General features: G+C 38.2%; 7 protein-coding genes across 15 annotated transcripts in view; 3 read left to right on the top strand and 4 right to left on the bottom strand.

Moving 5' to 3' along the window:
* avpr2b.1 (arginine vasopressin receptor 2b, tandem duplicate, 1) overlaps positions 1 to 1,504 on the bottom strand; it is a 3,171-nt gene extending 1,667 nt beyond the window's left edge. Inside the window, exon 1 of the mRNA XM_079840659.1 lies at positions 516 to 1,504. Within this exon, the coding sequence (XP_079696785.1) occupies positions 516 to 1,392 (877 nt within the window). The 5' untranslated portion in view covers positions 1,393 to 1,504. The remainder of the gene's footprint in view (positions 1 to 515) is intronic.
* A 1,966-nt stretch (positions 1,505 to 3,470) lies between these two features.
* On the bottom strand, positions 3,471 to 11,779 carry trnt1 (tRNA nucleotidyl transferase, CCA-adding, 1). 2 transcript variants are annotated; one of them, XM_079841760.1, is made up of 8 exons: positions 11,379 to 11,779; positions 10,517 to 10,663; positions 9,993 to 10,186; positions 9,706 to 9,844; positions 9,488 to 9,614; positions 9,186 to 9,379; positions 6,957 to 7,210; positions 3,471 to 4,451 (listed from the first exon to the last, which is right to left on the bottom strand). In XM_079841760.1, the coding sequence occupies exons 2-8, from the start codon at positions 10,653 to 10,655 to the stop codon at positions 4,203 to 4,205; spliced, it is 1,296 nt and encodes a 431-aa protein (XP_079697886.1). In that variant the 5' UTR covers positions 10,656 to 10,663; positions 11,379 to 11,779; the 3' UTR covers positions 3,471 to 4,202. The 2 variants fall into 2 exon arrangements, with proteins under 2 accessions (XP_079697886.1, XP_079697885.1); XM_079841759.1 differs by lacking the exon at positions 11,379 to 11,779 and adding an exon at positions 10,906 to 11,002.
* Positions 11,637 to 16,634, top strand: arl6ip5a (ADP-ribosylation factor-like 6 interacting protein 5a). Of its 2 annotated transcripts, none has more exons than XM_079841761.1 (3): positions 11,637 to 12,074; positions 13,101 to 13,318; positions 15,675 to 16,634. In XM_079841761.1, the coding sequence occupies exons 1-3, from the start codon at positions 11,896 to 11,898 to the stop codon at positions 15,860 to 15,862; spliced, it is 585 nt and encodes a 194-aa protein (XP_079697887.1). In that variant the 5' UTR covers positions 11,637 to 11,895; the 3' UTR covers positions 15,863 to 16,634. The 2 variants fall into 2 exon arrangements, with proteins under 2 accessions (XP_079697887.1, XP_079697888.1); XM_079841762.1 differs by having other exon boundaries at positions 11,836 to 12,006.
* A 7,711-nt stretch (positions 16,635 to 24,345) lies between these two features.
* On the bottom strand, positions 24,346 to 82,784 carry frmd4ba (FERM domain containing 4Ba). 5 transcript variants are annotated; one of them, XM_079841212.1, is made up of 24 exons: positions 82,496 to 82,784; positions 54,903 to 54,968; positions 54,727 to 54,821; positions 54,159 to 54,251; positions 53,820 to 53,904; positions 51,828 to 51,884; positions 51,359 to 51,381; positions 45,315 to 45,398; positions 44,387 to 44,452; positions 43,875 to 43,932; positions 43,478 to 43,564; positions 35,505 to 35,581; positions 34,778 to 34,916; positions 34,502 to 34,643; positions 34,271 to 34,404; positions 34,056 to 34,172; positions 33,731 to 33,959; positions 32,921 to 32,968; positions 32,356 to 32,488; positions 31,595 to 31,759; positions 29,363 to 30,072; positions 28,586 to 28,709; positions 27,945 to 28,172; positions 24,346 to 25,576 (listed from the first exon to the last, which is right to left on the bottom strand). In XM_079841212.1, the coding sequence occupies exons 2-23, from the start codon at positions 54,966 to 54,968 to the stop codon at positions 27,947 to 27,949; spliced, it is 2,958 nt and encodes a 985-aa protein (XP_079697338.1). In that variant the 5' UTR covers positions 82,496 to 82,784; the 3' UTR covers positions 24,346 to 25,576; positions 27,945 to 27,946. The 5 variants fall into 5 exon arrangements, with proteins under 5 accessions (XP_079697338.1, XP_079697339.1, XP_079697340.1 ...); XM_079841213.1 differs by lacking the exon at positions 27,945 to 28,172 and adding an exon at positions 26,535 to 26,729; XM_079841214.1 differs by lacking the exon at positions 27,945 to 28,172 and adding an exon at positions 26,535 to 26,729 and having other exon boundaries at positions 29,363 to 30,051.
* Positions 82,785 to 85,792: 3,008 nt separating this feature from the next.
* Positions 85,793 to 117,382, top strand: mitfa (melanocyte inducing transcription factor a). Of its 2 annotated transcripts, XM_079841231.1 has the most exons (11): positions 85,793 to 85,908; positions 87,027 to 87,074; positions 90,853 to 91,496; positions 111,223 to 111,444; positions 112,499 to 112,594; positions 112,687 to 112,801; positions 112,950 to 113,042; positions 114,284 to 114,340; positions 114,481 to 114,556; positions 115,246 to 115,393; positions 115,727 to 117,379. In XM_079841231.1, the coding sequence occupies exons 4-11, from the start codon at positions 111,373 to 111,375 to the stop codon at positions 116,120 to 116,122; spliced, it is 1,053 nt and encodes a 350-aa protein (XP_079697357.1). In that variant the 5' UTR covers positions 85,793 to 85,908; positions 87,027 to 87,074; positions 90,853 to 91,496; positions 111,223 to 111,372; the 3' UTR covers positions 116,123 to 117,379. The 2 variants fall into 2 exon arrangements, with proteins under 2 accessions (XP_079697357.1, XP_079697356.1); XM_079841230.1 differs by lacking the exons at positions 85,793 to 85,908; positions 87,027 to 87,074; positions 90,853 to 91,496 and adding an exon at positions 110,780 to 110,924 and having other exon boundaries at positions 115,727 to 117,382.
* On the bottom strand, positions 117,316 to 123,302 carry eevs (2-epi-5-epi-valiolone synthase). The gene is made up of 5 exons (XM_079841229.1): positions 123,067 to 123,302; positions 121,434 to 122,067; positions 120,231 to 120,467; positions 119,683 to 119,935; positions 117,316 to 117,991 (listed from the first exon to the last, which is right to left on the bottom strand). The coding sequence occupies exons 1-5, from the start codon at positions 123,279 to 123,281 to the stop codon at positions 117,906 to 117,908; spliced, it is 1,425 nt and encodes a 474-aa protein (XP_079697355.1). The 5' UTR covers positions 123,282 to 123,302; the 3' UTR covers positions 117,316 to 117,905.
* A 1,828-nt stretch (positions 123,303 to 125,130) lies between these two features.
* Positions 125,131 to 142,568, top strand: LOC307141417 (uncharacterized protein). Of its 2 annotated transcripts, none has more exons than XM_079841608.1 (11): positions 125,131 to 125,335; positions 127,357 to 127,546; positions 127,754 to 127,845; positions 130,499 to 130,731; positions 130,820 to 131,056; positions 131,171 to 131,248; positions 131,373 to 131,589; positions 133,690 to 133,898; positions 134,603 to 134,675; positions 138,460 to 138,577; positions 142,144 to 142,568. In XM_079841608.1, exons 1-11 carry the CDS (start codon positions 125,242 to 125,244, stop codon positions 142,337 to 142,339), a joined length of 1,737 nt encoding a protein of 578 aa, XP_079697734.1. In that variant the 5' UTR covers positions 125,131 to 125,241; the 3' UTR covers positions 142,340 to 142,568. The 2 variants fall into 2 exon arrangements, with proteins under 2 accessions (XP_079697734.1, XP_079697735.1); XM_079841609.1 differs by having other exon boundaries at positions 125,137 to 125,335; positions 131,171 to 131,242.
* The last annotated feature ends 1,611 nt before the right edge of the window (positions 142,569 to 144,179 follow it).

The raw sequence follows: 144,179 nt of genomic DNA, 5'->3' as shown, positions 1-144,179 counted from the left end.
TCAAAATAATAAAACAATTATTTTAAATTGTAATAATATTTGATAATATAGCCCTTACTGATTTTATTAACAAATACATGCAGCCTTGGTGAATATATGACTTCTTTAAAAATAAAACTTAAAAAAAATGTTTTATTATTCCAAACTTTTGACTGTTATTGTAGGTAGCCTACTAGTGTTTAGTAGCTAATAACAGTCAAAAGTTTGGAATAATGTTTTTATTTTTTTAAGTCATATATTCACCAAGGCTGCATGTATTTGCTGAATGACATCTTTAAAAAAAAACTTACAAAAAAAAACTAATTATTCCAAACTTTTGACTGTTATTGTAGCTACTAGATAGATAAACTGCTTCTTGACAACTGTATACATATTTGCGTTCAATTTTCTTTCCAAAATCACCAATAGAGGCATACAACTACATTTCAAACATGTTTACCTTTAGATTAAAATGACACGTGTAATGTAGTAACATTTAATGACCCAAACGTGTTTGCTAGAAGAATTTCTCTTACTTTCCGTCGGAGCACCGTCGTCCCACACAGACCACAGCTGCACGGTGAAGAACGGAGCCCAGCACACGGTATAGGCGAGCACGATCACCACTGTCATCTTCACGGTCTTAATCCGAGACTTGGACACAAACACCACGTTGTTGGCTCTGGAGGAAAGAGAGTGCGGGTGTCCATCGCCTCCCTGCTGCTGCTGCTGCTGGGTCTTCAGGTACAGGTTGATCTGGAGCGCGCGGCAGATGCGCACCTGGCACACCGTCACAGTTACGATGGGCACCAGAAATATCACCAGGGTCGTCCACGTCACGTATGCTTTCGCTCCCCACGGCTGAATAAACTCTGCCCAGCATTCGTAGACACCCGGGGCGATCTGAACCTTGGAGAAAATGAACAGTTGCGGGACGCTGAAGACGAACGACACGAGCCACGCGATGCACACGGGCAGGTTCCAGCGCGCGCGCCTCTTCTGGAAAGTCACCATGGGGTTGCAGATCGCCTGATAACGGTCCACCGTCATCACAACTATCATATAAGTGGAGGCGAACATGCCGACGATCTGCAGATACTTGACCAAACGACAGACGAGGTCAGGACCGATGAAACGGTCTGTTATGTCCCACATCAGCTGAGGACACACCTGGAAGAAAGCGACCACCAGGTCCGCCAAGCAGAGATGGGTCACAAACACACGCATCCTGGACATCTGCGGTCTCTTCCACCACAGAACCAGCAGCAGACCGAAGTTCAGAGTTGATGCGAAGAGAAAGATGACGCTCAGCAGCGCGATCTCGATTTGAGCCAAGCGCTCGTTCCGGGGTTCGTCTTCCTTTACTTCCATCTCCAAAGTTGCATTGCTTAAGTTTAATGTGAAGAAAGACATTATCTTGATATTTAAAAAAATTATTCAAGTTCAGAACCTGCAGTCCAACTGACCCCGTGCACACAAGACTGTCAGTATACGCGCGTGAGTGAAGACTAGAGGTTTTATATGTGGGTCTGCTAGATGGAGGGTGGGTCCTTTATTCAGAATTATTCATGAATACAAAATGGAATTTAGAAATCTACAAGATGAAAAGATGAACTATGGATTCTTTAGACAAAGACACTCTTAAGACAGTTTTACTTAATAAATAAGTCTTGAAAATATTGACTCTTGGTTTCCATTAATAATGAAAAACACTAGAGACTAAAAAACATAAAATATGTTTGATGTGTAATAATTCCAAGTTATTTCTATTGTATTATGGATCAATTTGACCCTACATATTTGTATGTTAAAAATTCGAAATAAAAATGAATAATGACTAATTTGTCACAAATTTTTGGTGACTATTAGCACACTGAGGTGCAAATATGAATAGTACACATTATTCATTACTTAATAAATAGATTCTGTTCATCCTTTTTGTTATGCATGATTCTGAAACCCTTATGAGGGTAAAACGTGTTTCTCACACTTTTTTTCAGAAATTAAGATCCAAAAAAAACTAACAATCAAAAAATCCTGACAGTTTTTATGACAAAAAAAAAAAGGTACATTTTCCTTGGATGATTCAGAAGATGACTTCAACACAAATGTTGTATCAAAATTTGTAAGCCCTTTTCAAAACACATCTATGAGGTGTAACTTTGCATGCACATTCATGATCCTAACTGAAAAATATCCTCTACGTTTAAAAAATAGTTTAACCAGCGTTTCAAGCAGTTGAAATTCGAATATGGCTCAAATTGATCCCAACTAACATTATATTGGCAAAAGTTTTGGGACGCCTGCCTTTATATGCGCATGAACTTTAATGACATCCCATTCTTAATCCGTAGGGTTTAATATGGATTAGGCCCTTTTCAGCTATAACAGCTTCAACCCATCTGGGAAGGCTTTCCACAAGGTTTAGGAGTGTGTTTATGGGAATCTTTGACCATTCTTCTAGAAGCGCATTTGTGAGGTCAGGCTCACAGTCTCCGCTCTAATTCATTCCAAAAGTGTTTTATCGGGTTGAGGTCTGGAGGTCAAGTTCCTCCACAACAAACTCACTCATCCATGTCTTTATGGACCTTGCTTTGTGCACTGGTGCGCAGTCATGTTGGAACAGGAAGGGGCCATCCCCAAACTGTTCCCACAAAGTTGGGAGCATGAAATTGTCCAAAATGTCTTGGTATGCTGAAGCATTAATAGTTCCTTTCACTGGAATTAAAGGGCCAAGCCCAACCCCTGAAAAACAACCCCCACATCATAATCCCCCCACCACCAAACTTTACACTTGGCACAATGCAGTCAGGCAAGTACCGTTCTCCTCGCAACTGCTAAACCCAGACTCATCCATTGGACTGCCAGACAGAGAAGCGTGATTCGTCACTCCAGTGAACACGCTTTACACCACTGCATCCGACGCTTTGCATTGCACTTGGTGATGTAAGGCTTGGATGCTGATGCTCAGCCATGGAAACCCATTCCATGAAGTTCTCTACGCACTGTTCTTGAGCTAATCTGAAGGCCACATGAAGTTTGGAGGTCTGTAGCTATTGACTCTGCAGAAAGTTGGCGACTTCTGCGCACTGTGTGCCTCAGCATGCGCTGACCCCGCTCTGTGATTTTATGTGGCTTACCACTTCATGGCTGAGTTGCTGTTGTTCCCAATTGCTTCCACTTTGTTATAATACCACTAACAGTTGACCGTGAAATATTCAGTAGTGAGGACATTTCACGAATTGACTTATTGCACAGGTGGCAACCTATCACGGCACCACGCTTGAATTCACTGAGTTCCTGAGAGCAACCCATTCTTACACAAATGTTTGTAGAAGCGTCTGCATGCCTAGGTGCTTGATTTTATACACCTGTGGCCATGGAAGTGATTGGCACACCTGAATTCAATGATTTGGAGGGCGTCCCAATAATTTTGGCTATATATATATATATATATATATAAAACCATTACAGAATCTCAAACCATCCATAGACTTAAAGCAAGACACCACAACACTGTAATACGTGATGTGTGCTACTTTATTTCAAAGTAAACACCTGGAGAGTTGGTTACATAACCATCAAATAACTATGTACTGTTGACAAAAGGAATATCATTTTTCCCATGAAACCATGGCTACGACTCATATGAGAAGATTTAATCTCTGTATGTATTTAATCTCTAAATTACTCCCTTTACTATAATACAGCGCTTCACTAATTACGCCACTTAACTTGAATGAAAGGGCAACCAACATAAAAAAACAAAAAACAAAATCAAATTGCATTGTATCATTCAATTTAGATGCATCCTTGCTCGAACCACTTATATTAATAAATAAATTAATGGCAAACTAAATCACCATTTATAAAAGGAAAATGATAGGGAACTTCATGAATTATTAACAATCTTCAGAAAGAGGTTCTAAATCTCACAATGCTCGCTTTGATACTCCAAGACATTTTCTGCATTCAGAAAACATAGCCATTACAAATTCCCAAGAGAGCAGCCATAGATATTCCTCAGCCTTTGGTAACATTGCATCTGCAAAGCCACAGGACAAAAGTGTTATATAGGTGCCCCATACAGGCCTGATGGTTCCTCCACACACTTTTCGTTGACACTCTGGAGGTGCACCTTCTGTACAGACTCATAATGCATTATAGAACCTGCATGCAAACACATTAGCACTTCTGACACAAGAATGTTCCCTTATCTGACATCAGGATCTGCTGAGGGTGGCCAGAAGTTCCTCTTTGCTCATCTGATAGCGGCTCTTCTTCCACATGTCCCTAAGCTCCTGAAGGATGGTGCCAATCTCTTTACCCGAGGTAATGCCCAGCTTGCGTAGGTCATGCCCATTCACTGGGAAGCGGGGGATGGACCACCTTCTCAGCTCATCTAAAAGTTTATTTTCTCCCTGATACTTCAGAAGCTCCAGAACTTTACTCTGGGACTCTGGCTCTCGAGACTGCAATGGGGAAAAAATGATATATTTACATTGATATATTTACATTTATAATATTTACATATTATTTAAATATGTATATATTTATTGATCAAATAAAAACTATACAATGTGGACGTTTCCACCGAGCGGTACGATTCAGTGCAGTTCAGAACGGTATGCAAATTTAGCCTTTTCCATTGTCAGAAGTTGTGAAAAGTACCCCAATTCAGAACCTTAGCGTACCACTTTTTTGGCACCCTTCCATTGGGGTACCTAGCACAGTAGTCCAGTACTAAAGAGTGGAGCTAGACTCACTGCAGAACGTTGATTGGTTGACGGAGAATCGTCACTTGCGCGTGCTGTGTTTTTGGCTATGTTTTTCCTTGCGGCCTGCAGCCTTGGCTCAAACAAAGCATGTCTTCTTCTTGTGACAACAACAGCCACATGCCGAGAAGCAAAATCTGCTGTATGTCCTCCATTGTTGTGCGAGAATGATGTTGATTGCTACACCACGCCTGTCATAAGTGCACTGTTGCCGGTGGTAACGCAAGCCGGATCAGGGTTTGCGGTCCCGAATCATACTGTACTGTACCGCACCACACCACACCACTCGGTGGAAACGAGCCAGAACACTATTGAACATTATTTTCAGTAACTGAAATAAAAACAAAAAATTAACTAAAATAAATGTAAATCACAAAAAAACAAAATAAAAATATGAAAATAACTGCAAATGACAGCTAATTCAAAATATTATCTATAATAGTATAGCAAACCAACTAATGCATAAAAAAATAAGAAATGGAATATGTAACAGTAAAACACTGAAGTAAGCAGAATATGAAAGTCACTGGGCCTTTTCGAGAAAGTACAATTTTGTGTGTTCACACTTGTAGTTCGGTTCACTTGGTTTGTTTGGTCTGGACCAAAAAAAAAAACCCATTTAGTCCTGGTCCGCACCAAGGTCTAAACCGAAGTTCATGTTTTGATACATTTTATACATTCGGTTAGTTTTGGTTTGGTTTCACATTGCAATTATGCGAGGGCACTAAAGAACTTTACATGACACACTTACGTCCACTCGTCATCTATGTGGGCTGCATCTGGACATTGATTGTTTTGTAAACGGACGTGCATCTGACGTCTTGTCTTTGACAAGAATGAATGAACGGGCGCATATCGTTGCCACTATTGAACAGTGCGCATTGCTTGACTATTTTCTTTTCGTTATGTTCAAAAGTGGACATTTCAAGCTTTATATAAACATCTTTCTCATGTTTGTGAGACAAGTAGCCTGCTGAGTTTCGGTTTATTTGAGACGCGCTCCAGCATCATGTGCAAAGCATGTGATCGCTCCCGCGATTATTGTCTGCTATAGACTATTTGCTTCTTATTTATTAAATCCAGGCAATTATCTGATTAAACGTTGATTAAAATTAAGATACAATTTATACAAAACGAAATTCACATTAAAGAAAGGCTTTCTAAGCAAAATCATACAAAATTTCTTTCAAAATCATTTGTGACCTTCTGTCTTCTGACATATTGCACATCTTTTCACTTTTCATAATCAACGTAGCCTAGATGAAATTTAAAAATAACATTAAAATATTAATTAAATATTAAAAACATAAACAGGAACTTCCTGCAAATGGTCAGAAAGTCCGAGCCATACAGAAAATGCTTTCACACTAGAAACGAACCGAACCTTTGTTCAGTTTGATCCGGACCGAGACTACCTCTTTTCGTCGGACCAAATTTGGAGGTTTACACATGTTGTACAGTTAATCTGAGCCGTGCATTAATTTAAGTGATCACAGATATTATGGGAATGGCTTGATGCAGCGCAAGAGATGCAGATAATTTGATCTTGACCCTTAAGAAACTTTAATACTGTCACGTTACAAATCTGCTCCAAATTGAATTAAAAATTAAATTACAACATTGAAATAAAAATGTAAAGGGTGTACAAATACTGTATAAAATCGTTAAAAAAAACAAAAAACATTTATCATTTATCTATTATAACTTTTATTTTGGTTTGGTGGTTTGGCTGTTTCCTTATAAAGGCCCAGAAATTCGGGGGGGTTTTATTGTATAATTTGTCAAGTTTTTTGCCAGGTGGCTTTTTTAATTATATGATGTCATTACGTTGCTGTCTTGACGCCAGCCAATCGCTGCATTGCTGATCGTGGTTTCGAGTATCGATGCATCTGCCCTCTTCAGGGAAAACAAGAACACGCAGTGATCTTAGATCATTTAATCCAGATATTTTAATCCAATCCGCAAATTCGTTTGAAGAACCAAATTAGCCAGAGATCAGTTATCACGACTAAAAGATCTGGGATCTGTCAAATCATCTCAGATGTATTAAGCGATGTACGAAGAACGGGCCCCTGCTCCGGACTAAACAAATCAAGTGAACCAAACTAAAACTGTGAACACACCCTAAATGAATTAAATCAATGTAGAGCAACTGATTGTAGTAAACATTAGAGGGGGAGCACAGGGAGGAAATGTACATACATCAATTATGAAATCTGTGTATGATTTCATGCTGTCATGCTGATCCTGTCCCTTAACAAGATCTCGTCTGTATTTGACCAGGAAGAGGCCCAGGTTTTTCTCTTCTCTGGACAGCTTCAGCCGCAAATCCAGTTTATCCACATCCTCCTGGCTTCGGAACAGAGCAGCCAGGATAGTCATGGGTTTAGGAGAGATGCCGTGAGCCCTCTGCCAGACCTGCTTCATCTCTCCAACATTGCCATCTGCTGGAAGACCTGCAGGGAAACACACAGTAAGCCAGAATATTTGCAAAAAATAATTGAAGATATTTATATATAATAGCACATACACATAAACACACCTATTAAAATATAATAAAATATAAAACAGGGAGTCTAGAGATATAAACAAGATACATGTAAGACTTAAGACCTTTTTAATACCAATTTATATTAAATAAGACCAAACCTGTAATGGAATTACACATTATATTACATACAATGTATTAAATGTGCTTAATGTAAAAAGAAAACAAAATATCATCGCTGTCATAAATACTATTTATTATAATGATATCCAGTGACTTTTTCATATCAGCAAACAAAATCCTATACAAAAAATCCCCACTGATCTGATCACAGCGGGCCATTGGGTGGAGATTGATGTCCAGCTCCCACTAATAATAATATAATAATAATAATAATAATAATAATAATTAATTTGTTACATTTATATAGCTCTTTTCTAGGCATTCAAAGCGCTTTATATAGAAGGGGGGGAATCTCCTCAACCACCACCAATGTGCAGAATCCACCTGGATGATGCGACGGCAGCCAAATTGCGGCAGAACGCCCACCACACACCAGCTTATTGGTGGAGAGGAAACAGATGATGAAGCCAATCGTATATATGTATGGGGATGATTAGGAGGCCATGATGGACAGGGGCCAATGGGCAAATTTGGCCAGGATGCCAGGGTTACACCCCTACTCTTTATCGAAGGACATCCTGGGATTTTTAATGACCACAGAGAGTCAGGACCTCGGTTTAACGTCTCATCCGAAGGACGGATGCACTTGCTGGATTTAATGGGTGGAGCTAGATGGTCCAACCACACCCTAACAAGCTCCAAGCCCCACCCATTACGTCCAGAGAGAGGGGGACGTCATTTGGCTCAGAAGCATCAGTAATGAAACAAGTGAAGTCTTTTTAAGTCATTGAACCATTCACTTCTTAAAAATAATACGAAGAATTCATTTTTAAAGGATTAGTTCACTTTTAAATAAACTTTTGCTGATAATTTACTCACCCCCATGTCATCCAAGATGTCCATGTCTTTCTTTCTGCAGTCGAAAAGAAATTAAGGTTTTGGTTGTAAACAGTCCAGGGTTTTTCTCCATATAATGGACTTCAATGGGCTCCAAACGGTTCAAGGTCCAAATGACAGTTTCAGTACAGCTTCAAAGGGCTTTAAACGATACCAGACGGTGAATAAGGGTCTTATCTAGCAAAACGATCAGTTTCTGCGAGAAACCGAGCAGTATTTATGCTATTATTTTACCTCTTTTTAGACGAGCATGATCATCTCTGAGCTCAGCCATAACTTCCGACAAGTGAGGTCAAATTAGATCGTGGTCATAGATGTATACGTAGATGCCTCATTAGCGACTGCACGGATCAGTAGAATGAGGTATCTACTATCGATATATCTATGACCACGATCTAATTTGACCTCACTTGCCGGAAGTTATGGCTGAGCTCAGAGATGATCACGCTCGTCTGAAAAGAGGTAAAATAATAGCATAAATACTGTTCGGTTTCTCGCAGAAACTGATCGTTTCGCTAGATAAGACCCTTATTCATCGTCTGGTATCGTTTAAAGCCCTTTGAAGCTGTACTGAAACTGTCATTTGGACCTTGAACCGTTTGGCGCCCATTGAAGTCCATTATATGGAGAAAAACCCTGGACTGTTTTCATCCAAAACCTTAATTTCTTTTCGACTGCAGAAAGAAAGACATGGACATCTTGGATGACATGGGGGTGAGTAAATTATCAGCAAAAGTTTATTTAAAAGTGAACTAATCCTTTAAATAGACTACAGATATTAACATTCTGTCAGAACCTCTAGTAAATTACATATTTTCTTTAGTTGTCTATTCAGAGTCATGGATGGATGGGTGATCTTAATACGTTTAGAGTTTTCAGCCACAGTTCCTAACAAATATCTCTTGTATTTCTTAGTTTCTCACCTGTGTACTTGGCTAGGCCTAACTCATAGACAAGGTCCAGCAGGTGACCAGCATGGTTTCCAACCAGCATCTTCTTCAGCTCCACCCAGATCCTCTCACCTGAGATAACAGCCAATCCTTTGGCATTCTCTCTTATTGCCTCCAGAGTCTCAGGTTCATGTTGCCCAGGCTCAGCTGCCACCCGCCCATAGAATCTACAGAGCAATCAGACTAAAGATTTAAAGATCAATTCTATCATAATCAAAGTCTAGCATCATTTATTCACCTTCACATGTCAAGATACTGTAATAGCAAATAATCACCTGAAATATCTCAAAATTCGAAGGTAGTCCTCTTGGATCCGTAGTGAGGCACTGCCGACAAACCTTACTTTCTTGTTCTTGAGGTCCTCATATCCTTGGAAATAATCATACAGAGTCCCATCCAGCCCTGTAAAAACACAATAAATGTTAATGATTCCAAATCATATTAATGAGAAATTCATTCAGGTGAAATATCTTGTTAGGCACTCCTGTATTACCAAGAAACATGGAGTTGATGGTGAGATCTCTGCGCTCTGCATCCTTCTGCCAGTCAGTGGTAAACTCCACCTCTGCGTGCCGCCCATCGGTCTGCACATCCACTCGCAAAGTGGTCACTTCAAAGTTCTCATTATGAAGCTAAAAAGTTAAAGTTGCCATGTTTCAGTTTGTAGTCATAACATTAACATTATGAGGAAAATTCTCACGAACCAAACCCACTGCAGAAGTTTAACAAATGGGAATAAAAATGTTTTGAGGAAAGTCAATATAAAATTCTTCACATTACCCTGGCAGTAATGGTCCCATGTTTCTCTCCTTTATTGTTTATCATCCTGACTCCTGCTGTCTGGAACATGCTCTTCATTTCCTCTGGCGTGGCTGTGGTGGCAAAATCTACATCATCAGGCCGGTTTCCTGACAGAAGGTCCCGCACTGCCCCTCCTGCAATCCTCAGCTCAAACTGGTTCTTTTCAAATATTTCTATACATCATAATAAATACAATGCTTTATGGACATGTTCCTTGGTAGTACAAAGTAAATAGCATTGTACATTAAAATGGTAATCATTCAAAAGTTTGGATTTGATGCCTGACCGAATGTACCTTATAACATGTCAAATAGTTTTGTTTTGATGACTTTACTATTATTCTAAAATGTGAAAATACTATTAGCAGAGAATAAGTAGGTGTGTCCAAACTTCTCACTGGTACTGTTTATCAAAGTGAGGTAACTGTAAAGTGGGGATACTCACTGTACCACCACTGCATTTTTTTTAAAGGGTGATGATGGCAAAAAATAAAATGAGCTTACCAGCAAGGCCAACCAGTCCGTCGGTAAATAAAGACTCGAACTCTTTAGTTTTCAGTTGCATTGTGATTAATGATCTGTGACTCCACGTGAGATAAACTCGATTGATAAACCTGGGGCTAAGAAATAATTTAGCCCACATTGGTGAACCTAAAGACAACAAAGTCAGTGTCTGTAAATTTCACATGACATACAATTAATGCTGAATCGTAAATACGTACAAATGTTACATTATTTAAAAGCTTATGAAAAGCAAGTGATTCTTCCAGGTTAGTTCCCAAAGTGATGAGCACGTAACGTGAAATTACCAATGATTAAAAACACAGTGCTGTTTAATTGGAATTACTAAAAGGAGCAATACATGTAACATAAACTACTTCATATTTATTCACCTGAGGAAAATAAAATGCTATTTTAGCCCCTCGGTAGTTTCACTCACGCCGTGAGCAGCCATGACAGATATTCGCAGGGGGGCGTGGCCAGGCTACACTGTGTTTCCGGGATAGATACGTAATGACACTAACAACCAATGAAAATGGTTTATTTGCTTTTTTTTCATGCTCCCGTCCAACATGCTGCGTTTAGTAATATAAAATACTTTGGATGTTTTAATAAATTAACGTTAATTAATGTTTATCAGTCAAGTCCTACGTTTACCACAATTTTTTTATTTAAACTTTTTTTATTTTTATTATTATTGAATATATATAAAGATTACAGGGGATACATATATCACAAAGATCACTAAGAGAGCGAGATAAAACGAAGCAAGGCACTAAAATGCATTTTAAGATACAATAAACAGGGACAGTCTACTAAAATAATATAATAATACTTTTTTTGAAGGAATACTAAAAGCTGTCACCTTCAGGAGATTACAGGATGTAACACTTATTATGAAACCATGTTTTCATCAATGGAGCCGATTTAGTGGATTCTTATTACACTATGAACAGAGAGAGTCTTAAAATCAATACACCACAAATTCTTATCTTGTGCTCACTCATGGTGGCTTCTCGGTTTATTACGAATCGGACATGTCCGAAACAAACGGTTCATGGTTCAAAGGAATCGCTTGGAATCAGACGTTCACATCGTTTTGTGAAACGGTTCAAAACTTTCATTTAAAAGATCCGACTCAGAGAATTGTTCGTTCGCGAATTGAACAGGTTACAAGTTAATTAAATCAGGCAGTAACCCGTGAACTGTATGCAAGGAGCATGACAGTAAAACCTGTCTGATTGCATCAAGACCTAAAGGTTCAAACATGATGGTTTGTTTACAATTTAAGTAACCGCCCATTTAAAGCCAACGCGCATCTCGAGAGTGAGGAAGTACATAAGCAGTGAGCAGCTGCCACTATATCCGGCTAGTCTGTTTTAATGGCTAAAGTGGAGATCGCCCCTTTGAGAGGCTGGGATGATTTCTATCCAGGCTCGGAGCGCTTCGCCAAACCAGACACGCGAGATTTGGCAAAATGGAACAACAGAGTGGTCAGCAACCTCCTGTATTATCAAACAAACTATCTGGTGGTGGCAATCATTGTATTCATGTTTGTAGGGTAAGTCCAGTAGTCTTGTTGGTTAATTTGACCATGCATGCACAATATGGGATGTAACTGTAAACAAAATATTCAAATAGAATTTCTAACATGTCTAGGACACGTCAACACAAACATCCTATTAGAGAAAGTATCGCGAGAAGTAATATCGACTGTTAAAACTGTAACTAATGTTCTTATCAAATCAACGTTAAATTCTTTTTAAAACTGGAAGCTAGTCTGCTTTTTGTTTGGATACCATCTTGGAGTACACTGTAAAATAATATGCTACATTAAAATTGCCATTTTCAGTAGGCTACCTTGAAATTATCATTCGATACCATCATTATATCTTGGTACACTTCTGTACTTTTTGTAAGGATATTTCATGTTGTGCTGAAAAAAATAAGCTACGATAAACTCCCCCCCCCCCCCCTGTCCAAATTAGAACATGAAGTCATTTCTTCCTAAATATAGTTGGTGGACACACATAGTTGTGTCGGTATGTGGACAGCTGTGTTTGTAAGATGAATACCACTGTAATGTCTGAGAGATTATGGTTTGGCTCTAACATTATAGCTAGTTGCTAAGACTGAACAATATTTAAGGGTGTAATCACAATATGAGCATGAGCAAAGAGCACGAGGGCAGTATTTAGTAATATACTCATTTCACAGTCATAAATTGCATGTCTATTTTCACATGTTAACGTAATTTACATAACTGTCAGGTTTATTAATTGTTTTATTCATTTTGAGACCAACATGGAAAATGCCTCCTTTTGTCAGCCATATTAGGTGTTTACACTTTATAGGCAGTAGGTGTCACCACTGACATATGTTTGTATTCTCACAAGGCTAGAAGGCAGAACAAATTAAACTGAGCTTTTGTGATAACTTAGCGAATGTGTAATGCTTATTTTTAAGATGACATTGAAGCATTAGTTAAAAAAAAAAAAAAAAGTTTCAGACACAACTGAACTGTAGCATAATCACCATAATTTTGGCCTCAATAACATCCTGTCACCATTCAATCCTCTGTCCACAGGTTGATGAACCCTGTGAGCATGTTCACGGGTGCAGCAGTGGTCACTTCTGTCTTCATTGGCTCTGTATGGGCAGGGGAGAACAAGGCAATCATCAAAAATTTCAAGAAGGAGAACCCTACCTTGTTTGTTTTCCTGGTGATGGTCGTGAGCTACTTCCTCATGTCACTCTTCGGTGGAGTTATGGTATTCCTGCTTGGAATCAAGCTGCCACTTCTGTGTAAGTTTCTCAAGAAATTTCGTTTATCATAGATCTTTTGCTAGCTAAAATTAAAGGAGGAAAAAAAAAACATTCTATGGAAATGAGATGGAATGCAATAAGGCTGCATGTCTTGAAAAGAAAAATGCACAACATAGCAGTTTATTAAAGGCACAATATGTAATTTTCACCTTTTCAAAACAAAGGCGTAGCTTGATGATTTCGCGGAATCATGGGAGTTGTCTTCACCTCTACATCCGGTGGAAAGAAATCCGATGAGACTCAGGCAGAAATCATATTCATGGATGAGCTAATGTATTAAAAATGAATAACGTTACTGTAGTATGAGCAGGGTGGGGCTGAAAGCCATTGGAGCGGAACGAGGCCGCTGGAGCGATTGCTAATGAGAATAGGGATGTCACGATACCAAAATTCCAGTAGTCGGTACAAATACCATAAGTTTCACGGCTCTCGGTACCAATTTCGGTACCATAGCAAAAAGTTTATTTTATTTTATTTTTTTATTTAACTATTTGATTTTTTTTTTAAATTTTAATTAAATTCAATGAGTTTATTATTTGATAATCATTATAAGTAAATAATACATATAAATATTTGAAGGCTACATGCTGTTTAAAAGTAAACATTGTTCCTAAAATAGATCAAGTGAAAATTAGCAACCCTCTAAGCACACCTAATAATAGTAATAATAATAATAATAATAATAATTATTATTATTATTATTAGTAGTAGTAGTAGTAGTAGTAGTATTATTACATTGAGACGTCGCTAAATCTACTGTACAACAGTAGCCCAATATATTTCTGTCAAGTTAAACCGAACTTAGTTTTCTCAAATTAAACGTAAATGCTCATGAAGTGACTCTCAGATCGGCTCTGGAGATGAAGTTTGTCCTCATATAGTGACACGGCAGAGGCTAAAAACACAGCGAGTGTCACGCGTTCGTAGGTCTGTCGCGATAGTCAATAAATCAATTAATCGCACAATAAAAAGAGCTCTAATTTTTCCGGCCGCGATAATTTCCAGCGTCCGTTTTTATATCCATTTTTGCCGAGCGTTACATTATATGATCACGCTCTTATACATGAAAATGCTTAAGCGCGACAAGACACAAGAGAATGCGCTGTATGTCAATGTCCGGTCTGTGTGGCTGCATCTCATGTCAGCTAATCGAGGGACACTCTGACACACACACACACACACACTCGACGCACAGACAGACTCGAGTCAGTCTCCGGCTCACATCGAGTTCTCTTTTGCTCATGAACAAACAATAACAACAACACAGAGAATTTTGAGTATTCTCATATTAGGAGTCTTAAATTAATTAAATAACGTCTTAAATGAACTTAAAGAATTGTGAGGAAATGAGATGCGCGGGACAGCGCGTGAGATCCGCGTCATGTTCGGCAGCGGCTGTTCTTAAAGTGACTGTCATTAATGTTCATCAAAGAACAAAGGTAACAGAGACAATTTTAGCTTTAATGATGATTAATCTATATTTCATTTATTATTTATGCAGTTAAGAAAGGTGTTTGATAACTATTACATTTCTGTATATGTTTAAGTTCTTTTTTAAAGCCTAATGTTGAAATTGGTCGCTTTCAGTTATACTGTAATATAACGTCATTAATGTTTCATAGAGACTTTAGTATCCACTTTAGACTTTAGTATTTTGTGTCCAGCAAAATTTGTTATCGTGACAGGCCTACGTGTGCGTGCTTGAGCTGCAAATGAAACCGTGCGTCTGCTCCATTCATTCACGCATAACATGTAGGATTCAAATTTAAATAGTATTTTGCAGTTTTATATTAACAGACACTAGTATATATTCAGCTAGACGGCTACAGTCTGGAGCCCTGCACTTAGATAAACACGGAAGTGACTGAAAGCAGCTGCCTATTAGTGGGTACTGAATATACTCTGTACTACAGAAATGCTGGTATCGTCACATTTTTAAAATTTCAGTAATGACTTGGTACCGAAGTCCTGGTACTTCTAACATCCCTAAACGAGAGACAAGCGTGCCACGCGGCTCGAGAGCAGTGGAGCTTTTATTATGAACACTTCCGCTTCTTCCGCTCATGCGTATGTGGGGTAATGCAGCACTTTTTTCTCATATTAGATACATTTGAGTGTGTTGAAAGTTATGTTATAATGGAAATCAAGGGTAACGTGATGTCATTGATAAGCGACGCACAGTCTTGGAAACATTTGGGATAATGCAAGTGCGCAAAATATATACAATGTTCTAGTCTTTTTTTTATATTTTAATCCAAAAATCTTACACATTGTGCCTTTTAAATACAGTCATGTCATTTAAAATTCTAAAGTGCTTTGTAATTTTGCGTTTCAGTGATCTTTGCACATGCATCGCTTCGCCTACGGAACATGAAAAACAAACTGGAGAATAAGATGGAGAGCGCCGGACTCAAGAAATCACCCATGGGGATCATACTTGAAGCTCTGGGTCAACAAGAAGAGAACTTCAGTAAATTTCAAGACATTCTGGAGAGCAAACTAAAGGATGAACTCCGTCAATAATGCCTTTCTGAGGTTCTCACCAATGCATGAAGGAACTGCTTTGAGCTGGCACAAATTGTGAAATCCAATCTTTTTTTTTTCCCTGTGTTTTTCTGGAAAATAATTAACAAATTGTATTGAAAAAAAGAGTGTTTTATATTGGTTCTGTTTACATCTCAGGTCAAATGTAAGAGGATGCTATTCAAAATGTCTTTCAAAGATCTTTTTTTTCTTTCTCTGCCCTGTTGTCATACGTGCTTATTGAAAGTGTTAGTATTCTTTTCTTTCAAAATACATCCATTCTTACATTAAGAAAATTTAAAGTATAACATAAGATGTCTTTGGGTTTATAAGATTATCAAATTATCCTGCAGTGTGATAATGATAACTGGAATTCTATGAAAGACTGCATGGTCTGGAAAAGGAAAAGTAATGGCAACTGGAAACTTCCTATAATGAGCTATAATACTTTGTTGAATCTCTTCTGTTTGTTGTTGATGTGAACTTTATTGAACATTGATGGATATTATCATGCAGCTTCGTTGTAAAAGCAGTTAGACAATTAAGTCCTGCATTACAATGATTTTACCATAGTAGAGGGGGTTTTAGACACTCCGTTTTTTGCATCATGCCTAAGATCATCCCTTACTTTGGGTAAATTTGTGTCATGCACAGCCTTTCATGGCTCAGTGTTTTGTTGTCACCTATTAGGTAAAATATGTCATAGGTAAGTCGTATGATGCTATACTCCTAAATCTATGCAAAAAGTGTTAATAAAGTCACAATTTGGTACCATCATGTGTTTTATTTTAATCAAAATCTGATTTACATTGAATTAATAATCATGATTTGCTTTGTTTGTTTTAATTTTTATTTAAAAATTGTACTATATCAGGTTTTATTTAAAAAAAAATATATAAAAAAATATAAAAAAATGTTTAGTTTAACAGTAAAATAAATCCTTCCTAAGTGTTAACTGAATAAAGTTTTCTCTGAGACAAAAATGTTAATAAAAAGAACATGTTGGTGGATCTTCTCCTAATAACTTGCTTCCTAAACTTGTCATCCTGGATGAGTTGTCCATTCGGCAAAAGGTATAAACAATTTTGTCCAATCGATATGATAAAAACTTTCCCAACATTTGGACATGGCTGTGGTTAAAGGTGCACTCAGCCATTGTATCATTTATGTTGTGCTGGTTTTTGAAATACACTTTTCACGATCAGCCATTATCAATTTGTTCCAAAATCAAAAGTGTTTGAAAACCGTGAGGTTACAGTGATGACGCGAGCAGTAGTCGGTCATGTGATCTCAACACGTTGGCCCCTGGTCCGTGTAAAATAAACCAGCTTTTATTAGGCTACTGATACGATTGAAGTTTTTATCTCCTTCGAGTGTACATGACTTTAAACATGTTTTACAAAAGCATCTATACTTCTTTAAATGTGAACATTTTAAAGAGGAGGAAAAAACACTGACTGAGCAAAGTATCCTAGAACACTTTTCAACAGCTGACTCTCATTACAGACTCACAGAATGACTGAACTTGTGGACTTACTGCTAAGAGTGAAGAGTCTTTAAAATGTAAAATATTGACAAGAACTATGACTTTAAAGGTAGCGCATCCCCACATCTGGATAACCCACTGTCATTTTGTTCCTCTCTCTTTAGATTACAGGGTGTTTAAGAGTGGCTCACAGCATCTATGCAAACTTACCTGCAGTAAATCATGCTGGGCTCCTGCTGAATCAGCAACTTCACTTTCATGTGTTTCCATTTAAAAACAGCCCCAAATCTGAGCTCTTTACTGAACCCTTTAAAATGCTGAAAAGATAGCCAAGAAGAAATATCAAAAAGGTAAGTGGATACATGTAAATTGTTGAACACACAAAAAGCGAATTTGCTTTTAATATTGCTGGGAATATTTTTTAGGGATAGATTGCAATTGCAACAAACCTCTTAAAGGTACAGTATCTAAGATTTTTGTATCAAAATATCCAAAAACCACTAGAACAATGTTATATATTTTGTTGACTTTTATAATTACATTATTCCAAATGTTTCCAAAAATGTTTAAATCCAGAGAAATAATACCCGCATTACCCTTGATTTCCATTGACCCCTTGTTTTATTTTGTAGAAACCATGGAAACACCAAAGATATTTTAATATATTTTGTGTTTTATTAGACAGGTGAGCAACTGTTTGGATACATTCATCGACAGAATAATCGTTGTTATATAACTCAACACAGTTAGTCTTATTGTTTAAATCTCATTTTCTTGATTTACAGCGAGTACCATGTTTTACCATGACTAATATCCATCTAGCTCACCGCAGTGTGCAACAAGTGTCTCATAGTAGCCGCTGAGCAAACAGAGTAGCATTATAACATAACTTTCAACACACTCAAATGTATCTAATTATGATAAAACAGCGCTGTTACCCCCAAGTGGCAACCTCCCCCAGTTTCTCTTGAAGCCAATACGGAAGTGACTTAAACTGTAATTCATCGACTGGTCGCTAGAGACAGGCCCAATTCTTTGTTTTGTTTTGTATATTTGAACCAGGGATTGGGGTTGGATGTTTTTTTGTAGCTGCAGCAGGGATAGGGTTCAACAGGGTGGTTCCATCAAACCTCTTAAGTTAAGAAATCCCTAGTGATAAATAATTTATAATTATAGCTAAGGATTTTCTTATCTTAAGTGGTTTGTTTTAACTAGGCCCAAGTTTTTCCTCTTGCACAGCGAAATAGTTTTCTTATCATTTTTCCAGCATTAGCGGTACCATTTTTTTGGCCATCAGCGCTGCTCTCTAGGAGAGTGACCTTCAACTTTTTTTGAAAATAGGCATATTTTCCAACTCCCCAAGAGTTAAACAGTTGAGTTTTACCGTTTTCGAATCCATTCAACGATCTCCGGATATGGCGATAGCACTTTTAGCATAGATCATTGAATCTGATTAGACCGTTAGCATTTCGCTCAAAAATGACCAAAGACTTTTGATATTTTTCCTATATTTAAAACATACCTCTTCTCTAGTTACATCGTGTACTAAGACCAACGGAAAATGAAAAGTTGCGATTTTCTAGACTGATATGGCTAGGAACTATACTCTCATTCCTGTGTAATAATCAAGGAACTTTGCTGCGAGAACTTTAATGCTAGTCCCCAGAACGCTCTCTGTGCAAGCAGGTTGTCACGTTGGTTATGTTGACGGAAGTTAGCCTATTTTCAGGAGCTGTGTAATATCATTGCGCCGCTGCACCCATGGTATGGCAGCAAAGTTCCTTGATTATTACGCAGGAATGAGATTCAATGATCTATGCTAAGCTATGCTAAAAGTTTTACCACCAGATCCGGAGATCGACTGAATGGATTAGAAAATGGTAAAACTCAACTGTTTAACTCTAGGGGAGTTGGAAAATGAGCGTTCCTTTAGTCCCACTTGTGGAGACTGCCACTTGTGGCCATACTGTTATTTAATATTGATATATAATCACTAATTATAGCGATTAAAGGTGCAATACAAATTTTCAGTAAAATATCCAAAAACCACTAGGCCAGTGTTATATATTTTGTTCAGTTGAGTACTTACAATATCCCAAATGTTTCCAACTATTTATAAATCGTGAGAAATTGCTATTTTAAACAAGGAACCGGGACGTGTGAGGGAGTCGCCTGTTGATTGCGTCATATCTGCGTTACCCTCGGTTTCCGGTTTTATTTTGCAGAAACGCTTTACTCTCACTGCAGTGTGAACAAGTGTCATAGCAGCCGCCGAGAGAACACAGAGTGACGTCATAACATCATTTTCAACACACTCAGATGTATCTAATATGATCAACAGAGCTGCGTTACCTCATACTCATGACCGGAAAAACAGAAGTGACGCCGGCGACTATGGCATAATAAAAGTCCCGCTGGCGACCAGCCATAATAACAGTCCCGCTGCTCGCGAGGCGTGTGTTGCGCTCTTCTTATTAACAATCGCTCCAGCGGCCTTGCTCAGAACACTCGGTCCTGCTCTGCTTCATACTACAGTAACTTTAATAATCGCATCCATGAACATAATTTCTGCCTGAGTCCTATCCCGATTCTTTTCCACCGGCTGTGAGGTGAAGACCACGTCCCAAGATTCTGCGCTCAAACGTGGCGTCATCAATCTACGCCTTAGTTTTGAATAGGCGACCTCTAGCAGACGGAAAAGTTACATAGTGCAGCTTTAATCTAGTCTGTGCATAGACTTTATTCAGAGCAGCACCATTACAGGTATGGAAGTGAGGATGTGAGGGAAAGACTTGTGTTTTTAATGGTATCAAAAAATTTAGTTTTTTGTCTACTGAAATTTCTTGGTCTCTAAGAAGATATGAGTTTTGTTTTTTAAACCGTATGTTAAATATTCCATGTTTAGTGTGTCGCTTAGGATATGCTTAAATAATTCAAATGTTGGAGGGTATTCTTTTTTCCAGTTTAGTAGAATACATTTCTTAGATACATAAGAAATCAGACCTACTCTTTTGATAAATACAGGGTCTGATATCTAATTTAAGTCCACACCAAAAAGGAGTTATTAATATCATATTAATCCAAATATTAAAGGAGTCTTGTAATATGTTTTCCTCAGGTTCATCACAGAGAACTCATGTACAGAATCCCAAAACGTATTTAATTTTTTGCAGTTCTAAAAAAGATGCATAATGGTACCCTGGAGATTCACCAGAATAAATCTTACTAAGGTGAACAGGGGTCAAATATGTTCTTTGAAATAATTTTGTTCGATTATTTTGTTACTAGAGAATTAAAGAAAAACGCTTTTGTATATAGTATCCCACTGATCATCATCAAAATTACAATCAATATTATTTTGCCATACGCTTTTTAATGAAGTCAGCTCGATATCTTAACATTGTGTCTCAGACATTTTTCCCTTCAATATTGACGTGGTCTCTGGAATGTTTTCTAATTTAGATAGTTCCGATGAGAGATGACCTCTTGCTAGGAGATTGTTTATCAAATGTCTAAGTTGTAAGTATTTGTAGCAATCTTTATTTTCAATATCAAATTCATTTTTTAATTCAAAAAAAGATTTAAGGGTGCCCTCCTTAAGAACTTGCTTAAAAGAAACAATGTCCTTTGTGAATAATGTCCTTCCCATAGAAGGTGGTAGATCTGGGTTAAAAGCCACAGTGATTCTTTGATGGAACTTTGTCTCTGCCGCTACCCTCCCCCATCTCCAAAGGTTAAACATGACCTCATTTCCAATGACCTTCAGGTGTATAAGTTAACCATTGTTGCCAAACTTTACGCCGCCATGAAATGACTCTCCTCAGTTCACTTAGGTATTGGAATAAAAGAATGCACAAACACAAAACAAAGAGCTCAGAAGATCCAGAAAGTTCAAAGGGTGCAATTGTCAAAAAATAAAAGTGTGTGAAAGACAAAATGTCTGTGAAGTGATTTTCACTTTGGAAAAACTAGGTAAATAAACCACTTAGTTACAGTCAGATGATTGTATTACAACAATATTCCGGCTATATACTGTGAAGTTTAAGTAGGGTGCGTAACTTCAAACTCACTTGACAACTGGAAGGAGTGTGTGTGTGTGTGTGTGTGTGTGTTCATGAAGGACTAATAGATGGCCATTGTTTGCAAGGGTTTTGAGTCAGCTGTGGATGACCTGGCTGATATCTTTGTACAGCTGGTGGCTACTGCAGGGGGAGGTTAGACAGAAGGGTACAGCTGCAGCACAAACATCCCAGCATACTTCAGGAGCAGTGTATGGTGGACAGCCCCGGGCCACAGTTCATCTGAACAAAGCCCCTGTATCTCTCTCAGAGCCCAGAGCAGTGGGCAATGTGAGGAGAGACAAATTGCTTCAAGAGCTGCAGGGCGAATTTCAGAGGGAAAATCAAAAGGAACTCATATTTTGCACAAAAATATAACGTCATTTCTGTATTGAGACAAATTTTGTAAAGACTATGACTTTACAATAAGGTTTCATTTGTTATCATTAGTTAATGTATTAACATGAACTAACCATGAGCAATACATGTTACTGTATCTTTGTTGACATTAGTTCATAAAAATCCAGCTGTTCATCGGTAGTTCACAGTGCATTAACTAATGTTAACAAATACATATTTTGATTTTTAATGATGTATTAGTAAATGTTGAAATGAACAGATTAATAAATGCTGTAGAAGTGCAGTTAGTTATAAGTTCATGTGAACTTATAGTTGAAACCTTATTCTAAAGTCTGACCGACTTTATTATAAAATATTTAATCTAATTGTATGATTATTGATTTCTGTACATTTTAGATTTAAATATGGTAGTCTTACATTATATTTTGAGAATGACAGTGGCTTAGTTTATAGGTGTACAAGTAAAGGATGGTTTGAGGGCACACACTTTATAGAGCATTAAATGGACCAAATCAAATGCTATGCATTTTAAATGGTTCCCTTCTATTCATCAGACCAAGTGCGAACATTTATATGTACATTATGGATATTTATCAAAGGTGTAGCATAAAAAGCAAGCCAGCCAGCCACATGATCTGTTCTTACCTCATTATGTACACAGATGACTGATTGCTTATCTTTAGGGGAGTGGCTCATGTGCTCTTAGTCAGAGTCTCAAAACATGTTCTTCTGGTTTTAAACTCCATGCATGATTGATGACAAGCTGCTTATTCTCCTGAGAATAATCATAACTCTGAAGTGATGGAAAACCAACTAGGGCTGCACGATTTGGGGAATATGTATAATTGCGATTATTCTGGTTAAAAATGCGATTTTCTTTATTTTATTTTAATTACATTTTTTACAAATGAAAAGTGTGTATATAACCTTTTGTGTTTATATATTAATATGACTAATAATTATTATGATTATTGTTATTGCTAAATAAACATATTTAACAAAATAAATATTACTATTACAATAACATTTTCATAAAAATTTAGTATTTAAGAATAGATATAACAATACTACTACTACTACTACTACTACTAATAATATTTATATTTTACAGAAAACATTTTACAAAAAAAACTGTTGGGTTACCTGTTAAAATGCAGACAGCCTATGACAAAAAAAATCAATAGAAAAGTCTAAGGATTTATTGTAAAATTATTATTATAAAAATCGAATTTCTTGATATCACAGTCTATGTCTATAATATTAAATATGAGTCTCTTATGCATCCACTGTGGGGGAAAAAACATGTATGTTTAAAGGAACACTCCACTTTTTTTGAAAATAGGAGTTAAACAGTTGAGTTTCACTGTTTTGGAATCCATTCAGCCGATCTCCGGGACTGGTGGTAGCATTTTTAGAAAAGCTTAGCATTCCTGCGTAATGATGTAGCAGCAAAGTTCCTTGATTATTACGCAGGAATGAGAGTATAGTTCATAGTCATATCAGTCTAGAAAATGGCAACTTTTCATTTTCCGTTGGTCTTAGTACACGATGTAACTACAGAAGAGTCAAGTTTTAGATAGGAAAAATATTGAAACTCTTTGGTAATTTTTTGGAGTGAGATGCTAACGGTCTAATCAGATTCAATGATCTATGCTAAGCTATGCTAAAAGTGCTACCACCAGACCCGGAGATCGGCTGAATGGATTCGAAAACGGTAAAACTTAACTGTTTAACTCTAGGGGAGTTGGAAAATGAGCCAATTTTCAAAAAAAGGGGAGTGTTCCTTTAAGAAAAACATATGGATTGTCATATAAATTTATTTAAAGAGACATTATTTCTCTCATTTGTTACCAAAAAGTTTCATTCATACAATACAGTGCTGATTGACATAGACTTCACATGGTCTGCCTCATTCTGTGAAGAGAAGCCACGTCAGCTCACAAACACTCGACTGACTAGAAGTGAGTTAAAACATGTTATTAAACGTATTTTGTTGGACACTTCACATTACTAGTTTGTGAAGATGTTTGACACGTTTTTTCAAACGCACGATATAAGCGACTTAAACTCGCAGTCTTTCAGACGGAGCAGCATTTACTACTGATCACAAAGATGTTCTTCACTAACACGCTGGGCATTTATTTTATCAAAATCGCAGCCTTTGCGCTTTCCTAATCACACATAAGGCAAATCGCGATTGCGGTTCGATTTCGATTAATCGTGTAGCCCTAAAACCAACTAAGAGTGTAGCTGTTATGCAGGAGGTTGTTTTTACATGAGAACTTTAATTTAGCTAAATATTCAAGCTACAACAAGACACATTTATAAGGAATCACTTGGATGTCTGTAAAAATAATTAATGTAAATATTATTGCATAAAATGGACGTGTATTACCGGTAATAATACAAATGTCATCTTGCTGTTATAAGCCGTCAAGCTCAGTCAAGCTTGCAACTTCCTTATAGCATCTCAGCAGGTATTTCCTTATGGAGCCATAAGAAAGTTTCTCTATTTTTCCTATTATCAAGACTCCAAATCGTTCATGCTCAATATTGACAAAAAAACCCCCAAGGCAATGCATGTTGGTTTTCTTTTTTAATTCCAATGAATTTTTGTAGACAAATTACTAAGAACCAGCTTGAGAAATCCAAACTATATATTATATGCTTTCAAAACAAATCTTTCAAAAAAATGATAAAAACAAATCTCTCTAAAAGGTGAAAAAAGTATCAAATGTTTGTACAGTATTTACAAATACATATACAGTTCCCTTCTGAAGAGAAAGAGACGCTCGGTCACGGTTTCCAATCTTTCAGAGTGAGCAAAGTCCATTAGGATATAAAAGTGCAGCAAATGGTAACTATTGTACCTGGATAATTATTAGTGACAGTATTAAAACAATTATACTCCCATATAATCATGTTTCGATAATTAGAGCGGTTGCAAACCATTTAACAGGATTAGAAAAGTAACTGAATACTTGGCGATGGCTGACGCAAAGTAGAATGTTGATAGGCATGATTTACTAGTACTTGGCATGTGCAAAAACAGAAATACTTCTTGTGACTGGCCCAAATGTTAGCGGCACACTAATCAAAAACATAAGTGTTGCTGGTTGTGAACCAAATTAAAATGGTACACAGGTGTAAAGCCCAGTACAAAGCCAGAATTGTAAAAGCACTTAAACTGAAAGTGATGAGTGTGAAAATACTGAAGGAAAAAGTTTCTGTTGCACCATCACATCCCAAGTACTTTTGGATTATGAACACTGTAAAAAGTTTGTGGGGAAAAAGATGAGATCAGTGTCCGAGTGTGAAAAAGCATTGCGGAATATCTTGGTGAGGGTTTTGCACACGAGAAAAATCTGGTTTCAATCCTTCATATCATTGTTAGCTTGTGCCTGATGAAACACTAATGTTGCAATATCCTTCAATGTCACGGAGCATCAAAAGTTTCGCCCAAAGTTTCCACAGCAGCTGTGTCTTGTAGGCAAAGTGCTATCCCATAGTCTGTTCACGAAGAGAATGCATTGTCCTCTCTCAAGTCGTCTAGCAGGATCAACTTTGCACGCATGTTTTAAGGCTCTCGTCCGGCAACATTCCTAAGTTTGGAATTCATTGCCATCAATAAGCAACTGGGATGCGAACAAGGCACATGAGAGTGAACAGGAAACGGTTTCTCTCGCTCTCTACACTATGGTTCCAGGTTTGGAGTCCTCATGCCAATACAACTGCTGGTCTTCAGAGTCAAAACTGCTGTCCATTGGGCTGCTCGTGTGGGAATCGTGGTGGTTCACGTCTATATAGGACCTGCAAATAGAAAAGAGAGTAAAATGTTTTAATAATCTACAGGAAATATGGACAATGACTTACAAATAGACTGATTTATTGAATATTTTAAACCCCAGTGGAACATACACTGCCCGGCAAAAAAAAAAAAAAAAGTCTGGATTTAAACAGGAAATGCTTAAGAGTCTATGATTGGATCATTATTGCAGTGATTATTATGTTTCTAGCATGTGAAATGTTTTGTGTAGCTTGATTTCTTAAACAACCATTTAGGAAGACGCATCATGGCTATATTCCAAGATGACAATGTCAAGATTCATCAGGCTCAAATCGTGGAAGAATGGTTGGGACGGAGCATGAAGAATCATTTTCACACATGAATTGGCACCTCACAACATTTATTTCCATCAAGAGGTGCATACATTTTTGGTCCAATTATAGGCTCTTAAGCATTTGCCTATTTAAGCGATTTGTTTAGTTTTTTTTAGCTGTGCAGTGTAGACACCAGATGTACTAAAAACCAGAGTCACGGTCAATGGTTTTGCTGGAACAACAATGTTACAAAAATAACTTCTTGTGCAGCTGGTTTTGCAGCATTATGTGCAAAGGGGTTTAGTATATCTGGTCAAGAAACTGGCCTAGTTTCCATATTGATGATTGTTTTTGATTATTCCATGTCGATGTTAAGTAAGAGACACGACGTCACTGAACAGTGTTAAACACACACACACCTGAAGCAGACCATACAAAAGCACACACATATACTTGTCATAACTTGCACACAGCAATCAAAAACATGAAGTGCAGGGTCACATGCTTCCCTCAAAACGACACCTCACCCTTTTTCAGAAGCAAACACACAACCATCCCACCACCGAGTGAATAAGCGGTAGAAAGTGCAGTGGAAAAGACAGTAACCACAGTCTTGTTAACCCCGGAGTGATTCGCCATTATAGTTAGAGAGTCCTTCATATCTCACCGCTGTTTTACGTGTTGTCTGTGTCACTAGCAATGAGTGTAAAAGTATTCCGGGTCATAACCACTGGCAACAGCACCAGGCACCTCTAAAGGCACTGGCAATGGGCTTCTCCTGCCTGGAGTCATCCACCCGTACTCGGGTGGGTATCTGTCCATAAGAGGGTCAGGAGGCGGAGCCAGCAGACGGGGGTCAGGGCTGGTTTGGGAGGAAGGGTAAGCAGCGGTCAGTCAGATCAAATGGAGTGTTCACGTGTGCTCATTACACACAGCCAGAGAGAGACGACTAGATGTACGTTGATGCTTAAAGGGACAGTTCACCCAAAAATAATTCTGCCATTTACTCAGTCTTTATTTTGTTGCAAACGTGTATGACTTTCTTTCTGGAACTTATAAATGCTATTTTGTAAAGTGTCTTTACTCATGATGGACTGAGGCAGGGCCGGTGTTACATTTGTTTATTATGTATGTGTATTTTTATGCCTTTAAACATTTGGTTTATATGTGAAATGTATGTGAACTAGATAAAATGATTGGCTAATTTTCCAGCCAAAAATTATTCCAGTGTAATTATTATACCAGCTATTATTGCTTTCTTTATAAAGAAAATGTAACATTTGATATATTAAATTTGTTTAAAAAATAAACACATTTATATATACAGCTCGATTTATTTGATCAAAATACAGTAAAAACAGTAATATTGTAAAATATTACAATTTAAAACTAAATTTATTTAAATATATTTATGTGATGGCAAAAAAAATTCAGCATCATTACTCCAGTCTTCAGTCACATGATCCATGATTTGGAGCTTTTACGATTTGTGGAAACGTACTTTTATTATTATCAGCTGAAAATTTGAGAAATTTGTTTCAGGATTTTTTGATTAATAGAAAAGAACAGCATTTATTTGAAATATTTTGTAACATATGTTTTGATCAATTGATTGCGTCCTTAATGAATAAAAGCATTTCTTTCAAATAAAATCTCCAAATGTTTGAATAGTAGTATATGTGCAAGGGCCAGTTAAAACAATGTCACCCTAAAGGTCCAGCACAAAAAAATCCTTAATGCTGCAGCTTGTGAAGAATCCTATGACTTTAAAAGACACAACCCGTATGGATACAAGTAGATGCTCCATTATGAAAACAAGCACTCTGGTCATTCTATTTGCGTATTTATGGAAGAAAGAAACTCATCAAGTTTGGAAGGACATGAGGGGGGAGTAGTATACAAGTGCGAACTACTCCTTAAAAAGCTGCTTGGAGGAAACACGAGCACATTTAAAAGAAAGCCATGCAGTCCTACTTTTACAACACACAACAAGCCAGACATCCTGAGACGCTGACTAAACATCAAATCACGCTGAGTACAGACAGAGCAACCTCACACGGCTGGCGCTTTTACTTACTATCAAGGGCTACACTTAGCAAATGAAGCTTTATTAACCCTTGCATGTCTTGCACCACCAGACTGAGGCGGGGACAAACCCATCTGCTTCATCTGATAGCAAGAGGAGGATGAAGGAAGAGGAGGAGGAGGGAGTGAGGAAGAACAAGCTTGGGAGAAATGAGGAGGATAGTACTGAGGGCTGGCAGGGTAGTGCCAAGCACGTTTAGGGTGCGAGCTGGAGTCGTGTCTGTGAGGGAAAGAACGGTTATAGGGAGAACAAAGCGTGAGAGCAGATACTGCACACCAGTGCGCCTGCAGAATTAACCAGATGCATTGTGACAGGCAATTAGTTAGCTTGAACATGCCCTAAACAACATCAATAAAAAATAAATAAAAAAACATTATTCAAACTAGCATTTTTGTTGCAAAATGGATGCTTACTGGCCAAGTCAAAAGAGCCCACTATAAGCTTGGGACCCTCATTCAAAACGGGTCTTGAGGGATTTTTCATTTTTTTTATTGAGCAGCGCTATAGAATCACCAAGCGATGAGTTTTTTGGCATGCCATTGTAATGGTGGTACTTAACTCTGGTTAAGACGGTTCAGATAAAGGCTAATGAGCTAATCAGTGAAGGACAATGGTGCACAGAAGAGTCATACCTGCTGTGTAACGGGTGACTGTGATGGACAGTGTTGTAGCCGTAGGACTGATGATGGTGTGTGAGAGGCATATCATACTCTGACATTGCCGTGACTGGTCGACCGTGCCAGTTTCCCGAACTAACTGCGATTACATGAAAATGAAAGGAAATTAATGAAGGAGAACCACATGTAGATTACATAACTGTTCAAGAGAGAAGAAAATGATTCTGCATTCAAGACAACCAAAACACAAAAGGTTTTAGACTAGCTAGGCTGATTAAATAGCCCATATTAGACTGATATGCACTTGGCACAGTTTAAAGTCTACCAATAGCTTTTTTTTTGTTGCAATAAATATCAAACATTTTCTGTTTTTAATATATTTTTATGCAATTACGTAAAACACATGCTTATTTAATTTCAGCAATTTTGTGTACCTATCCTTTGCCATCAACCATTTAATAACTGCATGTTCACTAAATATTGGCATGAATATTTATAATATAATGGAGAAAATTGAGGGATAATCATTTATAATTAAAAGTCTAAACAGTAAAAGAATATAATTTTTTTAAATCACATTACTGATAAATTGTGCTCAATTGCCCTGACAATAAGGTCACAATGCAAAAACCACCTTAATGGTCCTAAAATGGACTTCTTTTGCCTTTTAAGTTATACATAATTATTTTGGTATTCTTCATTAGATTCGACAATTTAAGACGCCCGTGGAATCCCAGAAGTATTTCTAAAATGAGGAAACAGGATGTAGTGTATTTATGCAACACTTCTTACCTGTCGAGTAGGACGATGTACTGTCACTGCGTACATAACTTGATGACAGGGTCCTGTAGCCTAGGTTTTGCGGTGGCCCCCTGTAGGTATCATACCCTGGTTGTTTGTGCTGTCGGTTGTACCATCCACGCAAGTGTTCCACCACTTCAGCCTTTTGCATGTTTCTGCCAAAAGTCTCATTCCTGGAAGGAGGACGGTTCCTTGGTGGCCTTAACGTGGCATAAAGGTTATGAGCCAAACCGTCTATCTCATCGTGGCCGTAGTTCCCATGAGGGTCATGTCTGGGGTAGGAGGGGTTAACATTATAGTGTCCCTCCATCTCAGTCTCATACACATAGGGTCCATTTGGGTACACTTCAGGTTCGATGTACCGCGGATATCCAGTGACGTAGTAGGCTGTGGTCATTGGTTGTTGCAGAGGCTGGGATGTATAACCACGTGTGTCATTCTGTGCTAGGTTGGGCATGCTTCCTGTGTTGGCGTATATGTTGCCTTGCCTCCGCCGATGCCGGTTTTTGGCACGGGAATGGCAGCCGGGTGCAGAGTACTCCACGCTGGACTGGCTGGTGTAGGAGGAGCCATCGTCAAGTATTTCAGTGCTGTTGCTACGACGAGGAGGAGAGATGGTGAAGACAGGCTCGGATGGTTCGCTTTCCGTAAGGAACTGTGACTGAGATTCCAGACTGCCACTGCGCTGCCGATAATGAGTGCTTCATGCAGGAAGAAGCAAAAATAATCCATTAAAACATTATCGAAATCATAACTAAAAATAATTTGAAAAGACTCTCTGCATTTCTCCTTGTCTCTAGTTTGCTTCCTAATCAAGTTGTCTAATAAATCTGGCATTTTATATTACAAATATTGTTGGCACTTTGACAAACTGCTTTTGTTCATCTTTTGTAAGTCACTTTGGATAAAAGTCTCTGCTAAATGCCTAAATGTAAATGTAATAAAATAAAAAATTAAATATAATTTGAATAAAACAATTGTATTTAGTAGGGATGTAACGATTTGCAATATAAAAATGCGACGATATGTATCATTGATGTAAACGATATGATTCACGATATAGAGTTGTTTTATCCAAGGCTCAGCTTACTGTATTAATAAGGTATAATTCAAAATGTAAATTCTGTCATCATGTACTCACCCTCATGTCGTTTCAAACCAATAAGATTATCATTTAACTTCAAAGCACAAATGAAGATATTTTTCAAGAAACCAGAGAAAGATTTCTGTCCCTCCATTTAAAGTCCATTCCTCTCAAACTTAAAAAGATCCAAAAAATGTCATAAAGGAATCGTAAAAATAATTAATCGAGTGGTCTAATCCAAATCCAAGAGAATTACATTACTACATTAAACTACTATATATAATGTCGAATATAATGTATAGTAATGCAATGGGGGAATATTTGTGTGTCCTGATAATAATATAATAACAATTTTATTTAAATAATAAAATATTTATTAAAAAAAAAAAACATGTCTTTATTTTGGCATAAAATATCGTATCGTGAGTTTAGTATTGCAACAAATACCGTATTGCGATAGTATCGAACCGTGACATGAGTGTAGCGTTACACCCCTAGTATTTAGTGGAGACTAGTTCACCCAAAAATGAAAATTGTGTCATCATTTACTCACCTTCATGTTGTTCCAAACCGGAATGAGTTTCTTTCTTCTGTTGAACACAAAAGAAGATATTTTGAAGAATGCTGGTAACCAGACAGTTGACGGCACCCATTGACTTCCATAGTAGGAAAAACAATACTAAAGTCAATGGGTGCCGTCTACTGTCTGGTTACCAGCATTCTTCAAAATATCTTCTTTTGTGTTCAACAGAAGAAAGAAACTCATACAGGTTTGGAACAACCTGAGGGTGAGTAAATGATGACAAAATTCATTTTTTGGTTGAACTATCCCTTTAATAATACCTAATAATGTTTCACACTGGTTTGCGGCCATTTTGCTTTACACAAACACTTACAAAAAGCCATATCTAAGCAATTAAATATTTTACAACAGAGCAAAACAAAACAAAAAATTCACAACTTTTTTAAGATCTACACATTTCTATTACTTTTCCAAGCCTGGAAATCCCTGACATTTACAGATTAAGGAACAAAGACAGTGTTCCTACGATCATGGAAAGTCTTAATTCCTTAGCAATTGTCATTTAGGGGCCATGCTAGTGGGCGGGTGATAAAGAAGGGTTGTTTGTGTACTGTACCTGAGCTGGATGCTGCTGTAGGCGTTGCGGGGAAGTTGAGGGGTGGGGGGCATGCTCCGCGAATCTGAGGGTTGTCGTGAGGGTTGACGGTAGGGGCTGCTGTGTGGTGATAAGGCATCTCCATGTATATAGGCCACGGGTTCTTGGACTTCGCCATAATTTAATCTAGAACACAGATAAGAATAATATTTGAACAAACTTCCTTCATGGGTGGAGTTCTCACTGCATACAAAGCCTCCAAGGAAGTACATAAAAACTTTTCACGGCATACCACCCTTGTACCTACTTAGATCTAATACAAAAGCCCATTGGTTTTTGAGGAACAAATGATTAAATAACAAACGACTGCATTACATCTCATTTTACAGGCAGATTTCAGCCGTCTGGACTCATTGAACTTCCACCTCACTAGCTCCCTCGATTAATGCCCGTTGTCCTTGTGAGATTTTCCAGAGCTGTTTTCCTGTGTGCTTATGGCCCCTTCCGCCCCCACTTTGCGATTATTGCTGGAGTTTTTGCAGTCAAGCAGTGACATGCTTATTCCTGGGGCACTATTTTTAACACTGTGAGTGTTTGGGCTGATAAGAGGAGACTGTGAAGGAAGAAGTCAAGGCAAGGGAACACTGGAATGCAGGGCTGATTCCTTGATCACAGGTCTCTACTAGCTCAACGGGCACAAAAGCAAACACCAGCCAGAGGCAGAGAAAGGAACGAAGTGCTCAAGCTTAATTCTAAAGAGCTGTGGTTGGCGGGTCTCTCACCTGCTGCAGTTCTGGTAGTCGTCATTGCCGTGATCTATGTGATCTGAATGGTATGATGGAGCAAAGGAGTTTGACGAGTTGGGACGTGGAGAACACTGTACTGAACGTGAGCGTTGTCTCTGCGATGGCTCATCTAAGACAAAACAATTTAACAAGATTAAGTGAGTAGCCACCGAGTCTAGCCTGCAGCGTCAAGTGCTACAGGCATTTATACACTACTGTTCAAAAGTTTGGGGTCAATAAGATTTTTTCAAAAGAAAATATTACTTTTATTCAGTTTTACTGACCAACAGTGAAAGTAAAGACATTTATAATATTACAAAATATTTATTTTTCAAATAAATCCTGTTCAAAGGCTACAGAAAAAAATCTAATCACAGCTTCCACAAAAATAACAGATAACAACAAGAAATGTACCTTGAGCACCAAATTATTATGTTGTTTATGTGACTGGAGTAATGACTGCTGAAAATTCAGCTATTTGCCATGCAGCCTTGGTGAGCATAAGAACAACCCCAAAATGTTGAACGGTAGTGTACCTGTATTCAACACCAACAGTACTCACCATCTTCCAAATTCAGGCAGTCAGAAAGGCTGTCAAGGTTCACATCATCTGCAAAAACAATTGAGATTATAGTTCTGTCAGTAATATTTCATTGCCTCCATGATCTATTACTGCTACTAACCTAAAACATTAGCTCATCACAAGTAAACCATAAAAGCATGACTGTAAACAGAGCGCATAGTTTGCATACGCTGTATAAGCATGCATGTTTTCAATAGCCCCTTTCACACATACAGTCTTTACTGGTAAAATTCCGGTAACAGATCATGTGTGAACAGGACCTTTTCAAAAATACCGGTAAATTGGTCCTAGCTATTTCCCAGAAAGGGAAGATGTAACATTACCAGTAAATTACCGTTAATATGCGCTGTGTGAATGCAGTATAAAGATTACCAGTATATTTACGTATGAAGTCAGAACGTGCAGACGCAAAACGTCTGCTTTGGGCCGATCATAAGTTCTTATGGAGATCACGTGATTACTCTGCGCTGTTTACAGTAAGCTTTTAATAGTTTTTCTATTTAAATATGTGCCAAATTATCATCTTTGACCGTTGCGCCAGGTCTCGCAGCGTTTAAAGATGACTGACATCACAGAATTTACCGGTATTTTGCTGCTGATGGGTGAACGGTCTCTTACCGGTAAAAAGCCAGAATGCTTGTGTGAACAACATATTTTTTTTACCGGTAAAGACATTCTGGTAATTTTCCGGCAATTTACCGTGATTGCTTTGTGAAAGGGGCTAATGTCCCACATATTTTGACCAATACATTTATATAATCATGAGTAATGATTAAACCAGATAAGCACCAGCAATGATGACGGAAGCTCTTTGTGTGGGCTCCTGGCCAATCTTCACTCTGTAATCATTAATCTCATTTTCAATCTCCAGAAGTTTTTTGGTAGCATCCAGAAGGTTTCTCCGGCGTTTCTTCTTCACGGTTTTACAGAGCTCATTTTCATAGGCAAGTTTTTTCGCTGCCTCCACAATCTTCTTCTGTAGTGCAAAGCAGCTCTCCAGGTTTCTTAGACGAGGGTCCTGCAAGGAGGGAGGGAGCTTAAATTAGCATAGAAGTACAGAAAATACGAGGCAGTTCTTGCAGTATTTCTGAGAAGAACGAATGAGACAACCTACCGCATCATAAGGGAAAAGATCATCCAGTTTGAAAGCAGTTCCCATGCGCCTTCGAACTGTGGGGGGTTTCTCTCCTGATGCCAAAGGATACTCCTTAGGTAACACACCGGTCAGCTCCTAGTTAAATAAAAATAAAAGGCAAAGAAAATCTTAAGATAGGCCTGTTTAAATGGACAAACTTAAAAGACTGTATGGAAATATGACAAGCTACTAACAGCTTCCCGGAGGCAGATTTTCTTCAGCTCTTCTTCCTTTAGGGCCAGAATTTCCTTTAAGCTCTCCTGTTTGCTCTTCAGTTCAGCAATCTTCTCTTTCTTCTGTTCCTCATTCACATCATTGTCTGCAGAATCTAAAAACGAAAGCAAAAGTAAGCTCATTCATGATATCAGTATGAACGACAAAGTTCATTAGGCTGTTCTTGGAATGAGTGAAAGAGATGGTCTTACTGGAAGAGATCAAACTTCCACTGCTGGCCATGATGAGCTTGTCTTTACTCTCCATGCTGACCAGCTTACTGTTCCTTGGAGCTCCAGTCTCTGAGAGATCCATGGCAATATCACCCAAACTTCTTGCTGTAGTTATTTTAGCCTTTAGGTAAAAAAAGAAGAAGTCATTTCATCATCTCAATTACTTTTGCATGATATCAGCGCAGGGACAGAGCAATAATTTGTGCATTTCTGAATTTGAGTATTAAAGATGCACTAATGCTAATGCATACTCACTTTACTCTGTTTGCGGTCCAGGTAGAACTGGTGTTGGCTGATTGCCATTACCCAGATGGTTTTGATCAAAGAGTGGCTGGCATACCACGTGTGGATGACCTGACCAGACTGACCAAATGTGCGTCTAGAAGCTGTTCTTCTGTGGATTAACACGTGCACATTGAAGTCAACCATAATACATTCCCATCCTATTTTGTATCAATGAAAATGTTTTCTGTAACAGATATTTCATGGTATTCAAAGATGTGGACATAATTCCACCAAAATATGATATGCTTAAAAAGGTCAAACTACATCGTTCTTAAATGGACCAATTAAATTGAATGTTACTACATAAAGCAGTTTTTAGGTTATATGATATTTGATACCAATTGACAATAAGGCAGGTTAGTGACACTATGGAAACAATGTACAGTGGTGATATCATCTTTGTTTACAGAGCAACCCCAGCCCGTATTACTACTACAGCGTAAAGTGACCGATTGCTTCACTGTGCAGCAGTTCAGCGCTGGAAACCCATCAGCTACGTCAAAAGGCGTTGCATCACTAACATTTACTTAGTCTATTCAAAGGCCATGTCAAAGGGCAAAAATAATGCTGAACGTTTTACAGTAAGAACAAATCAAAAACTGTGCTCATTGAGTGCTTCCATCTGTCTCATTCAGGTTTATGTCACATTAAAATATATGAAAGCTCGACCCAGAGTAGATTTGTCTCATTCTCTCACCTCTTAGGGTCGTTGACCTCTACGGCAAACTTCTTCTCACGGAAATACAAGTTCTCAAGTTGTTTCCACAGAAAGAGCTACAGAGAAAAAGGAAATGAGATTTAGACAAGAGCTATATAAAGGATTTTTTCTCATTGAAGAAAAAAACAATTTCCCCCTAGAAATAGCATATATTTTCATTGAGCATTCATTTGTATGATTTGCATATTTCTTTGTGAGATTCAACAAGAACTTTTACATCCTTGTATTTCAGCGAATTGTTTTTTTTTGTTGCTTTCACTGTCAAAGCAAAAATACATTATTAATTCCCTCCTAGAAACACTATACTCTGAATTTGCTCACAAAAACATCACCAAATCCATATGGATATTGATATATTTAACTGGAAGCACAAGACAGTTGCTTCAGGTATAAAACCAATACAATCTAAGCACGACAGAAGCAAAGCGTCCACTGAGCTCGCAAATAAATTTTGCCCTAAAGGGAGAGCACTGAAAAACAGGTCTGTGCTAAAAACATCTGTCATTCATGAGAACTGTCCTTTTTCTAGAGCTCCGTCATAGCTTTTCCCAGCTTAGGGCAGGGAAAGTACAATATCCAACTACTATCAGCATGCGGGGGTGAGGATTTAGCCGGAATGTTAATAAATGCTCCCTACCAGGTACTGCTCCAATGCACCTCGGAGTAATATGCATAGGAACAATATGATCCGTGCATGGATCGTACTGTAGATTTGACTGCTAAGAGCATATTAAAACGTAACATTTCTGACTGTCATGTTTAATAACAACAAAATTACTAATGACAACTTATTCTAATTTCAAAGATCTTAAAATGGACCTTACCAGATCAGTTAGTAAGCCTGTAGAATCCCTTGATAGTTGGACAGGTTCAGTTTAGTCCTGATCTAAAGTTTCCCACAGGGTTGTGGCTTCCTTGAACAATACTCTCTTGTCTGCTTTCAAAGAGACCAAAAGGTGTTGCAAGAGTTTCAGGCGAATGAGCCCCGCCTCTTCCCTCCCCCTTTCTGTGACATCACTAGCACCTCACTTTGCTCTTACCCACCTTGAGCTAGACTTCTCTTTAAGAACTTGTTCCTCTCTCAGTATCCGCCTGACAACTATGCCATCATCTCTCTGAAACTCTCGAACTCACACATGTAATTAAGCCTTCCCAACTTCATTCTTTCTTCACAGTCACCTCCCTCTTACTCTGATACTCGCTTCCTGTCCTTGTCAAACCAGACAAACAGGTTACGCTCTGAAAATTACACACTGAAATACACACACATAGAATGGCATTCCTCCGGTTTCATTTTGGGAGGGGATTTAGAACATTGATCATAATGTATACCTTTCAATAGCTATTCATTAATCCGTGTTCCTTTTCCTGGTGTGTCTCATTTTTACAGTCTGAATCTTAACCCATCACCTGTTGGTTTGGATGCTTGCTCTCTTACGCTTCCCAAGGCAAATATGCGAGGAATCTACTACTTTCTTGTAATCATTAATGGCTGGCCATGGCACTCTTCACCTCCTGGTGAAAACAGCATGCCTCTCTCACAGTGACTAAATAGCTGAAGCGACAGCAACATGGAATGTCTCACTATCTGACAACATGAAAGTTCCCTGACCTTTCCCTGACATTCAAAAAAAGACAAAAAATACACTTTATATGTCGATGTCAAAAGGTGGTATTGATTAAAGGGATAGTTCACCCAAAAATGAAAATTAGCCCATGATTTACCCACCCTCAAGTCATCCTAGGTGTAAATGACATTCTTCTTTCAGACGAATTCAATCAGAGTTATATTAAAAAATGTCCTGGCTCTTCCCAGCTTTATAATGACAGTGAATGGCCGTTTCTGTTTTGAAGTCCATAAAAGTGCTCCACACGGCTCCGGGGGGTTATAAAGGCCTTCTGAAGCAAAGTGACGCGTTTGCGTATGAAAAATATCAATATTTAAAACTTTACAAATTGTAATCTCTAACTTCCGTTAACGGTCATGCTGTGTTTACGAGAGACTGGCATTCCAGCGTGGGACGCAGGCGTAGCGTAAGTTCCGGTGATGAACGCAGAAGTGCAGAGGATAGAACAACACAAAAACTTGGTTCTTGCGAGAACTAGCATATTCTCACCGGAGCGTCCTACGCTGGAACGCCAGTCTCTCGTGAACACTCATACGACAGTTAGAGATTACAGTTTGTAAAGTTTTAAATATGGGTATTTTTTTCTCACACAAAGGCTTCGCTTCAGAAGCCCCCCCGGAGCCGTGTGGAGCACTTTTATGGACAGAAACAGCCCTTCACTGCCATTATAAACCTTGGAAGAGCCAGGACATTTTTATATAACTCAGATTGTATTCGTCTGAAAGAAGAATGTCATATACACCTAGGATAACTAAACAGTAAAATAAACAGTATAAACACACGACTGCTCCCCAAAAAATATTTTTAAAGTCATGTTTTTTTATTACAAAAACATGTGATAACACATTATAATATGTTTCTTGTGACACAGAAATACTAAGTGCAAAATCAGCTAATTTAAAACCAGGGCAGGGTAAGAGAAAACCATTGTTAACAATACATTAACAGCAGTCATTTAGAATGACTGCATTGAGTGAGACGAGCTATTTCAGCATAATTCTTTTAGCCAATTAAATAAGAGATAACTAGATAAAGTCTAAGGGGAGATTGGGACAGCGTGCAAATGGAAAGACAATGGGAACAATCCTCAACACCTCAGACTGTCTGTGACTGATAAAGCAAGACAGACAGGCACATCTAGGAAGTCTGCAGAAGTTAACCAAAATAAAAATGTAATTACATTAAATGAACAAAAGTGGAGATCAAATAAAAATAAATAATAATAAACAAATAGAAAGCAAATGAACACGTAAAAATGGAAATGAACATAAAATAAAATACAAATTTTCAGGGTGGCTATTGTTGCAGACCCAAACCCTACAGATGAAATATTTTTTTCAAGTATTACTGATCCTGAGGCAAATGTAACACGTGATACCAAGTAGCGTTTAGCACCAGTATCGATATCATGGGATTCAAATCCGGGCATTACACGCATCTAAAAAGACTCATGCATCTGGATGTGTGGAAGTATTATTTTATAATCATACACACCTTAAACTCTTTCATGTCACTGGGATAATGATACAGTGCAGAAATATGTTTCGAATATTGACACACCCTCAAGATGTGTCACTAGATCTTCAAGCTGAATTTACACAGAAGTCCTTTTTTGGAGCGGTAAGTACAGTTATATTCACACATAGATCTATAATGAGAGTGAGACAGCATTCTATAACCAAAATGTTACAATTTTCAGGACTCGTAACAAATTTTTTTTGTAAAAACTGTTAGCAAATGCAGTCGTCAATCTCAAAAACTCTGACTACGTGAACCTGCCCACGAAACATCAAAATAGAGCACAGATTTATGTGTAAAACCCCCCCCAAAAAACCCTAACTCTTCAGACAGTAAGGGAACAAATTATTGTAAATATAACAAAGAAGCCACACCAGACACCACCAATACACATGATCAAACATGAACTCAATGCTTTTATTTGGTCTGCAACGTGCCTTCAAAGAAACAGCATTTCATACATGAGTTCATGTTTGATATGTTTGCTGAAAAACCAAAACCTACATTGTCTGGCATGGTCTTAAAATCTCTGATGCGTCTATGATTTGTCATCATATTTACAGATAATCCAGACACAATTGTCGGCTCAGAATTATGACTCAAACATATTCTGCATTCTCCCCTCTCAGACAAGACACGCTCATACACACACAATCCCTATAAAGGTAACCACAAATAAATAGTAAACCATTTAGAAAGGAACATGAGCAGTGCTTGCCTTGCCTGTGCAAAACTCGCCACCTTAACACTAGGGTGTTTTGGGTTGTTGCCAGGTTAGGTTTTTAATACAGTCAATATAATATAAAGTCAATATTTTTCAGGTAATACTTTATTAATTTGCTTTAGCTTCAGTACAGTAACACTATAAAAGCCATTTATTAAATTTAGCAAACAACAGCTTATCTTTATAATAATAATCACATTTGGTTCTTTTATATTTTAGAACTTATTGCAAGGGGATCATCACATTTTGGCAGAGGATTTCCCAGTCAAAATTAAAACCAAAATTAGGAAACGATTAACCAATCATCTGCCAAGCAATATGTCAAGATCTACAGCAACTTCCCTATACTAATGTGAATAAGATACAAAATATGGGATAAAATTAAGACTAATGACGGGAGTTTTGGTTTTTCAAATGTACCTTTATCAGCAACAATACAAAATACACTTAATTCACGGCTTTCATAGCGCATCAGTTCAGAGCCCGGGAAAGTTTCAGGGCTTCTTTCAATACTGAAGACACCCAATAGCTCTTGTATGTGGAGGAGTTACAGCCGCGAGACCCCTCGCTCTCCTTTATGGCCCCCTGCTAAGCTAATTGTGCTTTATTGCTTGATCAATTGTCTGGCCCGAGTGAAATGCACAATGGCGGTCAGATTTGCATAATGAGCTTGGCGTGCTGGAAGAAGATTGGGGGGCGGGCGGACACAAAAACTGCCCTCTTGGCAGGAAGTACAATCAATACTGGCCAGATGATGGGTTGCACTCTGACAGGGCCTAGTGTACTTTCAAAAAGAGAGTTAAAACACCCAGTCGAGTGGGAAAAGACACACAAAAAGGAGAGGGAGGGAATGGGAGAGAAGATGACCAGATTTATTGCCTTTTTTGGACATGGTACCTTGTAAAAATGTGAATATATATCAAAGAATCCTGTTAATACTATGTGATAAATTCACTGTACCATGGTACCACATTATCTTTCTGTTAGGACAAAATGAGAAATAGAAAGGATTTCTATGTTCACCCTCTAACCCTCCTGTAGCCATCTTAGTTTTGCCAGGAGAAGAGCTGATTGGGGCTCTGTCAATGGAGCCAATCCCCCTTCAGACCTCACATTGCTGGCATCGCTCCAGTTCCTGCTCCCCATGAAGCTCCATAATTACACCCTCCACAGGGAGGGGCTGGTGTTCATTGCAACCATGCAGCAGGGTTACAGAGTGGGAATTGCCCATTAACACTCTGGCACAGGACTGAATATACATACACACCCAGCTGCATCCTACAAAGCATTGGTGTAATGGATGCCAATTAACAGACACTTTAATGAGTGAGGCTGGGGTGAAATATAGAAGTCCTCCTCATAAAAAAGAGCAATGGTTACGAATCTCTCAAAAATTTAAAATGTGATAAATCTGTGATAAATGAGAATGTTCAGTAAAACTGCCAAAGAACAAAGTTAGAGCTAAGACAACATGTGGGATTTGGGGTGCACCAATCCACTTGGAAACAAAGTTGGGTTTACAAGGTACTGGGTTAACACAATGACTGATTCTAAGGGTGAACTAAGCACTGGATTTGTTAGTTTAATGCCATTAAATCTGGACGATATTTAGAATTTGGCCTTTGGTAGCAAGCAAACTAGAGTATATATCCACAAGCAGAATTGTACACCACTGGTTGAAGGTTTGGGGTCGGTGAGATTTTTATAAAATGTTTTTGACAGTCTCAAAATGTCCAATAAAGTCTCAAAATACACACCTACGGCTGAATTTATTGGATCAGATATTCAGTAAAACAGTAATATTGCTGTAATATTAACTGTTTTCTATTTTAATATATAAACTATTCATGTGATGGCAAAGTTGAATACAACAGTCATTACTTCAGTGTCAAATGATCCTTCAGAAATATTCTAATATGCTGATTTGGTGCTCCATAAACATTTCTTATCATTATCAATGTTGAAAACAGTTGTGCTGCTTGATGTTTTTGCAGAAAGAAACAGTGATACATTCAAGAATTCTTGAATGGAAAGTTCAACAGAACAGCAATTATTTGAGACAAGTCTTTTTTAACATTATAAATGTCTTTAAACGGTCACTTTTGATCAATTAAATGCATCCTTGCTGAATAACATTAAGAATTTTTTCTCAAAAAATGATAAAAAAATCTAACTGACCCCAAACTTTTAAATTCTGCTTTGTTTTTTCAGTGAAATTGCAGCCTATTATTGTGGCAAGCAGGGCCAGATTTATGCATAGGCATTTTTTTTACAATTACTATATAAATGTAATTTAAAATAAAACAGCTAAATAAAATAAATATTGTCTCTGTCGAATGGCAACCTTGTATCTCCCATATTTTGGAATTTTTATATTTTTCCCTTTTTTTTTATTTTTTTTATAAACGTTAAATGCATTGCTGCTGTTCCAGAAGCGCCACCTACTGTCGGAGAGTGAATTTACATTTTAATTTAGTCTGTGTAGTCTTTTTGTTTTGTGCAGGTGTGTCTTAATTTCACAAATCTAAGTCAGACTAGTTTTTGCTTTAAATCTTGAAATTATACAAATCTAATTTAAATCAAATACAAATGCTCATGCTACAAGTGTGTAGCATCTTTGGATCATGATTAAATTCCGTGGTTGCCTCTAAATTCAAATGGCAACAGATATTTTTTGTTTAAGGCCAGTTTGGCCTGTTATAGAGAAAATAAACAAATACATTTACTTGAAAAAATAAATAAATAAATAAATAACCAGCAACCGTTATCGGAATCGGCCAATGAAAAATCATGATCGGTGCATCCCTAGACAAAACACATATGTCTAACATTTGCTGGTCAAAAACTCCATTTGAGCTGGTTTTTGGTCAAAAGTTAATAATATAAATGTTTAATTTAAAAATACAGTACATAAATAGATTTTTGCCTATGTCACAATAAGAGGTAAACCTGGCCCTGGTGGTAAGCATTTCAGATAAATACACCCGTAAATTATGATTTTGAACCGAGAAAGAACCATAGAACTTTCTCCATCACCACTGTTCCCTTGTGCACGGCTCTTAAGGCCAATTTATACTTCTGTGTCGTAGGCTGTGTGATGCGCGCGTACCCTACGCCGTACCCTGACGCGCACCTCTCCAAAAATGTAACAACGTGTCAATTCTACGCGGGCCGCATTGGTTGATTGGTTGGTCTGCCAGAACCCCTCCCTCAGGTCAATAAATTAATTTAAAAAATCTGTGATAGGAGTGTGTGTCCAGAAATGGGATGATAGTTTAATCCTTACATCTGCTATATAACACAATATTTTGTAGTGCAGAGATTCTTTATGTTAGTAAATAAAAACATAGATCCGCTGAGTATAGTTTATTTATTTTCTCATTAAAACCAAAGATGTTAATCAGTGATTGTATATCAAGAACAGGGACACATCACAATGGGTGCATTTTGTTTTGCGATTTCAACGGAACTAATAAAGTCTCCGCAACAGCAATCGATTGAAGCGCTCGTCAGCACGAACCACCGATACTGAAAACAGCGCCATGAGCACTCTGCATGATTTCCAAAACGCATTCCAGCGCCAGATCGCCTCTTATGTAACTCCACTAATCAACTAGAGATGCTTAATTTGTATTAGATACAACAACTCAAGCCGCAAGAAAAGCCGCTATCTGCCGCCATCACTGCTGCTGATACTTAGGGTGCGTCTCAATCAGCTCCCTAGTTCAGTAGTCAGGGCACTGATCAGGGAGTCAGCCCACTGAATTATGTGCTGATCAGTGCCCTGACTACTGAACCAGGGAGCTGATTGAGACCCATGCAATGACAATGTAAACAAGCCGCTTCTTCTTCGGCTTTTGCATTGATACTGTGGGTTACCATCAACATGCCCGTGGACACTGCCTCCTAGCGGTCTGCATGTGTAATTGCACATTGACGCGGACAACAACGCAGAAGTATAAATGAAAACCAACACGGAACTTGCGGCGTAGAGGATACGGCGTAGGTCCGACGCAGAAGTATAAATCAGCCTTTAGCACAAGGGTAAAACAAAAAACAAACAAATAAACAAAACTGCAAACCTTTCGTGGCTTGAGCTTGTCTTGCAGGTCGTACTGGCCAATGCCTTTGTAGCTAATCCCCAACCACCACGGTATGCCCTGTTTGTCCTGTCAAAGAAAAGGTAATTACTTTTTTGCTTTTGACTGGGATGGTAGAGAACAAAAAAAGATCAAATGGGTCCAACCAACACAGCCATTCACAAACAGTAGCAGCTATTTAAACAACACTGTTTGATCTCCAGAGACATTTCTAATGAACTAAGCACAATTATAACTATACCACACACATTTTACTACTGGATAATTATTTAACCAACCATAAATCAAGTTAAAGACATACTAATTATGGCAGCTTCAGTATTTATAATGTCTAGCTTTGTATGTCCTAAAATACCACATGATAAATCAAACCACACACCTTCACTTTGTAGTAATGAACTCCATATGCAGGCAAGGACTCAACTAAGGTCATATACCTGTTGATTAAAGTTACAACAGTCCAGTAAATGACAGTATAGCACAGAAAGTTAATAAGATAGTGTTTCAGACAAAAACAACAAGGATGAACAACATTTTAACCCTAGTTAATCATTTATAATGTATCACTGACAGTAGTCCTACAAACTCCTGGTGCTATCACAGCGAGGGACAATGTCAATATATCAATCCAGGAGCACAAATCAAGCTGACAGAAATGACCTTGTCTCATCCCAATGAGCTAAGAATAAAGTGGGACAGTGTGATTAGGCCGGTTGAAAACAGTCACTTTCAGTAATGTGGTCTAATTAATTACACAGTTTCACCCTTCCACAAACAACGGTGCAGCAGTTATCAGAGGCAGGGCAACAGGCTCAGACTCGCAGTTCCTGTATCTACAGTACATTCTTTGAGGTCCTTTATGTCAGGCATATCAATTATTAGTGTGCTTACCGTACGATAGCCTGTCCACGACTGAGTCCTTTTAGCTTCTTATAATGCTCGATTACTTTATCTTCACTAGGGAGCAAAAGAGAGAAACGTTACCATCCGCACAATTGCAACAAATAGTAATTGAGCATGAGACCAATACATGAATGTGCCATTTAAAATGATGTGGCTAGTCAGACTATTAACTAGTCAGATATTACACCAGGTCCACCCATGTGTGAAATGCCATCTGGCTGGCTGTCCTGTGACACACACTGTTTGTGGCAATAATCCTAATAACCGGTTCCTCAAACAGACACACACACATGCTGTAAGTATTAATATGAAACAACAAAAAGGAAATTAATATGACTGATGCACTAAAATTACAATATATAGACAATTTTTATGCATAACCTAACACAGCTGCTTATGCACTCACTCGCACAGCTGCCTCTTAAACACTTGCACTAACGCACAGCTGTTTCCTAACATACTCATTCCCACTCACACACTTCAATAATTGCTGTCTGTTAACTGGTTTTCTGTCTTACTGCTCCCCACACTCAATACCCATTGATTAAAGCTGCCACATCAATCCCTTTAAGGTGGTAGACTTCAACATCTAGACGTCTAGGGTTACAGTAGCCAGAGGGAAGGCATCATTAACAAGCAAGTTAATTAACAAGGTTTGAAATAAACAGGCTACAGCTTGCACACTACAACCTGGCTACACTAAAGCCTTTGAGTTTCAAGACTCCGATAACACACACTTATTCACACTTATGGAATATGTGGGTTTTAGACACTGAATAATGTTATTAAAAATATGATCGAGATGGATACAATCAAGTCTGGCCTATAATTTCCTACTGAATATTGCATTTCACTCTGAAAAATGTCATATTACATGTTACCGTCCTTTATTACAGAAACAAAAATGCAGTCTTACCAGAATGCTAATGATGGGTGCTCCTTCAAAACCGCAGTGGGGAAAGCTGGAAGCTTTTTTAAGTCTGATCTTGTGCTTTCATCACTAAAAGATTGAAAAACAAAAACATCATTAATTGTGTTCAAATGAAATGCGTCATAAATGTGTAATAGGTGGCCTAGCCAAATATATGCAAGTGCATAAAACACTAAACATGGAAGTACAATTTATTAAAAAATATTTACTGACAATTTCATTTTGAACATATTTTCCAAAACATACCCTTAAAAACTCATTACCGCAACAGTCTGAAAATGTCAATACCATTAGGAAAGCTAATACACTTTCTTATTTTAAAAATGACTTTGATTTATGTCTCTCATTACTGAAACACCTTTTCGCAATTTACAACCTAATATTTTCATACATTTCAATAGGTTTTCATTTCATTAGATTGTATTGAAAGTTTAAAAACTTGAAATTTCCAAACTGATGAGGCAAATCTGAAAGAATATAATGTATAGAGATTCTGTAAACGCCAGTCTTGTTTGGCCAAACCAAGGTGTGATTTAAGAGATAATGTTTGCTTGAGGAGAGCTGGTTTTTATTCTTTTGAAAATGACACCGATTGACTGATGTTTGCATATTTATTTTAGAGGTCTTTGATGTTTGGAGAGCACATGCTGTTTTTTTATTATCTTTCATCCTCATGCTGGAATTCCTTTTCAGATAGATGGCCTTCCTATTGCAAACAGCTCACAACTCTTACACTTACACACTTCAGTGTTTAAATTACAAATCATTACGAGACATGCATTTTTTTCTATTCTTCAACTACAAAAATCTTGGCTTGACTTTTTATAGTCACTCAGAGCCTATATTTAAAGATTAGATGTAAAACTGAGACTTCCAATGTAAAGTTTCAAATTTAAGCTGAAGTAAGTGATGAATGATGCAGTACTTGAGCTAATAGCATCTTATCTCAGTGGAGAGAGTGTGATATACTTCAATGTCAAAGTTTGTTACCTGAATATACAGTTATAGCATTTCAATTGCAAAGCTTGTTTAAAGCCGTATGATTCCTTTTGAACACAAAGCATGTAATTTAATGGACAAATGGAATTTTAGTGCATTAATAAACATGTCTTCTGTGCTGAATCGAAGAAAGAAAGTCATACAGGTTTGAAATGGCGTGGGGGGTGAGTAAACAATGAAATAATTTCTATTTAATTTTTGCAATAACCATCCCTTTAAGGGCTTAGAAGGCTACATATTTAACTATAACAAAAGCTACACAAAAAGTGTAACTGGCACCATTATGATGGCGCCAGTTAGGACACAACACCTGAATTCATAAAACAGGACAGCAGTGTTATAGAAAACCCCCCATGTCATGCGCTTCCAGACATCTGATCTGCTCTAGCAAGCTCTGATCTGATCTTTTCCAAAAAACACTTTGAGGGTGAAGTGGGCGATATTGTTTTTACAGGAAGGAATTACTTAGAAAACAAAGGAGCAAGAACTGATCTAAATGTGCAGAACACTTTAAAAACATAACATCTGAGTCAGAATACTTTGAAAATGAATAGAAAACAAAAGGAAACAGGTTACAGAATTGATAACATAAAACCTCTCTAGCCCTGCTTATCAGCCCATTAATACCTTGCTCGACTAAGCACCACTATATTCCCTGGCGCTCTTCCCTTTCCAAGCCAGTTGGTTCTGCAGTTCAGCGATTTATGATAAGTTTGAAGGTATAAATCTAGCAGGCTGGGTTGATGATGTGGTAAAATACCGTAAGCTGGTGCCCTGAGACTGCAATGCCTTGTCAGCAATCTGGAATTCATTATGCTGTCTGTACTATCAAAGAGTTGGCAAGGAAGGGCGGGCAAACGCTTAACCCAGCACAAGCAACGCATGGAGGAGTTAGAGCCATGTGTCAGCTTTTTCAAGAATACGTGCCCGCCCACTTTTTCTGTGGTGTTGGTTCCGGAAGTATTTTTTTCATTTATTTTTCCTATAGAGAGTCTTAAAGCCTTATAAGCATGAACCAAGTAAACCAGCTCTGAGGTGAATCACAACATTACCAACCTGTACTCAAAGCTCAAAACTATGTAAAAACTGGACAAAAGACCAAAGTAGAAGAATGTGTACTTGACTGCTTTAAGGATCGGGAATACTTTATTTTCCACGCTCTGCTCCGTCTCACGCACGTCGTGTCTGCACAGCTTTCAAAATATACTCAAATCACAGATGAGCGCGGATGGACAAGTTCGACACATGCGCACAAAAATTGGGCGGCATACAGATAGTGTGCGCGGATCCTTGTGATAACGGAAAGTGCGTTACATGGACATTGCACAGACGGCCGAAGTATACTATAGGGTTTAGTGAGGGGAATAACTATTTTCCCTCACTACTGATGCATTGCGAGTGACAATCAAATTAAAAACTACAGAGAAATATTTAACTATTCATTTAAAGTTGTTGTTCAGCTGTTAAACCCTATTATTTTCAAAATATTTTGAAATTATGCGAATGGACGGCTTCAATAAAAGCATATAACACTGATTAACAACCTTTAACCCACAGTAGCTCTATTTTTAAAGGTTTAAAAGTTATCGTTAAAAACAAATTTAATTTCCCTATGGAGAAAATTAATTGAGTTTTTACTTCAGTCATTTGATGGTAACGTCCCTTGAACCGAATGTGAGTTTTGCTTAGAATTCAGGTTTAACAGGATTCAAGGATTATCATAATAGTATTTAAAAATATAAAAGTGATTATCTTTCCATAATATTATCTCTAAAGACCTAGGACATATGGGGAGGGGGTCGTGTAGGAAGAACCCCTGCCTGGTTGCTCCTGACATAAACTGCAGACAGATGACATCAGTATCCTGCATGACGCCCTATGTCTGCCAACGGGAGATGTCTCCACTCCCTTTCCACTAACATCTATGCAGTCTTAACAGAGCAGAGGAGGAGTAGTAGGTTTATATGAAGAGAGGTGGGGGTCTTCTAGCTTCCTACATAAACTTAAAGCCCTAGGCCTCCAAATGCAACTGCTCTGGCTTTATGAGATCTGGGAGCCTTCATCCACATGAAATAACAGGAATTAGAGGAAGAGATGGTCTAAGGGTTTGCTGCATGTGAAGCCCACTTAAACTATAAGAGGATGCTATCAGTAATGATACACTGCTACCAGAACTGCTTAATTATAAATAGTGAAGAGCATGTCAGGCATAAAAATGTACTAACATGACCCACCAATATCTTTAACCAAGAACTTAAAATTGGCAATAAACTACCATTTTAAAAGTTTGGGGTAGGCAAAAGGTAAGAGTTTTTTTGAAAAAAAAGTAGTATCTTATTCTCACCAAGGCTGCATTTATTTGATAAAAAATACAGTAAAACAGTAACATTGTAAAATATTGTAACAATGTAAACTAAACATTTTCTATAAAAAATTTTTAAAGTAATTTATTCCTGTGATGGCCAAGCTAAATTTTAGCAGCCATTACTCCCTTGTCACATGATTCATCTAATATGCTCTAAAAAAAATTCTTATGATCAATATTGAAAACAGTTGTGCTGCTTAATATTTTTGTGGAAACTATGACTTCATGATACTGTTTTTTCAGGATTCTTTGATGAAAAAAAAGTTAAAATAACAGCCTTTATTTTAAATAAAAATCCTTTGTAACCTTGCTGAATAAAATGATTTAAAATATGTATGTATGTATGTATGTATGCATGTATGTATATATATGTATATAAAATATGCCATATGCCACTTGTGCACTCTAACCTCTCATTTTCCTGACATGCCCTTTCAATACGGCCCTTCCTGTCCATTTTAACAGAAGCATGTCGACACAGACAAAAACAAAACAAAGCTTGTCAAGCCATTTCACGAGACATATAACAAGTTCCCAACTGCTAAACAAAAGCAGTCGTTGTTGCAAGGTAAACATTTTCAGAGTAAAAGCGGCTGTTTGCACACCTCTGTTCTCACTCTGCTTAACAGTGGACAAGCTCTGTTTTCCAATAATGAATAATGCAAGGCTACTGAGAAAGAGTGAACAACACATGTTCAAACCTTGCTGACCAATTCACCCATTTCATTTGTTAGTGTTATGTTAACAGATTGCTTTATCCCTGTGCATCCCATTCACTGCCTCAAGTACATGTTAACAGAAAAGATGAAGAATTCCATTACTCACAACAACTAATCATTTGGAGTAAACCTCCTGAAAATTTATGAAGGGAGAACTAGGTAATATGCCAACTGGTATGGTGACTGTAGAAATGTGCTTAGAAAGTGGGCAACATTTATAAACAACAAAAAGCTCTGAACTGAATTATGCTGTCGTGTATGAAATGCAAATGCAAAGGGTCATTTTTTAAAGTTTAAGTCCAGAAATATCCAAGCTAGACATATATACATCACATATATTGACTGCCAGTTGTACTCACACATTAAAAGTTTATTTTGGAAATGATCAACTTGGGCTGGATTCACAACAAAGCATTGAGGCACACAACCTAAACATTAACTTAAAAAGCTTACTTTTAGTTAGATCTAACTCGCAAAAACACAATTCCACCACCAGGTTGGATGGACACTAATTTTAGCAATAAAAATAAAAAAAATAAAATTTTTATTTTGCAATTATTTTTTAAGGTATAATGTAATTTTTAATCAATCAAGACACCGGTGCCAGAAGTGTGGCAACTTTTTTTCCATTTCACATTTGGTCTGACATGGAATTGACTTTTGATTGAGTTATGAATGCTATGTAATGTACAGCAGTAATAAAAGTTCAATATCTGAAAAGATTAGCTTTGTAACCCCTACGCCTGTTACTTGCTGTTGATTAATGGTCTCTATCAAATTTTATAAGACTAAACTGTGAGAACAGGAAGCTTAAAGGGCATTCTTCTTTCAGACGAAAAAAATCTGAGTTATATTACAAAAGTCCAGGCAAATCCAAGCATTAGAATTGGATTCATAGTTGCTCTGTTTTTGAAGTCCATAAATAGTGCATCTGCCCATCAAATAACATGCTCCACACGGCTCTGGGGTGTTAATAAAGGCCTTCTGAAGCGAATCGATGCGTTTGTGTAAGAAAAATATACATATTTAAAACTTTATCAAGTAAACTCTCGGCCGACCGCCTTCCCCGTTCAATTTATGGAAAAATTGTTGAAAGTCCCCCTGCCAATCGAAAGACTAACGCGACCAGGTCCGCTCGTCATGATGTCACGTACACATCTTGAGTTTCACTTTCAACTTTCAACACTTTTCCACGGAAGGCGGTTGGCCGAAAGTTTACTTGATAAAGTTTTAAATATGGATATTTTTCTTACACAAACGCGTCGATTCGCTTGAACCCTAACCCTAACTATCCCTTTAAGCTATGGCGAGAGTAATCCCAATTTCAAACATAACCTTTTTGATTCCAACAAATACCAAATATATCAGTAAACATAAATACAGTGTGTACAGTGATGCTAAAAGTACTTGTAAACTTCAGCCACACTCAATGTACATGCTCAGAAAATAAATAAATAAATAAATAATAATATGCTCACAAATGATCCTTAATCTCATCTCTCATCTCATTTTCTGTGAACCACCTGGTTTCAAGGTCATTTTAGTGGATTAAAGTTTCCCTTAAGTTCACACAGGTGTCCTAGCAGGTGTATGTTTACGTTGGACAACCAGAAAGTATTTTACTTTTGCTAGGTGATAGCCTATAGCCTATGATAAATAAACTTTTACTAGAGTTTTTGTCTTAATTTGAACAATATATATAAATTTAAAACAAAAAAATCTTTATAAACATTATATATATATATATATATATATATATATATATATATATATATATATATATATATATATATATATATATATATATATATAGAGAGAGAGAGAGAGAGAGAGAGAGAGAGAGAGAGAGAGAGAGAGAGAGAGAGAGAGAGAGAGAGAGAGAGAGAGAGAGATGGACAGACAGACAGATAGTCTAATGTCTAACAAGATCTCAAGTGTTCTCTTACCTTGTGTAGTCTCCGTTTGCCTCCTAAACAAAAAGACAAAAGTTGTAGATTAATCATTTCAGACTGAACCTTTATTCATGCTTGAGTCTTGAGTCAATGCGGTAAGAAGCTTAACTCCAGCGTGGGTTTACTACAGACCACACGTCTCTAAATTTTGTATTAGACATTTGCCAATTAATGAAAAGTTGATATATTTACAGTTAAGTTGCACCCTAAGCACTTCAACGCAGTGACGCACAAATGCAAACGTGCAACGAAGGAACGTCGTTTTATACTAGTTAAGCAAAACATAAATACAAATTATGCCGTAAAAAAAACCTAGACATACAGCAGTACGCATGTCGTTGTAACGGGTTTAGTTATAAAGCAGCGTAAAATTAGTTCAGGAGATAACGTTACACATTGCGTATGAAAATGACTCGCAGCAAGTCTGTCAAAACTAACCCAGAGAACTCAAATTCTCACTTACCTGAACAGTGTATGCAGCTAACTTCAAAACGATCTCACTCTCCACTTCAATGTTTTCCTGTAGGTTTTAAAAAAGGAAGGAGTACAAAATTATTAAATCGCTTTACTCGTATGGATTTAGGCAGACACGCCGAATCTAACTATTTATCCCACCAACCGTTTCCAGTTCCACACACAGGTTCCACTGTGGACGATACCATCTTTGTAAAAAGACAGGGTGTCTGTCCAAAAGTAATCTAAGTATCCACCTTGCACGCGGTGTATCATTACACGACTAAAAAATTATAACGATAATACATGAATTTAGCATAAAAAAAAATAAAAGACACCAATATATTCAGAATGACTGTAGTACATAACTTGGACCACCCCAGGATGACATGGTACAGTCTGAGAGCAGGTTCAGCGCTCGAGTTTCAACGTGCATAAAATAAGTTACTGGTGTCTCGCGAACGCAAATCATTATTTAAAAAAAACTTTATGGATTAAAAATGTTTTCACCACACGATCGAGCAGGGGTAATTTTAAATAAAAGTCTAAAGAAGTTTATGGCTGTAGTACTACAGTTACAAGACAGTCAACATGGGGTCGCTGTACAGCAACGAGCGAAATCCCTCAAGCACTCAATCACGCCATTTGCAGCGCCCCATCACACCATTCTCTGTTACAAAGAACGGATTAATAGCAATATTGCTAAATAACTAATTCATTCTGTAATCACGATTAACCTCACCTAATATTTTTAAAATATATTTGATATTGTAATACATAACTTCACATAGAATTTGTTCAATTTTTACTAAGTAGCTAAGTACTATGAATAAAGGACAGTATAGAATATAAACAAAATTGCTACTGAATCACTATTAAATACAATTGTTTTCTCTGGGGATGAAATGTGTAATTATAGCCATTCAACATTCAAGACTATATATTTTTTTTAAACATTAAATAGGCTTTAAAAATATAACTTTTATCTTAAGAGAGCTTAAGACAATCTTTGCATAAACCCATTATATTAAATGTCACATGTAGTTCTTTTTTTCTTTATTTTGAACCATATAACCATATTACATAAGTTATTATTACATACAGCAACATTTTACATACCAGTGACGTTTCACAATTCTAGATTCTTAAACCTCAACAAAAAATACTAGCCGTACCAATATAAAGTCCACACATTTTTAATGTAAACAACTGTTGAATACTCATTAAATGTTTAGGCATTAAACCTTAAACTGCAGCGATATGCACAGAATTACAGACAAAACCTTAAAAATTTCTTAAATGTCCATATTTATTCCCATATACAGAAAGGAGATGTAAACAATTATATCTGTGTCAAAGATGAGTGAATAGTAAACACCAATAGGGTTCAGCGTCACACTGAATACACCCACTTGCTTCAAAACTGCTCCAGTAACAAATCATTAGTATTTTCCACCTAATTTTTGTGTAAATTGTAACATTTATTATTTTGTTACAGTGGAGAGCATCAAAAAGCAGCATAAAATAGTAAAAATACGTATATGATTATTTCTGGAATAAGCCTATGTAATAGTTTTTTATTTAGACTGTCTGTCAGAGCAAGCTAAATTCATACTACCTTTCTTTCTTTATCAAATGTGTTAGGTTGAGTTAGTTTTTGGTTCAATAATGGCCTTTACAGTTGACAGAGGCTACAGAGGAACCAGCCAACCCAGCAGTACCCTGCTGTGTCAGGGCTGTCATCTGTAAATGCCCGTAATCAAAAAGAACTTAATGGAAGCCACCTGCCAAGCTCTTTTAAAGCCTCACAAAAGAAAGAGGGAAAAATCATCCACGGACAATTGATGTAAAAAACATAACACAACAGCAATGAATTATTCTATTGACTTTTAGCATGCATTGCACTACAAAATAACTGTAAATGACTTCAAGAGAATTGTAATCTTTAATAGATTTCTGATGTTTTGATCTGTGACATGATTTTAATACTTGGATCACTTACATTGTAGACAGATATCTTAGCATTCCGGAAAAACAGTTCGACAGTGGTAGCGTCTTTCAAATATGCAACACTCTCGATGTAAAACCTACAGAAAACAGCGACAATCAATGAGAAACATTAATTAACTCCTATAATAAAACGAAACTAACAATCATCGCATATAAAGAGAATCAAATATAAAGTGATACAAAGAGATATGAATGACAAAATTATTATTTTGTCTCCTATGTATGTTTTTGCTTTTGCATGTTGAAGTTGCACCAGCATGCCTCATGTTGTGCTAGTGGCGCCCCCTATTGGTTAGCCAGTGGACATGCAAATGAGTGAATCCGAACTAACCTGACTTGGAATTTGAGATCAAGTGGTCCAGTCTTTTTGGAAAAGTCATGATCCAGCACCCTGCGATCCAGTTGAAGCCAGTTTGTTTGACCCCTGATGAATGGCAATAAGTCTAATTGAATACTTGGGTAAAATCACATAAGAAACATACGCATCTACTATAATGAAGTCTTTGAAAGTCTTGTGAGAACTATTCATGGTTGTACATAATTAAACCTCACATGTTGTGTATGATCCTATATGTCCTTTGTTTGACTGAATGAATGATCAAAAGCAAGCATTTAAAAAAAATCATAAATAACAGTAGGCTCCTTGTAAAAGGGGAATTACCTCTGAAGCCCCATCTAAGCCTTTTGTTTGAAAGCATGTGATGAGACTTATAGTAGTTAGAAGTCCAGTTATTACTTGAGGGTGTCTGGCTAATGATATTATGTAATGTACAGTGATTAAATGCTAGTTTAATATTGTAATCAAAGATCTACTAGGGGAGTCTTTGTATCAAGTTGTGAAGTAGAGATAACAAGCAAGTCTTTCTATACAATGACAACAAATCACTTCACTAACTTACCTCTCATCAGTGAAGGAGATTCCAAAATATTCTTTCTCTTTCAGGTTGAAATGTGAAGAAACCAGATCCAGGAGATCTCGGGACAACAGTTTTGGCTGTATTAGGGAAAACAGGCATTACTGTTAATGACGTGTCTGTTTTTTATCTATGAGTTTTGTGTGGTGAGTTAGCTTTACCTGGACCAGCAGTTCCAGCTGCCTGTCATCTAGCAGGAGCACCTGACACAGCCGGCCCTCCGTCATCTGGCGGAGTCAAACACACATCCAATTAGTCTTAATATTCAATATCTGTTTATTCACATAAATATAGTCATGGATAAAATAGTGTGCAACAAGAGTTTGGACTCAGAAAGAGATGAATATATTCAGCAAGGATGCATTAAATTGATCAAAAGTGACAGTAAATACATCTATTATGTTACAATAAATGCTGTTTTTGAACTTTTTATTTAAATCAAAGGATCCCAAAAAATGTATCATGGTTTCCATGTTTTTTTTCCTGAAGGATCATGTGATACTAAAGACTGGATTAATGGCTGCTGATAATTCAACTTTGCCATCACAGGAATACATAATATTTTAAAATATATTAAAATAGAAAATAGCTATTTCACACTATAATAATATTTCAAAATATTCAAGTTTTTACTGTTTCTTTTTCTTTCAAATAAATCCAGCCTTGGTGACTGTAAAATACTTCTTTAATAAATTTAAAACCGTTTACCAAATCCAAACTTTTGAAAGGAAGTGTTTTTAACATTTTTATTAACACTGTATGTTTGTGTAAGTGCATGTAGTATTTTTAACATACTCTTCCATGACCTCTAATACAGATTTAGACACCATCATAACCTACTGCTATACTTATAAATACTAAATCTAATGATGTGAGGAGAGTGTGTCCTCTGATACTGGGTTAATAAATTGGATTGTTTTTCCCATTGGGAAGATTGATCTCTGTGTACAGTCAGCTGGATTTAGATGCTATCTTGGCAGGGTGACTTTAGCATTTAGCATTCAACAAAGTCAGAGAAAACATAATAATTGTATTATTATGTACAGAATCTTTATTCTTAGTATACTACATATTAACTGAAGTACTAATTATGTATGAACCTATTTAGAGAGTAGCATTTGAATTAGAATGGGAGAGTGGAGAAAACACACACACACACACAGAGAGAGAGAGAGAGAGAGAGAGAGAGAGAGAGAGAGAGAGAGAGAGAGAGAGAGAGAGAGAGAGAGAGAGAGAGAGAGAGAGAGAGAGAGAGAGAGAGAGAGAGAGAGAGAGAGAGAGAGAGAGAGAGAGAGAGAGAGAGAGAGAGAGAGAGAGAGAGAGAGCACGAAAGGGGTTATCATTTCAATAAACTCAAAAATAAAACAAAAAAATAAACTCTGCTGCCTTCGGAGGATGCATTCTAAGGTAGGAAGGCATCAATGCATCTAAATCCAATGTTAGCTTAACTTCCTGGGTTCTCAATACTCAAATAGATGCTTCCTCGTTTCCTCGCTCCTCCGTCCTCCAGTATGCCACCCGGAAACTGATCGAACTCAGCTATCTTGAAGGGCATCTCATCTTTAATTGCACTGCGAGGAATGAGGAGTGAGGAAGCTTCCTGAGGAGCCATATGCGAGGATACACAGGTGTATCTATACCTCGCATCCTAAGGGGGTGGAGCTAAGACGCAAGGAAAGGAAATGAGGATGCACAAATATTACGCAATATGTCTCCGGAGATACCTTCATATGATTGATTTTTGAAGGAAGGCTAGCTGTATCATTCGCTGCCTCTGATATCCCGCAATCTTGTGCTTTCCATTCTGTGACAGTAGAGCTAAAAAATGTAAATGGCTTCTGAAAGTTATAAAATTATAAAAGACTGTAAAAATGCTACGGTTAAAAACAGTTTTCTGGTTAACAGAAAGTTTCAGCACTATATACAGTTTTTGGAAGTGAAAAAGAACAAGTCGTTGTGTAATTTACAGTGAAAAACCGTCAATTGACATTCCCAGAATTCCCTGCGTGACACTTCACATTTGATGTATTTTCGTTGAAATAACTATGTTTCTTCTTATTTTTCTTACTTTTTTCTAATCAGTTATACATTGGGGTTTTATGTTACATTTTAATGTTGTTAAATTCATGTTTATTGCATTTTTTATATTTCATGCATGTTACCATGATGGTGTTTAGTGTTTGTGTGAATGAGACTGTGCACATTCTATATATTAGTATTATCCTCCTAAAGTCTACTTGTGATGAGCTTTTAATCATCATGCGACTCTCATCACCACTGTGATTGGTGGTTGTCAGTATATATCAAAGTTACATAACAGATATTAGTATTTCAATAGATTAGTAATTTAATATTATTTCAGTTAATGAAATATGGTTATTTACTGACTATAAATTTAACTTAAATCTTTAAAACCTAAAATGTAGCTACCATATTTTTTATGGTAAAGTTCTGCCGTTTTTTTACCGTAAACTTTACCGAAAATTTTACTACTATTGTAGTAATTAAATATTTGCTTAGTTATCACCAAAGCTCACTCTATTTTGCTGTAGATCATTAAAACGTTACGTTGCCTCAGAAGTCAGTCCGAAGTCAGTCCGAAATCAGTTTCTGACGTACCTTCGTATGCAAACACTGCCTACAAAGTCATTGCCTGATAAGGCAGCGATGAAACTCCCGTCTGAGTTTTCAGACGTAGCCAATGTGAGAGAGAGTGACTGATGCAAACATGAACTTGTAAGGAAGGACACATTGTTCCCTTCACCATGTCCAATACAACACTTACATTTATTTTTGTGCTTTACCTCATTCATTCTTACACAATGGCTGTGCTGCTACATAGCTGCAAGCCCAAGACTGAGCCCTAATATAATTTAATATAATATAAGTGAATTATAGTCATGTGAAATTGCACACTGCAAATATTTTCATCGTTGAAAGCTGTCCCCTGATAAGCTTTATCATAATAAAACTAGAATTATGTATAATCAATCTGCCCTGTTATCTCTAATACTACAGTAAATCAATTGCAAAATTAATAACACACATTACAACAGCGATGAGACTGGGGATTCAACATGGAGCATGCATGAATTCTGCTTAATTAGTGAGAACCAACCAAACTATCTCTCCTTACCAGATCCACCAGTGTACATGTACTGATAACGGTTGTTTAATTAACCATTCTCATGTGAATTAACCAAATTTCATATCTTATGATTCATATAATATGATGTAATTACTATAATATAATATAATGTTTATGTAAATCATTTCTTTTCATTTATACTTGGAATTACATTTCTAGTAGAGAAAACATTTCTTAAATGTAACTGTTACTAAACAAGAGCTAAGTAGTAGTTCTATTAAATAAGAGAGCAGAGTGTTAGTCGCTATAAAAACAAGGACTTGCATTTAAGCCATCTTGTAGAGAATTATTGGTGCTGTTAATTACACAGGCTCCATTGTCTAAGCTTGGATTAGTCACTATAGAAACCCATACAGGACTAGTCCAGCCTGATAAATGATTCAAGCCATGCTTTAATAAAACTTGTTTTGTTATAAAAGATCACATTGAACATGCATATAATAACAATAGATCTCTTTGATGTTGCATTCAACATTACTTGGAATTTATGGTTGCACAGTGTTTTGCTTAGCTAAATGTTTAGTTTAACATTTTCAATGTAATTACGTCAATACTATAACACTCAATACTGATTTCCATACATTAGAAAAATCTGCTCCACAAGCAATGCAGGGAGCCTCATTGGCTCAGGGTTGAACTCTACCTTGCCAAAAACAATGCACTTGAAAGTGCTTTACACCAGACTCAGCATCAGCATTAAGTAAGCTTAATGCGGCATCACTTCCCTGCCCCCCTAAGACTTTCTTGCCCCCCTAAAAAGCCCTCCACTTATCCCTGGAAAAACACCCTCTTATGTGTTTTCTGCTTGTCTGGTAAAGATTTACTCATGCAGAGATCTCCCTTGTTTTGTGTGCTGTCAGACTATAAGGTCATCACTGTGCCAGGCACAGAGTGGCCGCTATATTAGTCTGTTAACTCACGTTGTGGATGAATGCAGACAAAAGACGAGTTAGTATAAAGTTTGGGATGTGGCTTTGCTTTGTACTTCAGTATCTGAAGCATAATTGTTTTGTATTTGTGAATGAACTAAGCCTATATGCCTATGGGGGCAGGGAATCAGTGACCACTGACCATGCAAAAAAGAGGATCATGTGACGTAGAATGCTCTTGACATATGGGTCATTCACCCTGAATGATAATCTGTGTTCAAACAAAGCCCCACACTCCCTCTCCAAAAGCATACACGCGTGCTTTTATCTCTATTTAAAAAAATACTAGCACTGGCTCCAAACCTGAAAACCCCTCAACCACTGCAATGCTTGAGTGTGATTTTTCAAGTCCAATCTTACACAAACAATGCCATCTCAGGGTGAGTCACAAGAAAAACAAAACAATGAAATGACTCAGACCTACCACCAGCTCTAAAAAACTACAGCAAAGAACTAAAAAAAAAACCATCTGGAGAGATGTCTGGAAATATAAATATCCCCCAACTGTGGAGTGACTCTCAATAAAGTTGATTTAAGAAATATAGATTTTTTTTAAATCATGTTTTACTCAAAATCATCATATGGCTTCAGCAGACTATCAAAAAACTTGGAATAGTATTGACTTTAAAAAAAAAACTCAAACTATTGATACTTGCAGAAGCAACGTTTCAGTGTCATTACCCTCATCAGGCACTTAAGTTTTTTTCATATATGTTTTTTTAAATAAATGATTTATCTGTGCACTTTGCTATCTTTAATCAAAATAACTTCCCTTCCCACTTACAGCGACATCTCTTCTCTTCTCCGTTGACGTGTTTAACGACTTGAGGGCGGGACAACATGTCACTCATATGAGATCACACATCACAGCAATAGCAAACCACAACCATCCAATGATCCAATCAATTGCTGATATTCAAAAACAAGTCCTGCTCTATTTTTTTTCTTGTGTGAAAAGCCGTTTCACTCTGAAATGCGTCACAATGGGGGGGGGGGGGGTTGGACAAAAAAACTATCAAATAAAAACTAAATAACCTCCATGCCATGCCAACTTTAAGTATGTAAAGCCACTGTGGAATATCATTACCACATCTTTTTTCAAACTCTGTGCAGACAGATGTTTATAAGGGAGTAAAACTGACAAATAAAGAGTAGAAGGGAGACAATAGGGAGTAAAATTATATATTAGGGGTTTTTTTTGTCAACAAATGGTTAGTAAAAAAATGGGCTTTTGTCTTCAGAAAATGTTCTTAGTCAACCTCAGAAGTTCAATTTTTGGAATGTAAATTAGGGCTGTCCAATTATGAAAAACATATATTAAAGTAATGCAATTATTAATGTAAATTCAGAGAATGTATGTTAAAATACTTTTGGGGCAAACTGCATGCCATATTGTTTATGCCAAACATGATTGGCAAGCATCTTCACAATATTTTAATGCTCCCTTACTGACACTTGCTGCAGTTCTGACTGTCAGTGCACACTGCACAGAAGTTCTGATTGGTCATTGCATTCATTTGCTCATCTAAGTTGTCCGTGATTGGTTACAATTCAAACAACTTTTTTGATGCAATGGGAGTAGACTGCTGTACAAATTGTGGTAATTGTGTAATTGTACAGCCCTAATATAAATGCCACACACACACACACACACACACACACACACACACACACACACACACACACACACACACACACACACACACACACACACACACACACACACACACACACACACACACACACACACACACACACACACACACACACCACACACACCACACACACCACACACACACACACACATATATATAAATAAATAAATAAATAAATATACAAATAAAATTAGCAATTAAATGTTGTAGGCAAGTAACAGGGTCGCAAATTTAGCTCAAATAAAAAGGAATAGTTTATTCCAGAACATATTATTCTATCATCCAGCCTGGTCTCATTGTTAATATCAATACGTAAAATGTTCAGGTGCAAAACGTACATTGTTTTACTTTTGGATAGATGCTGAAATGTACAATATGGACGTATTGACAACATTTAAACGTAAAAGCAATATTTAAACAAACATTATTACATGAACATATTTACAGCTAAAGAAACGTGAAATATTTATGAATACTTTCATATCATAAAGTTATTTGTATCATTTACCTTTTACCATTTTATAGATATTGTAGATCCCTTAACCCAGGGGTGTCCAATCCTACTCCTGGAGGGCCACTGTCCTGCATAGTTTAGCTCCAACCCCAATTAAACACACCTGAACCAGCTAATCAAGGTCTTATTAGGCATATTAGAAACTTCCAGACAGCTGTTGAGGCAAGTAAGAGCTAAACTCTGCAGGACAGTGGCCCTCCAGGACCGACTTTGGACAGTCCTGCCTTAACCCTACACCAAACATAAAAAACATAATATAACATGTAGAAAAATGTCTATATATTATAACAATATAGCATTAAAACGTCATTTTGAGCCGCTAATCCCACTCCGACCTCAAGACCTAAATAACCATTTAAAATATGTACCCCCGGTTTCACAGACAAGGCTTAAAGGGTTAGTTCACCCAGAATGAAAATTCTGTCATGAATTACTTACCCTCATGTCGCTCGACGCCCGTAAGACCTTTGTTCATCTTCGGAACACAAATTAAGATATTTTTGTTGAAATCCGATGGCTCAGAAAGGCCTCCATTGGCAGCAATGTAATTTGCACTCACAAGACCCATAAAAGGTACTAAAGACATCGTTACAATGTCCATCTCACTACAGTGGTTCTACAATAATTTTATGAAGCGACGAGAATAGTTTTTGTGCGCAAAATCGGGCCTTAGAGTTATAAAGTCAAACATAACAGACAAGTGGAATCACGATTGATGTATTGCAAAAATGTCAAATGCGGTACCAAAAGGAGTTCAATGACGGTGTGTTGGAGTCGCCTCTCTGGTGGAATATATAATATTTTTGTATGAGGTACAGAATTTAAGTGAATTGCTTATGTTGCAATCTGTGACAAAGAAGCAAGTGAGAGCCAATAACCCAATTTGTATTGAATTGGATTGAATTTGTAACAAGCGGGATTTGCGGTTTTACGATCGTTGCTGAGAATGGAGATGAAGATTGCCAAATAAAGATTTCAATTTGGGTCTGTTCCTCGCACAAATAAAATTGATTACTTTTGTGAATTTATGTAGCGTTTTTATAAACGATTACAGAAATGCTATTCATTCAAGACGAGTTTGTAGCATAAGTCACAGAACAGAAAGAAATGTTATAATTTCATATAAAGTAGATGAGCAAACTAGTAGAACCACACTGTACATACAAATACAAACGAATCATCATTACTCGTGTTTCAAACCCATATGAGTTTATCCTTCTATCAAACACAAAACTATTTGTTTACGGGATGCTGACACTGCTCTTTTACATTCAATGAAAGTGAATGAAAACCATGGGCTTATTCCCAAAAAGCACAATAAAAAACACTGCTATATTCTATATTTTTAAAAAAAGTATTTTTTACAGAAAAGCTAGTACGGAAAAGCTCATGTTCAACGATTCTGACTAATATTCAAGCATCTGTTCATCTCGACTTCTGAAAAAACATGCGTTTGACAGCATGTACTATATATTAGACTGAATTAAGGTTGCCAGAACAACATTCCTTAGAAACAATGACATCAGACAGACCACAGCTCTGACAACAACAGTAAGAGGAGAAACATCCTTAGTCAATAGTGACGCATGAAAACGATAGTGAATTGAGCAGATGGTGCTTTGACAAGTCCAAAAGAACAATTTACACTTGTATTTTGACTTAATAGACTAACTCTCAACTAAAAATAGTTTTTTTTTGTCAGTCAGTTCACCCATAAATTCAAATTCTGCCATTAGTAACATACCCTCATGTTGTTCCAAACTTTCTTTCTTTCTTCCATGACACACAAAGGCAGTTATTAAAACCAGAATGTTTGTGCTGCTCCTTTATATAAAGTGATTTTTATTTAATAAATCATTTCAGTTTTTCCCCACAACATATGGCTTCATAAGCCTACTTTTTGTATGCTTTTAATTGCTCTTTTTAGAGCTAGACACGAGACAACCCCTGGTCTCAATTTACTTTTATTAATGGAAGCACAAAGCATGAATGCTAAATTTCTCCTTTCCTGTTCCACAGATGAAAGTCAGTCATACAGGTTTGGAAATAATGTATATAATGACATTACATTACGTTTAATTTACATTTACACTATACCGTTCAAAAGTTAGGGTCTGAAAGATTTTTTGAAGGAAGTCTCTTATGCAGCATTCATTTGATCCAAGAATGCAAAATATACACATACACACACATGCATACATGTATATAAATTCAGATTTGCCAAACTTTTGAGCGATAGTGTACATGACAAATAAACTATAAAACTAAAGCGTATCATCACTCCCATCTCATACCTGATAGACATCTCCCAGACGACAGCATGTCTGCAGGAACCTCCTACAGGGCAAAAGCCCATCACTGTAGCATCTCCTCAGCACCTGTTCAGCCAGAGTCCACACTAACTGACTTCCAGAGGCCAGCAGATCCTCTATGCCACAAAATAAGCCCAGCGCCATCACTATTTGTTTGGCACACTAGGAAGCTGTGCTCCCTCAGAGGCTGATGTAACCTAACTGGAGCCTGGAAGAGCCAGGGTCGGAATGCCACTGGCTGGGATTGAGGCTCTGTATATAGGCTTCTGTCCAAGACTTTCCCCCTTGGAAGAGCGCACAGAGAGAGGGCAGGCCACAAACAACCCACAGTCAGAGACAAGCCTACATTACACACAGTGACTGAGACACATACATAGACATACACATACACAGGGATGCACACACTCATAAACAAAAGAATGTGACCACAAATAAGTGCAGACTCGCATACACACACACATATTTACGCAAATTGTACACAATGGCCGCCCCAGCCGTGCCAGTCCCTTCTCATAAACAAACATTGTGGTTTCTCCGTGCTTTTTACAACCGTATGTCTTTTGTGTCCAACATTTAACAAACACTTATGTAAGGCCAATCAAAAGACAATGTTTTGGTAGTCATAGCGATTAAAGTAAAAACTCACAACTTTCTATCTTTGGCTTATGATTAGCTGTTTCTATGCATGCGAGTGAAAGTGTGTCTGTTAAGGGTGTAGTTTCCGCCAGACGCAACACTTCTCCACCCGGCATATTCCATAAAGGAAAAACGTATAAAAATACTCACTTTCATTTGAGTCATTCGCAATATAAGAGGCTATATGTGTTACTTATGACTAACGCCCAAACTCAACAGGAAAAAAATATAGAGGAAATTCAAAGGTCTTCATGGACAAAATGGAATAAAACCGGACATTTTCCATCCTCACCTAAATCATCAATCTGACCTCTAGTTTTCCACAGCATCACTTCCTGTTCAAATCTGTTTAGATTACATTCAAAATGTCAGATATTTATGGAAGTTTGCTTCCTCCACAGAATTTTTAATAAACAACTTTTTATCTCACAATTCTGAAAAAAAATTGACAAAAAGTCAGAATTGTGAGATTAAAAGTTTCGATTGCTCGATTGAAACAAGCTTCCATAGATATTGATTTTGTAGCAATCCAAAAGAATGTTTTTCTTTCTCCTCCTGCTGTTTGTGCATGAGTTTAGGGTCTTGCATTACACATCTTGGTGTTGAGTTCATACTTAAGGGTCATTCTGGCAGGAAATTGGACAAATCAAAGAGGAACATGCACACACAGCTGTCATATCTGGCAGTAGTTGGCTATATTGAGAAGTTTATGTCACTACATGTTTGAAAGACTTAAATCTTCTAAAACAAAGAATGCAAACAGGCTCTTAATAAGTTGAAAACTAGCTATGTGAAATCAAACACTTGAACTGGATATAGCTTGCCTAAATTGCTTATGTCAAGAGGAATACAGAATCTCAAAATGATGCAAATAAGCCCATAGAGAGAATGGAGAAACAAAAAAGTAAACAATTCAGTTAAGTGGTAGCTCCACTGGTAAAATCTACTAAGAAATATGGGCCAATCAATACAGACTATGCTTATAAAAAGGAGTAGGAAGATGCAGGCTGCATGTTTGCAAGTGATATGATAAATTACTGTATTATGCACAGCACACAGACATGTGCATAGAGTATAATTCATCAAGATATTTATATTTAACTTAAATAAACAGTATATGCTTCAGTGCTACAGGGATATACTGTACTACCATTCAAAAGTTTGGGGTCAGTAAGATTTTTTTAAATGTTTTTGAAAGAAGTCTCTTATGCTCATAAAGGCTGAAATGATTTGAAATACAGTAACATAACTGCTTTCTATTTTAATAAATTTTTAACCTCCTTGGCTCTGGGACCATTTTTCGGGATTTCCGCCTGGATTTGGCCTGCCCAAATTTAAAAGTTTCCCATAACCACATACATTGGTCTAAATACACAATTTTGGTGTCATTTTACAGGAAACCCTTTGAATAAACATTTAAGTATATGTTGTCTGAGCTGTAATAAGCCCCCCCCCCAAAAAAAAGAGGCGCTTTTTGATTTTTTGGTTATACATTTTTGGTTTTGATGGCAGCAAAAACTGAAAAAAAGATTTTTGTCTGTATCATGTTGTATGCAAAATTTATTCAAATGGATCTAAATAGAGGAGTATTAACTTTTTTTTAAAAATGTAATTTCCGCCTACCCAAATCTCTCCAAAATACAAGTCTCTCCATATACAGTGGTATAAATGCAATATCCCATGGGTGTCACAAAATTTTTTTTTTACAGTGTTTGCTGACATATGCTTGAAACGGCTAAAACTGTCTGCGGGGTGCTAGAGCACACAGGGCCTGAGATATACATTTTCAAAAATGAATTTATAACCAAAAAATCAGAAATGAATTCATAACCAAACAATCAAAAAGTGCCTCTGTTTTGGGGGTTTATTACAGCTCAGACAACATATCCTTAAATGTGTGTATTATGTGTTTTATGTCAATTTTAAAGGGTGTCCTGTAAAATGACACCAAAATTGTGTATTTAGACCACTGTATGTGGTTTTGGGAAGCTTTTAAATTTGGGTAGGCCAAATCCAGGCGGAAATGGTCCCAGAGTAATTTAGTGTAAATAAGTTACTTTGTGTAAAACAAATGCCAAAGTGATGCATTTCTCCAGAAAGTAGACATTCTAAGCTTTCAAATGGTACCATATGCTCCTCCACAGACATTTAAAATTTAAAGTATATACTTGGTGATGTCATTCTGGACCCTTATCAGGGTCCCTGAAGTTTAAGCGGTTAAAATGCAATCGCGTCTTTGAAGAGACATAACAGAACATTTTTGTGGTTTTGAAACTGTGACTTTTTCAAACTGCGGTACACCTTGAAACCAGCCCAGCCCAGTCTCCCAAAGACTGGAGTAATGATGATCAAAATTCAGCTTTGCCATCACAGTAATAAATTACATATTAAATATATTAAAATAGAAAAGTTATTTTAATTTGCAATAATAGTTTACAATTATATTACTGTTTTTACTGTATTTTTGATTAAATAAATGCAGCCTTGGTGAGTGTAAGAGACTTTTTCACAGGTACTGTACACACACACACACACACTAACTTGGGGCGGCAGTGGTTCAGTGGTTCATGTAGGTTGTCTACAAACCGGAAGGTTGGTGGTTCGATCCCCGGTTCCACCTGACCAAGTGTCGAGGTGTCCATGAGCAAGACACCTAACCCCAGCTGCTCCCGACGAGCTGGATGGCGCCTTGCATGGCTGACACCGCCGTCGGTGTGTGAATGGGTGAATGTGAGGCAATGTGTAAAGCGCTTTGGATGGCCATTGGTCTGTTAAAAGCGCTATATAAATGCAGTCCATTTTACCATAACTAACCATGAAAGTTAACATAAGCAAACATAACCCTCTTGCAGTCCCACAGCTCCTAGGATGACTATTTATATGGGTAATATGGTAAAAAAAAGCAAGCTGTTGATTAAAAGGCATTAGTGTAAAGAGCCTTTAACCATGACTGACAAAGTTGAGACCAGTGGTGCTCAACAGTTCCCTCACGGAGTAGAGCAGCCATTGATATTAAGCGCTGATTGGATGCTGAGAGGCAGAGTCAAGGGTTTAAGTGCATTCTGGGAATTCAGAGAGCCCGAGGCATTGGTAAGAGTGAAGACAGGGGTTAGAAACAGGGCACCCTGCGGTCTTACATTGATCTGTAAGAGCCTCAACCCAAGTGTAAAACTCCAGGCTGAAAAAAACCCACAAAATAAAAAAATATATATATATATATTTAATATTAGTATTTATTTAAAAATGTTGTTTTTAATATTTTTTCATAATAGTCTAACATATGTAATAATAGCATTCCAAATGAGGCATTCTCTATTCAAATATTTTTGTATAATGGCCGCTAAGCTGTACAACTGATTTCTCATGTTACTCGTATGGCTCAATCAGTTCTTTTTTCCTAACATAATTTCTCAAAATGATCAAAAATAAAACTAACAAAAATAAAAAATCAATATCCATAAAATGTCTGTATGAAATCTTACTGTAAATAAACCTTAACTATATATTGTTTTTATTATGTTCAGATTTATAATTTTGATATTTGAAAAAATATATTCATTTTCAAATGATCTAATACCCCTATAGTTCAAATATATTTACACAGAAAAACCAAGACATTTGATTGCTTGTGTGAATGTGATGCAAACTCTCTTGTTATGCAATTTGTTGATTAATAATGACTCTGTGTAGATTATAAATTTAGCTCAGCATAGAATACACTGAGGAATATGATGTTGAAAGTCATTCCCAATGGAAGTCTTAGGTAATTCTCTGGGTACATCTGACAAAAGTATCTGGTTAAACCTCTCAGGTGTGTGTGAGAGAGAGCAAGATCAAAAACAAGCACATACATACATCAAATGCACACACACCACACAAATAAAATGCTCAAAATGCAGGCTTTAAATATGGAATGCAAGTTCAACACACACACACACACACACACACACACACACACACACACACACACACACACACACACACACACACACACACACACACACACACACACACACACACACACACACACACACACACACACACACACACACACACACACACAACATGATGTTCACACTCAAGAGCTTCTCTATGAAAGAAAAAATAATTACCTGTATTCACAAACACACAGAGCAACCAAGGTTCACGTACTGCCTGCACCTTTAAAAGTAAACACAGCTGTAGCTTTTGAAGCCATATTTTAGGCCGAAACTCAAAAGAAAGCACATTGTGAGCTAAAACAAAGACTTCACATCAACGTGGGGGGAAAACATCAAATGGCAAGTTTAATTTCCACATGTTGTGTTCAAAAGGCAAAAACATCTGGGAGAACTATGCGCTATGACTTAGTTATGAGTTGCGCTTTGGTCTGCGAGTCATGAATTTTACATACAAACGTTACACGTTATTGCCACTGAGATACAATTACAGCTTCAATCCGGCACTGAATGATGACCTCACACACTGGCACTTGTCCGGTGTCATGTGCATAAACTCAAGCTCTCAGTGACATAGGATCCTATTCATTTTAATGGCATAGACGCTTGATGGCACCCTGCTCGTAATTAAATGCCTATTGTATTTCCAAAACGAACAGGACAATTGCATGTTGTGTTATATGACGTCAGTAGTCAAGTAGTCCTTCAAACAGCAATTACATTGACTGGGCCAGAAGATCATGATCATAGTTTAATTTTATTTTAAAAGTGCATTCTTAAGATCATACTAATCTGTCATTATCTCATGGACATTGATCTTGCAATGCTCTCTTATATCCAAGTGAACCGCAAATGATCTCTGTCAGAATTTAAAGGGACAGTAAGTATGTTTTCCATACAGTTCCATACAACGAAAGGAAATGCTGACAGCAATCATTGGGACTCATTCACTATCCATGCACTTAAACATTTGTGTGTTCTTAGCTGGTAATAATACCGTCAAAAATGAAGAAAATGAAGAAAAATAAGGTTGCACGATATTGAAGAAAAATGCGAAAACTCTTTAAATAATGCAATATTCGATATGCGATACAATAATGCTTTAAGTTTGTAAAATAAATATAAATTATATTTAAATATATTTAAAAACTGAAAATGATATATCCAACATGGATGCATACAAGAAGAAAGCATCCCTACGACTTCTGAAAGTGAGAGCAGTGTTTTACTGCAGCATTGCATAAAAAGTAAGTGTCATTTTAATGCCAGTGTAAACCAGGGCGTTTGGTAGGCCTACATTTTATGTATGGTTTATTTAACAACAGAAACTGAATAATCATATGTAAAAATAAAAAACTGCTTGGTCTTCATCGTATTAATTAAATATACACTGGTTCTTATTAAAGCAACAAAAGTTATTCAGTTTAGGGCAGGGAGTGATTGTCTCTTTGTCTTTTGTTGTATTGATTAACATTAAGCACACAGATGGAAGCAGGTTTATTAGTCTGCGGTCACTTTAAGAGCTGCATGGATTATATTGTTACACACACACACACTTTCTTTCTCAAATGTTTACTCCACTGAAGACGTAACTTACCGTTTTTAACGTGAATGCTCACCAAGACGTTTTGACATAATATTGGGCCTCATTCATGAAACTTTTGTAAATATGAGCAAATTCTGAGTAATTTGCACGTAAAATGGACATTTACGAAAATTCTCCTCCAGATTCACAAACGCTTCGTATACCACGGATTTTGTAGTTAAACGTGTGTATATTCATGAATTCCAACCATTCGTAAATAGGACGCGCGTGCATGCTCATTCATAATCCCCGCCCATGAGTTACAACTGCAAATGACGTGTGCAGGAACGCTGTGGAATCTTCTGGACTTCTTTCTTAGGTTTGGCTCCAGTATGTTGCATAAATGCAAAAGAGACTAATTGGCCATATGCCTAGCAATAAATATTAAATTATCATGTGTCCGTCAAAGCATTTTAGCCAGCTTAAAATGCCTGCTGCTCTTCTGAAAACGGCCAGCTGGTGGCGCTTGAAAGCGCTTTGCAAGGGCATAGTTTTTCCATTTGAGATACTTTGATTGCTATGAATATGATCCAGAATATCCATGGCAGTAATGTGTTACTAGTTTCTCATTTTGAAGAATATTACTGAATATAAAAAATGCAGTAAAAAGCAGTATTAACTTCTCCATTATTGTTGTTCAGTCGGTGTACAGGTGGGATGATTGGTCTGTGTAGGTTTGTCCTGCCTCTCCTCCACTGTGATTGGACGGCCGGGTAAAAAGTGACAGTGACGAGCGCTGCTATTACCCAACGATGAACAGTAAAAAAAAAAAAAAACGGGGCAAATCAACTCTTGAAATATTATTATGGTACATAGTGCATCAAAATGCAATGTCGTCAGTTTGCCTATATTACAACAGAACGTTCAAATGTTTTACGCACCATTTACACGTGGCAGGGAGCAGGTGTAAATTTCTTTAGTTCCAACTAACATTTTGAAAATACGAAAATTTTCGTGAAACAGAAAATTTACGTCAGAGCGGCTTAACGAACGATTTACACACAAATTTGTTCTCCTCGTGTTTCATGAATGAGGCCCTACGTGTGTATATAAGCTGAGAACTGAATTTGGGATCATGTGCTGTAAGAGGTGGCTTACTGAGCGCCAGTACTTCGCTTATTGCATTTAATAACATTAAGAATGTCACACGTATGTAAGAGTCATGTGTCCAGTCTATTCTCTGCTGTCTGCATCTACCTAAAGCATGGACTTTTTGTCATCTTTTTTGGAGTATTAAAATCATGCAGTTATCGCAAGGCTTTGAGATATGCATACATTGTAAACCCAAATAAGCCGGCAAAACTCAAAACAATTTAGACAATCGGTTACATAAATTTTATTTAAGTTAAGGAATTCAAAGTTTAGGTAAGCAGAACTTGCAGATTTTAGTTTTGTACTCATACATTTTAATTGCTCTTCACTTCAAATATTTGAGTAAGCTAATTCATACATTTACAACTTACTGCCCAAATATTTTTAGTAGTTGAAACTTGGCTAGCTTTAACCAGCTAATTCAATATGTTTTGATAACATTAGCATAGCATAGCATAGCACTTGCTGAATGAGTACAGCAATATAGAACATTAGAACATTTAACATACAGTATGTCTGTTCTCAAACTACCTTAACTACCCTAACCCTAATGCTCCACTCGTCACCATGATACCCCCCCCCCCCCAACACAACAGAAACTCTTCTAAACTAACATAGTAAAACATTAAACACTACTAAATCTCCACCTTAACGTTACTCTTCCACACAAAAAACATTATATAACACTTAGTTTTAGCATTACTCTCCTCCCTTTTGAGTGTCATGGCAAAGCATGCTGGGAAATATAAATCCCAGTTAAATAAATCCCAAATTTAGGTGTGTCTAAATAAAAATCAACAAGTTCATATAACTCAAAGCAATGAAACAATAAAGATTACGTAAAATGTGTCAGTTTTGTGAACTTTTTTTGAGAAAAATAAAGTTTTAAATACTGTTAAAAAAAGTGAATTTGTTAAATTTGAGTTGGCTCTACTCAAACCAATTAATTATTTTGAGTGTCAGGGTTTTCAGTGTATCACGATATATACATTTGCAGTATTTCGATCATTTTCGATATATCGTGCAGGCCTAATATTATGTCAAAGAAGTCCTTCAGCAAAAGAAAGTCTATATACATCTTGGATGAGGTTGATGGTACATTTACATAACTAAAATTGAGATTTTTTTTGCTATCTATAGTTTTTTTTGGCTAAAATGTCTTTTTCTCTTTGTTTCAATCTTTATCTTTCTCCTTTTTATCAGCGCCAAGACAAACTCCCATGGTTACATTCATACACTGATTCGTATTAATGTGCTAATTTCCAACGAGAACCCAGAGGAGGGCGGCACAGAACTGCCATCCTCATCACCCTGTGCAGTCCCCCAGCATAGCAATAATGTGACATCAATTACCAAATGCAATACGAGCATATTTAATTGGCTGAAAGGGGAAGGCATTTTATGCATCCAGAGGGCACACACACTCATAAATGATGGGTATGCAGCTGTTCCAAAGTACACGCGTGCATATCAACAGCTGATGGCCCCAAAAGTGTGCATGACTGTGCTTTGAGAAGTGCAGTGTCTGCATTACACGTTCATTACTGGGATGCCATTATACAGAGCCAACACCAAACGGCTGTTTGACCAGCCCACTGACTGACTGACTTGAGGTCTCTGTTGGGTTACAGATGGTTTGACAGGTGGATTGTTGGAAGGGAAATCAATAATATTCTGAAGTGAAATAAAAGACTTCTAATATCAAACCGTCTGTTTCGCAATCTGTAAAAACAATAATGCTTTTTCATAACAGAGAGAGATCAAAATCAGAGCAGGCTGCTCTAATAAATTCAGGTCTGTTGTATTTTAATTTAAAATGCCTTGGGGACAAACATAGGGCGGTGATATTGAGTTTAACCCTTAGTATGAAATTTTGGCATATTACGCATCCCACCTTGTTTGTGCTGAGCATAAATGATATCTCAAATCTTTTAAAAGATGATTTTCACTTGGTGGGTTATAAAACAGGAACAGTAAGCTGACAGTAAAGACATGTCACATGCTTCCAATAAATGCTGCTCTTTATTCATCAAATAATTCTGAAAAAGTATCACAAAAATATTAGGCAGCTGTTTTTCAAAATTTATAATAATAAGAAATGTTTCTTGAGCACCAAATCAGCATATTAGAATGATTTCTAAAAGATCATGTGACACTGAAAACTGGAGATTTTAAAATATATTAAAGTAGAAAACAGCTATTTGAAATTGTAATAATATTACATAATCGTACATAATTGTATCTGATGAATATTAATGTCATAGAGACTCTTTTGACTAGGGCAAGTGAGCAACCACCTACTAGAACACCTAGCACCTACATTTTCTTCAGAAAATGTAAAAAATATTTTAGTCTTTGCTATATTGTCAGCGTAGTTTCACAAAATTGACATCTTTATGAAGATTAAGAAATATAAGCTTATGCCTTATGAATATTTAAGCCTTGAGGCACTTAGATTACAGTAAGTCTTTGCTTTATGTGTCGTGATGGGGTTTTAGTACTTTGTTGTCACAGAGAGCCCATTGAAGTGTCTGTTTGATTGGGATTTGGGGCTGATATAGGCCATAGCACACAGAGCTGGGTTATGTTGAAACCTCTGAACCATGACAAAAAGGATGGGTGTGAGTGTGTGTGTGCATAACACAGATGCCACGGAGCAGACGGGGGAGGTGGTCACTGCTGCTTCTGCCCAGCGCTCTGCGCGTACTGTCTGTCTGCCCCCTCTAATAAGGTCCCCACGGGATTGTGGGTGCAGGGACTTTGCAGAACGGTAGATTGAGAACGTGGGGCCACTGAGTTTAAATATCATTTGCAAGAGATGAAAACCATGAATGGATTCTCTTAGTTTCACTGTAGGGGGGGCAGACAAGGGCAGAGAAGAAAATCGGAGAGATTAAGAAAGAGCAGTGGAGAGATAAAGACAAAGACAGAAAAAAAAACATTTAAGCTATCATAGTACTGAGCAACTTTCGATGCTCAAATAGTGAATATTTTTGTCAAATATTATTTATTATCTACAGTATATTATCTGTATCTCTATATATACGTTCAAACACTATATCAAAATTGCTTATCATATACAAGTAAACAAATTGTGTTTAAAAATCAAGCACTAAAATATATAAATAAACTGAGTGACCCAAACTATATGCAACATTATTAACATTATTCACAGCATAACACACATTGAGGCTTGCATAATTTTTTATTTTTTATTTTTTTCAATTGACAGATTTTTAAGCATTTTCAGTGACTTAAGAAGCACTGACCTATTTCATTTTCCATCTTAAGTGTCACATAACTTATTAATAATTTCTTATAAAATGATGTGCACAGTCACATTATGTACATAAAACATTCTGAAGTCTATAGCTGAATGAACCCTCACCCTGATATGTTTATATATGCGCATTTTGTGAATGTGTAATCTTAGTGCTACTGAAGCATAAGAAGTGTTTAGCTTATCCCATCTCTCTTGGCTCTTGTCCTTATTAATATTTAATGTTCCCTCCCGCTTCACAACGCATCTCCAACTATATATTATGCAAACTACCACTGTTAACATTTCAAAACATTTGTACTGAACCTTATGTCCTTGTCTCTTGTCATATCCTTCAAAATCAGTGTGACATTTCACCTTAATTCCAGCCATGCTAAAGGACAATTTTCCTCTTTTCTGGCCTTAACGATATGGAGATAATATTTGGAGATGGAAGAATCTGTTTTAATAAATACAGATGAGTTATGTATAATGTTTTATTGCAGAAGAAAAGGCTGGGTTCATGCTAAGGCTACTGCTGTAAAAGGCCATGTGTAAGTGTTTTCAGAAAAACTCAGCCTCTTGTAAAATTGTTTATATCTCATTTAACACTAGAATTGGTATCGGAATTGACCAAACATGCAAAATGATCCTGTAATAATTCACAGTCCTTGAACACATGGTGGAACATTTGTGTTAATTTAGGCTGTTCAGAATGGATTACTAGTAAATTTTGCTTACTAAATACTGTGAAGTATACAAAAAAATGTGCAAATAATATGTGAAACTATGTAATATGCATACACATGCATCATCTTCTGCAACAGTATGCAAATGTACATATTACAGTATAGATACTACTGAAAAAAAAACACTGTCCACGAACAGGAAACAGAGGGATAGAACAATCAAATTACTTTAACTGTGATCTTTATCCTCTCTCATTGCGGGTAAATGGCCCACAGACACATGCCATGTGTCAGTATAAATAAACAAGACAGGCACAGCAGGGTGAGCAAATGCATGAGCAAGTCATTCAGACATGACAAGTTTGATAACAACATGCCACCTGCACTCTTTGTTCTAAATCTTATCACAATGATCCAGTCATACAAGATGTTTTGCTTTGTTTAGGAAAAAAAAACAAAAACAATTCAGCAAAATCGCCACCATTCTCAGAAAAAAAAGATAAAGACTTCATTGTGAATTGCTGATGATGTACGAAATGACAACAGCCTTAGTCACAAAATCCTGTACAGCTTTACTAGCCCCTTTGGGCAGCACTTGATTCACCTCTTGCTGGTCATTGATGATGGCATGAGAAGGTCATCGCCCTTTGTCAAGACCTTATCAAGTCCTATGCCCCACCCCAAGGCTAGTCATACCTGAAGGTCAGCTTACGGTGACAAAAGTGAGCTCCCTCTTTCTTTGAGTCATCCATATTTCAGAGTTTGAAGGCTAAAGCTAAAGTATCAACTTTCTACCTAGGCAGAGGTCATCTTCAGTAGCAGAAGTTAGAGCGTGTTCAAAGGACAGTTCTGGGAATGAATCATTTTTTACATTTTCAGACAATAATGTGAGAGGAGTGAAAGTCAACTATAATATAGTGTTTGCTAAGGTGTTCCGAATAGTGTGTTGCTTTGGTGTATGGTGTATGTTGCTATGGTGTAAGTCTTCGATTCTCTCTCGAATTGATTCTGAGCTTAGTTTTTAACAACAGATGGTACTCTAGGCTAGCTTTTAACCGCACACTTTAATGCTCACGAAGAAGAGTGCTCGTGCGTTCGGCTGAGTCTGAAAATTTACTTGCATCTCAGAATGCTTTTATGATGCGATTTTAATGTAAACAGCCTACTTCAACCTTTTTTAACTTTTTGAATGATTATTTTATAGAAGGTTCAAGTGGTGTGTAAGGAATTGGAAGCAAGCAGAGACAATATGGCAGTTTCTAAAGCATGCAGTACCGTCTGCTGTTAAGAACTAAGGTCAGAATAAATTCGAGAGAGAATTGCGATGCATTCGGAAAATCTCGGAAAACGATCCAGAATAATTTCTCGATTCGCGATGCATCGATTTATTGTCCCAGCCCTAGCCTCCTACTTCAGAGTAGGGTCTAACCCAGCACAATAGGAACTACCAGTGACCTAAGTGTACGTTATTGATTGGCCGAAAGCATGTGGAACACTGGCACTCGCATTTTTAAAAAGCAACACAATTTATAACCTATAGATTTATTTTACGAACTAACTCCGTGAACATGGAAAACAGTGATAGATGGACCATGACCAAAGTCACCAACATTTCTTCGAAGTGGCAAAGCGGAATCCAATTAAGAATTTCTGCTCATCTAGCGACAATTGGTATCAACCACAAGGCAAACACTATAATACTTTTCGTATACCGTTTATTTTCTTTCTTCTAATATTAGACTGTTAGACAGATTGTAAACTAATGAAGACAAGAATGGGAGCGCTGTGTGCTCAGGCACTGGCGTTCTCAGCGGCGTAATTTCAGAGTTCCTACAGGCAGTGCGAATGCAACAAGGAAAATGGCCCTAGGCCTAGGGGAAAATGTAGTTCTCAAGGGACCACCCTGGTAGCTAGTTCCTATAACGGAGTTACTACACCTACCGGTGCGAAAGCCCCTTATCTGATAGATCCCTATAAATTGGGTAAAACAACTGAAAATATACCAGACTTACATTGAAGGAGTTCAAAGTGAAGACCTGTTAACACCAAGAACAATAAGGATAACTATATTAGTGTCCACATGTTCTATTCATTATAAGCATCCGCTGCACATTAAAGGTGCACTGTGTAAATTTGCAACCACCCACCGCTCACCCCTCCCTTTTAAAGCGCGTAGAGAAGCTCTGGTGGCCGACACAGGACAAAGATGTCGTCGTCTGAAACAGCAGAGAGTAGCGCTCAGAGCAGTTTGTCCGTTTAGGGCTACTGTAGAAACATGACGGCGCAAAACGGTGACTTCACTGTAAGGGGACCCTCGGTGTATGTGGATAGAAATGGCTCGTTCTAAGGTAATAAAAACATAATGGTTCATTTTGTAAGGTCTTTATACACCACTCAGGGCTCGACATTAAGCCTGTTCACATGCTTCTTTGGACAAGCAAATCTGTCATTCACTTGTCCGAGTAAAAAATTAGCTTGTCCAGATTTTTTTTTTTGTTTGTAAATATAATCTATTCTGAAGCAATATTCTCACCAGTGCTCAGTCAGCTTTGACATATTTAAATATGCATTTTTGTGATATTTTTACCTTTTTACAAAGGGCATTTTTCCATAATCTCATTAAATATAGGCTATGCTTCAGCTTTCATTTTATATTTTTTAAATTTGATCTATAAATTAAATTAGAATAAGACACTATAGGCTGTTACCAGTCAAATTGAATTTGCATTAAATAATGTTATGAGATTATTTTAAAGGGGTGGGGAAACACTCAGTTTCAGTCAGTCTCATGTCAATCTTGAGTACCTATAGAGTAGCATTGCATCCTGCATATCTCCGAAAAGTCTTTATTTTTATTATAATTATAAAAGGAAGATGCGCTGTTCCGAGTCTTTCCGAAAAAAGCCGTGCGGCTGGGGGCGTATCGTGTGGGCGGAGCTAAAGAATGTCGAGCGCGCGCCGCTGTTACTGTGTTGAGTGCATCTGAAAGCTGCGTCATCCCTAAAAGCGTGAAAAAACTTTATTCAACATAAAAAATGGCTTTTAATCAGATACAGCCATACATCTATGATCCGGAATCAGACCCAGAGGCTGAAGTTGAACAGGAGCAGCAGCAAAAACGGCTAGAGCAGGACATCTCTATGTGGTATAAGTTACACTAACTATATAATATGCTTAGCGGCTTGTGTTATTTACACATTTATACTTTAATTATATCGTGTGTGTGTGTGTGTGTGTGTTTACGCGTGGTTTGTGTAGACATGATTTGTAGTAAGCGGACTGGTTTTGCGCGTCAGGCTAGTGTTTACATAGAAAGACATGGAATAGTAGCGCATTTGAATGAAGAAGCGCGCTTATTTAGTTCAACATATTTCCCCACTCTTTGTGTATTGTTGTTTGGAGTGCTTTTACAATACACAAACATACACATATAGTGGCCAGCTAAACAAATGTACACACTATACATCGCATGCTCCATTGATCAATACGTGGTCATGTTTGGGCTAACGTGTACTTGATGGGCATAGGCAAAAACAGACATTTAAAGCAGTCTTACTCACTGCCTGCGGTTCCAACGTTGGGACCTTTATCGTTGGGACCGCTCCATCCTTCAGTATTAGGCGATTTGAAAATCCGGAAAAGCAAATTCCATCCACTTTTGCCTTAACGCGGGGTTATTTGGCTACGAGCCAGCGCTTTGATGGGCGTAGCCTATTGCTTTCACGCGCTCTCTCTCTCTCGCGCGCGCGCGCTCTTCCGGTAGAATTGTCCGTACGGCCCATACAAGGAAATTCCGCCCTGTTGACGTCAAGCGGACCCATGATCGAAAAAAACTTTCCGAAACTTATGACTAACAGGAAGTACTAATTTTGGCAAAGAAATACTCCCATCAAACGTCCACCTTAGCTTTTGAAACTGTGTCCATGTTTAGCATGGGAATCCAAGTCTTTAACAGTGCAAAAAGATCAGTATGCATGAAACAGCATTTCACCCCCCCTTTAAATATTTTTGAATATACAAATAAGAAATGTTGGAAAGATGAAACTAAACCACCAGTAGGTGGCAGCAGGTGACCATCTTAATGAGTGAGTCATTGAGTCGATTCGTTCAAACGGCTGATTCATTCAAGAATTAGGCGGTCGTTTACGAATAGGTCATTGAATCTTTGATTCAACCGATTCATTCAAACGCTGAATCATTCAGTAACACGCTGTTGCTGTGAGATGTGTTACGTTTCTGTTGTGATCTTTGTTTGGAACTATTTTCGCTGCTGAAATGTAACAACAACAGTCCATATTATCTAAAATGTAAGTGACAATGTTAATTAATGAATTGTTTATGGAACTGGCGTATGAAATCAACGTCCTTATCAGTCGTGATGGTATTCAGGAAAACAACACTCTTGTTTGTGTGATGTTGCTTAACTGTGTCATTATATTTTTTACAATTATAAAAACGACACAATTTTAACTGTATATATTAACTGAGTTTCTTTGTATGAGCGGCGCTCATTTGTTTTCGATTTTCTCCTCGAGAGGCTACACGAGCCTCAACAGGACAACCTTGTTAACGTCAGTTCGTTTTATATTATTATCCACTATCGATCTCCACTTACACGAACTGAATGTAGAATCATTATTGGACTTTGGTGATTCCCTAGTAATTTTTTTTTGACGTTTTTAACTGGGATACTTGTCCGTCGAGGAAGTAAAATTCTTTTTCACTTGCCCCTTGAAAAAAATCGACTTGTCCCGGACAAGCGTTAATGTCGAGCCCTGCCACTAAAAACATAGTTATGTATAGTATATTATATTGCATTTCTGTCAATAGATTAAATATTACACATTGCACCTTTAAATAAATTGATGTGAAACAGCCACCTCGTAAAACAGTCACGTTTTCTCATGGGATCAGGTTGGAAAATCATAAGTCAGGTTACTTAAAAAAGTAATAGGACACCTCTCCTCAATAACGCTGCACAGATAAAAGCATCATCAATTTCTGTAGCATAAACAAATTACAACTAAAATCCATCCGGGTTAGAGGTTTGTTCAAATGAACAACTAATAATGCAGCATCTGTTACTGAAAAACTGTTTCTTTAAGGCTGAATAATCATTAAAAAGCAAAGGGCATGTGGTGGATTTGATTGTCACTCATGGTAATATGAAAAGCAATTCCTTAACCATCTGCTGGATGAAAAGGGCTCCTGACCTGTGTCCATTTCCCAGTTCATTGTCAGTGAGGCCTTAGGGCTGTATATTGTGCTACTAACCTAACCCACTATTTATGAAACATCATTCTGATAATGTTTACCATATTACAGGGTATTGTACTTATTCTACCCATCTCCCTTGAAAAGAACACTATCCCTTGATAAAACACAGAAACGTTGAAGAATCAGCCATGAATCCCTCCAGCGCTATCACTTATGTGGAGCAGCACCATACAGCTCTATTGATTTTCACTGTATCCAGACTGTAGGCGATGTCTATTTTTTGGTGAGGATGTTTCCATACCAAGGTCTCTTAAGAGCGAGGAAACGCACACACATACAACAGTAGTGGTAGGCGAGACAGCAGCGGATGGCCCATTATGATGAGCACTTCCTCTCTGTTTCTAGGTGGACTGATATTAATAGTCGCTCTCATTCGGGCATTGATGGAATGTAATTGAACATATGCCTGCCAGTGGAAAAGAGAAAATGAGTTATAACTATAGGGATCATTCTCGCTTTTCCCTGGAGAACAGTAGCAGGCCATCATGGAAGCTAAAGAGTCAATTATTGGAACAGAACAGCATCACATAATAAAAGCTGTAGCTGTTCTCATCTTTTCTAAGAGCCTTTAATCGAAGGTGCAATATGGATAAATAGCAATAGGTTGATAGGTCTACATTTTTATAGATTTACACCCTGAGGACAGGTGTATGGATTCCCAAACCTATAATTTAGAGCTTTGTTTTTCAGAGCTGCCGCGAGACAATTTAAAGACTCCAGTTAAGACAAAACAATGGAAAAACAAGTCAGAAATAGCTATTAAACACACGAAAGCAATGACCCACTAAAATTTTGCACACATTTTACATTTTACACTATAATGTGACAAACATTCTGATTTCCATATTAAGCTTACTGAGAAAACTGGCACCAAGTACTATTTGTCTAGTTTCATCTGTTCGACAAATGTACTTTGAGCATTTCAACATCTGAACCATCTGATGGCGTATTTACCAGCATGCCTTTCTAAGGACATGGTCAAATTGGACTGACACCAGTGTCCTTAATGCAATAAGGGCTCAATTATACAACACTGGGTCACACTTGCTCTGTAACTGAGTTGGTTTAATTGAATTGAACTGAATCCACATACCCCTCTGAGGCATTGCCAGCACCATTAAATGCAGAGGCTTTGAATTGATTTGTACTTCCAAGCTTAAAGATAACTGACAACCCATAGAGAGACACTGGCAATCAGCTCCCCAAATCTTAAGGCCAGTTTAGATAAAGCAAAAATCAAGTGTGGAAATTGTTTAAAAAAGAGCCAAAATTAACTCACATCCTTAAGTTACACTTCTGGAAGCGTCAGCCATCCGTGTGTAAGCAGGCATAGAATATTATCTTTTGTGGTCAGCCTTCCTTTGTTGTGCAACAGGAAGGTGAGCTGGTTGTCAGGTTACACATGGTGAACATACTGGATTTACAACCAGATCATATAGCAACAACGTGAGCGGTGTTAAAGGAAAGCAACTGAAATATGACATGGGTAGAAAGATATGCTTTTAAGCAACATATAGAGAGAAATGCATTGAGAGAGGGGGGATGGTGAGAGTTTAAAATGTGCTTCAATTAAGCACTCCACTCTAAAAACCTCCAGAGAGAAAAGCCTTGCTTTTAATGATAGGTGCACATTAAAAGCCTAGCTTCTATAGGGAAATCCATTAACGCTCCTTGATTGGAAAATTACTAAGTATCAGATATGGAATTTTCGATATCAGTTAATAGCTTAAAGGAATTGGGGAAACTGACCACATTTTAATGCTCCCTAATTTTAGTAGGCAAAGGTGTGCATATGATTTTATAAAAATAAAAACAGCTTAAAAAATAAAAACCACTGTGGCACAAAACCACATGCACAAAACAAAAAGTCCTTGCTTTTAACAATACAACCAGTGTATCCCTTAAATTGTATCCCTTAAATCCTAAATTGGGATTTAGCTGAATAACATTACCTGCTCCCAAAACAAGCCCTAACAATAAAAGAAAGCATTTCTTATCCTTAAATTTGGACTGAAGTGCGTCACCGTCCTCCTCATACACTATCAGGATGTCACATGTTTCTGTCTCCTATTGTTTGTCTTTCTCAGGAAGCAGGAAGTTCAGAATCAGCGTCTACATGAACGGTGAGGAAAATGGGCTCCTGTCTTCCTTGGTCTTTTAAAATGAGCCAGGGTTTCTAATCAACAGCTCTCACATGTGTCAACAACAGGAAACAATTATACACATGTTCTCACTACAGGTAGTCCCTTGAGTATCATTGTTCAAGGTTTGAGCAAGGCATGAAAACTTATATTTGTGGAAAAATACGAGTCTCTGAATCAACTAATAACGTTACGAGGTTATCAAGTAAAACAGTGTTTTGCATTCAGCCATTGAGGGCTCGTTTAAGAGGAGTCAGGTGCTCCTGGCAACACTATTATCTATATTTCACCACCAAAACACTTTCAGCAAAGTTCGAATCTTAGCTGTCTTGCTGCACGATCCTAGAGAAAGAAGTATTTCGTTTATGTATATCACATTTAGCCCGCATGAGGTGAAGTTTCTGACATCTGTCAACCTTTACGTAGCCTACGGTCGTCATATCAAACATACTGTATATCAAAGAAACTCAACTTCTTATCCTCAAGTTGTTATAATATTATATAGCCATTATCCCTAAAGCACAAAAAGGGGAAAAACATGCAGAACGCGCAGACCTTTCAATAACAAGCGCAACTCACCTCTCTTTATTGTTGTGTTCAAGCCCCAGGTTTGGGAAAATCTTTTGTCTTTTTTGGCACCGGAGGCTAAAATGACTCTGTTGTCTCCGTGATCTCGCGTCCAAAGTCATGAACACAAAAGGATAAACCGATGGGCAAAATACAGGCAGCCGGTGATACAGTTCATGTCAGCTTTGTGAGGACACAGGCTCTGTCGGTAGAGTGCCGTCCGTTTACTCATTTACCCCTCCTCCGCCCCTATCTGCTCCCTACAGTCGGTCCAGCCTGAGCAGACGAATTTCCCTCTGCCGTTACCATGGTGATACAAACGCCATTGACGCGCGCGCGGGATGAACCTACAGTGCCTGCATAAAATAAAATGATTATAAAAAAATTACAGTGTAAAAATAAATTATTTTAAAGTTCTTTGTCATGAGCAACAATCCAGTGCTACCATATCATACAGTTATATTTGTTATATCAACTTTATATAGAAAAGTATTTTTCTTCTGTGGCATCAGAAAATGTAAATCACAATTTACATTTATCTGACTTTGTGGCTTAGTCCAAAGAACACAAATAATGTAATATTTCTTCGCTATTGTTGTGACATATATCCGAGTGAAATGGCTTCTCTAACCTGATTTTTTTCCAGGAATTGATTGGATGTTATGGTTGGGATTTCGTAAGTGACAGGTTGTCCCGCCCTCGTACTGGAGAACACGTCATCAGAGAAGAGATGTCGAGATGTCGGGAAGTTATTTTGATTAAAGATTATTGGGCACAGCACATTCATTTTTTTTTTAAATCAATGATTACGAATAAATAATTTAATTAGCCTACTTTAATTATTTAATACTGCAATATTCCATAAAAATAAGAATGCTCCATTTTGATTTCATGGTGACTTTAAACCTTTTCTGGACTTGCTATATCTTATGTTGATATAGATAGAAAAGGAGGAGTGCGAGATTGCCACCTTGTCCAGCTCTATGATTTCACACTTGGACAGTCAGCACTGTTATGCCTGCTCACTCTCCCATATCCATTTTGATTCTGTTGATTATCCAGTAAGATGGATTAATGAGTTCTACGGGCTTGTCACTGGAGAAAAGTTCAACTTTTCACCTCAGCGAATGAGTGGACATTTTCACAACACGCATTTGTTAAGACCTATGAGGACATTTTGATTGAAGTCAAAAGTGTAACTGCATGTGGGCCTTTCTTATCGAATCAAAAATAAGATTTTCCCCCCCAATAAACATCAGTGACAAATTGTACCTACACCAAGAACACAGTGTATCAAATATAGTTATAGTCTATGCTACCAATCCTCATACTACTGTACATTCTAATTCAATCTGTTTACAAAAATGTGAGGTGTGGTATGTGTAGAGGCTTCCCACTTTAAAATGTCTTTTTATGTCCTAAAAGGCATAAACCAAGAAGCCGGAAAAGCACAGGGAGCATAGTCTGTAAAAAAAAAAAAAAAAAGGAGCAAGAGAGAGTGAGAGGACTTGTGAAACAGGGAGGGAGAGGGATGGGGAAGGAAGGGAGTGTCAGTGCTCAAAACAATAGAAAAGCTCCCAAAAAAAGAAACAATAGGCCTAGGCTACTGCAGGAAAATGGAAAAGAAAAAAGAAATTGTGGCTTTTGAAAAATACATTATAACATGATGGACTTTGCAGGCATTGGTTTCACATGTAATTAACTCTTTTGGCTTTGTTCTGTTACCGTTATTGTCCTATTATGAAATGAAATAAAATGCATATTTTCTTTTCTTGATTCCTTCTGAAATACATCATTCAAATATGTTCATGGATTCACATGTTTGTTAATTAACCAGAAGAAAGGCTGTTGAAATGGATGAAATGCTATGTTCGGTGCATACATGAAGATATTCACAAATTGTGTTCTGGTCCCCTATAATAAAAATAAAAAGAATAAAAAGAGAATAAAAAAAGAGAATAAAAAGATAAACACAATGGCTCTCTGCTCCTATTTCCTCATAATACGCTATTGTTTACTGCCATCTAGTGGATAAAACATATATTGACTGGTCAGGCAGAAATGTTTAGCACCATCTACTGGAGAAACATTCAATCAAAGACTGAAAGGGACTTTTTATTCAACTTACTGTAATGTTATGTTGTGTCAGTTTAGAAATAGCAATGTTATTGTTAGTTATGAAGGACGAAACCTGCAAAAACAATAAATAGCTACATGCCAATAAACAAACTAATTATTACATCCACAAAATTCTACATACATAAATGTGCAAATGAATACATGAATAATAATGTATCTGAATGTAGCTCGGTATTTATTTTTCCTTAGCACAATATGCTAATGAGGAGGATGTCAATCAAACATCAGAAGGCGCTCACCTTTGACTGATGGATGTTGACGCCCTCCTCATTAGCATTAGGCCAAGGAAAAATAAATACCGAGTCGCATTCCAAAAATAATAAACGGTTAAAAGGGAAAAAAGGACAACAGGAATATGTGGATTTATGTATTTATTTATGTATTGATTTGCATATGTATTTATGTATTGGTTCGTCCTCCATACATGCGCACTACGACAAGCACGTCCATTCCATTGAGCAACGACAAATGCATTTTTGGATTCTTTTGGGTTTTAGAAGTTGAATGTCTTCAATGAAGAACATCACGGACATAATTGTGTCAAGGCAAGTTTGTTATTAAGCTAACCACAATTGTTTTAAATAATGAGCTAATTAGTTTAAATTATTAGATAAATGACAAAAAGCCACATTACATATATTAAATTAAAAGTCATGAAAACTCATATACTAAGTGTTTGTTGTTGCAGCTACTGTCAGCTTCCTTTAGGCCGCTGTTGGACAAGTGTGCGGGGGGGTCAGATTCTAACAAAAAACGGTTGTTTTGATGAAGGAAAAGTCATTTTCCGTCTGCTTTTTTCAAAATCTTACTCGGCTTGGATTCTCAAATCATTACCATAGGCCATGTTGTGATGGTCTACCAAGATACCAAGTGTGAGTCTATCTATCTCTACCATAAAAGGATGGAATTTAAGTTGTTCTTTATATATTTAAATTACCTTTCCTTATATGTTGTCAGTCTGTGACAAAATATGCTCTGTTATACAGTGTTTAGTAGCAGACAATATACAACAGTTCCTTTGCGACAAATGACCCATTCCCCACCTCAGTAATGTGTGATGTGAGCTCAAAGTTAAAATAATAAATTCCTCTATTGATTAACAATTCTATTTTTTTTGTTTTTGTTTATTTCTGTCTATTCATGCTGCTTTTGAATGTCCTTCCTTTGTAGACAGAAGCAGTCCATGTCACTCTGGCTACTGTGGAACTTTGGAGAGTCTGGAGATGATGGGGTGGAGCAGGTGGCCATCTGCCAGACACAAGAGCAGCTATATATATAATGTGCAAGTAAGTGATTTCCTGTGTAGAACTGGTCATGTTTGGTAACAAATATAAATATATGTAAATCAGAACCAAAATTAGAATGAAAAAACAATTTTTAGGTAACACTTTATTTTACAGTGTCATTGTTACACGTTACATGTAGTAACTATAGTAATAACTGTATATTATGCATAATTACATGCAACTAATCCAAAACAAATCCTAATCTTAACCCTATAGTAAATCCATGTTGTTACTTAAAGGGATTGTTCACACACACAAAAAAAAATTATATCATCATTTACTCGCCCTCTAGTTGTTCCAAACCTGTATGAATTTCTTTCTTCTGTTGAACACAAGGGAATATATTTGGAAGAATTTTTGTAACCAAGCAGATCTCAGCAGCCATTGACAATCATAATATTTTTTTCCTCACTATGGAAGTCAATGGCTGCTGAGATCTGCTTGGTTACAAACATTCTTCCAAATATCTTCCTTTGAGTTCAGCAGAACAAAGAAATGTAAACAGGTTTGTAACAATCTGAGTGTGACTAAATGGTGACAGAATTTTAATTTTGGGGTGAACTATTCCTTTAATATTACTCAGTAATTGTATAATTACAGTGTAACAAAGACACATTAAAATAAAGTGTAACCTAATTTCGTTCTATAGTTAGGTACACATCATCCCGAAAGGTAGACAGGAAAATAATCATTCCAATAGGATGTAGTAACTGCAATTCACTGCAATGCAAAACCTCTAACATGCACAAAAAGGTCTGTGAGCTCATTCTGTAGTGGAAGGAAGTTAAGACACGTCGCCCATCTTATTTTACAGTCCACACCAACACACCCTAGCGATCTGTTTACTGTAAGAGTGTGCGGCAGTTATGTGGTCTGCCACTTTAAATGCTGTATTTAATGGACCTGAGCTGACATGAACTAACAATGAACAGTGAACAGTTGCATTTTAATTAACTAACATTAAGAAATACTGTAAACGTTGTTAGTTAATTTTAGTTAATGTAGTTAGTAATAATCAACACTCTAGCTTTAAGCCAAACACTGACTCTAACTAAGATTATTGCAATGTCTTAAGCAATGTAAATCCACAGTTTTGATTGACACAATCTCTCTTTGAGGTGATTGTGCAAGCAGCTTGGAAGTGCGGCTCTCTTCAGCTTGAAAAGGTACAATTTCATTTGAGAGGTATTTTCCTCAAGGCTACTTGTGACATATATGAACCCAATAGCCCCTGTAGCTCACATGGTTTTCAGGTGTTTCTGTGCTGTCTATGTCTCTCTGGATGGATGAGTGAACGTTTTGTAACATTAGGTTGGGTTGCTGATGAGACATGTTCCTTATAGCCCTCAAGAGAGATGCATTCATTAATCATGTAAGAAAAGTGGATAAGTTCTCATATCATACATAGATTATCATCACTTGTCACTTTGATTTTACATGTCAGTAGCTTTGTGAAAATTTCTCGCTTAAAAAAAGTAAAATTGACAGCTGTAATTCCAGAAATGTAATGTTAAAAAATATGATTACAATGCAGCTGGCGGTGCATGTTTAATAGTTCATAACTGATTAAAAAATAAGAAAGATTTGTATTTAAATAAAATAAAAAACAAACATGATGCCTCAGCCTAACTCAAGATCTTTTACTGTTTTACACAATAAATTATCTTATTTTTCATTTACACTCACCACATAAAAATTAAACAATATTTTACTGTGAAGGTACATACACTGATCAGGCATAACAGGTGAAGTGAATAACACTGATTCATCATGGCACTTGTTAGTGGGTGGGATATATTAGGCAGCAAGTGAACATTTTGTCCTCAAAGTTGATGTGTTAGAAGCAGGAAAAAGGGGCAAACGTAAGGATTTGAGTGAGTTTGACAAGGGCCAAATTGGGATGGCTAGACGACTGGGTCAGAGCATCTCCAAAACTGCAGCTCTTGTGTGGTGTTCCCGGTCTGCAGTGGTCAGTATCTGTCAAAAGTTGTCCAAGGAAGGAACAGTGGTGAACCGGCGACTGGGTCATGGGCGCACGTGGGGAGCGAAGGCTGGCCCGTGTGGTCAAATCAAACAGACGAGCTACTGTAGCTCAAATTGCTCAAGAAGTGAAGCTGGTTCTGATAGAAAGGTGTCAGAATACACAGTGCATTGCAGTTTGTTGCATATGGGGCTGCATAGCCTCAGACCAGTCAGGGTGCCCATGCTGACCACTGTCCACCACCTAAAGCGTCAATGGGCAGGTGAGCATCAGAACTGGACCACGGAGCAATAGAAGAAGTTGGCCTCGTCTAATGAATCACGTTTTTCTTGTCTAATGAATCACATTCTTTTACATCACGTGGATGGCCGGGTGCATGTGCGTTGCTTACCTGGGGAGCACATGGCACCAGGATGCACTATGGGAGGAAGGCAAGCTGGCCATGTTCTGCTGGGAAACCTTGGGTCCTGCCATCCATGTGGATGTTACTTTGACACGTACCACCTACCTAAGCATTTTTGCAGGCCATGTACACCCTTTCATGGAAACAGTATTCCCTGGTGGAAAGCAAAAATGCCACAAAGCAAAAACAATTTAGGAATGGTTTGAGGAGCACAACAAAGAGTTTGAGGTGTTGACTTGGCCTCCAAATTCCAAATTCAATCCAATCGAGCATCTGTGGGATGTGCTGAACAAACAAGTCCTATCCATGGAGGCCACACCTCGCAACTTAAAGGACTTAAAGGATCTGCTGCTAACATCTTGGTGCCAGATACCACAGCACACCTTCAGGGGTCTAGTGGAGTCCATGCCTCGATGGGTCAGGGCTGTTTTGGCAGCAAAAGGGGGACCAACAGAATATTAGGAAGGTGGTCATAATGTTATGCCTGATCGGTGTATATTATCTTGTTGAATATCAAATAATTATTTCCCAAAACAATTTTTTCATGTTAAATGTAATATAATTTTTTCACTTTATATGTTAAGCTTACAATTTTAATTGGTTTTTATTGTTGCATTTTGACATTGTCTGTTAAAATTACAAACATTTTTCATACTTCATGTTTAATTAAATACTGGTTTCATTATTTAACATCAGTAGATTAGGTTGCACCAACAAAAGTTTTGTAAGGGTCATATCCGTTAGAAACAGTTTGAAGTTAAAAACAGCACAAAATCACAAAATTCATAAACCATGTGGTCGTTTTGTGAATCCATGTTATGTTTCGTGCCGTGTTTTGAATTTGTTTAGTTACTCAAAGTGGTTGCAAAAGTAGAATGATCATAACTGTACTCTGCATCGAAACTTAAGATTTCAGTTGTTTTTACACTGCAGCATTCCTCTAACACAGCTTTTACTGGTACCATGCCAATGTCTGGCTTTGTAATATTTAGGGAGGAGAAACAACATGAAGCAACCTGTTACAGAAATGGGCACATTTTCTGCTTCATTTAAAGTCTGGAAACACATGTCATGCTCCATCCTTTCTGTTTCATACTCATCACAAGCACAGAGATATGTTCTTCACTGGAATTTTTCCACTCCTGAGCCATTTTTTTCCCTTAAACATGTAGTTTTGTACAGTACAGCTAGATGTGATGTAAATAGTTTGAATTGACAGGTTGTTTGGTCAGATTCCATTGGTTTTCATAACCTCTTGCCTAAACATGCAAGTACTTATGCTGCATGTGACCTAATTTCATTGAGACCAGTTTTGTAACTTTAAAAACAATGTTACATACAAAAAAAAAATCAGTGTTTGTCATTAGGTCTTTCTCTCTTGTATATTTATGTATGTTGCCCTTCCATTAGATAATTTCTTCAACGTCATCAAACTTTTCAAAACATTCAAACTTGAATTGTTGGAATTCTATTTTATACTTTATGCTGTCCATCTGAGTTTAAGACTGTTGGAGGCTTTCTTGAAAGGATGTTGACTAAAATTAAGTCACTAGTTCACACATTTTACCAAGAGAATGTTTATTGTATGTTTATATTTTTCTTAGCCAAACAGCTTAATCAATTTATATTTCAGTTAAGAATACTATGTTTCATGCCTCCACTGATGGATGCATATTTATTTTATTCAATTATGGATTTTTAGATTTAAATTTTTATTTGATCAAAAGGAATATTTTGAATGAATTATGAATCTAGACAGCACTGATCAGTCAATTACTGGGCATTTAAAGGGTTAGTTCACCCAACAATGAAAATTCTGTCATTAATGGCACACTGGGGACAAAATGTCAAAATGACAAAATGTTCAACTAAATATCCAAATAAATCTAATTATTAAACTAAATTAACTATATCAACTAAATTACTGATCTGCCCACATTGTCACTATTTGATAATTGAAATGAGCTGATGACATGACCGTTTTCCCCAGAGCGGCTGTACAGCCGAATCAAATTCTGTTGCATTATTTTCCTTTTTAACAATGTGAAGCTTCTTTGAAACAATCTGCATTGTAAAAAGCGCTATATAAATAAAGTTGACTTGACTTCACTTAATTACTTACCCTCATGTCGTTCGACACCCGTAAGACCTCTGTTCATCTTCGGAACACAAATTAATATATATTATTTTTATATAATATATGATATTTTGATAATGATATGATATTTTTGGCTCAGAAAGGCCTCCATTGACAGCAATGTAATTTGCACTCACAAGACCCATAAAAGGTACTAAAGACGTCGTTACAAAGTCCATCTCACTACAGTGGTTCTACAATAATTTTATGAAGCGACGAGAATAGTTTTTGTAAAGATAAAGTTCTTGTCTTCCGCCTGGGCCTTTGACGTGAACTCACGAAGCACCACGACGCATGCGCGTCTTGATTCAATCTGTGTTTCACTTATATTGTTCATTCAAACCATTATGTGTACTCATGTATGTGTGTGTATATGTCATTGACAGTGCAGTCATCAACCATATCTTCCCGTCTGTACTGTAGATGATGCCAGGAACAGATTCTTGAGAAGAAACAATAACCAGACCATCAAGTGCACCGAGGAACTTCATGTTAGAGCGCCCTCTACCAAATAAATTCTCAACACTGGACAATGGACTTCCCATTGAAGCACTGAAGGTGAGGCCTTCTGTAGATAAGGACTATTTTGACTCTTGTACACGTGTGACTTTTAAATTAACATTGTGTTAAGTTGTTCGTTTTTTGACATGGACGTAATGAAAAGTTGCTGTCTTGATCTTTGAGATACAATGGTGGTATATTCCACTGGATATTCAGTGATGATCCCAATTGTAGGATCTCAGCCTCCAGAGAAAATTCCATGGACTCTGTCTTCGGCTAAAGAACACTGGTTTTAAAGACTAAACTGTGTTAAATCCATAGGGGGGATTATCTGTGCTCAGTGAATTCCTCCCCTAATTTGTGCTGCGTTTCCAGACTTTTGGCGTTCAAAATGTTTAATCCTATTTGCTCCACTACACTGACGTATTTTCATTGCTTTGATTTCTGGTTGGTCTGAGTGGACTACACAAGGGGATAGTGCGAATCCCATGCACATAGACACAAAGTGGTTCCATTGGCGGCAAAAATGACCCTTCTGGCAGAAAGGAACTAGCTGAAAGGATCTGGTAAGGATTTCTAATTTGTGTGTAGATACATTAGTAGAGAATATACTAGAATAATTGTGTTATATTTTGTCAACAATGACACATGTTTTGTTTTTGTAATATTATGGTAACTATTAAGTAAATTCGATTCTGAGTTTGTGAAAATGTGAATACTAAGTAGAGTTGCAGTTTATTATTGTTTTAAACTTGGTTTATATGTAATGCCAAAAAAAAAATTGCATACACATTTTGGATGTTAGGCCATAAATTACTACATCTTAGTATTAAGTAACTTAACTTCATATTTTTTAGACTTCCTTTTATGTTTTTAAGACAATTTTTACTATTTGTACACACTAACAATCAGTAGTGTGCTTGTGTTTTCTCAATTACATGCTCATATATATATTACATGGCAGCATGGACGTCTAGGGTCAATGTGATTTTGCAGAGTAAGACATGTTCCTGGATCAACATTCCTGTCCAAAAATATAGTTCCTACCCCATAACCTAACCCTACCCATAACATATCTCTAAAATCAGATGGAAATGATTGGGGAATAACACTGATATAGAAGCACCGACCTAACCCTGGTTGTAAGCCTTAACTTCACATACTGTAACTGTAAACTCTCTCAAATCTGATTGGTTGATCCAGCAAGATCCAGGAACATATTGCACTTGGTGAAATCATGTTCATTGGACATCTAGTGGGGACAACCAGAAATGTTATCTTGGACCCAAGATACAGCTCTGGAAAAAATTAAGACATTTGAGAAATCAATGTTAAGTGGTCTCTTAATTTTTTCCCATAGCTGTATGATTATTCATTATTGTTTATGAAATAATTATTTGTTATTACTGTTACATATGATATATTTATATACACACACGTTGGGTTTTCATGTTTTATGGGGACATTCCATAGACACACACACACACACACACACACACACACACACACACACACACACACACACACACACACACACACACACACACACACACACACACACACACACACACACACACACACACACACACACACACACACACACACACACACACACACACACACACACACACACACACACACACACACACACACACACACACACACATCTAAATGGGGACAGTTCTAAATACTATAACCTAACCCTTACCTTAACATAAAACTTTCTGCACTTAAACAATAATAGTAAAAAATTAACTAAACTATTTACCATACTTTATTTATTGTTTTTTTTTTTTTTTAAATGAGGATGTCCCCAAAATAAGTTTTTTTTTTGTGAGATTTTGTCAGGTTCCTGGGTACAAATTTGTCCCCAAAATATGGTTAAATATAGGTACACGCACATACACACACAATACCCTTAAATAATAATGTTTGGCAAGAGTTTTACAGCAGATCAAGCTCTTTTGTAGGCTGTAGATTAGTCCATGTCTCCACAAGGCAGACAAACTTTTTCGTGAGGTACCAGGCAGAGCCTGCTGAAGCAGAAAAGAGAAATCATTAAGCCCAGATGGGTTTGACCAAAGATTGAGTGAACCCTTAATTAGCTGAAGTACCTCTGACCCGACCAGAAATAAGCAAAGAATCAGCTCAGATACGAAGACAAAGGCAAACACAGTTCTGCCACACACACACTCAGCGCTAATTCAAGCAAGAATGCTCATAATTAGGGCTGCCGTTCCCATTCTTCAAATAATTTGGGTGGGAAAAAAAAATCAGTCTGCTTTGAAATGGTGACAGGACAGGATCCTGTCTATGGGGTTTAACTTCATGATCAACAACGTGGAAAGCTCACAATTCACTTTGAAACTGTGAATTTTTTCTGCTCAGTTGATTTCATTACAGAAGCTTACTGTAATGTGGAAACTAAAGTCTCTGGTTTTTTTTATTGGTGTTCAAAAAGTGCTAGATAACTTCATTTGCTTCAAGAGAGTCAAGGAAGAAAATTCCATGACCATCATTTTGCTTTGTGACACAATGATCTGTTCTCATAGCTTCACGTGACTGAATGAAATGCATTAAAGCTTGTTGCATGCAGCCATTGTAATTATTGCTTCAGTCAGATAGCCCTGCAAATGTTTTCCAAAAACAGATGACTTTAAATACCATCAGATTTCAGCTCCACGTGCGAATGGCTTGCTGTTGTCTACTTGGCTCGTTGGTGGTTGGGTGACCTTTCAAACTGCGATGCTTCAGGACTCTGTCCGTGTGCATACACAACTCCAGCTTTGTGTACCAGCTCCTGAAGATGATGAGGCTCGAGGCACTGTACTCGGTCAAAACCTAGACAGCAGAAAAAGAGCTTTTGTTCTGTTTAAAAACGGGGCTGGTCTTTTTCTGATAATTAGTATGTATTGGTTTGCTGGCAGGTTTGCAGAGTTGAATCAATTGTTCGTTCGAAAGTTTTGGGGTTTGTAATGAAGCAAGATGAAACAGTTGACGACTTTTGCAAATTCATTTTTGCAGGCATTTCATAAATAAAGCCTTTAGAACATAGGCTTAGTTAAAAGCTGAAACTTTCAAACTTAAATTAAGTATCACAATAATGGCTAAAAGTTACAGACACTGCACTGAATGTCTTCTTACTTTTGCCTGTAATGAAAATATGTGGTCTTATGGAAGGCTATAACAATAGTCCACTGCAGGCAAATGATAGAAACCAAGTGTAGTTTTATTTAATCCATAACGTGAACAGAAATCCAATAAACACAGACTTGACTTGGCATGAAGAAGAGACATGGAACTCACCAACAATGGTTACAAGGACAACACTAGACAAGGGAACAAGGCAAACATGATGGCTAAATACCCCAGGACTAATGACTAAACAAGACACACCTGTGAACAATCAGGACAATGAACCAATGACAGAACTGAACTGAGAACACATGACAAAAACAACCAATGAGAACATAACACAAGAGGACAAGGGAATCACATGACAATAAAGCACATGGCAGGATCACATGACAAACAGAAACACATGACAAAACACAAAACCGTGACTCCTGACACCCAGCAAAACCAAAACTATACAAAACAGTCCAGGAGGGTGGTGGAGCGGAGGTGCTCTTGGGGGAGGGATGGTTGGATGGTGACGTGGGGCCACGAGACGGAGGGCCCTCTCTGGACTCTGTTCACGAGACGGAGCGCCCTCTCTGGACTCTGTTCACGAGACGGAGCGCCCTCTCTGAACTCTGGTCACGGGGCTGGAGTCCTCTCTGGTCACGAGACGGAGCGCCCTCTCTGGACTCTGGTCACGAGACGGAGCGCCCTCTCTGGACCCTGGTCACGAGACGGAGCGCCCTCTCTGGACTCTGGTCACGAGACGGAGCGCCCTCTCTTGATTCTGGTCACGAGACGGAGCGCCCTCTCTGGACTCTGGTGACGAGACGGAGAGCCCTCTCTGGACTCTGGTCACGAGACGGAGTGCCCTCTCTGGACTCTGGTCACGAGACGGAGCGCCCTCTCTGGACTCTGGTCACGAGACGGAGCGCCCTCTCTGGACTCTGGTCACGAGACGGAGGGCCCTCTCTGGACTCCGGTCACGAGACGGAGCGCCCTCTCTGGACTCCGGTCACGAGACGGAGCGCCCTCTCTGGACTCTGGTCACGAGACGGAGCGCCCTCTCTGGACTCTGGTCACGAGACAGAGGGCCCTCTCTGGACTCTGGTCACGAGACGGAGCGCCCTCTCTGGACTCTGGTCACGAGACAGAGCGCCCTCTCTGGACTCTGGTCACGAGACGGAGTGCCCTCTCTGGACTCTGGTCACGGGGCTGGAGTCCTCTCTGGACTCTGGTCACGAGACGGAGCGCCCTCTCTTGACTCTGGTCACGAGACGGAGCGCCCTCTCTGGATTCTTGTCACGAGACGGAGCGCCCTCTCTGGACTCTGGTCACGAGACGGAGCGCCCTCTCTGGATTCTGGTCACGAGACGGAGCACCCTCTCTGGACTCTGGTCACGAGACAGAGCGCCCTCTCTGGACTCTGGTCACGAGACGGAGCGCCCTCTCTGGACTCTGGTCACGAGACGGAGTGCCCTCTCTGGATTCTGGACACGGGCTGGAGTCCTCTCTGGACTCTGGTCACGAGACGGAGCGCCCTCTCTGGACTCTGGTCACGAGACGGAGTGCCCTCTCTGGACTCTGGTCACGAGACGGAGTGCCCTCTCTGGACTCTGGTCACGAGATGGAGCGCACTCTCTGGATTCTGGTCACGGGCTGGAGTCCTCTCTGGAATCTGGTCACGAGATGGAGCGCCCTCTCTGGACTCTGGTCACGAGACGGAGTGCACTCTCTGGATTCTGGTCACGGGCTGGAGTCCTCTCTGGAATCTGGTCACGAGACGGAGTGCCCTCTCTGGACTCTGGTCACGAGACGGAGTGCCCTCTCTGGATTCTGGACACGGGCTGGAGTCCTCTCTGGACTCTGGTCACGAGACGGAGCGCCCTCTCTGGACTCTGGTCACGAGACAGAGTGCCCTCTCTGGACTCTGGTCACGAGACAGAGTGCCCCCTCTGGACTCTGGTCACGAGACGGAGTGCCCTCTCTGGATTCTGGTCACAGGCTGGAGTCCTCTCTGGACTCTGGTCACGAGACGGAGCGCCCTCTCTGGACTCTGGTCACGAGACGGAGCGCCCTCTCTGGACTCTGGTCACGGGCTGGAGTCCTCTCTGGTCACGGGGCTGGAGTGCCCTCTCTGGACTCTGGTCACGAGACGGAGCGCCCTCTCTGAACTCTGGTCACGAGACGGAGCGCCCTCTCTGGACTCTGGTCACGGGCTGGAGTCCTCTCTGGTCACGGGGCTGGAGTGCCCTCTCTGGACTCTGGTCACGAGACGGAGTGCCCTCTCTGGACTCTGGTCACGAGACGGAGCGCCCTCTCTGGACTCTGGTCACGAGACGGAGCGCCCTCTCTGGACTCTGGTCACGAGACGGAGCGCCCTCTCTGGACTCTGGTCACGAGACGGAGCGCCCTCTCTGGACTCTGGTCCCGAGACAGAGGGCCCTCTCTGGACTCTGGTCACGAGACGGAGCGCCCTCTCTGGACTCTGGTCACGAGACGGAGCGCCCTCTCTGGACTCTGGTCACGAGACGGAGCGCCCTCTCTGGACTCTGGTCACGAGACAGAGGGTCCTCTCTGGACTCTGGTCACGAGATGGAGCGCCCTCTCTGGACTCTGGTCACGAGACGGAGCGCCCTCTCTGGACTCTGGTCACGAGACGGAGTGCCCTCTCTGGACTCTGGTCACGGGGCTGGAGTCCTCTCTGGACTCTGGTCACGAGACGGAGCGCCCTCTCTTGACTCTGGTCACGAGATGGAGCGCCCTCTCTGGATTCTTGTCATGAGACGGAGCGCCCTCTCTGGACTCTGGTCACGAGACGGAGCGCCCTCTCTGGATTCTGGTCACGAGACGGAGCACCCTCTCTGGACTCTGGTCACGAGACAGAGCGCCCTCTCTGGACTCTGGTCACGAGACGGAGCGCCCTCTCTGGACTCTGGTCACGAGACAGAGTGCCCTCTCTGGATTCTGGACACGGGCTGGAGTCCTCTCTGGACTCTGGTCACGAGACGGAGCGCCCTCTCTGGACTCTGGTCACGAGACGGAGTGCCCTCTCTGGACTCTGGTCATGAGACGGAGTGCCCTCTCTGGATTCTGGTCACGAGACGGAGCGCACTCTCTGGATTCTGGTCACGGGCTGGAGTCCTCTCTGGAATCTGGTCACGAGATGGAGCGCCCTCTCTGGACTCTGGTCACGAGACGGAGCGCACTCTCTGGATTCTGGTCACGGGCTGGAGTCCTCTCTGGAATCTGGTCACGAGACGGAGTGCCCTCTCGGGACTCTGGTCACGAGACGGAGTGCCCTCTCTGGATTCTGGACACGGGCTGGAGTCCTCTCTGGACTCTGGTCACGAGACGGAGCGCCCTCTCTGGACTCTGGTCACGAGACAGAGTGCCCTCTCCTGACTCTGGTCACGAGACAGAGTGCCCTCTCTGGACTCTGGTCACGAGACGGAGTGCCCTCTCTGGATTCTGGTCACAGGCTGGAGTCCTCTCTGGACTCTGGTCACGAGACGGAGCGCCCTCTCTGGACTCTGGTCACGAGACGGAGCGCCCTCTCTGGACTCTGGTCACGGGCTGGAGTCCTCTCTGGTCACGGGGCTGGAGTGCCCTCTCTGGACTCTGGTCACGAGACGGAGCGCCCTCTCTGGACTCTGGTCACGAGACGGAGCGCCCTCTCTGGACTCTGGTCACGAGACGGAGCGCCCTCTCTGGACTCTGGTCACGAGACGGAGCGCCCTCTCATGACTCTGGTCATGGGCTGTAGTCCTCTCTGGTCACGGGGCTGGAGTCCTCTCTGGACTCTGGTCACGGGGCTGGAGTACTCTCTGGACTCTGGTCACGAGACGGAGCGCCCTCTCTGGACTCTGGTCACGAGACGGAGCGCCCTCTCTTGACTCTGGTCACGAGACGGAGCGCCCTCTCTTGACTCTGGTCACGAGACGGAGCGCCCTCTCTGGACTCTGGTCACGAGACGGAGCGCCCTCTCTGGACTCTGGTCACGGGCTGGAGTCCTCTCTGGTCACGGGGCTGGAGTACTCTCGGGACTCTGATCACGAGACGGAGTGCCCTCTCTGGACTCTGGACACGAGACGGAGCGCCCTCTCTGGACTCTGGTCACGGGGCTGGAGTGCCCTCTCTGGACTCTGGTCACGGGGCTGGAGTGCCCTCTCTGGACTCTGGTCACGAGACGGAGTGCCCTCTCTGGACTCTGGTTAATATAAAGTAAATATACTGGCATGTTCTACCGAGGGCATGAGTTCAGCAAGATCATGGTCCAATTCAAAATGAAAACACCTTTTAAATTGAACCTCGTCCTTGGGTAAATAATCCATGGAACACAAAAAAATCCTTCACATAATCCTCAATGGGACCTTGGTCACCTTGACGGAGGTGAAGTAGGGTGTCTTCTGGGTTCATTGTTGTTGTTTGGTCTAGTATTCTGTAACAATAGTCCACTGCAGGCAAGTTGATTTATCCGAAACGTGAACAGAAATCCAATAAACACAGGCTTGGCTTGGCTTGGCTTGGCTTGGCTTGGCTTGAACAAGAGACATGGAACTCACCAACAATGGTTACAAGGACAACACTAGACAAGGGAACAAGGCAAACATGAGGGCTGAATACACAAGGACTAATGACTAAACAAGACACACCTGTGAACAATCTAGACAATGAACCAATGACAGAACTGAACTGAGAACACATGACAAAAACAACCAATGAGAACATAACTCATGAGGACAAGGGAATCACATGACAGTGGAGCACATGGCAGGATCATATGACAAACAGAAACACAAGACAAAACCCAAAACTGTGACAAAGGCATAGCCGATGCCCATGATTTCTAATTCTTTTATGATTATTTTTTTTTTGTTGAGATTTCTTTTTAGGACTTGTGTCTTTTAATTAGTAAATGTGTACTGTTAAAAATCTAATTACTTCAGGAATGCTAAAAAAGTACATTCTATATAGTATGAATGTGTGTAGTGCGAATGTAATCTGGACTTACTAAATTTGCCATGTTATCATGTGACCTACCAGCGTCAGTTACGTCGCTTCACTGCCATTCACAAACCCTCTTCTGTGGCCTCATGGGATAGTAAAGTTTCCATCATATGCACACTTCAGAATCTCGCCAGAAGTAGTAGGTCATCCGGGTACGTTTAGTTGGGAAGTATGCGATTTCAGATGCAGCCATACATCTCTTCATTGGGTTGTACTGTTATTTAATGTGTATCCCTCGCAACAATGAGTGCGTCATTGAGTCATTCGTTTAAACGACTGATTCATTTAAGAATGAGGCGGTTCTTAATGAATGGGTCATTGAATCTTTGGCTTAACCGATTTGTTCAAAACGCCGATTCATTCAGTAATGGAAGAGTATTGAGATGCCCTATGGTTCTGCTGTGATCTTTGGGGACAATACATTTTTCAACTAAATATCCAAATAAATCTAATTTTTAAACTAAATCAACCATATAAACTAAATTACTGATCTAATTACTGATCTAACGCCCACAATGTCACTGTATGATAATTGAAATGAGCTAGATGACATCACTGTTTTCTCCGGAACAGCTTTACGGCTGAATAAAATTCTGTTGCATTATTTTCCTGTTTAACACCGTGAAGCTGCTAAAAGTGCTATATAAATAAAGTTGACAACCCCCGCTTTCCTGCCTGTCATGGCGCTGCTCTGAATAAGGACTATCAGCTTAGCTCCTCCTCTGAGTGAGCTGTACACGTTCCGCCATGTTTATCTCCTCGCCAGAGCATTTAACAACAGCATTCAAGCATGAAATGTTTTTTTAAGCTACTAAAGTTATTCAGTCAAGTGTTTTCTTTTGTTTTTCTTGATCATGTTGTTTGGTTCATATCAACAGCATATGCAGTAGTAGGTTCTGTATATTACGTTGCTGTCACTTTAATACACAGATATAATATACACATGCGATTTCGAACCAACTGTGTTTGTGAACCTTGTGTGTATTCGACAGTTTAAGTGCAATAAGATGTGAAAGAGAAATGACATGCTCCGGAAATGTGAGCTCAGAAAACGTATATATCAGAAGTGTAGACTGATATGGCTTTAAAATGCATGCAGATAAAAATGTCATGATGACGAAGAAGAACAGTAATGTCACTTGAGCGTGGCCATGATAGAGATGATAATCAAAACCAAACAGATGTTTTGGTAGTTTTTGGCAGAGAATCCGAGGCACGAGCTGCACAGGCTCTGTCCTCTTCTGGAAAATGCGGTGGGAAGAAGCAGCTAATTTGCATTTAATGACACATGCACAAACAGCATGTATTTCCTTCCACTCAAAAATGGCCATTTACAACATGGTATAATAAATTATATGTGGGGTAGTTTGAGCTGAAACTTCACAGACACATTCTGGGGACACCTGAGACTTATATTATCTTGTAAAAAGGGACATAATAGGTCCCCTTTATCGTTGGTGTGTTAAATTGATTAAATTGATAAATTGAACATTATCTAACATATATATTTACACAACATTTAGAAATTATAATTATGTACCACAGTGGAATTGCATTAATGCATTTCCTAATTGGCTTTTTTAGTCATGTTATATACAGTATATGTGTTTTTGGGGGAAGTGTTTATAATAATATAGTTGTATTTATGCGTTTTACACAATTGTCGTGTTCCAAACAAATGCAGAGTTATATTCTGTGAAAAGGAGCTACATAAGAGTTTAAATAGAGATTTATTTTAATTAGAGAATGTTTTTCCACTGTGTTAGTTGCCGTATTGCAACAATTTTCTTCTATTCATTCATTCTAAAATGTATCTTTATATATTTTATTAAAAAAAAAACTATTTTTCTGCTATTTTATGTCAAAAGATCTAATATGCCATCATTACAGCATAAACAGAACAAGGTTTTTGCTCTTTTTTGTGTATGAAGAGTCTCCTAACTGACATTGTCCTCATATTATCTGCAAATCTGCAGGATAATCTTAGATTTGTATGCAGTGTATTATGTACTTTAATAAGAGTGACTAATTTCCTTTTATTTCCATATGTGTCTGACTATAAAGTCATCATTCATTCCGTTTTTGGCCTGTGTGGCCTCTCGGACCTCTGACATCGTGACAAATATTTGTGCTCGCAACACCCACATTATAGTACACTGTGTATTCAGTTTTGCCCTGGCCCCCCCAACTGTCATAACCGGTCTGTCTCAGAGTTTTAATTAATTTATATCAGACTTGACTTGGGACAGTAGCCCAGCTGCACACATAAGCATTATTGTCTGTCATGTAAGCAAGTGCATTTTTGTAATCCCTTGTAAATCGTCCAGTGTTGCCCATTCTGGTCCGACGCTGGAACATTTTTGTTAATGCCTCTTGCCACAGGCTGAAAAGCTCATTGCACGAATGTGGCTGGAGTAAAAGCTGCTCTTTTGTCTCAGACCCCTCCTCTTGAGCTGCGTGTCTTCATCGTGGCCATTTATGTGAATGTGAATGTCTCTTCACTAAGGGCAAATGCTAATTCACACCCCTCAGGCATGCATTTAAACCAAGTCACTTAATAGCTGATAGCATGCACACACACACAGAGCAATAAACACTTTGTGTATAGCAAGATACAGTCACTTGCAAATTAATTGTAGTTTCATGCTTTCAGTGGCCCCAAAAGAATTTTGATACATAAACCATGCCTAAAAAAGTATGAATGTCAATGCATTAGATAACAAAATATCAAGCTTCTGCGATCAATTAACATTTTCATTCCAATTAACTTCACTTTCTTGCTATTTATGCCTTTTTTGTGAATGTAGGAGTCAGTTCTCCTAAAGTTCCCTCATGTGATCTATCATTAAAGGGTAACTTCAGTGATTTAGCATTAAGCTTTGTATCAGTAGAAACCCGGTAGTATAATCGAATTATTGTACTTTCCCCCTCATATCCCCCTGAGACGAGATAATTATGCATTTCATTTCTGGAAAAAATCCTCCGATGATGCAAATATTGTCATTTTGCGTCATCGGAGGATTTTTGGCCAGAGCCTAGAGACTACAGGAGCTAGTTACGCATGTTTTCAACCTCACAGAATGTAAATGCGCACGCCCGCTGCCGCTCGGCTCGGGCATTAATAACGGAGCGGTACGGAGCAAAGTGAGTGTTTCAACTTTTCAATGAATTCCTATAAAAGTTTAGCTTCCACGTGCGATCTGATAACGCGCCAGACTGGACACGCGCCGTGAATGACTGCCGCGCTTACCTCAGCTCTGCTCAGCTCTTCGCTCTCGTGATGAATGAAATCTGAGTCCTGCTGCGTCTGTGCCGTGACTTTCGCTCGGCTCACTCACACTTTATTGAAAAGACACGTTCAGTTTTGAATTGTAGTGTCTATTCTCTAACTGAACGAAAGGAATTTATTACTATGAATATCAAAATGACGGTGGGGCGGTGCTGCGGTGGGCAAGTGATAACCAATAGCCGTGGCTTTGGGAGTGGCCTCGTAGGGCAGCGAAGCAAGTGCATTCCGGGAGTTCTTGTCTTTCATCCACATGAGACAAAAATACATTTTCTGTCTTTTCTCAGTCTAGCAGGCACCAAATTCAAAAATAATTTCACATTTCTATTACATAAATGACACAGTTTAAATACACATTCATCTTCCCAGCGCTGAAGTGCCCCTTTAACTATGAACATATTCCACAACCAGAAAGTGTCTAAATTAGCCTAGAAATCTAGACGCCCCGTAGCGGCAGCAAATCTAATCTGCCGCGAGTGTAGTCTAGCAATTCTCGGTAGACCTGCGAGCTGGAAAAACCAAACTCTGGTCAGGCCAATCACAGCGTGTATAGAGTCGGTGGGCGGGCTTAACATAATGATGGCACGTCACGGCAGATTTGCGGCGTTTCTACGTGCTACTTGTAAACAAAGAAGCTGGCGAACAGCGGTCTTTCGAATCGGCTTTGGCTGCGACTCTGGAAGACGTGGAGTTAAGCTTTTCTTTGAGAAAAGGACAAAGAACGGCACTAAAGTCATTCTTAAGAAAAGATGTGTTTAAAGAAAAGAAGTTTTGCCGACCGGATACTAAGTTTAATAGTTTAATCTATGAACTAATGTTAGCTCGGCTTCACCTTCTTCTTTGTTCTGGTTGGTTGTGGCTCTCATGGCGCTATCCAATTGCGTGCAGAGGGATTTTGAAAGACAACCGTTTATCCCGCCCATCGGATTGAGCCTTGCTAATGGTGAGTTTCCAGACCCAACATCTTGATGTGGATCTGGCTTGTCAGCCTATGTCTAAATACCTTTTGTCTTATTTTAATAGTATATCCGGTTATTTTATCATGTAAAAAAAAAGCAATGTCTGGTGAATTTGCTTGTAAAGTGTCCTCATGCTAACTTTCTTTAAAATAAATGTCGTTTGGTGTTGTATTTGTTAGTTTGACACACTCTCGTTTTCTTTTATGTACATGCACATGCAATATGCACATGCAATATACAAGCTTGCACACATTCATAAATGCACACATTTTTTTCCCCCAAACGCTCTCTCATACGTACAAAGTGTCTGTTGTCTTTAACAAGCTGGATGTTGGTCATGCACATTTTGTGTGTGGTTCAGATAATTCTACTCTCCCCACTTTTATCAGTAATGACACATCAGTTGTCTGAACTTTGACCCCCTAACTGAACTTTTATGGTCTTTAAGTTGACATAGAAGTTCTAATTTACTATGGCTACAGATCAGTTAAGCCTCTGGTAATCCATGCACTGAATAAGTTTTACTGCTATGGTCAGCAATCCGGCAGTCCTGTGTTCTGATATTTCATTATTTAATTCATAAAAGAAAAGATTATCAAACAAGTATGTTCCTTATGAGCGACAGGCTCTTCATAGTGTTTAACAGTTCAATAGTCGCTAGAGGTGCATGCAAGGGATGGATGTGATGTTAAGCTCAGATTCACAGCTTTGTCATTCTCTCCCCAAATAGAAAAAGGATAGTTCACCCAAAAATGAAAATTTTGTCATAATTTACTCACCCTCAAGTTGTTCCAAACCTATATGAATTTCTTTCTTCCGCTGAACACAAAAGAAGACGAAAGGCTTCTTTTTTTGTTCTATTTTCACATCCTCACACTCAAACAAATATCCCCTGAAGAATGATCATTGGCAGCTTGAAGCATGTGTTGAGTGAGTGACACACCTCTGTCATCACAGAGATTTGTTTTTCAACAACTTTTCACAAAAATAGCAGCTCTCAGATTACAACTCTCTTGACAAACTTCTACAGTAAACCACAGAAAGAATGACTTAAAACTAAAATTAATCTAGTAGCATTTGAAAATTGTACATTGCACAATAAGATGCAATGTTGGTCCGGTATTTGTGAAGTGTCTTGTCATGAAGGCAAAATATATTTTGGGCCATATAACAAGTATATAAGTGTTTATTTGATTATAATAAAATATGGCAAAAAAAAGAGTATAACCAGTATTTATCCTTAAAACAGCTGAGCAAACTTTTACAATGTTTAACTTTGAAAATAACAATAAAAACATTAGGATTACATGCAGAAAATGCCCTCTTCTCCCTCCCAGAAGATAGCATGAAAATAGAAAGTCATTCCTGTTTTAAACAGCTTACAATAATTTTCACTTTTAGAATTATATTCTTGAGGAATAATGTAAAATCAAAAAGGCACTCTAACGCCATACACACACATGTTCTCACGTAGAGAAAATACATCGTGGAGCAAAGAGGACACTGACAACATGCCGACAGACAGGAGAGAGCAAGTTACTTTTGATATGAAACAAAGTCTAAACATTAAAATGTTGTCTTTTTTTAAGAAATGAAAACCACAAATAGCGTTTTGTGGCTCTTTAATGTGTCGTGAGCGCTGTAGCGCCTCAGTTAAAGCTGCTCGTGAACCGATCATCTCTTCCTTCTAGTTCATTGATAAGCATGAAATAAACATGAATGAACACTCAAAGAAATGTTGTTTCAACCGCGGAAAGACGTCAGTAAACACTGTTTTTCAAGTTCAAGTCCACCGACGTTAATCTACTAACTCTCCTGACTGCTTTGTCGGACAAACCGGCAGATTCGACGACGTGATTGGTCAGATCGCCTGTCAATCAAACTCGCGGCGAAGGGTGAATTGGGCCCTGGGCCTGTTTGGTTACCGACATTCTTTAAAATGTCTTCTTTTGTGTTCAGCAGAAGAAAGAAATTCATACAGGTTTGGAGGGCGATTAAATAATTACAGAATTTTCAGTTTTGGGTGAACTTTCCCTTTAAGACACCACTGGAGACCTTGCTACCCAAAACTTTGCACATCTTATCCGTTTGATAACCTTCTGCTAGTTTGCTGTTCTTGAAGACTGTCACATCCTTTTGCAGTGAAATGCACTAAGTAGTTGATGCATCCCATTTTAGATGTTTCAATAGATCTTCAAAAAGATTGAAAAAACTTTTTACAAAGCCCTGTAGAGTTGCAATGCATTTCTACTTCAAGCATTATGGTTTGTATTTTAAGTGTGTTTAGTGATGTTCTCGGTTCTCTGTTCTCTTTGTTGTCAACATTTGCTGTAACATTTAGTTTTACTTTGATAATTCAAAGAGTTTGCACATTCAAGATCTCTTGTCCCTGAGGCAAAACTTGGCAGAACCACAGGTTTTTTTTATTTTTTATTATCGAGCATGACTTTTTCAGAACCTCTTCTGATCACTGGACCAGAGCTAGCACACTTTAGTATGGCTTTAACGGGGCATTGCATTTTGACTGAGCGTTTAGATCAGCAGGGTAAAGACATAGTAGTAGAAGAAACTGGCAGTATAGACGCATATGAGACTGAAGTTCTGGTGCAAAAGCTATAAGATAATGAAAGTGTCCAGTAAGTGCTTTAATGTTTCTATTGATTATTTTATATTGTAATATATATTTATTTTTTTAGATTAGTCAACTACATCACTCTGCCTTTAAAAAATAAAACCATAATTATAATAATTTTAATGCATTTAATTGTTGCTTTATCTACAGTATATAGTGTAACTATATGTAACTATATGTCGTTTTTTAATAAACATCTATTCATCACCAGACATAATTGCGCTTTAGCAGCCCAGCCAACAAAATGTCACCAACTCCTCAAGGACACGGTTGACTATTGACTATCACCTTACTCAACCTGTCCTATGGGAAGATGATAAAACTACTCAGAATTTATGAATCCCTCCATAGACACTGTAGCTGTAGGCATTTAGAGAATACTGCTTCTCTTCAGCAGAAACTCTTTATTGAACCCAAAGGTTTTGGGCCGAAGGAGGAAAGTGCCAGTGAGAGTAAAGAAAAGAACAAAGACTTTCCCTTATAAGAAAAAGAAGAGCGTTCTTATATGGTCTGACTGACTAACGTTTTTATGATCCAGAGCACACTTTTGTCTACGGAATCCACACGTGACACATTTTATGATGTGTGGCCACCTTTAAATAGGAATGAATACATAAATTAATTAATTAGTTTGGTACTTCCTTGACAACAAAATATAACAAAATGGCATGTAATTGAAAGTATAGAAGGCTATTTCCACTTGTACATGTTCTACATATGCCCACTAGAGCCCTGCGCGGGACTGTTTTCTTCATCCCGCTCCCGCCCGCACCCGCCGAATTTCTGACCATTACCGCCCGCTCCCGCAACGTATGTGTTACACTCCCGCCCGCTCCCGCAATATGTATGTCCACTCCCGCCCGCACCCGCAAAACTCCGAGAATTTATTCCCGCACAATAATAGAGATGCATTGATTTTGTGTCTTCTCCCGTCCCGCAGGGGAAAAAAAACACGTATTTGTATTGATATTATTAAAGAGATTCATGGGGTTGTTTGTTTCGTTTCCCTGGCCTGCATGTAAAAAAAAAAAAAAAAGACAAATACATTCAAATATAATTTCGTTTTTATCAAAAACTTTGCACATAAAAATAGGCTGCTTTGCAAAACAGAAAACATAAAACCAGATTGAGAAACAAAAAACAGATCCCAATTCCGTCGAACGTGACCGACAAGGAAACCTGAGAAAACATGCTTCAACAGAACGTAATGTGAACACAAAATAGCAAACGGACATTTAGAAACAATCCATTTCCACTCACTAAACTTCTATGTATTGTTTGTCAAAAACACCAAACAGTCAACTTGACCTGCAGGGAGTGCTGAGCGTTTTTGGTGAAGTATCTATGTATTTGCCAGCTGCGCAATATGTGGATACATATAACGTTATACCGCATGACTTTGCCTACCAAAACAATTGAGAAACTTCTCCAAATGTCAGACTTTCCTTGCTTAGCTTTTGTGCTGTAAATACCTCGTTTGAGGTTCTTTTCTACATCATCTATTGACATCTTCTCCATCATGTCGTTAGGCAACCTCCCTATCCCGCCGATTCCCGCTGTGTTTTTTTTAGCCGCCCATTCCCGCCCGCAGCAAAATTCAAACCGCCCGCTCCAGCGAGATTTACGTTGGGTCCCGCGGGACCCGGCGGGACTCAATCCCAATGCAGCCCTCTAATGCCCACTATCTGTTTTAATCTACATCCGTAAAAAACCCAGGAATTATTTCCTTTGCTGCAGGGATTCTGAAAAACAATCATCACATTGTGGTGACAAATACTGTCCCTATGGTTTACCAGAAGGGAACTTTCGATGTTCAGCATATTTGTGTCTCGTGGTGTCATTATGTACAAAGTATCAATACTTTACAATGTTTAATAAATCATGCAGCTTGTTCATTTGCTATGCTTGTCTGATTTGAAAGCATGCCTTAAGTTAAATAGTGTGAAATGCTGAGCGGATTCATAATCAGGAAATAAAATGTAAAGGGCCGGGACAGGTTTTAATGGGTGGGCATCCTCTAAACAAAGTCCAGGTTGTACCATAAGGATCATCGCAAGTCCTTGGACAATATTCCTAGTTACAACAGCCTTGTTCATAATCAGAATCCGTGTAATCTGACTGGTTTAGTGCATTAAAGGGTTGGTTCACCCAAAAATGAAAATATTGTAATTTATTACTCACCCTCATGCCGTTCCACACCCGTAAGACCTCCGTTCATCTTCGGGACACAAATAAAGATACTTTTGTTGAAATCCGAAGGCTCAGTGAGCCCTGCATAGCCAGAAATGACATTTCTTCTCTCAAGATCCATTAATGTACTAAAAACATATTTAAATCAGTTCATTTGAGTCCAGTGGTTCAATATTAATACTATAAAGCGACAAGAATATTTTTGGTGCGCCAAAAAAACCTAAATAACATCTTATATAGTGATGGCCTATTTCAAAACACTGCTTCATGAAGCTTCGAACCGTTATGAATCAGCGTGTCGAATCAGTGGTTCGGAGCGCCAAAGTCACGTGATCTCAGCAGTTTGGCGGTTTGAAACACGATCCAAATCATGATTCAAAACGCTGATTCATAACGCTCCGAAGCTTCATGAAGCAGTGTTTTGAAATCGGCCATCACTATCGCTTCACTTCTCGACGCTTTATAATACTAATATTGAACCACTGTACTCGCATGAACTGATTTAAATATGTTCTTAGAACATGAATGGATCTTGAGAGAGGATATGCAGGCCTCATTGAGTCATCGGATTTCAACAAAAATATCTTCGTTTGTGTTCCGAAGATGAACGGAGATCTTACGGGTGTGGAACGGCATGAGGGTGAGTAATAAATGACATTAATAAATGACATTATTTTCATTTTTGGGTGAACTAACCCTTTAAGGCTATTATAGTCTCTGACAACAGTGTTGGATTGGATCCCCCCCCCCCCCCCTCCCGTGATGATCTCAGGGGGTAACTGATTTCAACTGAGGGGGTTACCCATGACACGCAATTTCAACCACTAACCAATCCCCAAATCGAATGGTGCTGGGACTGCTCTAATGTGAGGTAGTTATCCCAGGGATGTTTGAATCACCCCTTTTTTTTTTACTTCTAAAGAACAATGTAACTTTTTCAGACAACCAATTGACTATGAAAACATTTAGAAGGGTAGGGAGTATTGTGAAAGCGCTTAGAAAAAAAGGAAGTCAAGTCAAAGGTCCACAAATTTCACGAATGGACTTATTGCACAGGTGGCAACCTATTACGGTACCACGCTTGAATTCACTGAGCTCCTGAGAGCAACCCATTCTTTCACAAATGTTTGTAGAATCAGTCTGCATGCCTAGGTGCTTGATTTATACACCTGTGGCCATGGAATGATTGGAACACCTGAATTCAATGATTTGGAGAGGCGTCCCAATACTTTTGGCATTATAGTGAATATCAGAGCAAGTTGCTTTCAGTTAAGACAGCTCAAACATGCATTTTAGTCTGGGACACTTCTCAGTTTTGTTATTATATTAGTGTTATATATTATGTTAATGTTACTTGATTGATCAACAGAATTTGTTTTCATAAAACTTGCAAAAGTATCTCTAACCTGGCCAAAACATGACTTCATGACTTAAGTTGGTGTGGAATCGATGAAAATGCCATAGAACTGCAGAAACATTAATTATCCTCCAATGCTATTTTTGTAGAAGTCAATTCATGTCGCTAAAATGTAAGTGAGGGTTATATTTTCTTTTTAAAGCACATTTTTTTCCACAGGAATGCAGAACATGACGCTTGTCCTGATCGTCTGTGAATGCAATGAAGGGTATTAACCCATATAAATAAAGGGTCCGTCAGAAAGATGCTGTTCGTTTTGGCTTGATCGTGTTTTTTTTGTAAATCAAGAGATAAAAGGAAATAATAATAATGTGACATGGTTGTGTATAAACCTAATTATTGTGAATGGATTGTTATTTATCTTTAAACAATTGACAACAGCTCTGTGGTTTAACAGATTCAAATTGTGAAATGAAAAAGTACCTGAGGCACTAACAGCTCGCATGCTTATTATGAGCAGGCGTGTATAAACAATTTTAATTTGTGTTTAGTTCACTTGGATGCGTATTGTATTGCATGCGCTTCGTGCAGACACACAAAATGTTACGTTACACAAAAAATATTGTGTAAATGATTATTAAACAATGTTTTGATCAATATTTCAACGATTCTTGTACTTGCCATTTTGTTTATGCATGGTAGCATGTATATTTTTGTGCAAATGTATGAATTCAAAAGCTACTAAAACATAAGTGGTTGGTTGAGGATTATTGTTTTCATATCATACAGTATATCCAACAGCTCTTTGTATGCAGATAAAAGAACTTGCTGACTTTTAATGACTTCAATCGGATATGAATTGTACGTCTGTGAGTTTGTTTGTGCGCACGTACATACGTGGTCACAATATCTCAACTTTTAAAGAAATGTAATTACCCAAGGCCCATCAGGCAACAAAGTTCTCTTTCCTTTCTTTCCCCCTTCAACATTTCAGAGATAACTCCATCTTAAACTGTCTTGTTTTTAGACTAACAGTGGTTGTGATTGTATGCCGGATGCTGAGAACAAACAATGTTTTATGCAGAATGAGTGGAACTAAAGATGAAACGTTAGTTAGCCAAAAGCCAGTTTCTGTTTAGACACTAGTAACCCATCATCTCAAAGAGCCTTTTGTGGAATTGGACTGATGACGTCAAATGAACTCTATAAAGGCATAAATTCATCGTTTGGGTAAAAAAAAAACAATATGAGAACAGCAATCCCCTCCCAGCCCCTTAAATACATTTTCACTCATTTCTTTGGCATTGATATCTTCAACTGGCCAAGACGACTGGTCAGTTCTTGCACATCACAAACTGAATCCACAAAGGGAATATTTTTTTAGGCTAACAATTAGTCTTGTTTAATATGTTGGAGATGCTAGAGTACAGTCATTACCAGGTGAGATGAGACTTTGTTTCTTGACCTAGAAGAGAAATAGTTTATATTATGTTTTAACAAATGGCAGCATTGATTGGTCTGTTTTAATTCTGTTTAGACTGTTTATACACAGAGCAATTATAAAATGATTTAATGTATGCAATCTGTGATATGTTCAAAATATAAGCTTAAATTGCTTATTTTTCTATAAAAATGCAGGACTATCTTTGCAGAATACAAATGAATAGTACAGAGTGCATACAGTATTAGTATGTATCTGTCTGACCGTATTGGCTTTACGTCTTTGTTTGTGTCTCAGGTGCAGACCCACCTGGAGAGCCCCTCGAAATACCACATCCAGCAGAGCCAGAGGCAGCAGGTGAAGCATTACCTGTCCAGTGCGCTGGGAGCCAAGCTAAGCCCACAGGCCAACACAGGGCCCGGCCCCAGCCAGCCCACGGAACACGGCATGCCCCCTGGACCAGGAGCCAGCGCTCCTAATAGCCCTATGGCCCTTCTCACCCTCAACTGTGAGAAAGAGGTAGATGCAAAAGCTGGCTTTGCCAGTTATATCAGATTGTCAGAGATAATATTTTGCCAAAGTATGGTGCCAAAATGTGGTGAGTTTTCCTGAGAATGTGTGTGACTAATGTCCATAGACAAATAAGGAAAATGGCAAATAAAAAAATATTTTTTTTATATATATTGTTCACCTTTGAATACTTTGGGGTCAGTAAGATTTGCAATTGTTTAGCATTTTTATGATCAAAATAGTAAAAACAGTATTATTTTGAAATAGATTTTATATTTAAAATAACTGTAAAATTGTATTTTAATATATTTTAAAATGTAGGTAATGTATTCCTGTAATAGCTGAATTTTCAGCACCATTACTCCAGTTGTCAGTGTCACATGATCCTTCAGAATTTATTCTAATATGCTGATTTGGTGCTCAAGAAACATTTCTTATTATCAGTGTTGAAAACAGTTGTGCTGCTTAATATTTTTGTGAATACCATTTTTTGCCGGTCTTTGATGACTATAAAGTGCAAAAGATCAGCCTTCATTTTAAACTGAATTCTTTTGTAAAATCATAAATGTCTTAACATTCACTTTGATCAATTTGTGCCCATGCTGATTTAAATTTTAATTTCTTTATATATTTAAAAAAATATATATACTAACCCCAAACTTATGAATGGTAGTGTACATCATCATCACAACTGCATGGTGCAGCCTTTTAGACCATTTTAAACCAAGTTATGAAAGTTGCACGACCACATAGTTTCTCACTATTTATAGGTCTAAGAGTGATTGGTGATGCTGTAGCATTTGAACTACTGTACATATGTGCTCTAAGGGTTTCTAGGAAAGTAAAAGGTGTCAGCTAGGGAAAAAGCACACTGGTTCTAATACATTATTCATGTATGTGGTGTATGATCATCTTTCATTGTCCACAGAGTCCATTATCATATTAATTTAGCATTATGACTTTCTTACTAACATAGATCTAATTAATACTTTGGGGATTGAAGCACTTGTTACCAGGTTATATATATATACACATTGTGCTCTTAATATTCAAATTGGTACAGATGGATGACGTAATTGAAGACATCATAAGTTTGGAATCGAGCTACAACGATGATATTCTTGGGTTCATGGATGCAGGACTACAAATGACTAATGCGGTAAGGATTGTAGTTAGTTTTATTTAAGATTCATATAATCACCTTAACAGTCAACACATGCACTGACATCTTTTTGGTTAAAATGTTTTCAGATTCCAGTTTCTGCAAACCTGTTGGACATGTACAACAGTCACGCTCTTCCTCCAGCTGGGGTTACCATTAACAACTCCTGCTCTAACCTATCATCCGTCAAAAGGGAATTATCCGGTATATTCACATTGTCTTATCTATCATTAGAGTAAATAATCATTTTTGGCTACCATTTCACAGCACAACATGCTTAGGAATGGTAGTATCCATATTGTGTGCAGTTCCGAATGCACAATATCAATGAAAGATATATTGTATCAAATAGTTACCCCAGCACCTGGCATGATGCACATAATGGACAAGCCTGGACCATGTGGCAAGTTTGACAGTTATCAAAGGCCTGAAGGCTTTCCAGTAGGTATGTTTTCCGTTCCTCGGCCACTGAAGGCCATAAGCATGAATAAAGAGTTGTTGTTTTTTGTCCAGAGATTGTACATTAACATCCAAAACATATTATTTGATAAACTGACGTGTCAAAAAGGTTTACATTTGAATTTACATTTACATACATATTAAGTCAAGAAAAGATTTTTTTTAAACAAAATGCACAGTTGGCGTGTTAAAAATCGCCTGTGTTTATTTAATCAAGACAGTAACTGCACACAATATGGACACTTCTAAAACATGCGACACACGCACACATTGGTATTTTAGTTTTAAAATACTGACATTTTTACATTTATTTTTCTACATTTAAAGGAACACGATGACTTTTTGGGACTTAAGCTTATTCACCGTATCCCCCAGAGTTAGATAAGTCCAAACATACCATTCTCATCTCCGTGCGTGCCATAACTCTGTCTGACACACCCACCGCTAGCCTAGCTTAGCACAAAGACTGGAGGTAAATGGCTCCAGCTAGCCTACTGCTCAATAAGTGACAAAATAAAGGCAACATTTTCCTATTTACATGTTGTGATGTGTATAGTTACATTGTGTACTAAAACCGATGGAAAAATGAAAAGTTGTTATTTTCTAGACCAATATGGCTAGGAACTATACTCTCATTCCTGCATAGTTATCAAGGAACTTTGCTGCCATACCATGGGTGCAGCGGCACAATGATATTCCTAGCGCCTGAAAATAGTCCCCAGCACGCTCTCTGTGCAAGCAGGTTGTCACGGTGGTTATGTTGACGGAAGTTAGCCTATTTTCAGGAGCTGCGTAATAAAGTTCCTCGATTACTACGCAGGAATTAGAGTTCCTAGCCATATCGGTCTAGAAAATCGTAATTTTCATTTTCCGTTGGTCTTAGTACACGATGTAACTATACACATCACAACATGTAAATAGGAATATGTTGGCGTTATTTTGTCACTTATTGATCAGTAGGCTAGCTGGAGCCATTTACCTCCAGTCTCTGTGCTAAGCTAGGCTAGTGGTGGGTGCGTCAGACATAGTTATGGCACGCACGGAGATGAGAATGGTATGTATGGATTCATCTAACTCTGGGGGATACAGTGAATAAGCTAAAGTCCCAAAAAGTCAGCATGTTCCTTTAAGAATTACTAGTGAACATCAACACATTAGAATACATTGGCACACTAGGGATGATAAATGTGAAGTTATTTCAGTTAATGTAACTAATGCGTGTTTCAGAAGCAGAGGTCAGAGCCTTGGCAAAAGAGAGACAAAAGAAGGACAACCACAACCTCAGTGAGTAATCATCACACATGAACATCTGAAATATTTGCTGAAATGTCTGTCATATAATTTATTTTTGTATATTTTAAATGATACAAATTGTAATATGATAATGCGTGACCATATCTTTATTGTCTTTTCTATCCATGCAGTTGAACGAAGAAGGCGTTTTAATATAAATGATAGAATTAAGGAGCTGGGGACATTAATTCCCAAGTCAAATGATCCGTAAGTCTCAAATTCATTTCAAAATTAAAATAAACGTTGGTTTACAATTACAGTCAAACCAAATTTTATTCAGACACCTTCAACATTTTCTCACATTATCACAGTTTATTCGCTATAGTTTAGAAAATGGTAATAAAATATGACAAGAACTCAGAGTTAAACTGTGTCAGAACAAATTCATCTTGATAATGTCAAATAACTTTGATAGAAAGGTATGTAATGGATTATAATCAACCAATCAGCTGTTAAATTTAAGTACACAATTAGATAATACCAATATAGGTCAACCAATTACGAAGCAATGCTTAATTTTGTTCGGTCACATTAGCAATTAAAGAAAAAACACTTAAGCAAAAGTGTCTGAATAATTTTGGTTTCCCAATTTTTAGCAATTTTACAACTGTATGAAGAATCTTTGGGTATAATATGTCACAGTTTACTTAATTTGTCTATTCTCACTTACATAAATTAACTATAGTGTCCTGCACCCACTAGTAAAAAATGATATCTGGTGACTGAATAATTTTTGGTTTGACTGTACAAATATTCTGTATATATTCAGCCTATGAATAATTTTTGGTTTGACTGTACATACATTCTGTATATATATTCAGCCTAATAATCTATACCAGTATGTGTAAATTTAGTGGTTACAAAAAGATGCCAAATGCCAGCTCTGGTTTTTGCAGGGACATGAGGTGGAATAAGGGGACCATCCTGAAGGCTTCGGTGGATTATATTAAGAAACTGCAGAAAGAGCAGCAGAAAGCAAAAGAGCTGGAAAACAGACAAAAGAGACTAGAACATGCGAACAGACATCTCCTGCTTCGTATTCAGGTAAACCAAACGATAAACAAAAGCTACTCACTGCGATTGGTTAAAAGCTCTTGGCAGCTAGTCACATGATTAGACGTTTCGACATGCCCTTTGACAAAACATTTTTGAAGTTAGATGTCGAAACACGGAGCGTAACATTGCTTTTAAAGCTTATAAAGTATGCTCAGTGCTTCAGCTGCGTGAAATTCGAAAGTTACACTTGAGTAATTCATTATGGGGAATTTCCCTCATTTTGACACATGGCATTTGGTTCACAATATCCCTACTGTTTTCCCTACTGTTCGCATCGCGGTGTTATTCTAAAGTGTGTGTGTATTTGTAATTTCTGTCCAGGAGCTTGAGATGCAAGCCCGTGCTCATGGACTCACCGTCATACCCTCTGCCAGCCTTTATTCCTCTGACCTGGTGGCTCGAGCTATCAAACAAGAGCCCGGTATGGGGAACTGCACGTCCGATTTGTACTCACACCTCCCCAGTCCTGACATATCCCGCCCCACAACTCTGGACCTCAACAACGGCACCATTAGCTACAACGACAGCCCCACAGAGGAAGACGAACCAGGGGTCTACGACAGTCCCAACAAGACCTCCGCCAAGCTGGAGGACATGCTTATGGACAACACCCTGTCTCCAGTTGGCAGCGGTGACCCCCTGCTTTCCTCCGGCTCCCCCATCCCATCCAACAGCAGCGGCAGCAGCAGTATGGATGAACATGAAAATGGCTGTTAGCATCACAAACAAACTATGATGAACCAAAGTTAGACGATTAGATGTTTCTTTGTATAACGAAATGTTACATTCAGGTGGTTTCCTTTCAATCCATATCATGTGTAACATGAAGAGCACTTTTAAGTACAGTACTTATCTTGTATTTTAGAATATTTAGTGTATACATATTTTTTTCATATATTATTTCGGAGTTTACTAGTTAAGAATGACTGATTTGAACAATTTCTTGATTTATGAAGGACTTCTTCAGAGCAATATTAAGGATAGCTACTAGAATAAAAACAGCTCAACTGTAATTTCCGTAGTTGGCTTGATATTGTCCACATTGTACATTTCCTAGAGGTGGAGTAATCAGTAACACGTCTAGGCATGCGCAATTCAGTTCGTTTCTACAACTTGTAATTAACTCTAAAAGCAACTTCAAAACATGACTGCAGACATCTCTACAAGAGAAACATTTACAGAGGTCTGATTTAAGACGTCCATTAAATCTATTAAATCGGTAGCATTAATTCATTGAATTATTTTCAACAAATGTTTGTTAATGATATAATTAAACATGTTGGCCAGTGGTTACCATCTAATGACGTCTGTTTGCCTGTCAGATTCCTCGTATGACCATGAGAGAGTTGATGGAAATGTAGAACATTTTAGATTTGTACTGTCACTGTCTGGTTTGATTTCAGTACAATATGTATTTTGCACAGCCTGGTAGATTTGATCATTCAGCCACTGTTTTTAATCAGTAATCTGTGATTATTATGTGCAATCACTTAGTGCTGGATGGTTTAGACAGGATACTAACATCATCAGTAAAAATGTATGTCCAAATCCTGACTTATGATAATTTACAAATTTTATTACAATGATATCGGGTATACATAATGAAGAATGACTTGCTATTGAACAGCTAAAATAGAATTATTGTCTCTTTATATTTGACCTCTAATCAGCTCGCTGCCATTTTTAAAAAAGCAGTGTAGTTTTATTTATATAACCAATCATTAATGAAGACAGGAGTGAACATTTATATCAGATCTGATTCAAATCTAGCCGTTTTCTCAATCTCTTTTTATGCGTCGTTATTAGGTCATTTTAAAATATACAGTACTGTTATATCCTGAATAATGCATGCATTTCAAAGGTCTTATACTATGTATGCTTGTACTATAGGGTAAATGATTACTGAGAATCCTGCAAGTGCTGTTTTTATTTTTAAGACTTAAAAGTAAGAGAAATATACATTCATTGAATACCAATAACAAATGGCGTCTTGTTTTCCACACATATCTATGGTATTTGTCATGGTGAAGCTATTGTTGCTCTCAAACATAATATATATTTCTCTTCATAACAGTCATATTTTAAAAAGTGCATTGTTTATTAGAAACTTGCATGCATTACATCAAACACATTAGGCACAATTTTTTTTTTTTTTACAGTTTTAAAACATGATTTCAAGATTAACCAGAATGTCCCTTTATCTCATATGAAATGGTGGGGAAGAAACCCTTTAACACAACTAAAGAAAGATCTTCACAACAGTACAAATGTAAATGCACATATCAAGTCGGCCTTCTTCTATTCGCGGCCATTTACAAAAATGGCTTTTACAGCAATGAAATGCAATTGTTTTAAATGTAAAACACTTAAATGCCCATGATATGTACAAAATAAAAAGAAAGTAGAAGCTGTCGTAGAATAATACACAAGTAGAACTTGTTAAAGCTAAGAGGCTCCCCATATGTAAACATTGGAGTCGGATGATCCGTGAGCTGAGGTCTCATCGAAGTGAACCAGTGCTGAGCTCATCGCACCACTTCTCATACGCTCGGAACAGAGTGCCTTCATTAGTGTCGTTGAAGATTTCTAAGAGAGGAATGAGGAAAGAATATTATTTTTTCCACTCAAATCATGTGACTTTAAACACTTTACACAATTCCCCTTGGATGCTTTATTATTTTTTCTTTTTATTAACCTTAAGTCATGAAGTTTCACATATTTCACTGTATGTATGTATATACTATATATCGCGATTAATCGCATCCAAAATAAGTTTGTGTTTACATTATATGTGTGTGTAATGTGTATAGTTATTATGTATATGTGACCCTGGACTACAAAACCAGTTATAAGGGTACATTTTTTTAAATTGTATGGTTTGTTAGGATAGCAATATTTGGCCGAGATATAGCTATCTAAAAATCTGGAATCTGAGGGTGCAAAAAAGTCTAAATAGTGAGAAAAGCCTTTAAAGTTGTCCAAATGAAGTCCTTAGCCATGCATATTAATACTAATAATACATATTTGATATATTTACAGTAGGAAATTTACAAAATATCTTCATGGAACATAATTTTAACCCATACAATGTATTGTTGACTATTGCCACAAATATACCCGTGCGACTTATGACTGGTTTTGCAGTCCAGGGTCATGTATATAAATACACACACATGCATGCATATATTTAAGAAACATTTGTTATATTTATATATAAAATATTTATATATAATATAATGATAAATATATATATATATATATACGTACAATTATTGTAGAACCACTGTGGTGAGATGGACTTTGTAACGACGTTTTAAGTGCCTTTTATGGGTCTTGGGAGTGTAAATGTACTGAATGCCAATGGAGGCCTATCTGAAGCCTTTCTCAGCCATCAGCTTTCAACTAAAATATCTTCATTTGTGTTCCGAATATGAACGGAGGTCTTACGGGTGTCGAACGACATGAGGGTGAGTAATTAATGACAGAATTTTCATTTTTGGGTGAACTAACCCTTTAAAACGCATGCAAATAATGAACTTTCGTGATTGTGAATAACTATAGTGTCCCGTGAGTATAACTCTACCACTAACCTGTGATGTGAATGTATGTTGCGTTGTTCAGTATTGGGATGGAGGCAAATTATAGAATTTGTAGAAAAATAATTAATTAAATGCGAAACCGAAAAAAACGCAATTCACAAGCGCGTATTGAACCGTGAATGCCGTACCGAACGGTTCGATATTATATTGAGAATTGTGGCATCCCTAATATATATATATACACACACATACACAAGTTTCAGGTAGGGTAGGGATACATGTAAAAACTTCATGATTTTTCTATATTTAATTTACAACATAATTTTATAGTAATTTATTCCTTTATTAATTTAGTGAATTATTCAAACTCAAAATTTGTTTGTGAAAACGTTACAATACATGAAATTGCTTCAGCCTCTACAGTAGTCCGGATCATATTTTCTCAGTGTTTCATGGTTTCAATATTTTCAAGGATGAAAGGATGTCAAACAACCTGGTCATGCTGGCATCTACCAATGTGACTGATGAAATATTATACCAGTCCAAATGGTGTGACGTTTGATATCAACAACAGAAATACGGCATGTATTTTCCCCTCTCTTTTAAAAGTTGACAAGCCAGTTTACTCTAACCATGTACGATTATGATTCATTGTGTTTTATGATTTGCATTTAGCATATTTTTTTAGACTTTCGACCAACACTAGTCTTTAAGCATGTCCAGATTCGATTGTATTACCTGCTCTCCCGAGGCCTGTTGGTAAAGGCATTCTCACCAGTCCACCAGAATGCTGTAGTCTGTCACATAGAGATTTCTGCACCAAAGCAAATGTGCAGTCTTGATGCCAAACCGGCAGCTCTAGTCCCAGCATGCAGCAGACGATCCTGAACTTCTCCTCCTCTGTGAGCAACCCCATCTCACGTGCCACATACACCATGTACGCCATATCAATATTCACTGCTTCACCATGGAGTAGAGCTGGTAGGACTTTCTAAAACATAAAAAAAAGAAACGATTAAGTATTTCACATGCAGTTATTGCTGCATTTTGCATGTATGTAAAACCAAAGCCCGAAACAGTCTCAGGCACTCTAATGTGGAGAAACAACATAGAAATCTGAGAATGGTTTACAGACTCTCGACATTCCTAAAATAATCTATCACCCAGGAAAAGAATATTGAAAGCCTTAAGGCGAAACGGCTCAATCATCAGTGAAACCCTTTAATTTATAACCCCACCCAAACCTTTGAAAATAGTAAAAAGTTTATTCGAAGAAATTAAGAGACCATCTCTAGTTCGGGGCTGATCAGGTGACCGAAGTCAACCAGTCTGTCAAGATCATCCTCCCACAGGTTTGGAGCTAATTCTTCCAACATGGTTTCTATAGCGAGACGGGTGGAAACAGAAGCAGGGTCAATGCGTTCGTCTTCTAGGACCATGGCGGACTGGAATTTGGAGTCTAACAGGAACTGCCCCTGTGTTTCCAGAAGTTCAAACAGCCCTCTGTGCTTCATGAGAGCCATCTACAACAATGTAAATATAAATTAATTAAAATGTATTTGACAAACACAGTTGCTAGGATACTTTCTCAATACTTAGGTGACTTTCTTAAAACTCTAAAGCTTGGCAGAGCAGTTCATTTCATTTTCAAAATAAATTAAAAGTACCAAAACCCTTCATACATATCTCAAATCCACCCAACAAACACACTTTCTCACTCATAAAACAATAACATAAAAACATTAACAGGTAGCATTATACCATTTTTGTAACATTTATTTTAAAAAAAAGAAGAATGACACTTCTCTATTGTTTAGAATTCACTGCAGTATATGTTATGTGTTTCCATTGCATTCAAATAATTCAGATACTAGACTAACACCTGTATAAGGGTTCAGCATCAAAATATAATTGTTTTGATAGCATTCATTTTTTTAGATTTATAATATATTTCAATATGGTATTACTGTAGAAAATCGCTGTCTTATTCAGTTTCTGTATTATGTTTTGAACTTAAAAGGGATAATTCACACAAAAATATTTTTACTCGCCCTCAAGTTGTACTAAACCTGTATGAAGTTCTTTCTTCTGTTGAACATAAAGTAGGCTATTTTGAAGAATTGGTAACCAAACAGTTACTGGTCCCCAATTGACTTCCATAGTAAAGAAAAAAAATACTATGGGAGTCAATGGGGACCAGAAACTGTTTGGTTACCAATTCTTCAAAATATCTTCGAAATGAATAAAGGTTTGGGGTAAATGACGACCGAATTTTCATTTTTGGGTGAACTATCCCTTTAAGTTGAATAGTTTTGGCCTGATTTTGAGTGAGGGTTGTGTAAGTGAAAAAATCAATGCATGTGATTTGATGGAAATAGTTACTGAATGCATTTTGTGAGAAAACAATGAAGGTGACCTTAGTATTGAGAAACTGCTCCTAGCGATTGAAATAAAAACTGTGATAATAAAAATGTAACTTTTTTGTGTACCTTCAGCATTTCTGCAAGACCATTAGATATGTGCCTGCGAGGAATTGTCTGTATAAACGACCTGTCCAAGAATGCAGCAACAGGTGCGATGTAGGTGCCTAGCTTATTCTTGCAGTTTGCAAAATTCACGCCCGTCTTTGCTCCAACACTAGCATCGATGTAGGACAGAAGGGTGGTGGGAACACGAATGTATGGAGTGCGCCTTCTGTATAGGGATGCTGCGAGACCCACTATATCCAGGCAGACCCCACCGCCGATGGCAATGATGGGTTCTGTGCGTCGATCGATACCAAACTGGTGGACTTCCTCCAGAATCTTCAGGGCCATTTCCATGGACTTGTTCTCCTCCGTCGTGGGCAGTGGCAAGATGCGGTACAGGACTTGTCTGGCCTCGAGGTAGTCTGTGACCTGAGAACCATAGAGATTGTACACTACCTCATCCATGACTATGAAGCGTTTTAAGAGCTTGGTGCTGGACCGTACGACCTCAAGCTGCTCAGTGTCTCTGATGTGGCCCAAAAGGAGAGTGTCATTGCTGGGGTCAAGAAGGTTTTTGGTCTGAGTAACTGTATATGTGAAGGTGATGGGGGTGACCACTGTCCAGGTGGTGCCACTAGAGGAGGTGCTTTCGTAACTGCAACATATAAAGCTCATAACTCATTCTGTAGCTTGTTTTTGATTCAAAAAAAGATGTCAAATTGAATATTACAAAAAAAAAGAGAAGTTGTGCTACCTTACTGCATTATTTCTGTTCTCAAACTTAGTTAATTGAACCCTTCCATTGTCTTCAGGTCAAGAATACACTACACCCGTTTAAGTATTATATCCAGGGTTGACTACAATAGTCAAGAATTAATCTAAATTAATAACTTTTTACATTTAAATTTTCAAACATTACACATATTTGCATAGCCATCTATGGCCTTTCACCGTTGCCCTTTCAGTATGCTGTGCAGATTTCTCTAAATCGATCTATTTGTCTGACAAACGTTATATCTTTTGAATATTCAGGTGTAAAAGGCCCCTTGGATGTAGTTTTCTCCTAAAACACTGTGTAGCAACATTAACCACTACAGAACTTTTCTGTAATATTGACAAAACCGGCTTTGTATAACTGTATGGTTGATCTTGATATGCAAACTCAGCTTGTATTTGACTCCTCTTGTTTTACTGGAGACTTAGTGTGAAGTAAAGAGATATATGGAAGAACTACTATTCGTATGTCCGTTAACAATAGCAAAACACAGGTGCTGTTCTAAAATACTGTAGCCTACACGAAATGCCAAAAGTAATCACAATTAACTAGGAAAATAGGTCTTTTAACATTCATTTTTACTCAAAGTGTGTTAATCCATCAGTATTTGTTTTAATACATAAAATAATCATAATACAATTTAGAAACTGAAAAACCCCTGCTGTACCCTGTAAAAAATGTTTTTTATTTTTTAATGTTTCTAAGTGGGTAAAAAAAAAACTGACCACAGGTGGGTGCAGTTTCTCAGGACAGTAGGAGTTATTTGGACGTGATGAAACGCTGACCCCCTAAGTTAATTCAGCCGTTGACTTGAATAAAGCTAGTTCATTTAAACGTTTCCACATAAAGCACACAGAATACTTATTGATTCATACGCACATTTTAGCAGCTGAAACTCGTCCTTTCATTCCTTGCTTCACATTTTGCCCTGCTTTCCGTTTCCACGTCCCCTTCACCTGCACCAGGCTGAATACCTTTTCCTTCTGGTTGTTGAGGTTTTCCATCGTCGAGTTCTCCAAGGGTGGGTGACTAGGAACAGCTGACTGTCGAGTTTCAGGCGTAATAACTGTTAGAGGTTTCTCAGGTCTCTCCATAATTGAAGCGTCGATATATAATAGGGTGCATCAGCAGGAATCAGGGAGGAGCCTGCGAGGAAAACTTATGAAAGGTTTTCTCTCTCTCTCTCCTAAACCGTGATCTTTAACTTACATAACTCAGGTTCGCTATATGGGCAGTTACATATGATGATGGCCACGCGTGCACCAAACTCCCCCAAGCGGGTGGGTTATGAAATATGGCGAGACGTTATGTGAGAGCTAACTGGAGAGTTATGTAAATGGTAAAAGTCATTTTCATGAAACATTATAATATTTTATCCCAAAAAAATCTTATATCTTAAATCTTATAGCCTATGTAAAAAACACACACACAAAATGTATGTAATGTATTTTTTAATGTCTCATGATTTACAAAAGTCATGAGGCTCTTAACTATATTGTAGCCTATGTCAATATCAATGTTTAGAGAAGGCGATGACTTTTATTTGATGATGATGATGCCTATGATAATAATGTAATATGCATGCAGCATGGATAACAATCATAATGTTTACACATCCTCTTTTTATCCCAGTTATTAGAGAGTTTTCTTTCACACACAAACAATACAAATTGTTAATAATCTAAAATGCAACTAAAACAATAAATAAGGAATATCAGGAAAAGACCCCGTTGAACTAAGCTTTGCGTTGATTGCATAAAAGTTAAACTGGTTTAACAGGTTCACTCTGTTTGATAAGCAACCACGTGGACAATTAAGCAAAGTTAGTGCAGACCAGTCTTGACCTTTGCACGCCATCTTCCAAAATATCAAGTTACCCATCATGCCCTTTGGAATTACTGAAGCCTACTTTTTTCTTACTAAAAAATGTCTGATCAATAGGTCATGACAACATATATTTACATATAAACAAGTACTTTTTGTACAAGTTTTACAAGATCCAACTCATTTTTTAAATTTAATATTATTCAAGTTGAACTGACTTACACAGCCCAGTTGATTGTACTTAAAAACTTTTTCTTTTTTTTAACAGTCATTTAAAAGTTGAGTCTGTTTTGAGTATAATGGTCACATGACTTAATTTTTTGTGGTCGTCTTGTCAGTGTGACCTAAAACCAATATGTTCGCCTGTGGTGCAGGACATTCTGACTTTGCAGAAAGCAGTTATATATTAATCTTAGCCTACTTTTCTTCAACGTTCGCACTTGGTGTTGGGGAGGAGGGAGGGTTATTTGCCCTCAGTAGAAATCACATTCTTTTAGTAGAAATCCCTCTGGGGTAGAAGTCACGTTTTGGGGCTGGGCTGGTGCCCTCAGAGGAGATTGTTATGGGCCCTCCAATCGTTATGTGTACAGTATTTTTCCCCTTTTTGGGTCCACATGCACATGTACCCTTCTCAATATATGTATTTTGAGATAAAAAATTGTGCAAATGTTAATATTTACATGTCTGATCTTATATTTAGTTGACTATATCTTTTAACTATCATTTTTAACTAGATATTTTCTTGCAGGGTTTCACACAGCTCATTTTACGCCTGCAGGGTGAACAGGGGTGTTCAGCCCTGCCCTACAAAAGCGGAGTTTAGCTCCAACCCGGATCAGACACTCCTGAACATTTTCAGGATTACTTGAAAATTCCTACTGTGTCATAAATTACATTACTCTGCAGGACAGTGGAGCTCAATGGCTATTACATTCTCTCGCCATAGCCTAATTTAAGTTGTTTGTAGAAGTATTGATCACCAATCTAAAATAACAACCTTCATTATCCTAAACTCGAGTTTTTAACCAGGGGAATATCCTGAAGGATAAACAGATTAAAAAACGGCTCAAATGGCTGGGTTTGTGTGTGGGGCGTGAACTAGGATTCACAAGGTCAGACAGTAGCAGCCTCAAACTCAACCGTGCTCAGAAGCGTAGTGTGTGTACACGCACACGGCTGAGAATTTGTTAACTTGTGTAAGTGTGTCACGTGATAGTTTGCGTAACGTTTATGCTTGTAAGGTGGGCTTGTGCAACGGAGAACGCGCCAACACAACTCTTCAAACTAAAACTACGAGGATTCGCTAGTATGCAGGCAGCAAAAGGTAGGAATGTTTACGTGCGTCGCTTTGTATTCCCGAACTACAGATTGCTAAATAACAAGTCAAACTGCACATTTTCTGAAATAACGTTTTGTGTGTTGCAGCATATATCATGCGTGCTTAATGTAACTCTTACTGAGAGAATGCACACAGCCGAAAATAACTTTAAAAGCCACGAGTGGGATTCCAGTCAGGGTTAGTGTGTTACTGAACTCGGTCAGAGAGGTGTCCAGTAGACAGCGTAGTGTCACACACTATTAAAAATAAAGGTTAGAAAAGGGCTTTTTTGAAGCGGTGCAATAGAACAACCATTTTTGGTTCACGAAAGAACCAGTTCTTAGAAGAAATAAAAAAATAAAAAAAAGTCTAAAGAACCATTTCCTCTATAACATTTTGTAGGCTACAATGGAAATGTTCCATGGATGTTAAAGATTCTTAATGGAAATGCCAGCAAATTTTTAAGAGTGGAGACTAGTAGTGAACGTGCAACAAAACAGATTTATTATTATTATTATTTTTTGCTGAAGACGCTCCAATCACAAACCTTCAAATTAAAGGGATACTTCACCCAAAAATGAAAATTATCCCATGATTTACTCACCCTCGAGCCATAGGTGTATATGACTTTATTCTTTCAGACGAATACAATCAGAGATATATTAAAAAATGCCTTCCAAGCTTAATAATGGAAGTGAATGGCAGTCCTGATTTTGAAGTCCAAAAAAGTGCATCCATCCATCATAAAAGTAATCCATACAACTCCAGGGGGTTAATAAAGGCTTCTGAAACGAAGCGATGTGTTTGTGTAAGAAAAATATCCATATTCAAAACTATAAACTAAAATAACCAGCTTCCGACAGACAGCTGTACATCGATTTACGGTGAAATGTAACCCTTGACCTGACACATGACGTATTGACGAACGCGGAAGTGCAGAGGATAGAGCAAAATAAAACACCGGTCACAAATTAGAAGTCTAAAACAAGAGTTTTTAAAGAGAAATGTAGGCGGATTTTTATATAAGAGAAGAGGGGCTTGAGTTTGTTGCCCAGTCCTATTAGTTTGAACCGTGAGAGTCATCAAAGCTTACGCTACTCCTACATCCGACATCATACTTCGCGTCAGGGGTTACTCTTTTGGTGCAAGTTGACCTGCGTAGACCGTCTGCCGGAAGCTAGTTATTTTAGTTTATAAAGTTTTAAATATGGATTTTTTTTTCTTACAAAAACTCATCGCTTTGCTTCAGAAGCTTTGCTTTATTAACCCCCCACAATCGTATGGATTACAAAATCAGGACCAGCATTCACTGCCATTATAAAGCTTGGAAGAGCCATGCTATTTTTTTAATATACATCCGATTGTGTTCGTCTGAAAGATGAAAGTCATATACACCTATAGGCTTGAGAGTGAGTCAACCATGGGATAATTTTCATTTTTGGGTGAACTATTCCTTTAAGTCAAATGTTTCGAATTTATAATAATGGGTCTTGTCAGTGTAGACACGGTGTTGGCAACAAATTGCTCCCAGAATTTTCGTTATCTTTGAATGATTGCAAGTAGGACAAGTAACATGACTCACATGTTCAATACATTTGGATTTTTCAAAGGCTAAAAGGTCATCTGATAATATGTGACCTGTATGGGTAATACATTACACAATCTTGGTGTGTTGTATAACCAGTTCTCACTTCTAAATCTTAGTTTAGGCCAGGGGTGTCCAATCCTGATCCTGGAGGGCCACTGTCCTGCAAAATTTAGCTCCAACCCCAATTAAACACACCTGAACCAGCTATTCAAGGTCTTATTAGGCATACTAGAAACTTCCAGACAGGTGTTGAGGCAAGTAAGAGCTAAACTCTGCAGGACAGTGGCCCTCCAGGACCAAGTTTGGACACCCCTGGTTTAGGCCAACTACCAGGTAGTAGTCGACATTAGCAATTTAAGTCCAGTGTTTTAGCTGTATCACATACATTGAAAGGGAGTACTAATACTACTTCTTCACTAACCCATCTTTTGAATATTAGTTTCAGATACTCCTGTGGAGTTTGTCGTTGAGTACCTTCTGAAGGCTAAAGAGATTGTGGAGAATAATGCAAACATTCCAGCTGAGCTGCGCGATAATCTTCAGAAGGCCCTGGACATCGCAAGCGGATTGGATGGTTACCTTGAACAAATGAGCAGCCATGAGAGTGAACCGTTGGCTGAGTTGTATAGGTAACTATTCACCCAAAACTCTGTGTGGTCTGCAGATTACTAGTTCTGTCAATGATGGGTCGAGGGTGTGTTTCTGTGTTTGTCCTGGAGCTGTTTGTGCAGTGCAAGCTTATTTGGCTACAATTCACATGCTGTTATGTTATTGTAATGAAGTATATGTTAATTCAACATCTTAGATTGACTTAGATTCACATTATTTTTCTGTAGGAAATCAGTTTCTCATGACTGGAATAAGGTGCACGAGGATGGAAAAACCTTATTCAGGCTTCCTATTACATGCATCACTGGACAGGTAGAAGGTATACATCTTGAAAATACAAATATTTTTTAAATACAAGATTTAGTAATTTAATCTCAATTTTGCTTACTTTGTTTGATCAGTTCATACTACTTTTTAAAAAGTTTGGGTCTGAAAGATTTTTTTTTTTTGGGAAAGAAATTAATACTTTTATTCAGCAAGAATGCCTTTAATTGACAAAACGTGATGGTAAATACATTTATAATGCTACAAAAAAGGATGTTTCTAATAAATGGCTTTCTTTTGACCTTTCTAGTTATTAAAAGGGTTAGTTCACCCAAAAATGAAAATTGGCCCATGATTTACTCACCCTCAAGTCATCCTAGGTGTATATGACATTCTTCTTTCAGACGAACACAATCTGAGTTATATAAAAATGTACTGGCTCTTTCAAGCTTTATAATGGCAGTGAACGGCTGTATCCGTTTGAAGTCCATAAAAGTGCATCTATCCATCATAAAAGTGCTCCACACGGCTCCGGGGGGTTAATAAAGGCCTTCTGAAGTGAAGCGATGTGTTTGTGTAAGAAAAATATCCATATTTAAAACTTTACAAACTGTAATCTTCTAACTTGTCGTAAGTGCGTTCACGCGAGACGTTCCAGCGTATGACGTAGGACACTCCGGTGAGAATATGATAGTTCTCGCCATAGATATACATAATAAAGGCGGTCGAGAGGTCGACGTCCGCACCTGGCGGCCATCTTGTCACAGTCAGCTCGCTCACTCGTAACATTGTGTTGTAATGGTGCATGTACTTTTTAAATAACCATAACTTGCTAAATTTTCTACCGATTTTCTAAATGTTTGGTTTGTTATAAACGTCATGTAGTTATGACACTGCATACTTATGAATAATTATTCATAATTTGTTCAAGCATCCAGAATTATAGCCACGCTAATAACTTTTGTAAGAAACCAAACCATTTGTAAATCCGTCAAGATTTCAGCGAGATAAGAGTATTTGTGTTCGTGCAGATCACTCACCTTACATCAGGTACCACAGAGCCCGCCAGAAAGCTTGCCTGTGACAAGATGGCCGCCGGTTATGGCGTTAGAGACTCCGCCGTAAGACATCTAGCCTTTATTATGTATATCCATGGTTCTCGCGAACAAAACAAAGGCTGAATCCGAAATCGCCCCCTAAAGCCTCTTTCACTATTCCCTACGTTAGTCAACTAATATAGATTCAAGATTCAAGAGTTTTATTTGTCACATACACAGTTATATACACAATATACAACTGGCAGTGAAATGTAAACAGGTCCGCTCCATGGACAGTGCAAATAACAGTTACAAGAAATTAAATAGAAATAGAATAAAATTAGAATAAAAAGTATTAACATAAGTAGAATTATAAATAAATCAAGTAAAAGATAAAAATAGGAAATAAGATAAAAATAAAAATATAAAAAAATATGTGGATATGATAAGTGAGATAAACTGTAGACTTAAAAATAAGTGGTTAACATAAAATATATAATATGTATATATAAAGAAGTATAATGTGCAAGGTTTATTACAGGTTGTTACGCAGTAACAATAGGGACGTAAAGTGCAGTGCAATTGCAGTATGTGGATGTTAATGTTAAAAGACTGTATGTTTATGTGTGTGCGGGGGTGAAGTGAGTCACGTGACTGAGTTCAGGAGTCTGATGGCCTGGGGGAAGAAACTCCTCCTGAGTCTTTCAGTCTTTGCCATCAGGCAAAGTTATAGTTCACTTGAAGGAGTGAATGAAAACGAGTGCGTGAAGTCGGACAGCCGTTGAGTGTACATTGGCTGTACGCTCGTTATTGCGGTGCAATGTGGGATTGAATGAGTGCACTCAATAACGTCCACAATTGTTTCGGACACCACTACAAATGGCTGCCTCCTCAAATAATGCCCTATTTGAGGGTATAGGGGGCGATTTCGGATCCAGCCCGAGTTTGGTTTTGCTCTATCCTCCATGCGCTTTCATGTTCGTCACCAGAACTTACGCTATGCCTACGACATACGCTGGGCTGCCAGTTTCTCGTGAACTCGCGTACGACAGTTAGGGGAAGTTAGAGATTAGAGTTTGTAAAGTTTAAATATGGATATTTTTCTTACACAAACGCATCGCTTCGCTTCAGAAGGCCTTAATTAACCTAGTTTAATGATGGATACATGTACTTTCAAAACAGAAACAGCCATTCATTATAAAGCTTGGAGGAGCCTGGACATGTTTTAATATTACTGAAGAATGTCATATACACCTAGGATGGCTTGAGGGTGAGTAAATCATGGGCTGATTTTCATTTTTGGGTGAACTATCCTTTTATTAAAGAATCCTGAAAAAATGTTTTCTCAACAAAACAAAAAAAATCAAGCTGCAAAACTATTTTCAACTGTGATAATAAGAAATGTTACTTGAGCATCAAATCAGCATAGACATGTACTGTGTATTATCGACCAAATGTAAATGCAGCCTTGGGACCTTTCAAAAACGTTTAAAAAACTTACCGACCCCAAACTTTTAAACAGTAGCGCATTTGTGCAAACTATATTTTAAGACTGTTTATTGTCATTCTATAGGTCAGATATTGAAGATGCTGGTCCACATGAGCAAAGCAAAGAGGGTCTTAGAGATCTGTGCAAACTATATTTTAAGACTGTTTATTGTCATTCTATAGGTCAGATATTGAAGATGCTGGTCCACATGAGCAAAGCAAAGAGGGTCTTAGAGATAGGAATGTTCACAGGATATGGGGCCTTGTCAATGGCAGAAGCCTTACCGGAAAACGGCCAACTTATTGCTTGTGAGCTTGAGCCTTACCTGAAAGACTTCGCACAACCTATATTTGACAAGTCGCCCCATGGTAAAAAGATAACTGTAAAGACTGGGCCTGCTATGGATACCCTAAAGGTTGGACACCCTATCAGCTCTACATGTCAGCAGTCACTTGAGCTGTTAAACATGTCCTTTTGTTTAAACAAATTCCACTATTTTGCAGGAATTAGCTGCCTCAGGAGAGCAGTTTGACATGGTTTTCATCGATGCAGACAAACAGAACTACATTAACTACTACAAGTTCCTCCTGGACCATAACCTTCTGCGGATAGATGGTGTTATATGTGTTGACAACACACTGTTTAAAGGGAGAGTCTACCTCAAGGATTCAGAAGATGATATTGGAAAAGCCTTGCGAGATTTTAATCAGTTTGTCACAAATGATCCTCGGGTAGAGCAGGTGTGCATGCAATTCTCTCAAATGTGAACTTTTATACATGTTACAAAATTAATATTTTACAATAAACAATCAGATATTTTAGTCATGTGTCTGAATTTGACCCATTGTTTATAGGTTATTATTCCTCTGAGAGATGGCCTCACTATAATACGAAGAGTGCCCTACACACCTCAGGCAAACACACAGGTGGAGGTATTTTTATGTCTTCAATGATTTTTGCCTTAAATAATTGCTTTTTATGCTAATTGATATGACAAAGCTGATATAAAACTTTAGTACACCTGTTGATGCAATGATGGTGATCTATGCTTCATAGAGCACTGTAACGTATGACGAGGTGTTTCGAGGAGTCCAAGGGAAGCAAGTGCTGGACAGGTTACGTTTGGATGGGAAAGTGGCCTATGTGACCGGGGCCGGTCAGGGCATCGGCAGGGCCTTCGCACATGCTCTCGGAGAGGCTGGAGCCAAAGTCGCCATCATAGACATGGACAAAGGAAAGGCTGAACATGTGGCCCGTGAACTAACTTTGAAAGGTAAGTGTTTTTTTCGGTAATTGAAACTAAATTAAATATAAATATTAGATTAAAACTTAAAGGGTTAGTTCACCCAAAAATGAAAATTCTGTCATTTAATTACTCACCCTCATGTCGTTCGACACCCGTAAGACCTCCGTTCATATTCGGAACACAAATGAAGATATTTTAGTTGAAAGCTGATGGCTGAGAAAGGCTTCAGATAGGCCTCCATTGGCATTCAGTACATTAATACTCCCAAGACGCATAAAAGGCACTTAAAACGTCGTTACAAAGTCCATCTCACCACAGTGACTCTACAATAATTTTACGATGCGACGACAATAGTTTTTGTGCGCAAAAAAAAATCAAAATAACACCTTTATCCAACTTGTTTTTGTCTTCCGTGTGCCTCCACGACGCATGCGCGAGAATATGACGCAGATCCGGCGCTCGGACACATGACCCAGAAGGGATTTGTTTACAATCAGAGGAAGACGCGCGTGTCTAAGCTGTTGGATTCTACATTGATCATGCTTTAGGTCTCAGCGTAGTTCTCAAAATGGGGATAAAGTGTGCATTTCATGGATTCCCGAACGCTGGCGCTACGTCATATTCTCGCGCATGCGTCGTGGAGGCACACACGGAAGACAAGAACAAGTTGGATAAAGGTGTTATTTTGATTTTATTCGCGCACAAAAACTATTGTCGTCGCATCGTAAAATTATTGTAGAGCCACTGTGGTGAGATGGACTTTGTAACGTTTTAAGTGCCTTTTATGGGTCTTGGGAGTATTAATGTACTGAATGCCAATGGAGGCCTATCTGAAGCCTTTCTCAGCCATCAGCATTCAACAAAAATATCTTCATTTGTGTTCCGAATATGAACGGAGGTCTTACGGGTGTCGAACGACATGAGGGTGAGTAATTATTAATGAGAGAATTTTCATTTTTGGGTGAACTAACCCTTTAAAGAATGTAAAACTGGGTGTGTCCTCTGCAACTAACTGAATTAAGTTGTTTAGGTTAAGTACTAGAAACAATGAATTTTTTTTTTACAAAAGTGCATAAAATTGCTAAAACTTAAACTAAAATGAAAATATAAAATTCACAAAGTTTTACTGACATGGAACAAATATAAATAATTAAAAAATAATGGACCCACTTTATATTAGGTGGCCTTAACTACAATGTACTAACATTTAAATGAATAATTTGATACAATGTACTTATTGTGTACATACATATTTTTACATTGTACTTACATTTTATTTACATTTGTAAATAATTTCTGTACTTACATTTATAATTACACTGTTGAAACTTCTCTTACAACCCCCCCCCCCCCACCCTTAAATTTACCCATACCACCACACATGTCCCTAAATTTACCTGTATCCCACCTCAATATCAGCTAAAGGGTTTTGAAATACAATATGAACACAATTAATACATTGTACTTATTTTTTTTTTTATGTTAGTACATAGTAGTTAAGGCCACCAAATATAAAGTGGGACCAAAGTGATAATAAAAATGCAGCATACTATTCTATTTATAATGTTTACATTACTTGATTTGATCAGCAGATGGCGCCCTAGTATCATAGTACCAAACTGAAAATCAGCTTCCTGCTGTTCAGACTGATTTTTGACATCTTTTGTCTATAACATAATTTAGCACACACACACACACACACACATCTGGTTTACTCTTTGTGGAGACTTTTCATATACGTAATGGTTTTTATACTGTACAAACTGTATTTTATATCCCCTTACACTAACCCTTCCCCTAAACCTACCCATCACAGAAAACTTTCTGCATTTTTACATTTTCAAAATAACTCATTCTGTATGATTTATAAGCTTGTTTCTTCATGGGGACCTCAATTTAGGTCCCCACGGTGACACGAGTCCCCATGAGTCAGTGTGCATTCAGGTTGAAGTCCCCACCGGGATAAAAAAAAAAAAAAAGAACACACAAACACATACTGGCTTGGTTTCGCAGACAGGCTTTAGATTAAGCCAGGATTAGGCCTTAGTTCAATTAGGACATTTTAAGTAGCTTTTTTGCATGTTAGACTTTGTCTTATCATTTGGTTTCTTATGTATGTCGTTCCAGGCATTTTGAGCATGGCTGTGGCTGCAGACATTAGCAAACCAGAGGACGTTCAGCAGATGATTGACGACATTGTTTCAAAATGGGGCACAATTCACATCGCTTGCAACAACGCTGGCATCAACAAAAACTCAGCTAGTGAGGACACCAGCCTAGAAGAATGGGACCAAACCTTTAACGTTAACCTCAGAGGGACTTTCATGTGTTGCCAGGTACCACATCATTTATGTATTTTGTTTGTCATTAATTCCAGCTGAGATAAATCATTTAGATTAAGAATTGCTGAAAAAAATTGTAGATCCACAGTCAGTCCCCAGCATCATGATGTCACCAGGAGGCACCAGTAATTGTGTTTTTTGTTTAACTGGTTCAAATCCCCACCTTACATAAAACTATATCATACTAAACCAAGCAAAACTGCCACTGAATCTAACAGCCATTGATCACCATGCATTTTTTGTGTGTTAAAAAGCAGCTTTAACATTTTGTCACATGGGTTGCAACTACTTGTATTTTCCCAAACTTTTGGAGATTCTAATTGCTTTTGTATATTAGCAACAACTTTTCCATTAGTTTCTGACATTTCCCGGGAGATGGAATAAAAGCTCTGATAGGTGAACAGAGAAGTGTGAAGGAAAGTGATTTCATACCTACAGCATTAGAAGACATTAAATCCTGCCAGGCACCAGATAAATCAGAGTAAGCTGTTTTACACAAAACCGGGAGGTGATGGAGATGCCTCGCGCGCATTAAAATGAACGCCCAGAGTTTTTGACACTTTTTGTCTCTCTCCTCATGCGGGGAGTGTTATTCCTCTCCCTGTAGACTGTAGACGTGGAAGTCTGATTAGTGAAGGTGTCAATACTTTCCTCTGAAAGCACATTTGTCTCTTCTCTCCCTCAAATTACCGCCTCAGGCGGCCGGTCGTGTCATGCTAAAGCAAGGATACGGCAAGATAATCAACACAGCTTCCATGGCCAGTTTAATAGGTGAGTGATGATTTTTATGCTGCCATAAGCTGAGATATTACACTGTCTCTTCCCTCTGAATTTAATACTCTCATCAAACGTAGGGGTGGGGTTTTGGAAATAAATGTTTTTGTAATACCGTATAGGTATACACGTGTCCATGATAAAGACAAGGGAAAATGGTTTAAAACATGTGCCAAGCCCTTAGAAATGTACTCTTTATATTCATGTTGGTTTCAACAAGTTTTTGAAAAAATACCAGTATTTACAATGAAAAGTTTAAAAAAGAATGACATTATATTTGTGTGTGTATAGTACAAGTTATGCCATACTACTTGATAAGGTTTTCTTTTAATGAGGCTTTTTCTTCATTATGTTCTTCATTGTTTGATCACCCTGGCGGTTTTTACTTTATACTACATCAAAATGAATTTTAATACAGATATTAGAAACATGCTATTAATGGAATCATCTTTAGGTTCGTAAACGGCCTGCAAACGACTAAAACCAGCCAAGAAAAGCTGCTGAATTGCAATACATCTTTACAGATCTGACATTGTGTTTGTGCTCAAACTGTCTTTGTGTACAACCACCTAAAATCACTGACCCTTTTATTGTTTGTTCAACCGTATTGCCCCTCACAAGACTGTTTTTGCATCATTATAAACATGACAACTGTAACACTGTTGAAAGGCTGTAAATTGCAACTTGTTCAGTCTCGTGTAAAGGGACTTCCTGGTATGCCGCTGGTCCTAGGTGCTCTGTCTAGAGCTGCAGAAAAAAAAACAGTATTTGGTTTTTATGCAGCATGCTGTAAAGGAACTTTATTTGCTACGCAGCGTAACAATTCTTCCAACAGGTCCCTCGCTGTGCAACAGCAGCACTCCATCAACAGTGTAGTCAAGTAGCCAATAAACTTGTGTACCATATGGACGCTAGTCCCAACTGTGGGTGCAATCTGTAACACAGGAGCATGCTGCTAAAAGGAAGTGGAGAGAGAGAGAGAGAGAGAGAGAGAGAGAAGGAAGGGGGAGTAGAGGGCAAGGGAAAAAAGTGATCAATTACTCACATTACATACAGTCCTTCAGGAATTTTCTTTATTGGCCTGGACATCTGTTATAATATTGTCATAATGTGTAATCAGATGGGGGCTGTTGTAGCCAAGTTAGGGAATGCATCTTGAAAGTCCAATTAAAATGCACAATGACACCGTCTCTGTCCATCTGGTGAATAGCAGTGTTTTCCCATCTCCTTTTCTCTTCTGCATTCCCTTCGACCACTTTAGATATATTGGAATATTTCAAATTATCTGTTTGGATTTGTATTTTTCTGCTGTTCGGCCTGTGCATGAAAGAGGTATTTGACCTAACATGGAAGACAGGTGGCGTCATGCATTTACACATGAAGTGATACCCAAGCAGAATGGCTTTTAAAGGGTTAGTTGACCCCAAAATTCTGTTATCAATTATACACCTTTGTGTCATTTCAAACCCATATGAGTTTATTTCCTTTGTGGAGCACAAACAGAAATGTTTAGAAGAATGTTCATGCTGCTTTTTTATACCATACAGCAAAAGATATAGTGAACAGGAGCTGTCAAGCATTAAAAAAGACAACATGGCACCATAAAAGTAGTTCACATGACTCATGCACTATATTTCAATTATTTTGCCTTGTGTGAGAAACAGATTTTATCCAGACAGCATTCCACAAAACATATTTTTTTTGTTCCACTGTATAAAGAAACCACATGGGTTTGGACCGACATGATGGTGACAAAATTATGACAGAATTGCCTTTTTTTTTGGGTGAGTGAGCGAGCCCTTTAATACTCATGGGCCTTGGATGACAAATCAGACTCTGTCTTATGACATCACTTTGACCTGCAACATCTCTGAAATTTACAGATCAGAGAAAAGCCTTGTTTCCCTGCTCTTAAAATGTGAAATGAAAATCTGTATGAATGTTAAATGTGATTGAAGATATGTTTCACTTTCCTCTTTATCCTCTCAAGCTGACTGCTCTTTAAAACCTCAATATTCTTTGAAACATCAATGCCGCTCTGAGGCATAAAAGGGCCTGTTCTCTCACTGCATTTTTTGCTAGGATTAATACATGTTGGCCTTTTTGTGCGGCGATAAGACAGACCTTGAGTCTTAAAGCTTGTTTGTAGGCAAAGAACGGCCTCATTTTTTTTTAATAGCAGTGGTTTCCCTCAGAAACCAGGCCCAGCGCAACCTGACAATTGTCCGGTTAGCGTTTCTCCTTTAAAACAAACGAGGGGCCGGAGAGCGCAAACCCATCTCCACAGGACTGGCCGCTGCCTTCGCACAGCTGTGCCGTATTTATCATCCCGCTCCCAACCACGGCAATTTGGCAGTGAGATCACAGGGTGACGGGGTTAACTACTAAAGTTGCATGTAACTTGGAGCCTCCCTCGTGATGATTAATCAAGCGAGCCCCTTTTCCCCTGCATCGCATGCAGCGTCGAGCATCTGTGATGGTCAAGGCAAACAAATGGCGTTTTGCCTTTGTTCCTGAAGATGATGCACACCGAACATCCCCAGTAATTAATTTTACATCGCTTCATCTGCGGGGTCCCAAAAGCTAATGAAAGTGTTTTCATGTCACATTGGAGTTCAAGACCCTCTCGCTGAGTTATGAGGGGAATGAAGTAATCGGGCCTTGTATTAATCACATGTTTAGGTCATTATATAGTATGAAATGGATTTTAATGTGTGTTTAAAAGTTGGTTTATTTAATTCATTTCAATTTATTGATGTAACACTTTTCGCAAATTGCTTCAATGCTGGTTCCATTACGTTAGCAGATGCACTCATTTGAATTTTTCTTCTGGGAAAATGGACCAAAATTATTGATGGCTCATCGTGAGGTGTGTACAAACGTGTTATCCAGTAAAATTAATCTAGAATTACCACCTGGGTGTTAACTTTAAAGAGTTAGCGCACCCAAAAATGAAACTTGTTGGGTTCACCCTCATGTCGTTCCACACCCGTGGGACCTTTGCTCATCTTCAGAAACCAAATGAAGATATTTTTGATGAAACCCGAAATGTCTGTCCCATTGGGAGCTACGCAACTACCACATTCAAGGTCCAGAACGGTAGTAAAGACGTCATTATAATAATCCATGTGACTCCAATGGTTTAACCTCAATTTTATGAAGCAATGCGTGTGCTTTGTTTGCACACAAAAAACATAATTTACCGCTTTATTTGCAAAATAATATTATCCAAAGCGCATTCATGGAAGTACGTCAGCTCTCCAGTCAACACGACACGTATGCGTCGTGGTGCTCCACCTACTGGCTTGAATGTGGTAGTTGCGTAGCTCCCAATGGAGGGACAGAAAGCTCTCGGATTTCACCAAAAAATATCTTCATTTGTGTTCCGAAGATGAATGAAGGTCTCACGGGTGTGGAACGACATGAGGGTGAGTAATTACTGACAGAATTTAAATTTTGCGGTCAACTAACTCTTTAATAGCAAGTAGCAAAACAGGGGTTCCTCCTGTGACATAATTTTTTTTTGTTTATATTTTCTCCACAGACAAATTTTTTAATGATAACAAACCAGAACTCTTTATTTAAGGTGTTTTTAAAATCCCTATGGAGAAAATCAATGGGAAGAATATTTAAGGACCCAAGGCAACTGAATTGTCCAGTATAGGAAATACACTTCATCAAATCACTTAATGAGATTTCACTGTCAGAAAGAGTTGAAATGACAGGAAACTGATAAAAATGTTCTTAATAAGTTTTAAATGTGTTGTGTCCTTCTCATCAGTGCCGCACCCACAGAAGCAACTGTCCTACAACACATCCAAAGCTGGGGTGGTAAAGCTCACTCAAACCCTGGGCACAGAGTGGATCGACCGAGGCGTTCGAGTCAATTGCATCTCCCCGTAAGTGCGACAGACCATAGACTGTGCTTTCATAATTTCACTGGAATACCTTTTATTGCTGCTAACTTGATTATTTCCCACGACGTGCAATCTTAAGCAGAGTCACGTGCTCCGGTTTTTCCCAGTATTGCGTTTTCGAATGTAACACATGAATCAATGCCAACTTTTTGTGCAAACAAAAAAGGCCTTTCTCTCTTCATATGTGCATTGCACCAATTAAACAGAGAGAGGACTTTCTGATATTTAAGTGGAAACTTAATTTGTTTTGACAGGGTCAAAAGCATTATTTTCCACAATGGGCCACACAATTGAGACTCAGTTACTAAATTACAGTGTGAAACAATGCAATCCGGCTTAATTGGATGACGTCTAGAGGGATGAGTAGAGCAAACAGTTTCTTTAATTGTTATATTCAATTAGGGATTCAAATTAGCCTCTTCAGCAGAAGTGTCAGGAAAACAATGGCAGCCTTGTTTGTATCTATTTGTCAGCGCAGTTCTTCTGAGGAAAGGAAGAAAAGAGCAAGAGGAAGCGTGTGTGTGTCGCTTGAAGCCGAGCATCCCCAAGCCCCCGTGGTTCCCACAGCAAATCCGCAACACGCATGCATGTGCCCTTTATTCGTTTCTGTAAAGCACAAGCTTGTTTTCTAATTTGAATTTGCGAGGAAGAAATTATTTTCTCTCTGTCGAACTCCCACCCCTCCCTCAAATACGAGGTCTCTCAATGGGCCCCTGATTTCTGTGAAGTGACGGTTGGTAAATATGCATGGGGGCGGGGGGGGTACCACAATTAGCGCGTGTGAGGTTGACTGCCACCTGATTTCATTGGCAACTTTAGCCGTGACGGTGATAAAGCTGCATTATCTACAAAATTGGCAGAGGGAAAACAGTAAGCCTTTGATTGCCAGGACAGGTTCCCAGATAAAGCTGTGCTGACGAGAAATATAATTGAGATTTAAATATGCTAACCAACGGTGTCACATGCTACTACAGCGCCTCTGATTTAGCCGCGGATTTGGTATCAAGTCGAATTGAATCTGTTTGGCCAGGCTTAAATGGCCTGGAAAGCTGTTGGGGATTTCGTCAGTCGTTGAGTGTGTGAACAGACACGCTGTATTTCCCATAGTTCCCAAGTTCGTTCGTTCCAAATTGGTGTGCATTTCCTTTAGATAGGGACAAAAGCGCCACTGAATTTCAAACATAATTTCAAAACTGCAGTTGATGTGGACATTTGTTGATCCTCCACCTCTTTAGTTCAACTTTTAGTGCCGACTATAACATAAGGAAGTTATTCTCAGTAAAAAAAAGGTTGTGCTGCTTTTTTTGTGGAAACAGGATTCTGAGATTTAATAGAAAGTTCAAAAGAACAGCATTTATTTGATATTTAGGAGCAATATCACACGAGTAGGAGTGCGATATGGCTGTGATTCGGCCGTAGGCAATCAGAGCGTGCTGATATACAGCCATATCGCACGGCTACGAGTTTGTTATTGTGTTTATACAACAGTTCAACGGCACAAGTGTGTAAATAAATAAGAAACAATGCAGAACTACTTCCTTCTGCCATGGATTCAAATCTCAAGTTGACAGTTTAACAGTTGAGCCCAAACCTCCTTAAAACCAATTTTAAAACGGCACTTTAGAACTAGTAACGAAGGAACGCTGAGCCGCTTCATTGAAGCTTAATGTATTATGTGGAGTAGAGTATTATGATAGAGAGATTGACTAAACAAGTGTTTTACCTGCATCTGATATAGCATTCATTCTTCAGGTCGATGTTCATAATATTATATCCATTATAAAAAAATCTGTTTGAATATCCGCTGAGGAAAGCGATATAGTTTACAATCAGTCACTCATAAAGACAGTCTTTCCTGCCATCTAATGGCATAATAATGTGACTTTCACTGAAGTCCATAATCACGATCACTAATGGACCCTTTCTCAATACCAAACACGGCATATTATTTATATAAAATAATATTTATTGAATAACAATATTTAAAGGAACGACAATAGCCATTATAAAAGGCAATAGGAAATAAATACAAGCACTCTTATACAGGGTTCAAGTTAAATACAGCCTAAATATAACGTTATGAATCTTAATTTTCCCCGTTTGCTCTGGAAGTAGTAATAGATTAATAAGACCAAAGATTGTCTGTTTGATATACCCCAAATGAATTATGTCTCATGTTTAACCACTATGTACATACAGTAAGAGCCAGTGGCAAATTCCCAAAGGACTGGCCGAGATGAAGCTGTTCTCTGCGGGTACATGAGCGCTGAATGGCCGCTGATGGAGCTCACATCTCCAAAAGCTTTTAAACAAATTGTAAAACAGGCCCTATGTTTGTATACGAGTCACATATTTGAGGTCTAAATAACTACATTCTCATCTAAAAACTACATTTTGAGACACAATAACAGTAGTATTTAAAAAAAAATGACTGTCGCTGTAAGCGGAATGGTTCTAGTGCTGATACTGGGGAAAATCGCACGACTGGAAAAGGCTCTCAGCCCATCCGATTATTATCGATATAAAGAAAACCCACAAATTATTATCTTTTAAAAAACATTGGTGAAATGTTGGCTACTGGTTTATAGGAGTTATATAAAACAGTTATTGCACGGTTTAGGTTACACTGAACAGGTCATTTTAGAGGTAGTGTGAATAGATTTAATGAAAGATCATGAAGACAAAATTGCACCAAAAGACCAGGAACCAGGTTTTAAAAAAGTCCAACATGACATCATGACTTTGCATAAACATACACGCCACTTTCTAAAGCCAAATGGCGTGTTATCTGTACGCATCCACTTTCTAAAGCCAAATGGCGTGTTATCTGTACGCATTTTGAGCTATCTGCGTGTATGTCTACGCCGTGTGATTCCGCGTGTATGTGTACGCCGAAACGAACATCATCTCCGCATGTATGTGTATGCCGTGTGATTCTGCGTGTATGTGTATGGCGTGTGGTTCCGCGTGTATGTGTACGGCGTGTGATTCCGCGTGAATGTAAATGGATTTATAAACATACTAAATTATGCTTTTTTCAAAATGTAAAAATGCACAATGTTTCTTGTGATGGGTAGGTTTAGGGGCAGGGGCAGTGTGTGTGTGTATGTGTTTGTGTGTGATGGGTAGGTTTAGGGGTAGGAGCAGTGTAGGGGGATAGAATGAAACGGCATTGATAAACACGCTAAAAAGCAATAATGCGTCTTGATAGCACGCCAAAATGGCATAGCGAATTGGCGTGTCATACATACGCTATTTCATGAGATCAGTCTGAAAAGTAAATAGGTTCAGTTTTGATTTCATGTCAGCTTTAAGACTTCTGAAGTTCAGTTTGGAGTGTGTCAATCACACTATCCATCCATCAAAACAAAATGAACCAGTGTAAACAACATCAGAGCTGTTCTGCTCACTACTGAGGTCCTTGAAGGATAGCCAACTTCATTTTATGTCACTGTGACTGCTATAACTGAAGCAACTGGCCCTGAAACAACACTGTCTCCCTGCCTCTCATGTCTGATCTCTCTCTCTCCTTCTCTCTTTCTCTACAGTGGTATTGTTGACACCCCTCTCATCCATTCAGAGAGTCTGGAGCCTCTAGTTCAGCGCTGGCTGTCAGATATCCCAGCCGGACGACTGGCTCAAGTGACAGACCTCCAAGCTGCAGTGGTATACTTGGCATCTGACGCCTCTGACTACATGACAGGGCATAACTTAGTCATAGAGGGTGGTCAGAGTCTGTGGTAAAGAAAGTTTGCCTTTTCGGATTTGGTAATACACTCTCACCTACTGTTCCTAAAGGAGACTGAGAGGCTAACTTGATTTTAATGATGCAGTACATTAGTGAAGGGATGTACTGTACATTACAAGGAATCAAAGGGTCCAGGGTTAGAACTTGTATAGCGTCTCAGTTGTAAACAACTCTTTTTACTAGCTTTTTACATTTGAACACTTTTGCAATAAACACTGTTTTCCACATGTTTTTGTTTTCCAAATTTTTCTGATTAAAAGGTAACACAATTTTTATTTAGTGGTATATGCTCACACTTCCGGTGCGGTCACATTAACCGTAGTCTCACGTAGCCAGACCTTCAGACTGACGGCAGAAGGTCTGGACTCCATCGCAGCTTTCATTGGTCAAGGACCGCCCAAGTGGACGTTTGACTGACATGTAATGCAACCAATCACAGCTTGTTTTGTTCCACGTCACGTTTAAGGGCGTGAAAATGTAATGTCGATGTCCCTGCAATAACAGACCGGCGTGCATCTACAAATTATTAATTCATGAACGTTTTTTAAGTTTACTGCAACAATGGATCCACAAACTTCACATACTTTTGAAAATCCAGTGTTTAGTTGATCCTGCTAAGCGCTCAGTTGTAAACACAATGGCGTTCTTCTTCTACGAGGGAGTTTGGAGTCGCGGCATTTGTTTCCAGGCGGACCGTTAAAGAACACAACACACACGTCTTGCGGACATCCTGTAGAATTCAACCAATCAGATGACGACTTCGAAATTCCTGAAGCGTTTCCAGATAAGTGCGTCATATGCATCAGATGTTCAGCCAATGGTCTGTCGGCGTGACGTCCGAGGCTGCGACTACATTTACCATTGCTTGGCAAAATTTTGTGAGCAAAATCCAGTCATTCTAACAGAAATCGGGAGTTTTGTGTGTACACGAAAAATTCTGCAACACAGATTTGACTCGTGTTCATGTTGGACACGCAAATTTGCCGTGCTGACCAAAAGAAATCTGTCTTTCATTAACTCAATTAGACAATTCACCCTTTTTTTGCCTGCAAAATTTGTGGCCGCACCTAATTTTCAACTTCGCCGCGTAACTTACCCCATACATGCAGCTTGTTGTAGAGAGGTATGCTATTACTTTTTAAAACATTCAGACTTACAGTGGAAATCACAAAGCCAAATTTCAACTCACATTGGTAAAATATGAACAGCACAACTTTTGTGCTAAATGCTAGGTCAAGGCTGCCACTACTCTCCAAATGTAATCACTGCTAAATTTGCTCCCTGATTCAGATGCATCATAAATTTACGATGCATTTGTAATGCTACATATCCCAAAACTACCCGCTCTCACGCTCGTTTGGGTACATCCACCCGTGTTCAACCTTGTGCATAACGCTACCAGTCTCTTTCATCATCAGCAGCCCTGCAAGGACCTCTTCCCACTGTTATCTTAATTGCTCTCTGTTCTGTGTATATGCCGAAAAACAATACTTGAATGAAAAGGCCAGTGGAGAACTTGACCCCAGTCACTGCAATTATTCTAAAGGAGTGGCCAATTAGTTCCATTAGTAAAGCAATAGGATAGCAGGTATACACATAAATGCCTGTAATATTATGCCATCAGCTCGGATACTCAGGCCAGATATTTACATAATTAGTACTGTAAATGAGGAGATTGGTGTTGGAGAGGTTCATTGTTATGTTAGATTCTGTGACTGATCTGAATCCCGGAATCACATTACCTATCAAGATATTCACATTTAGATCCAAGAATACAAAATATGCATGTTTTGAGGTGTTTAAAATCTGAAATATACCACTAATCCGGACTCAATT

Source organism: Gobio gobio, assembly GCF_949357685.1.
Source record: "Gobio gobio genome assembly, chromosome: 17".
Classification (NCBI taxonomy): Eukaryota; Metazoa; Chordata; class Actinopteri; order Cypriniformes; family Gobionidae; genus Gobio; species Gobio gobio.
Note: the sequence above shows the minus strand (reverse complement) of the source record. Positions and strands in the feature narration are given on the sequence as shown.

Coding starts and splice junctions, on each gene's coding strand:
- eevs (XM_079841229.1), bottom strand. CDS start 123,281: ATGGAGAGACCTGAGAAACCTCTAACAGTTATTACGCCTGAAACTCGA. Junction 120,468..121,433: donor GTCTTGCAGAAATGCTGAAG/GTACACAAAAAA, acceptor ACATTGTTGTAG/ATGGCTCTCATGAAGCACAG. Junction 119,936..120,230: donor TCAGCCCCGAACTAGAGATG/GTCTCTTAATTT, acceptor TTTATGTTTTAG/AAAGTCCTACCAGCTCTACT.
- frmd4ba (XM_079841212.1), bottom strand. CDS start 54,968: ATGACGGAGGGCCGGCTGTGTCAGGTGCTCCTGCTAGATGACAGGCAG. Junction 35,582..43,477: donor ACAAGCTCAAGCCACGAAAG/GTTTGCAGTTTT, acceptor TTTTCTCTGTAG/CTCTTTCTGTGGAAACAACT. Junction 34,917..35,504: donor GAGGTCAACGACCCTAAGAG/GTGAGAGAATGA, acceptor GTTAATCCACAG/AAGAACAGCTTCTAGACGCA.
- trnt1 (XM_079841760.1), bottom strand. CDS start 10,655: ATGTGGGCTAAATTATTTCTTAGCCCCAGGTTTATCAATCGAGTTTAT. Junction 10,187..10,516: donor CGGACTGGTTGGCCTTGCTG/GTAAGCTCATTT, acceptor TATGATGTATAG/AAATATTTGAAAAGAACCAG. Junction 9,615..9,705: donor CATCAACTCCATGTTTCTTG/GTAATACAGGAG, acceptor GTGTTTTTACAG/GGCTGGATGGGACTCTGTAT.
- LOC307141417 (XM_079841608.1), top strand. CDS start 125,242: ATGCTTGTAAGGTGGGCTTGTGCAACGGAGAACGCGCCAACACAACTC. Junction 127,547..127,753: donor CCGTTGGCTGAGTTGTATAG/GTAACTATTCAC, acceptor ATTTTTCTGTAG/GAAATCAGTTTCTCATGACT. Junction 131,249..131,372: donor AGGCAAACACACAGGTGGAG/GTATTTTTATGT, acceptor TATGCTTCATAG/AGCACTGTAACGTATGACGA.
- mitfa (XM_079841230.1), top strand. CDS start 110,892: ATGTTGGAGATGCTAGAGTACAGTCATTACCAG. Junction 112,595..112,686: donor GACTACAAATGACTAATGCG/GTAAGGATTGTA, acceptor AAATGTTTTCAG/ATTCCAGTTTCTGCAAACCT. Junction 115,394..115,726: donor ATCTCCTGCTTCGTATTCAG/GTAAACCAAACG, acceptor ATTTCTGTCCAG/GAGCTTGAGATGCAAGCCCG.
- arl6ip5a (XM_079841761.1), top strand. CDS start 11,896: ATGGCTAAAGTGGAGATCGCCCCTTTGAGAGGCTGGGATGATTTCTAT. Junction 12,075..13,100: donor ATTGTATTCATGTTTGTAGG/GTAAGTCCAGTA, acceptor CTCTGTCCACAG/GTTGATGAACCCTGTGAGCA. Junction 13,319..15,674: donor AATCAAGCTGCCACTTCTGT/GTAAGTTTCTCA, acceptor TTTGCGTTTCAG/TGATCTTTGCACATGCATCG.